General features: G+C 37.7%; 25 protein-coding genes across 52 annotated transcripts; 17 read left to right on the top strand and 8 right to left on the bottom strand.

Annotated features, from left to right (window-relative positions):
- The first annotated feature begins 11,136 nt into the window (after positions 1-11,136).
- Positions 11,137-14,984, top strand: LOC106652351 (potassium channel subfamily K member 9). Its single transcript, XM_014371273.2, has 5 exons — positions 11,137-11,802; positions 11,869-12,024; positions 12,507-12,850; positions 12,928-13,046; positions 13,232-14,984. The coding sequence occupies exons 1-5, from the start codon at positions 11,676-11,678 to the stop codon at positions 13,494-13,496; spliced, it is 1,011 nt and encodes a 336-aa protein (XP_014226759.1). The 5' UTR covers positions 11,137-11,675; the 3' UTR covers positions 13,497-14,984.
- Positions 14,985-15,084: 100 nt separating this feature from the next.
- Positions 15,085-17,915, bottom strand: LOC106652350. Its single transcript, XM_014371272.2, has 2 exons — positions 16,429-17,915; positions 15,085-16,348 (listed from the first exon to the last, which is right to left on the bottom strand). Exons 1-2 carry the CDS (start codon positions 17,573-17,575, stop codon positions 15,735-15,737), a joined length of 1,761 nt encoding a protein of 586 aa, XP_014226758.1. The 5' UTR covers positions 17,576-17,915; the 3' UTR covers positions 15,085-15,734.
- A 497-nt stretch (positions 17,916-18,412) lies between these two features.
- On the top strand, positions 18,413-19,931 carry LOC106652278 (mitochondrial intermembrane space import and assembly protein 40-B-like). Of its 3 annotated transcripts, XM_014371140.2 has the most exons (3): positions 18,440-18,717; positions 19,045-19,372; positions 19,448-19,539. In XM_014371140.2, the coding sequence occupies exons 1-2, from the start codon at positions 18,686-18,688 to the stop codon at positions 19,355-19,357; spliced, it is 345 nt and encodes a 114-aa protein (XP_014226626.1). In that variant the 5' UTR covers positions 18,440-18,685; the 3' UTR covers positions 19,358-19,372; positions 19,448-19,539. The 3 variants fall into 3 exon arrangements, 2 of the variants coding, with proteins under 2 accessions (XP_014226626.1, XP_014226625.1); XR_001339374.2 differs by lacking the exon at positions 19,448-19,539 and having other exon boundaries at positions 18,413-18,670; positions 19,045-19,136; XM_014371139.2 differs by lacking the exon at positions 18,440-18,717 and having other exon boundaries at positions 19,285-19,372; positions 19,448-19,931.
- Positions 19,932-20,592: 661 nt separating this feature from the next.
- Positions 20,593-35,341, top strand: LOC106652275 (ubiquitin carboxyl-terminal hydrolase puf). 3 transcript variants are annotated; one of them, XM_014371134.2, is made up of 16 exons: positions 20,593-22,035; positions 22,540-22,636; positions 22,712-23,069; positions 23,144-23,441; positions 23,515-24,255; positions 24,528-25,163; positions 25,239-27,130; positions 27,200-28,644; positions 28,723-30,502; positions 30,575-30,963; positions 31,047-31,767; positions 31,845-32,035; positions 32,120-32,297; positions 32,376-32,542; positions 32,619-33,289; positions 33,362-35,341. In XM_014371134.2, the coding sequence occupies exons 1-16, from the start codon at positions 21,993-21,995 to the stop codon at positions 34,390-34,392; spliced, it is 10,638 nt and encodes a 3,545-aa protein (XP_014226620.1). In that variant the 5' UTR covers positions 20,593-21,992; the 3' UTR covers positions 34,393-35,341. The 3 variants fall into 3 exon arrangements, with proteins under 3 accessions (XP_014226620.1, XP_014226621.1, XP_014226622.1); XM_014371135.1 differs by having other exon boundaries at positions 21,993-22,035; positions 24,546-25,163; XM_014371136.1 differs by having other exon boundaries at positions 21,993-22,035; positions 24,528-25,037.
- Positions 35,342-36,557: 1,216 nt separating this feature from the next.
- LOC106652280 lies at positions 36,558-37,912 on the top strand. The gene is made up of 2 exons (XM_014371141.2): positions 36,558-37,101; positions 37,483-37,912. The coding sequence occupies exons 1-2, from the start codon at positions 36,958-36,960 to the stop codon at positions 37,684-37,686; spliced, it is 348 nt and encodes a 115-aa protein (XP_014226627.1). The 5' UTR covers positions 36,558-36,957; the 3' UTR covers positions 37,687-37,912.
- A 1,357-nt stretch (positions 37,913-39,269) lies between these two features.
- LOC106652277 (40S ribosomal protein S16-like) lies at positions 39,270-40,285 on the top strand. Its single transcript, XM_014371138.2, has 5 exons — positions 39,270-39,351; positions 39,445-39,489; positions 39,571-39,702; positions 39,855-39,969; positions 40,052-40,285. Exons 1-5 carry the CDS (start codon positions 39,343-39,345, stop codon positions 40,195-40,197), a joined length of 447 nt encoding a protein of 148 aa, XP_014226624.1. The 5' UTR covers positions 39,270-39,342; the 3' UTR covers positions 40,198-40,285.
- A 148-nt stretch (positions 40,286-40,433) lies between these two features.
- Positions 40,434-42,095, bottom strand: LOC106652276 (protein arginine N-methyltransferase 6). The gene is made up of 3 exons (XM_014371137.2): positions 41,767-42,095; positions 41,562-41,676; positions 40,434-41,494 (listed from the first exon to the last, which is right to left on the bottom strand). The coding sequence occupies exons 1-3, from the start codon at positions 41,818-41,820 to the stop codon at positions 40,638-40,640; spliced, it is 1,026 nt and encodes a 341-aa protein (XP_014226623.1). The 5' UTR covers positions 41,821-42,095; the 3' UTR covers positions 40,434-40,637.
- Positions 42,096-42,769: 674 nt separating this feature from the next.
- On the top strand, positions 42,770-43,825 carry LOC106652233 (40S ribosomal protein S23). The gene is made up of 3 exons (XM_014371064.2): positions 42,770-42,874; positions 43,279-43,438; positions 43,517-43,825. Exons 1-3 carry the CDS (start codon positions 42,871-42,873, stop codon positions 43,782-43,784), a joined length of 432 nt encoding a protein of 143 aa, XP_014226550.1. The 5' UTR covers positions 42,770-42,870; the 3' UTR covers positions 43,785-43,825.
- Positions 43,826-45,801: 1,976 nt separating this feature from the next.
- Positions 45,802-54,382, bottom strand: LOC106652325 (AT-rich interactive domain-containing protein 4B-like). Of its 3 annotated transcripts, XM_014371220.2 has the most exons (11): positions 54,183-54,382; positions 53,246-53,685; positions 52,901-53,170; positions 52,609-52,816; positions 51,829-52,380; positions 51,078-51,724; positions 50,145-50,964; positions 47,455-49,552; positions 46,595-47,371; positions 46,230-46,373; positions 45,802-45,984 (listed from the first exon to the last, which is right to left on the bottom strand). In XM_014371220.2, the coding sequence occupies exons 1-11, from the start codon at positions 54,183-54,185 to the stop codon at positions 45,938-45,940; spliced, it is 6,006 nt and encodes a 2,001-aa protein (XP_014226706.1). In that variant the 5' UTR covers positions 54,186-54,382; the 3' UTR covers positions 45,802-45,937. The 3 variants fall into 3 exon arrangements, with proteins under 3 accessions (XP_014226706.1, XP_014226704.1, XP_014226705.1); XM_014371218.2 differs by lacking the exon at positions 54,183-54,382 and having other exon boundaries at positions 53,246-54,149; XM_014371219.2 differs by lacking the exon at positions 54,183-54,382 and having other exon boundaries at positions 46,604-47,371; positions 53,246-54,149.
- A 138-nt stretch (positions 54,383-54,520) lies between these two features.
- On the top strand, positions 54,521-59,000 carry LOC106652227 (L-asparaginase). 5 transcript variants are annotated; one of them, XM_014371053.2, is made up of 8 exons: positions 54,521-54,957; positions 56,311-56,551; positions 56,623-56,734; positions 56,808-56,922; positions 57,000-57,336; positions 57,407-58,026; positions 58,093-58,266; positions 58,338-59,000. In XM_014371053.2, the coding sequence occupies exons 1-8, from the start codon at positions 54,937-54,939 to the stop codon at positions 58,665-58,667; spliced, it is 1,950 nt and encodes a 649-aa protein (XP_014226539.1). In that variant the 5' UTR covers positions 54,521-54,936; the 3' UTR covers positions 58,668-59,000. The 5 variants fall into 5 exon arrangements, with proteins under 5 accessions (XP_014226539.1, XP_014226540.1, XP_014226542.1 ...); XM_014371054.2 differs by lacking the exon at positions 54,521-54,957 and adding an exon at positions 55,419-55,526; XM_014371056.2 differs by lacking the exon at positions 54,521-54,957 and adding an exon at positions 55,669-55,729.
- Positions 59,001-61,425: 2,425 nt separating this feature from the next.
- Positions 61,426-62,374, bottom strand: LOC106652159. The gene is made up of 4 exons (XM_023459255.1): positions 62,231-62,374; positions 61,933-62,152; positions 61,667-61,850; positions 61,426-61,582 (listed from the first exon to the last, which is right to left on the bottom strand). Exons 1-4 carry the CDS (start codon positions 62,372-62,374, stop codon positions 61,426-61,428), a joined length of 705 nt encoding a protein of 234 aa, XP_023315023.1.
- Positions 62,375-64,500: 2,126 nt separating this feature from the next.
- LOC106652158 lies at positions 64,501-66,056 on the top strand. Its single transcript, XM_014370953.2, has 3 exons — positions 64,501-64,758; positions 65,006-65,147; positions 65,236-66,056. The coding sequence occupies exons 1-3, from the start codon at positions 64,501-64,503 to the stop codon at positions 65,628-65,630; spliced, it is 795 nt and encodes a 264-aa protein (XP_014226439.1). The 3' UTR covers positions 65,631-66,056.
- A 73-nt stretch (positions 66,057-66,129) lies between these two features.
- On the bottom strand, positions 66,130-72,619 carry LOC106652352 (post-GPI attachment to proteins factor 6-like). Of its 5 annotated transcripts, none has more exons than XM_014371275.2 (5): positions 72,494-72,619; positions 69,537-69,821; positions 68,526-69,469; positions 67,536-68,164; positions 66,130-67,457 (listed from the first exon to the last, which is right to left on the bottom strand). In XM_014371275.2, the coding sequence occupies exons 2-5, from the start codon at positions 69,731-69,733 to the stop codon at positions 67,005-67,007; spliced, it is 2,223 nt and encodes a 740-aa protein (XP_014226761.1). In that variant the 5' UTR covers positions 69,734-69,821; positions 72,494-72,619; the 3' UTR covers positions 66,130-67,004. The 5 variants fall into 5 exon arrangements, with proteins under 5 accessions (XP_014226761.1, XP_014226762.1, XP_014226760.1 ...); XM_014371276.2 differs by lacking the exon at positions 72,494-72,619 and adding an exon at positions 71,265-71,499; XM_014371274.2 differs by lacking the exon at positions 72,494-72,619 and adding an exon at positions 71,311-71,499.
- On the top strand, positions 71,823-76,705 carry LOC106652353 (1,5-anhydro-D-fructose reductase-like). The gene is made up of 8 exons (XM_014371277.2): positions 71,823-71,874; positions 74,820-74,916; positions 75,114-75,228; positions 75,315-75,479; positions 75,577-75,780; positions 75,874-75,990; positions 76,068-76,453; positions 76,530-76,705. The coding sequence occupies exons 1-8, from the start codon at positions 71,859-71,861 to the stop codon at positions 76,585-76,587; spliced, it is 1,158 nt and encodes a 385-aa protein (XP_014226763.1). The 5' UTR covers positions 71,823-71,858; the 3' UTR covers positions 76,588-76,705.
- Positions 76,706-77,148: 443 nt separating this feature from the next.
- On the top strand, positions 77,149-78,823 carry LOC106652249 (alcohol dehydrogenase [NADP(+)]-like). The gene is made up of 6 exons (XM_014371084.2): positions 77,149-77,332; positions 77,418-77,582; positions 77,663-77,860; positions 77,931-78,047; positions 78,123-78,511; positions 78,597-78,823. Exons 1-6 carry the CDS (start codon positions 77,213-77,215, stop codon positions 78,706-78,708), a joined length of 1,101 nt encoding a protein of 366 aa, XP_014226570.2. The 5' UTR covers positions 77,149-77,212; the 3' UTR covers positions 78,709-78,823.
- A 619-nt stretch (positions 78,824-79,442) lies between these two features.
- Positions 79,443-81,326, top strand: LOC106652259 (alcohol dehydrogenase [NADP(+)] B-like). The gene is made up of 6 exons (XM_014371104.2): positions 79,443-79,734; positions 79,918-80,082; positions 80,153-80,347; positions 80,410-80,526; positions 80,656-81,047; positions 81,186-81,326. The coding sequence occupies exons 1-6, from the start codon at positions 79,609-79,611 to the stop codon at positions 81,235-81,237; spliced, it is 1,047 nt and encodes a 348-aa protein (XP_014226590.1). The 5' UTR covers positions 79,443-79,608; the 3' UTR covers positions 81,238-81,326.
- Positions 81,327-81,476: 150 nt separating this feature from the next.
- LOC106652157 (odorant receptor 13a-like) lies at positions 81,477-83,716 on the top strand. Its single transcript, XM_014370952.2, has 8 exons — positions 81,477-81,512; positions 81,651-82,238; positions 82,310-82,596; positions 82,678-82,777; positions 82,849-82,953; positions 83,047-83,196; positions 83,276-83,562; positions 83,639-83,716. The coding sequence occupies exons 1-7, from the start codon at positions 81,477-81,479 to the stop codon at positions 83,336-83,338; spliced, it is 1,329 nt and encodes a 442-aa protein (XP_014226438.1). The 3' UTR covers positions 83,339-83,562; positions 83,639-83,716.
- LOC106652242 (alcohol dehydrogenase [NADP(+)] B-like) lies at positions 83,502-85,772 on the top strand. Of its 2 annotated transcripts, XM_023459263.1 has the most exons (7): positions 83,502-83,689; positions 83,833-84,072; positions 84,139-84,303; positions 84,728-84,922; positions 84,990-85,106; positions 85,161-85,549; positions 85,626-85,772. In XM_023459263.1, exons 2-7 carry the CDS (start codon positions 83,932-83,934, stop codon positions 85,666-85,668), a joined length of 1,050 nt encoding a protein of 349 aa, XP_023315031.1. In that variant the 5' UTR covers positions 83,502-83,689; positions 83,833-83,931; the 3' UTR covers positions 85,669-85,772. The 2 variants fall into 2 exon arrangements, with proteins under 2 accessions (XP_023315031.1, XP_014226562.1); XM_014371076.2 differs by having other exon boundaries at positions 83,502-84,072.
- A 97-nt stretch (positions 85,773-85,869) lies between these two features.
- On the bottom strand, positions 85,870-89,643 carry LOC106652299 (DNA replication licensing factor Mcm5). Its single transcript, XM_014371171.2, has 9 exons — positions 89,545-89,643; positions 89,246-89,472; positions 88,926-89,181; positions 88,695-88,867; positions 88,291-88,622; positions 87,870-88,216; positions 87,367-87,803; positions 87,019-87,290; positions 85,870-86,943 (listed from the first exon to the last, which is right to left on the bottom strand). The coding sequence occupies exons 2-9, from the start codon at positions 89,404-89,406 to the stop codon at positions 86,714-86,716; spliced, it is 2,208 nt and encodes a 735-aa protein (XP_014226657.1). The 5' UTR covers positions 89,407-89,472; positions 89,545-89,643; the 3' UTR covers positions 85,870-86,713.
- A 313-nt stretch (positions 89,644-89,956) lies between these two features.
- Positions 89,957-94,277, top strand: LOC106652297 (structural maintenance of chromosomes protein 2). The gene is made up of 7 exons (XM_014371168.2): positions 89,957-90,309; positions 90,447-90,869; positions 90,948-91,226; positions 91,340-92,113; positions 92,186-92,773; positions 92,892-93,513; positions 93,582-94,277. The coding sequence occupies exons 1-7, from the start codon at positions 90,142-90,144 to the stop codon at positions 94,259-94,261; spliced, it is 3,534 nt and encodes a 1,177-aa protein (XP_014226654.1). The 5' UTR covers positions 89,957-90,141; the 3' UTR covers positions 94,262-94,277.
- Position 94,278: 1 nt separating this feature from the next.
- LOC106652298 (ribosomal protein S6 kinase delta-1) lies at positions 94,279-97,844 on the bottom strand. Its single transcript, XM_014371169.2, has 6 exons — positions 97,184-97,844; positions 96,094-97,092; positions 95,893-96,026; positions 94,838-95,813; positions 94,609-94,704; positions 94,279-94,538 (listed from the first exon to the last, which is right to left on the bottom strand). Exons 1-6 carry the CDS (start codon positions 97,277-97,279, stop codon positions 94,434-94,436), a joined length of 2,406 nt encoding a protein of 801 aa, XP_014226655.1. The 5' UTR covers positions 97,280-97,844; the 3' UTR covers positions 94,279-94,433.
- Positions 97,845-98,131: 287 nt separating this feature from the next.
- On the top strand, positions 98,132-102,423 carry LOC106652221 (rho GTPase-activating protein 11A-like). 4 transcript variants are annotated; one of them, XM_023459271.1, is made up of 10 exons: positions 98,132-99,099; positions 99,157-99,322; positions 99,401-99,566; positions 99,727-99,819; positions 99,918-99,968; positions 100,039-100,457; positions 100,575-100,761; positions 100,854-101,216; positions 101,294-101,745; positions 101,805-102,423. In XM_023459271.1, exons 1-10 carry the CDS (start codon positions 98,401-98,403, stop codon positions 102,269-102,271), a joined length of 3,063 nt encoding a protein of 1,020 aa, XP_023315039.1. In that variant the 5' UTR covers positions 98,132-98,400; the 3' UTR covers positions 102,272-102,423. The 4 variants fall into 4 exon arrangements, with proteins under 4 accessions (XP_023315039.1, XP_014226529.1, XP_023315037.1 ...); XM_014371043.2 differs by having other exon boundaries at positions 98,133-99,099; positions 99,736-99,819; positions 100,039-100,761; XM_023459269.1 differs by having other exon boundaries at positions 98,133-99,099; positions 100,039-100,761.
- A 41-nt stretch (positions 102,424-102,464) lies between these two features.
- LOC106652264 (speedy protein A-like) lies at positions 102,465-104,673 on the bottom strand. 4 transcript variants are annotated; one of them, XM_014371112.2, is made up of 5 exons: positions 103,741-104,673; positions 103,527-103,660; positions 103,322-103,455; positions 102,986-103,243; positions 102,465-102,920 (listed from the first exon to the last, which is right to left on the bottom strand). In XM_014371112.2, exons 3-5 carry the CDS (start codon positions 103,393-103,395, stop codon positions 102,854-102,856), a joined length of 399 nt encoding a protein of 132 aa, XP_014226598.1. In that variant the 5' UTR covers positions 103,396-103,455; positions 103,527-103,660; positions 103,741-104,673; the 3' UTR covers positions 102,465-102,853. The 4 variants fall into 4 exon arrangements, with proteins under 4 accessions (XP_014226598.1, XP_023315036.1, XP_023315035.1 ...); XM_023459268.1 differs by having other exon boundaries at positions 103,322-103,460; positions 103,527-104,673; XM_023459267.1 differs by having other exon boundaries at positions 103,322-103,660.
- Positions 104,674-104,873: 200 nt separating this feature from the next.
- LOC106652198 (E3 ubiquitin-protein ligase synoviolin B-like) lies at positions 104,874-109,150 on the top strand. Of its 2 annotated transcripts, none has more exons than XM_014371004.2 (8): positions 104,874-105,350; positions 105,967-106,059; positions 106,135-106,287; positions 106,354-106,644; positions 106,720-106,934; positions 107,055-107,290; positions 107,356-107,713; positions 107,794-109,150. In XM_014371004.2, the coding sequence occupies exons 1-8, from the start codon at positions 105,222-105,224 to the stop codon at positions 108,128-108,130; spliced, it is 1,812 nt and encodes a 603-aa protein (XP_014226490.1). In that variant the 5' UTR covers positions 104,874-105,221; the 3' UTR covers positions 108,131-109,150. The 2 variants fall into 2 exon arrangements, with proteins under 2 accessions (XP_014226490.1, XP_014226489.1); XM_014371003.2 differs by having other exon boundaries at positions 104,877-105,350; positions 107,353-107,713.
- An 815-nt stretch (positions 109,151-109,965) lies between these two features.
- On the top strand, positions 109,966-116,706 carry LOC106652300 (serine/threonine-protein phosphatase 4 regulatory subunit 3). 6 transcript variants are annotated; one of them, XM_014371177.2, is made up of 8 exons: positions 109,966-110,127; positions 110,540-110,768; positions 111,650-112,637; positions 112,804-113,899; positions 113,982-114,484; positions 114,553-114,650; positions 114,804-115,242; positions 115,688-116,706. In XM_014371177.2, the coding sequence occupies exons 3-8, from the start codon at positions 112,440-112,442 to the stop codon at positions 115,775-115,777; spliced, it is 2,424 nt and encodes an 807-aa protein (XP_014226663.1). In that variant the 5' UTR covers positions 109,966-110,127; positions 110,540-110,768; positions 111,650-112,439; the 3' UTR covers positions 115,778-116,706. The 6 variants fall into 6 exon arrangements, with proteins under 6 accessions (XP_014226663.1, XP_014226658.1, XP_014226661.1 ...); XM_014371172.2 differs by having other exon boundaries at positions 109,969-110,127; positions 114,553-114,704; XM_014371173.2 differs by lacking the exon at positions 109,966-110,127 and adding an exon at positions 110,188-110,395 and having other exon boundaries at positions 114,553-114,704.
- The last annotated feature ends 1,554 nt before the right edge of the window (positions 116,707-118,260 follow it).

The raw sequence follows: 118,260 nt of genomic DNA, 5'->3' as shown, positions 1-118,260 counted from the left end.
CGGCGATCTCAGCCGCTGATGAACCGCCGGCCTTTTTCTTGTCGTTACGGAGCGCCTTCGATGGTTTTAATGGACGTTATACCCTCGTCGTTGTTAAATTTTTTCCCCTACGCGATTCGTCGCGAGCAACAATTGTGTACCTTTTTCTATTGAAGCGTGACATCGCCGCCGTGTTCTTCATTATCGCGGCTTTTTTATTAGCCTCGATGGCCGCCAAGTTGCCTGTAGATCGAGTACATCGTTTCATTGATAATAGAATGATATATTCAACGTTTCGAATAAACTTTGAATAAAATTTTACCCAGGAAACGATAGACCCATTTTTCGGCGTCCGTATCATCGTTGCGCACTGGCACTTTTCGAGCTACGCTTTGCTCTTTCATTTTACGTCGACGAGCTCCTAAAATTTTGGAAAGATTGGGTTGGTCCGACGGCCCCATGCTCGCGGATGCAGACGTTAGCCAGCCCCGAGCTTTGCCTCTAGGTGTCATTGATAAACGAGTTGGTAAGAAAAAAAAAAATTTACACAAATATTTAAAGTTTTTGGTTATGCATGTATACTCGTCTTTTGTATAAATACAATCGCGACTGACGCATAAGCGGATTGAAGGTAGCCGCGTCTACATATTAAAAACTAGCACCATTTCGATGGTACATTTATAGTTGAAGATTTCCGAAGTTTATTTATGGTACGAAAAATCCCGATTTAAGATAAGAAACTTATTTGCAGCTTAAGATCTTGAAATATACTCTATTCCAACGTTTGGAGATTTTATTTTTTTCGCTTATTCGAGTACATTATGATTGAATAGGTCTTTATTTGTTATTACCATTTTAGATACTGTTCATACACAATTTTGGCATACTCAGGGACTTGTCCTTTCTTTATCAAACGAAAGCTAAAAAGAATGTACTAAATTATAAAATAGGACTCCAGCTAACTATAGTTAATTCGTTTAAGATATAAATTACATTTACACCGAGAAAACTTGTGCTCGCATTTATTACGCCTCAAATTGAAACACACAAGAACTTTTAGCCGCTGCACTCAAGATAATGTGAGATGTAATCCATTCCAAGTTATTGTTTTTCTTTCTTTCTTTCTTTCTTTCTTTTTTTTTTTTTTTTTTTTTTTTTTTTTTTTTTATTTTTTTTTTTTTTTTTTGATAGTGTTATATTACAAAGTAACTTCCCAACTTTGCAAACTAGGTCGTGTACAGGGAGAACGATCTCTGCCAGCTCGGAGATCTTCGCTCGATGAGGGGGCAAAAAGAGCTTCTCGCTCCTCGTAAAAAACATTATCGACGTTTACTTATTTTTTTTTTTTTTTACCTTTTTACGTTTTCAAGTTTTTTTTTCTTTCGTCATCGAGAGTCTAACGAGAAATTGAGCCAATATTCCTCGCGTCACTTTTGCGGCACGTGCCGTTTTGTCAGCTAAGCCCGCATTATTACACCTATACGGGCACGAGGTACGATCCGACGAAAGCACGTGCCACGCATAAGTCGGAATATAGAGACATTTTTTTCCTCCTTTTTTTTCCTGTTTGTAACTCGGATACAAGCGTCGTCGGCCACAAACCAAAGGATTATGGCTCATTGCACGGGGTCATTAAACCGAAGATATATAATTATAACTTTTTCCGTTTGACCATATCGCGTCCGCAATCAAACTGAAACAATACCTTTAATCGTTTCGTTCGGGAGCTTGTCACGTCTTGAAACTACAAACGACCGTGGCGTGATCGGCAACACTATGCGTACAAGTTATTTCCGCAAAAAGTCAAGAAAGATCGATTCATCGCAATATGCTAATGCGCCGCATGCACGCGGACTCCAATAAGTTTTTTACAATTGAAATTCTTGTATTTCTCTACATACCGCACTTCAGAACAAAAAGATGTTATTCTTATTGTTACTGTTTTTTTTATAAAACTTACACTTATTTCAAAGAGAAGATGTACACCGATGTTTTTGTCAAATTCAGAAGACGAGGAAGATAAAAATTCAAGGTTTCAAACTGACGCTTCCCTCCTCGTGTTGAAACTCGCAATTGTAATGCTTGCGCGCAGTCCGCGAAAAAGTTGGCTCGCCTCGCTGAGCCTTGATAACGAGGGTATTTTCCTTTTAGTTTTTCACGAGCGCTTTATTGTACGTATACTCTTCGCTCCTTTTTTCTCTGTGTGTGCAAGAACTGAGCAGCTTTTATATATCGCATCCTGTTCCGAGTGGCCATCGCGCGACAGCGACGCGCAATGATAGATGAACGAAAATTCATTTCCACCGACATTGTTGCTTTTTATTTCAACTTTGGTATTAATTGGATGCCGCCACTGGCTGCTGTTGCTGCTGCTGCTGCTGTTGCTACACAATTGCCACTGCATCTAATGTAGAAAGAAAAGAAAAAAATAAAAGACTGTTTGCAAGCTCTGATTACTCGGCGAGAGAAAGGGATTATATGTATTTTCGAAATAAAATAATGTTACGTTCCCGCTAGAGATATTTGAGCACAAAAACTGTGTTTTTCTATTGAAATTCTTTAAGATTCGAGAGACATTTCAAAGACTTTTTTGTTGTTGCAATGAGAAAAAAAACAAACCTTGAGTTAAGCATGTACTTTTCAATGATAAAGTTTCTCTTTTTTAACAATTACAGCAAAAAAATAAGGTCGCAATAACAAGGATATCTAGAGAATTCATTAAAATTTTAAAAGAAAATGAATTTTTTCAAGTTTTATATTAAAATGAATCGATTATAAGAATGGTTAAATTCGACTAATTTTTTTTGGTCAAATATTAACATTTCCAGACATTTTGTTAAAAGTCATCTACACGATACTAAATTGAAACAATGGTAAACTGTCCGATCGCGCACCCGTTTTCACATATTCTCTAAATAATGCTAAGAAGTACAAGTGGAATCGAGTTATCTCCGTATATTTTCTTTCAATTTTAAAGTTTCATTAACATACTCACATGTAAGAAGAAATGATGTGAGAAGAAATGAAACAGCTCACATGTAAGAAGAAATGATCGTGTCTAGTTTACATCAGCTTCTTTGAAGATAAGAACCTTTCATTGCATTCATTTTTATTTCGTGTTTATTTTGAACGAGTGTATCAGGGTTGTTTACGGAACAATCTACAATTTCATCAAAAATTTAGTTTCTGATGAACTAGTCGTATAAAGTTGTACACAATCGAGTACTTTCAAGTTGAATTCATTTTAACTATAAATATTGAATGGTCTCGAGAGAATATCAAAAACACAAGGAAATAAAAATTTCTCAAATGTTTTTCTTTCCCCCTTTTTTCTTAGTCTTGTGCAAACTTCATTCGTACCGTCTATTTAAAAAAGTCTTAGACGAGTCCGTTAAACACTTTAATGATAAAAACAGCATGAAATTATATTTTGAACCTCTATCTGTATAATGGTGTCCTCAAAATTATTTTAAAAATTAAATAAGGCAAACTGTACGAATATGAAAACTTTTTTGAAACGCCACAATATTGGTTCAAGCTGGGACAAAAATTGCTAGACTTTTATAAAGTTCAATTAAAAGTTGTTAATTAATGTAGACCAGGTGGCAATCGTACTTGCTGTCGCATACACTTCTAGTTGAAAAGTAATTATTAAGATAATCTCGGAAAACCTTATATTTAGGTGTTACAAAAAATAATCTAATTCTGATTGATACTTTTTTTATATCAACCAATCGTAAATTAGATTTAACTTTGAACGAATCGATCGACAGCGTAACGATATTTTTCAAGAAACGTTATTGAAATTGTGCAACTAAATATACAGAGTAAAAAAAAGATATATATTCGTCGAATAGAGAAGCAAATGAAAAAAGCAAGATTAAATTTACAAGATTCTCGATCTTTGCTACGACATACAAGTATACTTGGCAAGTTATATAGAAGCTGGAGAAAAACGAGATTTTTCATTGATGTGGCATGCGACGCGTAGTATATACGCTCAAATATGTATGGTGAATTTCAATTTGATTACTGAGAAACCGAGACGGCGACGAGCATACGCATACATACCGCCTGCTAAAGAATTTTTAACGCATACATACGTACACTTTGATGCTACATGCAGTCTCGGGTGAAAACTTTGTTTAATCATACGTTATTTCAAGTTCTTGCCTTAAGGATATTTCATGATTTCTTATGGATTAGAATGTCATAGCGGATATGATTGCAGGTGACTTTATTCGAAGAAATAAGAAAATGTAGTGCTTTAAAAATAGATTTTTTTTCGTAATCGCACGAAATGTGTACGTTTCACCTTCAAATGATTTCGATGATGAATTTTATTCAAACCCGGAAGCAATCATCCCCAGGTATAATTTCGAATTAATATCAAAGAGATTATGATCAAATGAAAAGCAAGCGCGTGTTAGCCTTGTATATAAATTTAATACATTTTAATGCGGCTCTAGTTTACAAGCATTCCTTTTTGATAACTAATGTTGCCCTTCATTGTACAAGTTGTTCATTAGACAATATGAACTGCAAAGTTGGCACAAAATTGCACAAACGCCGCCGCCGCTGCCACCGACACGGCACAACAAAGCCAAAGTGCAAAGCTGCGCAGCAACCTTCAAAAGTGTCAACTGTTTTCCAAATGATGTAAACAGTTTCCTGCTATGCTCGCAATGCATAATTTATTTTGGTGAATTTCTATAATATGCTAGGCGTTCCGTGCGGCAACTGACAATAATTACATTATTTAGCAGCTCAATTTAATTTTAATCAAGTTTCGGAAATGATGAATACCGTACACACGTCCTTGGAATAATTCCATTCATGGAAATATGTGTACAGAGTAATCCTTCAACGAATGATTAGCGAACGAATGATTCATTGAACAATCCTTATCAACCACGTCATAATTTATAAAAAAAAAAATAGGTGCAGCTGCAGGACACGTGCCTATACTAATAAAGCTGTACACGTATATCAGAAGGAATCGTCGGGGCAGCAAAAACGATAGGCGACATTGTCCCGCGTCTGTGCGCGTGTGTATATGTGAGTGTGTACGAGTGAATTAGCCGAGCTGCCGAGTAATTACAATCACGCGTCGCGCGCGTCTTTCTCAAAATGACAGAGAGAAAGATAGGGAACTAGCCGACAATACAAATTATTCGCGCAGTACAGAGAGCGAGAGAGGCGTAGGAAGGATATCGGCTTACAGACGGGGTGCAACTGCGCGTTTCCATGTGCGCGACGCGAAACACGACTGCCACACACAGTACTAGAGCTCGAGGTTTCTTTTTTCAATGCGACAAAGTCAAATAAGATTAATGAAAAATAGAAACTGTGCGTTCCAGCAGGTACTTGTTGTTTTTTTCAAGAGAGAAAGAGGGAAGCGAGCGAGATTCGCGAGAATTTCACTGCAGCGCGCGATGATTAATATTTCTTTAGCTTAAAATTCATAATTGCTGAATTATCGCCGTGTCGTGGTTTGAAAATTCACGTTCCCTCGTGCGAGGCACCTGCATATGTGTATATATAATATAAGACGTGCGAGGATAATATTTCTTCATTAGCGATATGCCCACGAGCTGCATCGCGCGCCGAAACTATAGATATACGCGTTGCGCGCCAATTTGGAAGCTATCCAGAGGCCCGTCAAAGATGATTCGAAAATTGCGGAACACGTATGTGCGTTCATATTATATCGAGTATGAGAAATTATAACCGCAGTGCATCAATATTACGGACTCGTCCAAAAATATACGTAGTTCAGACTTGAGAATTAATACGACGAGTCGGCATTGAGATTGAAATTCCTCAAATTTCTCGTTACTTTGCGAGTTGTTATCAATTTCATGAGACACTATTAATGCGGAATAAATATTAAAACGTAATTAGTTGAAAGGATGGTAGATTTTATCTTGCATCGGAAAATTATAATGATTGATGCAAGCGATCTGTCATCGGGTTTTTAAATGTCATTGTTTTTACGTCATTATCAAATACTGAATTCCGCTTTCCACCCGGTTGAGGCATCAAAATAGCTGTGGCAATCGCTCCTAATTTTCATTAAGAGAGATAATAGCGAGAGATAATAGTTTTTGAGTTTTGATTTGGAGCATATATATATCATTATGATATGGAGCAATAAAAGAATCATTATGATTTTATACTTCAATTTTTAACGCTTATTGAGAATCGTTCATATACTGCAGTAGTTGTTGACTAATGAAAGTGAGAGAAAGAGGATGATTGGGACACGGAGAATAATTGAGGTAAATTTAAAAATCAAGATAAAATTCAAATTCAAAGTTACTTTATTAATTATGTAAATTAATCCAATAAGCAGCGCTTGCACTTCCTATATAGGACTATTCTGATTCATCCAATTAATTCGAGTTTCCACGTGGAAAAATTTCGCTTTCAAAGCTGCTTTCACGCTTTTTCGCGGCTGCCAATGTATCGCTCATGTTATGTTGTAGTTTAAGCGCTCGACGTGGTTGGAAATCCACCTCACGAGTAAAAACAAATTTCAAGCTTCGTCAATTTTTTCTTTTTTTTTGTATATTCTATCGGAAGATTTTTTTTTATTTCTCCCCGGAGGAAAAATCGACGACGAAGGCAGAGTGGAAGCGCCGCACGCTGCATTTGACGATCTTACGAGGATATACTGCGCAGCAGTGGTAAACGCGAGATCAGTCTGCAGCACGTGTCGAACAAGCCAACTGATGTACTACGATTTACGGGATTTATATTATTACATATTATATTTACATGAGCTAGGAAACAATAAAGTGGGTACAAATTGTCGCTTTGTCACTTTTTTAATTGGCCGCATAGTTGTTTTTTTTGCGCCATGGAAGAGTTTCCAAAGCCATTAATTTTTGACACATCTGTTCTGGGTATAGATTTTCGATCAACCGAGTAACATACGGAAAACAAACCGGAAAAAACTTCATCCCGAAGAAGCTTGAACATATTTTTATACAATTAGAATTATTTGAATATTTACCAAGCACGATGCACACAGATCACGGTCATTTATAAATTTTGAACGAAGTAACATGACGAATTTTAAGAAATAATTGACTTTTAAAATATTACGAAGATTTTGAATTGAACGCCAGTTTCGTGTTATGTTCTTTTAAATTTAAGATATTCTTGATATATAACACCTATACAATACTCGCTCGACATATTTTTCATACAGCTAAAAAAATTCTCCGAAATATCGTCTTCAAGCTTAAATTTCAAATTGTTTCAAACGTTGTGAGAGCAATGTATAAACAGATAAATTGGTACTTTAATTATAAACAATACGATCATAAACAATTTTGACATCGTACCTCGAAACACTGATCATGTTTACTGATCAGTTGAAATAAATTAGTTTGATTATTGCCTTTCCCCATGAATCAAGTCACCTAATACCAAAAGATAAATTTTACTCATTCAATTTCCGTGACACTAAATCGACAGATCAATCATTTAATTTTGGCACCAAAATGGATAAAAGTGAGAAGAAATCTGAGGGATTAGCTTTGGAAAATAATTTAAACGAACACGACATTGTTGCTTCAGACAACAAAAAATATATTTGTGATATTTGTCAGGAGGCATTTATACTAGAATCAAGCATGATAATACACCGAAACACTATTCACAATGATCAGAAAGATTATGTATGTGACAAGTGTGAACAGAAATTTGAGTTCCGAAGTCATTTGAGTAGACACCAAATATCAGTACACAAAGGCCACAAAAATTTTGCATGCGATAGGTGCGAAAAACAATTTGTGAAAAAATCAAGTTTGTTTATTCATCAAAAATTAGTACACAAGGATCGCGAAAATTTCACGTGCAACAAATGCGAGAAGAAATTTGAAAATAAATCAACTTTACTCAAGCACCAAAAAATATTCCACGAAGTTTTTAAAAATTACTTATGTGAATTGTGCGCCAAGAGATTTGGAATAAAATCAGATTTGATCAAGCACCAGAATGCAGTCCATGACAGTTGTAAAGATTACTCATGTGACAATTGCGAAAGTAAGTTTAGACAAAAAAGTCATTTACTCCTTCATCAAAAGACAGTCCACAAAAATCGCAAAGATTACGCATGCGACAAATGCGAGAAAAAATTTGGATCTAAGCAGTATTTTCTCTGCCATATAAAAACAGTCCATGAAGGTCGCAAAGATTTTGAATGCGACAAGTGCAAGCAGAAATTTGGACGAAAATCGAATTTGCTCGTACATCAAAAGACAGTCCACGAAGATCGCAAAGATTACGTATGCGACAACTGCGAGAAAAAATTTGGATCTAAGCAGTATTTTCTCTGCCATATAAAAACAGTCCATGAAGGTCGCAAAGATTTTGAATGCGACAAGTGCAAGCAGAAATTTGGAGCCAAATCGAATTTGATCAAGCACCAAAAGACAGTGCACGAAGGTCGTAAAGATTTTGTCTGTGACAAGTGTGAGAAGAAATTTACAAGAAAAACGAGTTTAATTTTGCACCAAAAAACAATCCATGAAGGTCGCAAAGATTATGCATGTGACAAGTGTGAGAAAAAATTTGGACAAAAATCGCATTTGCTCTTTCACCTGAAGACAGTACACGACGGGCGCAAAGATTTCGCGTGCAACAAGTGCGAGAAGAAATTTGGGGAAAAATCGATATTGATTCGACATCAAAAAACAGTCCACGAAGGACGCAAAGATTACGCATGCGAAAAATGCGAGAAGAAATTTGGACATAAATATCATCTGCTTGGGCACCAAAGGAAAAAACACGAAGGTAGCGAAGATTAAGCGAATGACAATTGTATATAAATTTTAATTCAATGTCTTACGTGAATTTCGCGTACTATCAACTATCATCACCTTCCTTCCTTGTCATGGTGATGTTTTAGTTTTGACTATTTGGTTAACTGCAGCTGTTTAAGCAAAGATCAGCCGAGAGTATTTTTCACGTCTTTTTTCACTATAGACGTAATAATATCGCGATACTGAATTGATCTAATTTGCTCTAGAGAAAGATTTGGATGAACTTGCTGAAATATTGATTATTTCCTTGAAACGTAAGAGAGAATAATAAAACACAAAATGGAAAGCATTTGATACATTAATTGAAACAAAAAATGGCATGCCCTTTGTCGCTCGATGACAAACACTCTACTGCTCTGTGACTCCTTTAGCGTCCTACAAAACCTGAGTTCTCTTTTATTCGATATTAAGTCTAATCACATTCTGTTTTTCATTAAAAAAAGGACGATAATTTTAAATCTAGCCACCCAAATAATAGTATTAAGTTATTAGTTAATAGTAAGTTCGTATGAATTCCATCTCACATAGGCATAGCTGGCTACGAGCGCGTCAAAGCTCCGACGAAGATCGGCGCCAAGAGCGCGGTTAGCTCGAATTTCCCTGTTCAATTCACAGACATATTTGCCATCGCCAAGACTCAAGCGTACAACAATACCTTTAGGCGGAACCTTGAGAATGCTTCCACTAAAGGGAAGCATTACTTTAATGTTATGCACTCTTCATCTAAACAGCCTTGATTTAATTTGGTACGTCTCCCCAGGTCAATCACTTTGAAGATGAACTTGTGGCCATGAAGGATAGACCTTAAATCTTGTAATTTGGAATCGCAACGCTCATGACTACGAAAAAATTAAAAATCTTTCCTCCACCCAATATCGAGAGCTTAATAGCTAAATCCCAACTAGAAGCATGTATCGCCATATGTAAATTTTTAACAAAGTGTAAAATTAATGTATAATAATAAGTGAACCTTGTAAATAACTGTAAATAACTTTAATATTTGTAAAACGCATATATAACCTATTATAATTATTTATTCTCCTTTAAATAAAAATAGTGCAAATGCTTATCCGGACGTAAACACACTTAAATATAAAAAAAAGTATTTTAATGAATGTATTTTAATCGGGTATTTTAAAATGATCCTTGTACATTCCAAGTTGCAGCTGTACCTGCATTCCACGCCAAAGCGGATGTTTGGATCTTCGTTAGCGAGGTCCCTAGGTAATTGTGTAGAAAATCTAGGTATTACAGCATTCTGATCTCCCATGATAATTCCAAAATTATTTTACGAAGTTTATTTTAAAAATTTGAATAAAATCTATTTCGTAATTTAAAGGTCCACCTTGGGTTGAGTCGATTTTAAAACACCTTAAATACGCTAGTATCAATTGGTCTAATACGCACTGGCCCCACTTTAAAAAGACATATTAAATCTGTTACATTTTTTCCAAGTCAAACTTCTTTGAAGGATTTCGGTTTTTTCCGTCTAAAATATAGTAAGATAATAAAGTCGATTTCTGGATGAATCAATTTTCAAGAATATTATATTGAAAAAAACTAGAAGAGTAGATTCTTAAAAAATGTTTTCCGTGTTCCAGAATCGAAAAAATTATGTGTTTAAAAGTAAACAATGAATAGTAAGTTATTTATTTATTTGTAATTTTAAAACTATTAAAAATAGTGAACTATTCTTATAATTATAAAAATGTTTACAAATACATTGTTTCAATTCCCAGTAACACCTTCTGCCAATTTAATGGCAAGACATTTTTAGGAATTTAATTTAGTTCTGATTCAAAAAATTGTGTCGACGCCTATCAAAGAGCTTCCTCTGAAAGGGAAACTTATAAAATTCTTATAGAATTTGTGGACTCGTGACTTGAACAGCTGGTTTTTATGCGCGTCTGATCTTATGGGGCATAAAATATCGACGTCTCTCCTTATCGCGGCACAACAAAATATATATATAAAGCAGCACGGAGAGAGTACGGCAGATCTCTGCTTGATCTTTCGGTCCACAGACGGGTAGTAGTACCCAGTTTATCCGCCCAGCAGCACGCAGCAGCCCTCGCGTGAGCCACCCTCGGCGAGCTTTTTGCAAGCACGCGATAGAGCAGGTATTACGATACGTGCCGTGGCGTGCATTGCGCAGCTCACTCTCTCTCTCTCTCTCTCTCTGTTTCTCCATTTAACAGTAATCTTGGCTCTCTCGGCCCAACGCACGAACGTGAGAATCGCGCCAAGCGTGTAACGTCGTAGCGCGGCTTCGGCTTTGCCACACCCCTACGATAGTGTCATCTATGTGACGAGAGCAAAGTGCATTCATATATAGGCGAACCTGCGCGTTGTCGATTCCATGTACCGTGGGGCACTGCAAAGTCCAGATCGCTACTATATATATAATATGTATAGGTAGTCGTCCTCTTCCGCCCGCAATTATACATCCAATGCAATTTCTCGGCTGGCGACTCGCTCTCCCGACGATTCGATCAATAGTGGCGTCTTTCTCGCTGCAGCAGCAGCGGCCGCAGCATCAGTAGTCCTGTCATTGCCGCGAGAGCTGCACACACCAGTCGCTGTCCGACAGCCGTGAAAGCCGCTATCAGCTAGAAAAGCTCCGTTACGCTGCTCCTGCTGGTCGAAGCTCCTTGCGCGCGAGCTATGGGCCGTGGCGACAGTTGCTTGCTTCCCTCAGCGATTACTCGCTGTCAAGTGGCCCTCGATCCACCCCCTCGCTTCTTTTCCTATCCTTCGTCCTTCGAGTCCCATTGAGAAGCGTCTCGAGCTCGCGCGGCCTCGAAAGCGAGTGTCGTTAGTTTCGTACCAGAGATCAAAAACGAGTTTGGAAAAAGGTAAAAAATGAAGAGACAGAATGTGAGGACGTTGTCGCTGGTCGTGTGCACCTTCACTTATCTCCTCATCGGGGCGGCCGTCTTCGATGCCCTCGAATCCGACACCGAGCGCCGACGTTGGGAATTTCTCTCGGGTAATTAATTTAATTATACACGCGCGACACGTCGTTGATACCGACTGACAAGATTTGCACACACAGAGATCAAGCGCAACATGATGAGAAAGTACAACATGTCGTCGGAAGATTACCGCATGCTGGAGATCGTGATAATAGAAAACAAGCCGCACAAGGCTGGCCCGCAATGGAAATTCGCCGGTGCCTTCTACTTCGCAACAGTCGTCTTGGCAATGATCGGCAAGTTCTATATACTTTCTTTTTTTTCACTCCGCCTATATATACATACAGTCGAGCGCGCGTAAACACGTATTTGCCTGCATTTTAGGGAGCTTCTCGCTATACGTATAGATATACACATACGATAAGAATAGCTCCGAATCCCGAGGCGAAACGTGCGCGACTCTATCATTCGTCATAATATCGATTTTGGCACGCTGCGGCCCACGTGACCCTTGTAAATTCGGAATACGCTTTGAGGTCACGCGCGCAGCAGCAGCAGCAGCAGCAGCATCAGCAACAGCAGTACAGCGACGACGACGACGACAACGACACAGCGACACGACAATTGTATAAACGTTGTACGCGATTCTGCGCGACGTGCAGCTATTCAATTTTTCATGAAGCTCGATTCAATGATTCGTCAACGTATCGTGCAAATTTAATAGCAATTAAAAAAATTGCGCAATTTTAATTTATACGATCTGAATTGGCTCCAACAGGCTACGGGCACTCGACACCGGTGACGGTGGGCGGCAAGGCGTTCTGCATGTTCTACGCGATGATCGGCATCCCGCTGGGCCTCGTCATGTTCCAGAGCATCGGCGAGCGGCTGAACAAGTTCGCCTCGGTGGTGATACGCCACGCCAAGATGTACCTCAAGTGCGCCAAGACCGAGGCCACCGAGATGAATCTCATGCTGGCCACCGGCCTCCTGTCCAGCGTCATCATCACCACGGGCGCCGCCGTCTTTTCCCGCTACGAGGGCTGGAGCTACTTCGACAGCTTCTACTACTGCTTCGTCACTCTCACGACCATCGGTTTCGGCGATTACGTCGCGCTCCAGGTATAGTATAAATTTTTTAGGCAGCAGCAGCAGCGATGCATCATTCTAATACGTCTCGTTCTTCGTTAATATTTCAGAACGACCAGGCTCTATCGAATAAGCCCGGCTACGTGGCTCTCAGTTTAGTCTTTATCCTGTTCGGCTTGGCAGTCGTCGCTGCCAGCATTAATTTACTGGTGCTACGTTTCATGACCATGTAAGTGCCCCTCTCATTGCTTCATTATTCATCCGAGCTCTTGAAAGATAGGGCTCGCGCTGAAATTATTCAACGCCTATACGTGAGCCGACTCGAAAGAGCTCGCATTTTCATAAACGAGTACCATTACGCTTAAAAAAAAACTTTAACCACTCGTTTTTCCAATAAAAAAAAAAACAAAATAGGCAAGCCGAAGAGGTGCGCCGCGACGACGAGCTGCAGTCGGCCTCGCATCACGTCCTGACCCTCGACGGCGAGGTGGTGGCCGTGAACGGCAAGCTGCTGGCCGGCCACATGCCCATGTCCGGCGACAACGACGACTGCGTCTCGGTCTGCTCGTGCACCTGCCTCGGCGCGACCAACTCCGAGCTGCTGGACAGCTCGGGCTACCAGGGTTACAGGCCGCCCTCCATCACGGCCAGTCTGCGCTGCAAGCGGGCGTCCGTCTGATGGAGGGAGTTCCGCCGGCGCAGCGTATCGCAGACGGCGGCCCTGCACGCGGCCCGACCCGCGAGGCTGTCGCTCGGCGGCGCGGCGGGACCGGACTACATCGCCGCCGTCAGGGACAGCCGACAACTGCTCGGTATCGATGTCTAAGTTCTCTTTTTTTTCCTTTTCGTACGACTTTCATCGAAATAATACACTTTTGCTGTCTTTCCTGGATAATCGACCTCGAGTATATATAATATACGTAGCTGTCAGTTGTTGTTGATTGTTGGTATACACGTACAGTGGAAATAGAGTAATTTATACCGCGCGATAGAACTGGACGATGATTTTTTAATTTATTATTTAAGAAAATCTGTAATAATAAGCAAATTAGAGACATTTTAGTTGAGAAATTATTTATAAACTGGCTTGACTTTTTTTTAAATTATTGATCCAACGGAAAGCACGATCATTTTCAATAATATATTTTTTTTTAACACTATAATAACACAGGAATTTTTTGTAACATCCACGTATTTTTGTACACGATCCGATAGTGTTAAAATTCAATTATTTCTTTGAACATTTCTTTGCTTTCGTACAACTCGATTAGATTTTCATCGGCAACAGATACTACAAAGGAAAAAAAAATAATTAATGTATACACACCGTATTACCGGGTAGCATCGTAAAATTTATATACGTAACCCAAGTTCCATGATAGGCGGACGAGCATATTTAGAATAAACCTATAATAAAGTTGGAAATTATTGGAAAAATTATGTAAAACATGAATGTACAAAAGTTAATCGTGTATTTTATCATGAAACTGAAACTGATCAATATAAACCTATATCGAAGATGCTTCAGCAAGTTGACGAAGCACGATAATAAGACATAAGTGGCGCACAAAACGTTATCTGTAAACTGCAGTTAAATATTTCATGTACATACTTATTGGAATTGTCGAAAATAATTTTAAAAAACATTTAAATGGAAAAGTTAATGTGATAGCAGGCATGATAAATGAATTATTTATTTATCAACGTTTCATATAATATATATGTATAAATATAATACACCATAATTATTATGAATGATGAGGGTGCGAAAAAGTAAATCGCATTTGAAAATTCACGTCATTCAGTAGTCACGTTAATGATTGCAAGAAAAATAAAAAATTTCCATTTTGTATTTTGTTGATACATCTCAATTATATGAATATTGTATTGCAATCGATAGAAATGAAAATTAGTAACCTTATTCGCGAATCGAGTAACGTTCATTATATTAAAAAGTAGATTTTAAAAATACAGTGAAAGACTGATCATATCGATACATGAAAACTCAACTGAAATAAACGAAGTTATCGAAGAGTAGAAATTTTTTCGAGAGACGTCAAAAAAGAGTTTGATACTCGCGATCGTTGAATGCGTTACCTCAACAATAATACCGACAAACAATGTCTTTCAGATCACAACATTTTTTGGTGAAACCAATGAAGCATAAAATAACGGATGACAAGCGTATAAGATCACGTAAACATATGTGTGTATTTGTAAATATAGAGTGATAAAAGGAATGAGTCAAATAGTGAAAAAGCGATGGATTAAAAAATAATTGCATGTATATTTTTGAAAATAAACAATTTTTTAATAAAAATCTGCTAACCTTCAACTCTCCCTACGAAGTCTAATTATTTTGATTAAAAAGACGTTGGAACGCAAGTTATAACACTTTTTGGTACAATACACTGTGTTATTCGCATCCTATGTAAACATTTATTTACAATTTTTCTTGCTCTATATATATTTAACTAAGTTTTATAAACATAGTTGGTTTATTAATTATCATAATTATTGCGGCAGGTGCCAATTTCACCACAATAATTATTATAAGAAAAAAAGAACTAACTAAACACTATCTAACAGCAATAATCCATATTTATCATGATACCAAATTGTTGTAACATGTAAATATTAATTACTCAATAGCCTGAAAATGATAAATAGAGCGCCAGGAGTCTATCCTGGAAATCAATAACAAAACGATTTCAAAACAACTTAAACACAAATACATGTATAAATTGCGCCTACCGCTTTTAAACGAGCAGTTAGCAGGCACATACATATATTGAATTTAGAAAAGTCATGCAATGCTCATAAAATTTGATTCACGTATTTACAATATTAACTATCAATACAATTTTTATGGTCAATTAGAGGACCTATCGCGCTTCAACATGATTCGAGCGACGTCCTAGACGGCCTTGCTTACCCGTAACAAATCCTCGTTGTCCAAGTACTTGATTACATTTTTGCAACAGAGCTCGGGCAGTCTGAATTTCATCAAATTCATGATCGGTCCCAGAGCGTAAGTCTCGCAGGTTTTTCTCACCAGAGCCTTGGCCACGAAGCCCTTGATCCTTCCACCGATCGAGGGGAACTTTTTGTCGAACAGCGGATCGTTCAAGACGCTCTCGTAATCGACTTTGGTCAGGAGGGGCCACGTGTCCGACGGGCTCGAGACGCAGAGATCGTGCAGCGACCAGCCGGTGTCGTCGCCGCTGTGGCGACTCTTCAGCGTCAACAGTTTGGCCAGCTCGATTTCGAACGACACCCGGGCGAGCATCTCCCGCCAGTAGTCGCTCTGCACGAGTACCGTCAAGGTTGGATAGCTGTGCAGCGCCAATTGGGCGTATCTGGTCGCAAGATACGCCTTGGTTTCGCGCTCGAGATAAAAGCCGCCTCGCGTCGACTTTTCCGAGTGATAGTGTATTCCGGCCAGGGTCTCGATTCTGATGACGTCGTCGACTGGATTCAGCGGGCCCTCGGGTATCGTGTCGAAAAAGTTCCGAATCGCCGTGTGAGAACCTGCAGGAACAGAAGAGCACATTCGATCAAGCAATCGCCGCGTATACAGGCGCGTGTTTCGTAATTTAATAATATCTTTCCTAGGTCCAAAATGTGTCCGTTCAATCCGACCGCCGCTTCTTCGATGAAGTAGCGAGACTCCTTGATGTAGCGCTCGGGCCCGATCAGGAATTCCATCATTTTCAAGGACCTGCGCGGGTTCATCTCGTATCCGTACTCGGTGAGAAGCTTGACTATGCGCAGACAGCTCTGGACGACCTCGAGGTAGCGCGGACAGCGAAACTCCGCGGAGAAGCAGCCGCCCTCGAACTCGACGTCCTGGCAACGGGCGCCCCTCTCCAGAAGCAGTTCTACGACGTCGTCGCGCAGAGCCGAGACGGCCATCTGCAGCAGCGTGTGTCCGTGGGAGTTGCGGGCGTCGACGTCGGCGCCGCGCTTCAGCAGCATCGTCAACAGATCCAGGCCCTGGGGCGATTTGAAGGCCTCCAGCTGGTCCGGATAGCAGAGCCGCGGGCCCAGCATCCAGTTGTCCGTGACCGGCTGCAGCAGGTGGAGCACGCTGGCCCGCTCGCCGCGGATTCGCGGATCGGCGCCCCGCTCCAGCAGCAGCTTGGCCAGCTCGTAGTGGCGAAAGTGAACGGCCAGCAGGAGGGGCGTCGCCGGCTCCCCGTTCAGCCGGCCGAGGAGGTTCGCGTCGCAGCCTCGGGCCAGGAACGCGTCGACGGCTCGCCGGTGGCCAGTCATGCAGGCCACGTGGAAGTGCGTCAGGCCCTCCGGGTCACGGTAGTTCGTCCCGTCGACGTGGTCGAGCAGCTCGTCGGCGAGGAAGGCAAAGCCCGAGGTCACGGCCAGATGGAGGGCCGTGGTGCCGCTCGGATCGGTCGGCGCTATCGTCACTCGCAGTCCCCTCTCCAGTAGGTACGATATCATCACGAGCTCGCGCTCTTTAATGGCGCGCACCAGGATACGGTTAATCAGCTCGGCGTTCGTCCAGAAGCGCGCGTTGAACATCCTGGGCAGCTTCGCGTAGCGGAAGGTGTAACGAGCCTCCAGGCACATCTGCCGCAGGCAATCGTAATATTTCTCGTAGATCGCATTTTTTTGCAGAATCTCTTGCTCGATCGGAGCCTTGCTTTTCGATCGGGTCGCGTAACTCGATTTCGCCTTCTTTTTCACCAGCTCCTTTTTCAACGATAACAACTTTCTTTGTCCCCTAGTCGAGACCATTGTGGATTTCGGTCATGTAACTACGACGTCGCGTAAAAATAACGATCTTTTCAACTTTATTCTTCCGGGGCTCTTCTTGCTTTCTCTTAAAATGTCTTATTTGTTTCCCTTACTGTCGTGAGACTTTGTTTGTAAAAACCGGGACTATTTCCATTGTTCGTTGCTCCGAAATTCCGTTATTATTCGATTAATTTTGACGAGCCATAGCGTTACGGAGTAAGTTTCGGCATACGTTCGATCATGTGTAAAGCTTGATAGGTACTGGTCCTGTAAGCTCGATTATTATAACGAACAAACAGATGGCTCTTGAGTAAAATTAGAGTATGGGATATCAAGGAAAAAGAAAAGAAGAAGGGACCGAGAAAATTCTTCGTTCGCGGCAGGCCGAGATTTTCGTCACAAAAACTTATCCAAAATTTACTAATATTAACAATACATCAAATATTATTTTTTAGTTTCGAAACGTATGAAAAATATTTAAATTTTTACAACAATTAACTCATAACATTTTATTTTGGAACCGATATAAAAACCGATATAAAAACCGATGTATGAAAATAGACTGACTGTATATTAATTATACTCAAATAAAATGATATAGTCAATCAATCAAAGTATTTTTAATAAAAAAATGGAAATATATTCGTATTATTAAGTAGATGTAGATGTAGACATTGGCGCAAAATGATTTCTGTAAAGACCAATTTCAAACTACTTTTTCAAATAACAGGACGACGTTAGCAATTTTTTTTCAAAATCTTTAAATTTTCATTGTTGAATTAAGAATTGTAATTATTAATCATAATGCTACGAGGAAAAAAACCGAATACTAAAACGCCACTTTTTATTAGCCGGGTACTGGTAACGTCACCCTGGTAAGTCGTGAAAATTTTTTTCCAATTTCAATCACCACAAGTGGCGCTGCCCTCCTGATCATGCTAAGGCAGTATCCACAGCAGGCAGTAAGGCCGCAGTCCGCACTACATCTTTAATATTTAAGTCTATAACATCAGCTGCTACTTGAACGCAACACGTGGATAGTATTGAGTCATCGGTCAATGCTGATGAAAGAAATTGAAGACTTGTATAAGCGAGGTGCGAATTGAAAACATGTCCAACATGCATTATCTTGAAGTTTATCTGTTAGTATGAATAATATTTGTAAATTTTATGCGCGCGTGAATTTTGCTTAACCCTACTTAGTATATGTTTACTTTTATTGCAATGGTTCATTGAATAAATCAATTCTTAATTTAATATATCGAAGTTTCCTTTGTATCAATGTTATGTTTAAAGTAATGTTATATTTACCGGTATAAATATGTACTTAATGTCTTTGTTAAAATACTTTAAATTTTTAATTAACCGTTTTAATTCACGGTCGAGTTTGTAGAAAAGTCATTAAGCGCATCTAAATTAATCATCATTAAAGTTGCCCTTCCTAAATTTTCTTTTTAATTTTTTTGCAGGCATTTTATTAATGAGCCCAAAGAACCCTGTACAGCAGTACAAGTAAAAAATCAAGTGAAAGTTGCTGTGGCACATCTTTTGGGAACAGAAGGTGTACAAAAATTTGATTTGCTCAAGTACAATCAACAAAAAAAGAAATTCATTTTACGCTGTGATTCAAATGATTATGTCAAATTGAGAGCAGCCTTAACTGTTGCAAGTTCCTTCGAAGGAGAGCCTTGCACTTTCAACGTAACAAGGGCTACACCAAATTTATTGTCACTTTCTGCCAATAGTAGAACTTACCATCACCAGCATTCAATTAATGAATGATCGCTAAAATTTTGAGTAAGTATACTGGTTTCTTGAAAATGGTCAAGTGTGCTGATGAAAAATTTAATACCGTTATATTAATTATTTCAGAGTCATGTCTACTGTAAAGAAACTAGGAAAAGATACTGTTATATTGGCTACTAAAGAAGATCATGCAGTTTCAGAACTAGAACCTCCATCTGGTGTGGTTCTTCCAAATGGAGAAATAAACTGGGATTGTCCATGCTTAGGAGGGGTGCCGAATGGACCTTGTGGTACTGAATTTCGTGAAGCATTTTCTTGTTTTATTAATTCTACTAATGAGTCAAAAGGGTCAGAATGTGTTGATGCCTTTAATGCAATGATGGGATGTATGGGAAAGTATCCAGAACTTTATAGTAATAAAAGTACAGATATGAATGAAGATTTTGAAGAGGACACAACAAAAGGAATTGATAAACAAACTGTTTTGACCAATTCCAATGAGACTGAAAATGTATTAAATACAAGCATGAAGAATGAGAGTACAGAAACCGAAAAGACTGTTTCAAAAGAAAGTTAATAAACAAATTTTTAACATTTTTTTATTCTAAATATTAGCATTTGTTGATGTGATTATTTAATTCATAATAATCCATTATACTTGAAAAATAATGTACAAATGAATTGTAAAAACTAGATCATTTTTGTATATATGCTTATTACTGAACAATGTTAATAAAAATTTATTAAAAAATTTATTAAAAAATTAAAAAAAAGTGTAAAAATTAAATTTTAGTTGGTAAATACCAATACAAAATCCAATGCTACAATAATAGTATGTACATTATGAGACATGTGCAAGGCCGTAAATCGTAATGACGGTAACAGGACAGCTGCACGTGCAGTCAAAAATTGCACCGTGCAGTGCGCGAACAAAGCGACCGGACTTCATTTGCACTGTAATGCAGAATGAATTGCGAGCATTGAAACGGAGCCCTTCGCCCCCGGGGGCCCGTCATTGAGCCCGAGCAGAGCAGAGAGAGTCGAGGCCGCATAATATTTGGCCGATGCACTCAGTGCGCACGCTCGCGCAAAACAACAGATTAATGTTTAAAATATAAAACATGATTTGCATTATATATTGATGGAAAATGGAAGCGCGATCACACAAAACTCGCTCGTTTTTGCGCACAATTACGAAGAAAATGCATGTATCGCGTAGTAGCCGTTCTTTGCAGAGATAGACAGAGAGTCTTGTACGTGCGTATATACATGTATAACTCCCTGTGTATTCGATCTATACATATATATAGAGAGGCAGAAAAGCAACGGGTGTCAGAGCGAGACAGAACGAAAGTATAGCTCTTGCGAGTCATATACAATTGGCTCACGGAGAGAAAGAGAGAGAGAGAGAAAGAGAACAGTGAACAGAGATACATCAACATGGTGACCGAGGAGTTAACGAACTGCTGCTAGTGCTTATCTTTGTACATAAATCTCGTGTGCTGCCTCGCAGCCGCAAATTTTTCCTTCGTGTGTACACACTGTGCGTATATATACCGTGTGCGTGCGCGTTACATACACTGGGAAATAATACAACGACAATTATCCAAAAATCCTACACCGATAGATAAATAGGAGCAAAGAAATTAAACAAAAATAAAGAGGGCCGACAACGGTGCGAAATGAGCAGCACGATTTTGGGACGAAAAATAGATATCTGCACGTTGCCCGTACAACGGTGATTTTGATATAAATAACACACGTACGTACACGCAGAGGCAGGCCGAGGGTACTCGCGACAAGTCAGAAGGGCCCGTGTCAAGCAGAGAGTAACATCTTCCCCTAACGACACACATCCTATACATGTAGAGACACGATAAACACCGATATACACACATACCGTCGTTGCACATACATGTACGTGAGTGTTACATACGTGTGTATATTTACTGCCATAGTGTCGGGCTCGACACACACCACGGGAAAAATATCGTAATATATACGAGAGAAAGAGACAATAAAGACTACGACGTAAACGAGTGCTGCAGCAAAACCATAATACACGTCGATGTCGGATGAGATTCATAGATTTAGGATGCATCAATCGCAAGCACAATAATCGAGAGACAGCCCGACAGCATCCAACGTTGCTCCAACTTGTCAGGCCGTTCGGCTGATTTTTAAACGCAACATTCGACTCACGATTTGTTTTGATCGTGTCTCGTCGCGAAAGCGAATATTACGAGTTCTAACGCTCATTCGTTTTGGCTAGCGAATGTAAATGGTGTGCTCTGTGCGTGGCTGCTGTTGCTGTTAAAGAGAGCGAAAGAGAGACAGCGAAAAAGAAAGAAAGAAAGAGAGAGAGAGAGAGAGAGAGAAAGGAGAAAGAGAAAGAGTGAGAGAGAAAGACCGTACGACGAGAAAACCGAACATCCGGAATTGCCTCGGGGTTCTCTTCTTGTGTACGCCAGCTACTGGAGGTGCTCCCTGGCCTGCTGTTGTGGCTGCTGCTGCCGATGCTGCTAGTGTTACCGCTGCTGTCGCGTGCCGCTGAAATTTATTTGTCTTCTCTTGTCAAAACGTCCGCATGCGAGCTCTTATTGTAACAAATTCGGCAGGACGACGTCGACAGCATCATCGCATTTGGACGAATTGATAATCGCCAATCATCATGTGCGATGTGTGCGCTGATTTTCACGATCTTCTGCTTTCATGTGAGTGCGACGAAAATTTTTCCTTTTTCACCCGTCTCAACTATTCTATTTTTACATACAATTTGTTCTCTTCTCGTGCGTGTCTTAACTGCTCGTGACGATGATGGACCTAAATTAATGATTCGGCCTATGGTACGTGCGGGTCATTGCTTGCACAGACCTGCATTTATCGTCGTCGCCTTCACTTGGCATGCACGAACAGAAAAAAGCAAACGCGAATGATTTTCAGAGCTTGACAATGATAAAAGCTCCATTGATAAATTTGCAATGATTGACCAAAAAATCAATAAATTTGTTCTTTATAAATGGAAAAAATATCTATTAACGTATGAAAAAAACTTTTTTGAAAAAACTCATTTCACACTTCTCTAAGTCTTTTCATTTTGCTTGTAGAGCATTTAAAGTCTAATTTAAAAATCGTGTAGAAAATATTTTTAGAATTGCCCAAACGTAGTGCACTTGCCATTCTAACCTTTTTCTAAACTTTTTTTATATTTTTTGCAGTCGATGAAAGGATATCACAAGAAGAAGAAGAGGTAGCAATACTTCGCAGCAGTGATGTTGAAATCATTTTGCAATACATTAACCAGTGGGCACAAAGGTACAATTTTGAATCTCATAAGTATTTTTATTGAATTTCAACAAATACTAAATCTTACTAAAAATTTTATTTCAGACAATGCATGTGTTGCTATCGTGAAATTAAAAACTTTGATAGATTCATAAAATTAATTCAAAATATTCTCTTAACTTCTCTTCAACAATTACAAGAAGTACATAATAAACAAAAAAATGCAATCGATAAAAAAGATAAAACAAGTGGTAGTGAAGGAGATGAAAATGAAAAAACTGAAAAAGATAAGGAGGTTGCAAAAAAATCACAGAGTCCTGAATCATCAAGATCCAAACTCCACTGGACTCATCAAGACAGAGAAAGATTATTCCATTTATCATCAAAGATTTTTTTACTAAATTTTCCACTTTATATAGCTATGAAACATGGTGGAGCAATCAATCCACCAGCTCCTGCAAAGGTATATGACAATGATGAATTGCAAAGAAAATTTTATTATAATTATTAATTTTTCTCTTTTCATTTTGATTTTAGGACGAGGGTGGATTCTGTGAACCACATGATGCAGAAGTGCCGGCACCTCTGATTCGCTCTGTATCAGTTTTTTGTCAACAGGGTGGATTTGATTTTATGTCCAATTGTTTTAATTTAGAGAATACAATGCCTGTTGGTTTAGCACACTCTATGGTTGCAGTTATTTGTAATATAAAGTTATGGTTAAATTATAATAGTGTCTCACAATTGTTCATACCACTTCGGAGATGTGTTATGAAGTATATGTGCCGTTTGACTGATAAAGAGTTACGAACTCCAGCAGTGAGGACCATGGCAGGTAGGAATCACTTTAAAATTTTCTGATTCACTTTTCAATTTGTGTAATGCCTAATGTAATGTAATTGGTTTAGATTTCATGTGGAGCGCTCTTAAAGATCCAATCGACAATGTAGTACCGAACTTTGACGAAGATGGCTTGGATCTAGCGTTTAAGTATTTTACGAGTACGACTTTGACAATGCGTTTAGCGGGCATTGCTCAGATAAATTCACATATAACGACATTCAATGAATTATGCAACACTGAATCCATCCCTGACTCTGATACAGTCGGTAAAAGTTTGGCAAAGTGGCTCACAGATAACAATATAATTTCGCATATATTCGGGCCGAATCTTCACGTAGAAGTTATTAAGCAGAGTCTTGTTGTTCTGAGTTTCATGGCCATGGAAGGACGTATATCGTCGGCAGATATGGATATAATGTGGCAGGCTGCGCAATTAAAACATTGCGCCAAACCTGTGTATGACTTACTCGGGGCATTGGTGAAGCATTTAGCACCTACTCCTGCTCTGCATTTATACTCTTTGATCGGAAAATTGGAACCAAAAGACCACACGGAGCAGAGCCTGTTTTTAGTATCGGCCTTGATAAAGTTCATTTGGACTTCCAGTAGTGCATCGTATGCATCGAACGTGGCTCTCGAAAGAACTCAGACTACTGGGATTCTGGAAGTCGAAGAGCCAAGTGAAAGCAGCGATGGCATGGAAGCTAGTAGTCCAGATGAAGAGGAAGAACAACAGAGTCCGGCGCCTTCTCCGACAGAAGGACCATCCCCTAGAAAACAGGCTCGAGCTGACAGCGAAAGTGATAGTAAGTATAATTATTTGTTTCACATTTGCCTACCTATAGAGGGTAAAACAAAAAAAAAAAGAAAAGGTCAAGTGTAAAAAACCATCGGAACAAAATCTAATATCTTCAAAGTTACATGTGTAGTCTTGAGTGTTTTCCTTTTTCACTATTGAAAAATTGATTTTGTTCTGTGTTTCAGTGTGTGGGTAAAAAACTTATATTTTTACTAAGGCATTACGAATAATTATTTTTAATATATAATTTGGATAAATGAATCATAAGATGTCTTTAAGGACTCACTACTCTTGTAGATACTCTGGCTGGAGCTAATTTATCATCATCGAAAAAGATTGAATCGGAAACTCAGTCAAAGCATTTTCTTTCAACCGCTACGGCGACTAAGGATCGTTCTAAGACAGACGAGCCTACGTCTTTGTCGTCAACTGCATTGCATCATCCTTGCAAGCCAATTATCAGACGAGCTGTCAATGACATGGATAAAAATACCTCAGACGAGCACACGAGTGATGCGGACTCGGACAAATCCGCTGCCGGGGTCGACGACGTAGCCGTTCATTTGCGGAAGAAAAAGTTCGTCCCGCGAAAGCGTAAAGTTCCCGCACGAATATTACGCCATTATCCTGAGGTGGAAGAGAAAACGTCAGTGACCGCGTCGACGTCGTGCGTGGACGCGCTGGATCGTGTGAAGCAAGAGGCCATTGCCGTCGATCAACAAGTACCATTGGTTTCAACCGCTGCTGTCACGAGCAACAAATACATCCTTAACAGGAGTGTTACCACAGGTAATACCACTGTTGCTTCTACCTCTTTGGTTCAATCGGGCGATAGCTCTCACGATGAGGATGACAGCGATATCGTTGGAGCTGTTGCGAGTGGTGAAGGGGCAAGCACCGTAACGTCGGACTTGAGTAAAAATCATTTCCAACTGAGTTTCGGTAGCATTTTTTTTACACAAATAATGTAATACTTCATTAATGTTTCAGATTGTTTGGATCACTCAAATACTCGTTACCTTCCCACTTGTCTTGATGAGATGCTTTCGGACGAAGAAGGCTCTTACAGTAGTCGTATATCAAACAAAAGTGAGAAAAATATGGCTGATTTTGACGGTGAAGAGAGCGGCTGCGAAGAAGAATTGGCTCAACTGGCGGCTCAACACTTATCCGCTATTCATATGCAAAATTATCATCCTCAGCATTCACACCCAGCACTTAACGTACGTCGTCAAGCGTGTCGTGCCGCACAAGCCGCACGTTCTGTTCGCCAAGTAGCACGAATCGGTACTCAATTCAATTTGGAAACTGTATGCAAACCTGGAAACACATTGCTCTGGGATCTCCTACAAGACGACAAAGTCAGCCAACTGGGAGAAGGTTTGGCCGTGGAAGCTGAAAAATCGTTATGTAATTTGCTTTGTTTTAATGTCGATCGATCTATTCCGATGAAATTCATAGAAGGGTGCTTGGAAAACGTAGCGAATAACCGTTCAGTAGTGATATCTCTCAGAATACTCCCTAAACTGTTAGCTAGTTTTCAACAGTGCCCAAACATGGATATGTCATCTGTTACAACCTGGGCTGACCAAGAACTAGATATGATGAAACATTTCTTCAATAATTTAAAAACTTATGTGGTCACAGGCCCTAAAGGTCTTTACTCGCATCAAATCGAAGTGCAAGTTCGTTTACAGTTTCTATCTTCAATATTTTCCCCAATGGGCTCTCCTGAATATTTCCGTTTGAGTCTACAACAAGTTGATACACTGTGGCAATGCTTGGCGCAAGATCCGACTTGTTCTGATGAGTTATTCAGTTGGCTGCTAAGTCAGGCTAAGTCTACTGATCAACATGCTCTCGCCATAGAAACTTTGAGACACCTATGCATGAGAAAATTACCAAGTTTACCACCAGAAACTATTAGCATGACAGGGTTGAGTCTTTTTCAGCAATTGTGCAATTTGGCCAGATTAGCAGCTGTCCATATGGAACGATCTTTAAAGGACGTTGATTCTGTCTGCATTGATTTTCTTTGGAAAATCGCATTGCGTGCTAAAAGCACCGAAGTCAGCATGTCTGCGATTCAGTTTCTCAATTCTTTTTATATGTCGAGGCAGTTGACCCAAGAAATTGAATTCGTTTCTCAGTGTATGGCCCACTTGGCCGCAGCTAGCGCAGATCTGGAAGTTAATGAGGAAGCCAGTTTACGCTGTATACAGCGTGCCTTGTTGCTGCTAAGGACCCATCTCGAGGCTTTTCGTAAAAAGTACGCTTTTCACCTACGCAGATGGAGTTTAGAAGGCCGAGGAGCTGGCAGTCACATAGCTTCTAATTGTGCGGAACGCAGTCAACATCTAAAAATTTACGTTCAACCGGCTGGTATATCAGAAAAAACAACGTTTACGTTGCTTAGTTCCGATTATGTTGCCGATCTACGAGCCGAAGTATCCAAATGGTGGGACGACAGACACGCAAGACTCAAGGAAGAAAGCAAAACTTTGGGATCTCCAACTAAGAATTTGACCTCTGGTTCAACAAGTTCAGTTTTAGGATCGTTACTTACAGATGGCCCAATAAGAATGATTACCCAGGGACAAGAATTAACTATTGAATACGACGAAAAAACTCTTGCTGAAATCGGTTTCAAAGATGGACAGTTAGTATTCATTTCTCTTGGTGCTGGTAGAGGCAATAATAGACCAGGTAAAAGGGACATTGATTCACCATCATTGCTGCCTCCACCATCCAAAGATTCGTTGCCAACTTTATTGTTATTAAGGCCACCGTACTTCGAACAGTTATTTACACTCATGAGTACCCTCGATAGTATGAAAACAATTCAGGAAGATGGCAAGGAAGTGCCACACGCTAAAGCACAGGTCAGTAAATGTTCAAAGTCCATTAAAAATAATTAATACTCTTCATTAAAAATAAATGTACATTTCCAGGTGCTTTCCCGTCGAGTTTGGGACACAGTGACACTTTTACCAACTAATCCGACGCTACTGCAAGGTTTTCAGAAGCTCGACGAAGCCTCACTGCCGGAACTACTTGATCCTTCCAATCCGCACAAGCTTATGTACACACTTCACATAGTTGAGTCGCTTTCAAAAACCTCGAAGTCGCCGACATCGTTTACAATGAATCGAAGAGACTCTCACAATTCTTCCGCAAGCTCTGATTATTTGACACTTAGTGACGGTAGTAGTGGTGCCGGTGATGCTGGTACTACAGAAAACAGCACTGTTAACGAATCGGACGACGTGTCCACGGATTGGTCGAGTCAATTTGTGGCGCACGGTGGTTTACGACATCTATTTGATATTTTTATGTCGGGTTGTTTGGAAAATAGCGACGGTAGTGAATGGCAGCAGGACTGCCTAGCCAGTTTATTAAAGCAATTGTGTCATTTAGGCGTGACAAAAGAAAAAGAAAAGGAAAATCATAAACGGCGCCTTAAAAATGACAAGTTAGCCATACAACGCTTGAGTAAAGAATTATTATCACTTATGGATGTCAAAACAGTGCTACCAAGGATCACAAATATTCTAGAACAAGCTGCTCGTCCACGCGATCCAAATACTTATAAAACCGGCCTATTTGGGCGATCACAGGTCATACACTATGCCATGGCATTGCTTGTATGCTGGGTACATAGTGAACCATTGATTGGAGACTCCTTATTTTCTGATAAGCAGTCTTTTGGTTCAACTTGGCTGAAACAGCTCATACTTGAAGATCCAGACCCAGCAGTTCGTCGTGAAGTCTCTTTTGCTTTATACAGATTGTGCTTGGGCAGTCTAGAAAGCGAAGAAGGAGTTTTAGGAGCTTGCATAATCGATCCTACTGCTTCCAAGCTTATTGTACCTTTGCTAGTGCAATTGCTCGTATATTTACCAACTGCCGAAGCAATGCATCCACCTCAAAGAAAAACTGATTTGCAAGGTCAGAGTGACGATTGTAAAGATATGTATGGTTCGGCGTGCCGTGATTATTTCTGGCTTATCTGTAGACTGGTTGATTCTTTGCCGATTGATGCTATCGACGAGAAAAAGTCCAGCAATCAACCAGGTATGACTATTGATCTGCAAGCTTTGGCCAGTACAGCAATCGAGTCAATTTTAGCAAGAGGTTACTACGAAACTCGGCATAGCTCGTTTGAGGACGATGGTTTAGTTGGACTGTTGAACCTGTGCTGTAACATTATGGCTCACAATCCACCTTGCAAACAAACAAAAGTGGGCCAAAATCTTTTGGAGAGAGTATTTGAGTTTTTATTTGCTCTACCTACTCCAAGAGCTAAACACATGCCCAAGTGTAAAAGTCAAGCTTCGAGATCAGCTGCTTTTGATTTACTAATTGAATTAGTTAAATCTGCTCCTGAAAATTACAAGTAAGTGTTTCATTAATAATAGCCGATTTTTTCCTCGTATTCAATTAACAATTTTTTTTATTTTTTAATTTTATACAGAATTCTGCGAGAAAAACTATTGGACCAACATAAGCCAGGTATGCGAACCCCGTTTACTTGGGATTACTGGCCACACGACGATGGTCGGTCGGATTGCGGCTACGTGGGTCTTACGAATTTGGGTGCAACTTGTTATATGGCTAGTTGCATGCAACACCTGTATATGATGCCGGAAGCTCGTGCAGCAATCTTACGAGCTGATGTTACTCGTGCCAACAAGCATCAATTAACGCTTCGAGAATTACAACGCATGTTCGCTTATCTCTTCGAATCCGAGAGAAAGGCTTACAATCCTCGCAGCTTCTGCAGAGTTTATACTATGAACCACGAACCACTTAATACGGGTGAACAGAAAGACATGGCTGAATTTTTCATCGACCTCGTGTCGAAGCTCGAAGAAATGACCAGTGATTTGAAAACGCTAGTGAAAAATTTGTTCTGTGGTATTCTTTCAAATAACGTTGTGTCTCTCGATTGCGAACACGTATCGAAGACCCTTGAGGAATTTTATACAGTCAGATGCCAAGTAGCTGATATGAGGAATTTGTATGAAAGTTTGGATGAAGTTACAGTAAAAGACACTTTGGAAGGCGATAACATGTACACATGCTCTCAATGTGGCAAAAAAGTGAGAGCTGAAAAACGGGCGTGTTTCAAAAAATTACCGAGAATATTATGCTTCAATACGATGCGATACACATTTAATATGGGAACTATGTTGAAAGAAAAAGTTAATACGCACTTTAGCTTTCCACTGCGACTAGATATGTCCGGTTATATGGAAAAGAAGCTGATACCGAAACATTGTCAAGATGAAAAAGAGCAAAAAACTGATTGCGAAGAAGAAAAACAAAAAACGGAAGAAACTTCGGAAAATTCAACTCAACAATCTACGAGTCAGAGAGATGAGCACTGTCAATACGATTTGATTGGCGTCACAGTGCATACCGGTACGGCTGATGGTGGACACTATTATAGCTTCATTCGCGATCGCAGTACGTCTAACAAAGACAAATGGTTTCTCTTCAACGATGCCGAGGTGAAACCATTTGATCCCAATCAAATTGCTGCTGAATGTTTCGGAGGTGAAATGACCAGCAAAACCTATGATTCAGTGACCGATAAATTCATGGACTTTAGTTTTGAGAAATCGAATTCGGCTTATATGTTATTTTACGAGTGGTGCCAAGACCCAAGCAGCGAACCACCACTAGGTAACAAGGAAGATGAGGACGGGAAAAAAGACGAATCTGTTAGCCCGATAGTAATTGATGCGCCGACTAAGATGGACATAACAAACAGTACTAGTTTAAGTGTGTCGAGCATTATGGATGTAGAAATGGAGCAGGAAGAAATTCCAGAGATCAAGCTCAGTAAAGAGCTCGAGGAGTGGATCTGGCAAGACAACATGCACTTTCTTCTTGATAAGAATATATTCGAACATACGTACTTTAGTTTTATGTGGCAAATATGTAGCTACATACCGACAACACTCATAAGTATCGAGTCAAATATCATGGAGTCCTCATCCGAATTAGCAACTGCTTTCTTCTTGGAAACTTTTATCCACGCCAAAGAAAAGCCGACCATGATGCAATGGATTGATTTATTGACCAAACAATTCAACAATTCATTAGTCGCGTGCTCGGCTTTTCTCGATAAAATAGCTAATGACTCCTGGTGGCCAGTGCAAATTCTAGTCAAGTGTCCTAATCAGATGGTGAGGCAAATGTTTCAGAGACTCTGTATTCATGTCATAACGAGACTCAGACCATCCCAGGTGAGAATCATACAATATTGAATAAAAACGATAAAAAAAATATTGATTATTAATGCTTATGAAATCTTTCAGACTCCGCACTATACGTCATATGAATCTGAAGACGATGCTAGCACAGTGGGTAACCAATCATGTGTGACACGTTTTATGCGTTCATTGCTTGTTTTAATGGAGCAAGCTAAACAACATCTGAAACATTTAACTGAATACTTCGGCTTGCTTTACGATTTTTGCCGTATGGGCGAAGAAGAAGCGCAATTCTTGATTAAGGCACAAGCCATCACCACGATGGTTAATTTTTATCTTGGTCACAAGAGTCATGAGTTTGTGGATTCAATTAGCGAGGAAGAGGAAGAAGAAGAGGTCGTTGCTATTTCAACTGAAAAGCTCAAACCGGCATCGCTTGACAAAATGATTACTCTCATTGCTGTGCTTGTCGACAAAAGTCGAAGTGAAAATCAGTAAGTTTTTATTCTTTGACTCTTGTTACAGAAATAATTGACCACATTTTCTAACTAAATATAATTTTATTCTTTTCACTTAGGCTCAATCTATCTCAATCAGATTTTACCGCCGTCGCTGGAGGTAAAGGTTTTCCATTCCTTTATCAGCAAATTCGCGATAATATAAATTTGCAGCAAACTAGAAACATTATCCAAACTCTGTGTCGATGGAACGAACGTCTGGCCATACATCTAGTTAATATGATGTTCCAAGCAATTACAAAACACACCGAAGTCTGCCAGCCGTTCTTCAAAATGCTCACTCTTTTGACAGACAACGTTACGCCACAGGGTTCACAAACTTGCATGACTCAATTGATCTTAGGGCGTGTGTGGGAAGTTGCTCGTGTCGCTCCTCATGGTGCTCTCGAGTGGCTAGCTTTAGCTGTTACAAGAAGTAAGTACGCTCATACCTGGGTACTGCAAGGCATGGACAATTGGTTGCAGCATTTCCTCATCGAACATCAAAATCAAAGAGTCAGAACTGCGGCAGCATTTTTGCTTGTATCTTTGGTTCCATCGACACCTTTCAGACAAGGCTATCGAAATGCGCATAGACTTGGTATGGGTATGAACAGTCACAGAGAATTATCGTTAACTCAAGAAGCTACGCAAATTTTGCATCAAGTGTATTCAGCACTCCTGAGGCTACTACAGCCAGCTAGACATTTCACAGATATTAGTCAACATGGCACATCTAAGCTTACATCCTATTTCGCTCTCATGACGTATTGCGTAGTTTCTAATCAAGAAAAAATTATGGTATGAAATTTATTCACAACAATATATGCATTAATATTGATCCAACAATATTGTTTTCATGTCATTTTTTCATGCAGTTTGGTCCATACTTGAATGACCTCTGGACGCTGTTCCATCCAAAATTATCAGAACCAAGCATTCCTGTGCATCATAATAAACAAGCCCTATTGTTATTTTGGTATCATGTTAGCAATGACTGCCCAGAAAACATATCTCTCATCTTACAGAATCCACACATTACAAGAAACATTGCTTTCAACTATATTTTGTAAGTAAATCACATAATTTCCTAAAATTTCACAATTTCAGATTTAGATATACGAATTGATAAATTTTAATTTAAATGATTTAGGGCTGATCACGAAGACCAAGATGTCGTCATGTTTAATCGCGTTATGCTTCCTGCCTACTACGGATTGTTAAGACTTTGCTGTCAACAATCTCATCAATTTACAAGGCAACTGGCTGCTCATCAAAATATTCAATGGGCTTTCAAGAATATCACTCCACATCCAACGCAGTATTCTACGGTAAATATCAAAGGAGCAGAAACCTCATTAACTAATTATCATGCATATTATAAATAATACATTTTTTCTCATTTAAAGGCTGTTGAAGAACTTTTCAAATTGATGCAACTGCTCGTTGCCCGGCATCCTGATCAAACGGAGCAAGAGGAGCAAGAAGTCGCACAATTTCGACGAGGAACTCTTACAGCGTACCTGCAAGCTTTGGATGGAAGATCATCGTGGGCAACGCTTATTTCAGCTTTCAGGTAAAATATAAATTTTTAAGCATGTATTCTATCAATCAAACATTAGAGCTATAACAAATTTTTTTCATAATATCAGGATTCTTATTGAAACGGACGAAGATAGACTTTTTGTCGTTTACAATGGAGGATTAGCCATGTCGTTAGAAGCTTTCAGTATGCTGCATATCATGTATCACGAGGCAACGGCATGCCACGTGTCTGGTGACTTAGCCGAATTAATAGCAATAATCGTCGAATTTGTAAGGTGCGTCAGGCAGGCCCGTGACACTCCCGAGCCACGTAATATCCTTGGCAATTGTAAAGAATGGCCGGATATTTTACGAAAACTGGCTACGTTACTGAATACGTACAATCCACCCGATATGCGGAACTTAGCTATCGATTTGCTGAAGGAATTAGTCATGACTGTACCTAACGATGCATTGCTTATTCTGGCACCTCTTTTATCTCACTGTCATGCGGCCCTCCAAGAATCCCATGCGACTGTACCACCAGGTCCATATCTACCAAGACGAACGAGTCCACCAGGAAAAATGCCCCCAAGGCCTGTCAGGCCAATGGTTCAAATGGCAGTGCCACATTCGCAACTCGAAGCTGCCAAAGGTACTGACCCTGAGTACGACGCAGCTTTGATAGAATTTTATTTACCGTATCATGAACTCATCGATGTGATGTGCCGATTAGCCATAAATAACGATTGTTTCAACGATGTTTTAATAAACTTGAGTGCAATGCTCGGGTTTGAAGGTATTTTTTGATAATTATTGAGATCGATAAATTGTTTCCATGACAAAATTATAAACTGATGTTTTTTTTCAGGAGTACCGTTGCATTTAGCTCTATTTCCAAGGCTGTGGTTAGATGTACATGCAGCTACGCACATCGACAAAAAACACATTGCCACTTTACTTCGCAGCAATTACACCGTTGATTATGTTGACGCTGTGCTTCTTGATGAGCGCTCATCTTTAGGGGTGCAGGCAATTTTCGCGTTCCTGAAAACGTTCTTCCCAAAGTTAGCAACACACGTACTTACCGAGCAAACGTGCTCTATTATCGATAATCTTGTCAGTTCTCTGATATCTTTGGCTGACGTAGTTGATCTATCAAATTCTATGCCAAGATTGATTGGCGATTTGCGCGCTCTAGATATCGTGTATAGTAGTGGTCATGATCTGAAGGCTCCGTCCACTTTGCAACCAGCTCTGGAGATCCTACTCAATCGATGCAAAATTTCCCGTGAACTAATAAAAGAGGGAAAACTTCTACCACAAGCAGAGTCTCCGAAAAAGCAGCAGAAAGAAAATGATCTTTTGAAAAGGAGAGCAAAGTTTCCTGTAATGATGGATGAAGATGATGAAGATGATGACTATGATGCTCCATTGTCCGATAATTCAAGTTCAGAAATGATGGAAGAATTTTCTAAACCAAGTACCAAAGAAGTTGATGTTGAAGCATCTGTAAGCAATACAACAGAACTAACGGCACCGAAAGTTTTGAGTGCTGTTGAATCGAGCGTGGTTGATGGTAAAACAGACGAAGCAGACACGAACAAATCAAGATCCTCTCCATCCGGTAGTTGTAAAAATAATCTTGAGGAAGAAAAGCCATCAACGCCGATAGCCACGGAAGAGCTCGCAAAACCCATGGATCAAGATCAAACTGACGAAGAAAAAAAGCAGTCGTCGAATGCTAAACCAGACTCAAATCACGAAACGTCGTCGAGTAGTAATCAACCGTCGAGCAATCAGCAAAGCAATATTACACCAGCTCTCGCTATGCTCAGCGTGCTCGAAAGCGCTATCGCAAATTTGCAAATGATCCTGCAGTTTCAAGCCAAGAATAATTGAGCTTAAAGAGTGAGGTAGAAAAAACAGAGTAGATTATGAATGAATGTAATATGAACAAATCGTGATTAATTATATAAATGTTTAGTTGAATCGCTGCAAATTAAGTGAATTTACATTGACGACTAGCATTTTTATGTAGTACTTGGCACAGTTATAATGCGGTCATTACACGAGCGTGTACATATTATTAAGTATATAAATTAACGAGAAAAATATGCTAAATAAAAGAGAGAGAAATATCCATGTGTATAGTTCATTGTAATACGAAAAACAAAAGAAGCAGATTTAATATAAAACAACAAATACTTCCGGATATGCTTATTAATGCTACGTTTAGATTTGTTTTAAATGATAAGAACTTCGATTGTCAAGTCGTAAAAGTTTGTGTATAGAGAGAGAAAAATAAGGAAAAAATAAAATAAAAAAAGTTGATCATTAAAAAATGTAAAATTTGCCAATATTGTGCGTATTTCGAAGAAAAGATATGTGCGATGACGATAATTATGATTCAATTGAATGAATTAATGGAGAAAATTTATGTACTTTTTTAGTTAATGATGCTTGCATCATTTGAGAATATTTTCTATAGACTGTCGTACTTTCTTTATTTAACTTTTTTCATAAAAAAAGGCATGGTAAATTCTTGTTGAAGTGCTTTCTATCGATATGGAGTTAGATATAACATTTTGAGAATTAAATGAAAAGTTGAGTATGACTAGATAAACGAAATGAAAATGCAGTATCATATTAAAGTACACTGTATGTTAAACCGAGTGCTTCTTTTTTTATAATCATTAAATTATTGGTTTGTATTTGAACAAATGAAAATATTGCCTATACATAGGTCATCATCGTGCTGCAAAATCACGAATGTCTGTGATTGTTTTTACTATCTAATATGTTTGTATGATTGTAAGAAAGAAAAATAATGATACATTGTGAGCTCTTATTATTTGATTGGAAATGTTTTTCTTATGAAAGTAAATGTAAAGTATTTAAGGGTCAGTTTTTTTGTTTCAGTCAAAAGTATTATCAGGAATATATTTTTCAAATATCTATGACTACATTTATTTATTGTTATTTAAAAAAAATCATTTAATGAAAAAAATATGCTTTTATCAAATTACAATAATTGTTTATAAAAATAAATTTGAGAAAATAAATTAAAATATATTATAAAAGTATGAAATTATTAAATATAGTTTAATGTCTAAACTTAATGAAATATTCGAAAGTAAAACATTCGAAATGTCGCATTAACAGCACTGAGAACTAATGTGATAAAAATTTTATTATTGCAAGCTGGGACTGACTATTATGTCGAAAATTGATGCGTTCTAGTAAAAGCATGTAAATATTTATATTACATACTGAAATAAGTTTAGGATTTGAAAAATATATTTCTCAGATAATTAGTCAAAGCTTTACTATGAGCAGATATGTTTAAAATTATGAATTATTCACGTTTGAAAAGGACTGAAGTTTTTTCATTATTGTAATCAGTAAAAAGATGAGAACATTGCCACAAAGGTTTATTTCTTAACGACGAATTTAAGCAAGTTTTGTTTTTTAATCATAATTCTAATTGCATTATTATATTTTTATTGAAGTATTTCGTCTCATGGCGTATGGACGATACAAAATATTTATTAACACCCATAGTGTTCTCTCAAATGTTCAAACTGAAAAAAGAGGTAAAAAACTCAATAAATGTACATTTTCACCATTTTTTTCACGAACACGGTGCATTTAATTTTTTATGTGTTACCTCACACTATTAACACCTTCATATTACGTATTTAGTATTTCTGAATGTTATATTTGTATATTGAAAAATCTATCTCTTTAGTAATTGTCAGCAACTCTTTATGCAGTTAGTCCTGCATCTAAAATGCATATAGCAAGATAAGCAGATGAAATAATCTATTTAAACTTTATGCATTTAATTTTGCTTTAGTCAGGTATGTACGTTTAAAAACTTCGGACCTTGAAAAGTAAATGAAAAATGTTGTGAATTACAAATGCGTCGTTAGAGATTACGAATATTCCGAACTGATATTCCAAAGCTTTTATTATTTTAAAATTTTTATTTTTAAGTGCCATTTAAAGCTCAGCAACTTTTTGTTCGTTGCATCTACAGATTTGCTGCAGTCCGAAGTGAATGACAAAAAAGATGATTCACAGATACTTTAATCTTTTTTCAGGGATTTTAACACAGTACGTCGGAGTACAGGTAGTGAGAAACCATATATATATGTATATTAAACACGAGTATAGTGCACTGTTCTTTCACGACCAGCTGGCATTTGCCTAAACAGCGCTGCAGCAAAAGACAGTTTGAGCTCTCTCCTACTCTTATTCGCTTGCAGCACGGAATAAACAAACCCTCTCTGTCGAGCAGTTTTTGACAAGTGCGCTCTGTATATTTTCATTTGAACGTCAATCCTGAAAAGAAAAGTCATCGAGCATCTGAACTGATAAACTAATCGGGCCCGTTGTAAAAAAGAAAATTTATTAATCGACATCTTGCGCACAGGTGACTGTACATAGAAAACAAGTTGAAAAATGGGTAGCACTGACAAGGCCGTCATCACAGGCTTCATATGCAGACTGTGCAGTAAAATGAATCGTTTTGTGATACATATTTACGGTGAGGAAGGCTCGCGGATGAAATTGGCTGAAAAAATCAACACCTATTTGCCAATAACTGTAAGTATATTTTATAACTCCTTTTAAATGCAATATCAAAATGAACGTGGAATACTCTCTCTTAGTAAGTACGGGACCATAGCATAGAAACACAGACTTTTCCGACTCGAAAAAAAATTACGTTTTTTGGGTTTTACATTCATTTTTGACATATGCAGTGTTTTCTTTTACTCTTTGGTATTGAAAATTCTATTGATTTACTGTAATCAATTAAAAAATTTTGACTCAACTTTGAAATAACTTACACAAGAATCACAAGAGTGTTGAGTAAATATAAATAATTAATGTTACAGATGTAATTTTTGGGTATCATGAATTTTTATGTATTTTTAATATATCAAATAATTATTTTTTATGATTTTTTTCAATATCCCTTTCCAGGTAAATGCTTACGATCAGCTGCCAAAGACTGCTTGCCTGCATTGTATTGAACGATTAGAAGCTCATCATGAGCTTATGGAACAATTTTCTTTTGCTCGGCGGAAACTTAGTTCTAATGATAGGCAAACATCTATATCAGCTACATCAACAACATCCTCAAATATTGATACAACAGCTGCAACCAATAGTCCACCTCCTTGTTGACACATACAAAGCAAAAAATTATGCTTAAGTCTACTTGAATAAAGTAAAATTTTTAGTACGTAACAAATATTTTTTTCATAAACTTCAAGTTTTGTTGTTGTTTGAGAGTTGAAAATTGAGGAATTTTAGATAGATAAGTGAATTTTTAGCTTAATCGATGAATATTTTGAAAAATTTTCATGGTTTCTTAAAAGCAAAGAAAAATATCAACATAAAAAATGAAATTTTCTTAATAATCATTAATCCATGCATAAAAAATTTTCTACTTCATGATAGTTATATATAAATATACTGCAATCAATTTTAATAATCAAAATTATATGTACATTGTGAAATATTTCCTATTACTGCAGTTAATTATACTATTAATCAATAGAAAGCAATAATTCTCTACTTAACGATAATTTAACCGTCAGAAATTTTACTTTATGTTTTATTTTTAACACAATTTTAGTTATAAGTAAGTACACCTTTATATATACATATTTTTTGTTTATTATATTTGTATAAAAGAGAGTCATACCTTCTGTACAAGAGAATATGTGAATCGAGTCATTGAGCATAAAAAAAATTTACAAATAATTATTGTGGCAATGTATTTTAAATATAAAATAATTAATTATTTTACATTTATTACTGATAATAATAAGATCTGTACTCAGCAGTGAATAGTTTGTCGATATACTTTTTTAAGATGGAGTACCGAAGCCATTATTGTAATTTTTAACATTCTAAGAATGCATAAAAACTATGTTTGAAAAATTTATTTGAGAATATAATAGATATCTGATAATATAATTTATTATATAAAATTTGGCAACGAGTTTGCTAATAAAACATATAATTATGTAAATTTTTATCAAATAAAATTATTACAACTTTTTTCAACATCTCTTTTATTAAAAAAAAAAGGTTTCACCAAAAAGTTTCCCTAAAAAATATACCAGAACTCATAACCAGTAGTGATAAAAAGAAAAATCAAAACAACATCTATTCATAATTCCTGGAGCTGTCACTTGGACCATTGTGTGTGCACTTGTAGTCTATTTGTGACCCCATAATATTTCATTTTGAAATATGGTGTTTACTTAATAATTTTTATTAAACAGAAATTTTGCAAAAAAACTATAATCAAGATATGAAAAAATTAAGTAACTATCATACCTGGTTTACTCAGTACTCTACAACTTTTTGTAGTTTATTTTAATTTTCTCACACTTTAGTATAGGTACTACCATTTGAAGTTATTCATTAGAATTCATTATCAAATTTATGTATGAAATATTTTTTGATGATTAAAATGATACACTTTTTATTTATGATGGAGTATTAAAAACTGATTATAATCTTTCACAACTCTTATGTAGCATATATAAATACTTGCTACTTTTTTAAAAATTTTAAATTTCTCTTTGAACTGGAAATCTATAAATTAGATCGATAGTAGTACCAATTTATGATATTGTTTTGAATGTAAAATCGATGTTCTTATTAGTCGATTAGAACGTTTAACTACTCAATGTATGACATTTTTTTTAAGAATTTAAAAAATGGCGCCTTTATAGCAAATCAGACACGTTTTTTTCAAGTGCCTCTAGCCTCTCATCGTTCCGGCTCTTTTCACAACGTGACAACTGACACTGTGGGGTATCCAAAATGCAAAAAGTATGTTGTAAATTATTTCGATATTTTTAACTGAAAAACATTTGATTTACTAAAGCCTTGATATTAATTGTGAATTTTTATTTTTATTTATAGACAAAGAAGCCTCAAATCCAGTCAGTCCAAGTATTTGGACGTAAGGTACGTAGTTCTATTATTGAAGGTTACCACCAAGTTATTTTTTGCTCATTTTAATAGTTAATTTGTTTTTTATATTTTTAGAAAACTGCTACAGCAGTTGCTTACTGCAAAAGAGGACAAGGATTACTGAAGGTCAATGGCAGACCACTGGAACTTGTGGAGCCTAGAATGCTCCAATACAAATTACAAGAGCCCATGCTACTTCTTGGAAAGGTACTATTTTTCAATGTACTAATTTAAATTAAAATGCATAGATCAGAATAATTTATTTTATAAAGTTATAAAGTTAAACTTTTTTTGATTTTTGTAATTAAAAATTATATGAATTTAAGTTAATTCTCTTTGAAAATTGATGTTTTCAATAGGAAAGATTCAGTGATGTTGATATCAGAGTCCGTGTAAATGGTGGTGGTCATATTGCTCAAATCTATGCCATTAGACAAGCGATAGCCAAAGCTCTTGTTGCCTATTATCAAAAATGTGAGTATATAAAATGTTTTAATTATCAAATTCTTGAGATGACATAGAGTTTATATAAAAATACATTCATTCAAATTTTCAGATGTTGATGAGGCTAGTAAAAAAGAAATAAAAGACATTTTGATTCAATATGACCGAACCCTCTTGGTTGCTGATCCCAGGAGGTGTGAACCCAAGAAATTCGGTGGTCCAGGTGCTCGCGCACGTTATCAAAAATCTTACCGTTAAAGTCTATTTCTACGTTTTATTTTCTATTTTATGAAATAAAGAAAATTGTTGAAAATAAAAATATTTCCATTTTTGTTTTGTAAATACATTCATTAATGCTATTGATATCATCAAACTACGTAAGATAGAAAAAGAACTATATTAAATTTTAGGCTACAGCTGCAACGATCTATTTTAAAAAACTTTGTCAACAAAAAAACTTAATAATAGATAATCAGAGTCAAAATGGTATAAACTTTTATGTTTTGAATGTAGTATATTGTTGTCTAATTTAGTTAAATAAATATTTTACAAAAAAATTTTTAATACATCAGTGATACAAACAGTATGAATAGTATGAAATCCAAGGTATACAATGTGGTCATGACAACAATTTTGACATTTTATAAAAAAAAAAAAAATAAAAAAACTAATAAGTGCTTTTGATTCTTTTTTTAATTTTATTCTTGTTCTTGGGATTCTAAAAAAGCTTTAGTGACAATGCACTTAGTCATGTAACAATCACAAGGAATCGGATGAGACACTTCTTCAGGATCTAGTTGTGTGAAAGACAGATTGTATTTTCTACAATCTTCACTATTTCTGTCAAACTTTAGATTGAAGGCAACAGGTTCTTTTTCTTCAACTTTGATCGTTCCAGGCATTACTATAATTGTTTGCTTCCAATGAGTTGATTCACTAAAAGGAGAAGTAGATAACGTAGAACCATCAGGAAAATCAACATCGAACCATATACAAAATCCTTGATAATTTCCAGCTTTATTACAAATTGCTATACTTTCTTCAATGCCTAAACTATTCAAATCTTCAGAATCAATTGTATTCAAATCTAGCCAAACCAGTAATACACCATCTCCCAATAGATCTTCTCTTGGTAAATCTAACACATCTGGTTTTATTTTAGCTTTTATGTATTGACTAGCCACAGACCTCATTTTCACCCCACATACATCATCCCAAAATTCATGTACTGATGGCAATTGACATGGAGCAGCATAAATTTTAGCTGTATCAGGAAATATTAATCCATCTTGTTTTAAAAATCTGTCTCTTGCAATAATTACTGAGTCCAACATTCCTTCATGAAGAAGGTAAAATCCCATCCATTCAGAAACAATAATGTCTACTTTTTCAATTTCATCTGCAGCAATATCTTCAACTCTCTTTTGTATGACTTCTATTTTATTTTCAAAATTATTTTCCTTTGCAACATCTGGAATTAACTCTGCTATAATACTTGCTTCAACGGCATATACTTTTTTTGCACCTGCTTGTGCACAAAACATTGATAGAATTCCTGCAAAACAGAGAATTTTAAACTAAAATTATACAAATCTTATTTCATAAAAAATCCATTTTCAAACCTGTTCCTGCTCCAACATCCATAACAACTTTATCTACAAATTTGTCTTTTGCATTAAGAATTGCTGTTCTGTAAGCCAACGTTCTAGGCTTATCACTAAGCATTAAATGATGAACCTTAAAAAATTATATACCAATTAAATACCTTAAAAAATTAATTACCAATTTAATATTGTTAATTTTCACTGTAAATATGTATTTACTTACATCAAGATTTTCATAACTTTTGTAGTATTCTTCAGAATTGTTTTCGTCACTCATTGTTAAATATTTTGAATTATTTTACAAATCTATCAACTATAAAAACCAATAAAGTTATAAACAATGCAACTTCTTAACAATATATAAAAAATATATACACATTCAAAACACTCGGTCGCCGCTGACACCAGACACGTGCGTTTGAGAATGATCAACGACATGATCGACTGCATTGGAAATGCCAAACAATCCGATTTTGATTTCGAAATCATATATGTTTTCATTTTTGAAAAGCTTTTGTAAATACAATCTTTACATCTCATAACTCATTTTCATTTCAGATGCTTGATTTACTTAAAATTAAATTTTATAGAAATTGGTAAAATTATTTATCAAATATTTTATCAATGGTATTTTATCTTGAATTTTAAACTCACAGGTCTAATTTTTAAACATTACTTTGAACATTCATAATAATTAATTATGCAACTTTAAAATATATCTTATGAAATAAGTAGCACCAGATTCAAAAAAGTTTCAAGTAACAGTTATACATTTTTTTCCTTATAAACGATTGTTAATATTATTTAGTTGTTTCAGGAACAATTTAAGGAGTCTCGAGCGAAAATACGTTTGTAAGCCACGGGACTGAAACTTCAGGAAATGATTCTTTACAATCATTCAAATTGATTGATTGATTCAAATTTGCTTATTTCATTGAAAAGAAAAATCAAAAGCTTTCGAATTTCAAGAAAAAAAAATTTTGATAAACGACCTTTTTAAAAAGTTATTGTAATTTACAGAGTTGAAACTTGGATTGCTCAATGTTTGCGCGATGCGGCCGCTGCACACAAAATACAAAATATCTTAGTTTTAGGTTTTTTCCTTAAATTTATTAAATTATTTAATTGGAGAATTTAAAATATTATTAAATATTAAAACAAATTTAATAAATTTGTCATAATGCGCAAAGCAATTGTAGAACAGCTACTAGTGCCTTATGCGCAACAGCGGGTGCGTGAAGCGCCTAAACTTCTAACCAAGGTAATCTAGACTCTGGCAACGTGAGAGACCGCTTCTCTTTTACGATTCTCTTGCGACTCTGCAACCATGGGTGAGAATCTCGCAATTTTTTTTTTTTACTAAACCCCTCAATAATTTTATTTAATTTTTTTTTAAAAGTCTTAACATTTTTAAGACTTCGTGTTACAGAATATCTTGAACATAAGTTTCATTTTTTATTAACAAAATTTAGTTATTCTAGTCATTTTAACCTAAAAAAGCATGTGTTAGAATGTGTAACGTGAACCAGTGATTTCTTTTACTTATTCTAATATATTGTTCAATATTATTTAATTAATTAGTGGGACTAATTGTTATTTTCACATGAATTACTATTTGGCTACAAGAATCTTGGCACTTTACCAACAAAATTAGACATACCTAACTCGATGTAATCATTTCCCTTTTCAATTACAATAATAACAATTAAATAACAATTTTTTTTGTGAACTTTAGGAAAACCTCACGGTATTCGTACTGCACGTAAATACGTCAACCACCGTCGTGAACAAAGGTGGAATGATAAGGACTACAAGAAAGCCCATTTGGGTACTCGCTGGAAGGCCAATCCCTTCGGAGGAGCTTCCCACGCTAAGGGAATCGTCCTTGAGAAAGTGTATGTTTAATTCGACTATGATATATATTGATAAAAGTTTAGCGAGCATCAAATAACACAATTTTCTTTCTTTTTCAGTGGTGTTGAAGCCAAACAGCCCAATTCTGCCATCCGAAAGTGTGTCAGAGTACAGCTTATTAAAAATGGCAAGAAAATCACGGCGTTCGTACCTCGTGACGGTTGCTTAAACAGCATTGAAGAGAACGACGAAGTTTTGGTCGCAGGATTCGGTCGTAAAGGTCACGCCGTTGGTGACATTCCCGGTGTCAGATTCAAGGTTGTCAAGGTTGCCAATGTTTCCTTGTTGGCTTTGTATAAGGAGAAGAAAGAACGACCAAGGTCGTAAATAAAGTTTCAAAAATTTAAATAAATTTTTTAACTTAATTATTTGCGAATTTTCCATTATTATTCATAACTTCCTTTTCATGAGAATTTAGTCACCTATTTGGGAGTAACAAGAGTCTTGAAATTATGGCTATTAAACTAAACAAATACTAGTTTATGAAATGTAGTATTGACAAAAGTCAATTCACAGACTGTTTATTTGCATAAAAATAAGATCTCAATAAATAATTGCTAAAAGTCATTTTACATTTTAAAACATACAAATCATGTTATTATTAGTTCAAATCATTAGAGCATTTTTCTGTGAGTAATGAATTATCAACTATTAACTTTTAAATCTTGATGATTTATCCTTAAGTAGATGAATTCAAGATTTGTAGAAAACATTCCAAGAAAATACTTGCTGCCCTAACAGTTTTTTTTTTTACAAAAATTTACGCTTTCAAGTATATAAATCAATTAGAATCGCAGCTGAGAAAATATCAATTGACAATGTGTAGCTATCAAAAAAGAAAGAAACTTAAACGTGCTATCCATTAAAAATTTTTGTTTTGATTATTAAATCTATTTACTATCGCTTTTATGTAAAAAGTTTCGTAAGAGTTTAGTTTTGTGCTTAATATAAAATAATTCACAAAAGAACAAAATTTCGCTCATGTATGTACTGGGTTTAAAGCTTGGAGGAGAGTCGCTCACCGTTATTTGAAAAGTTTTTTTTCTGTGGTATAAGGTAAGTGTAAAGAAAGAAAATTGGCATTTAACAATAGATAGTAAATGCTCTCTCATTTTTGACAATATCGAAATGATTAAGATGATTGTGTGTTGTTTATGGAGTAACAAGTAGTTTCTAATTGATGAATACATAACAATTGTTTGTATTGTTTATCAGACACAACTGTATAATCATACCTAACCTGACGCAGAATCAAATCAATTTTGCTCAATTTTTAAAAAAAATAATCATAGTCTTAGTCTTCTCAGTTAAAAATAGAAACTTTTTCAGTTTTTGATCATGGGTGCATATAAAATATACATGCGCAAGTTTGAGTTTGTTCGCAATAAATTGAGTAACGTGGTGCGACTTTTGTTTCACTTGAGATGATGACTGTATCGTCAGATCGCTTAGTTGCATAGGGCTCCTCGCTCAATCGGCCCGCAGAAGTCGGCTTAGGCCAAACAAGGTGATAAATTAGCAGTATTATCTATTTTCTCATAATATTGAAATTTCAAAAAATTTTACGAATGATTTTTTATTTTAAATTAGGTTTTGCCATCTACAGAATACAATTAATTTGTAGCAAAAGTAAATGTCCAAGTCTATTTAATTTTTAAAAAATAATTTCAGTTATTTTTATTATTTTTTTGAAGCTTAAGGACAAATATATAATAAACTTTTTGTAGTATTTCTAGTATAAATATTTAAAATTAGATATAATTAACAAATAATGTTTGTTGACAGTTACAGGGTTGGTCTCAAAGTTCAAATTAGTGACTGGGGAGTTTAAAATTCATTTTATAAATTTTATAAATATCATGAAGCTATCGTTATTGATCATGTCCATAAGCTAGTTATTGTACTATATTCTAAAAATACATTAGTTTTGCTGTATATTAAATAGAATAAAAATGGTATTCAAGACTTTTGGAACAGCTTATTTTGTAGGCCATCCGTAATAATGAAAATGTCAACTGGATTTATCAGGCTGTTTATAAGTGCCATGAGGTGTATGGATTAACTTTTGCTGGAAAAGGTTCAAGATTCTCAAAAACTACTGGAGGGTCTTGCAAATCGGCCTGGTTGTGTAGAATTTCATTATTTCTATGCAGAAATCAATAACGACTTTTTAAATAAACTAATAACTTTTATCCATTAATTTCATTCATTTTTAAAAATCCAAATATTTACAATTAGTTCGAAAACCATTAGTATCATTGATAGACTGGTTTATGCAATAAAAAAGCAAGTTCTTGTACTACATATTTTACATGATAAAATAAATAAATATTTTACACCAACATTTTTCAATCTTATACCATATTTTAATATTTGTATGGTAAATATGATTTGTATAAAAGCTTTTCATTAAAAATCTTTTTACTTATCTATATGTACAATAATTATAATTTAATTAAACAAATCTAGGATTGAGTACTTTATTGAGTTGGCGCAGATTGCTCGCTATCATCTTTGCTTTTTGGACCTGAACAAAAAGTTGAAGTGTTATTTATAATAATGGAAAAATAGTAGATTACGGAACCAGGAAGGTGTACGAAATAATACATCTGATTTCTTGTAAATTATTATTTACCAAGCTAATGTCAAAAAAATTTTTTTCAAATAGCTTCGATTCACCTAATTTACTTGTGATCTGAGATCTCCTTGTTCAAACCTCCCTTGTCCCTTAACCTACTATTACAAGAACTAAAAATATAAATAATCAAGTACCTTCACGAGACTTCTTCTTTTTCAGTTTTCTTCTAATACGGTCAACTTTAATATTTACAGTTTTGTACTCATTATATTCTTTTATAGTCCCGCTTAATTGTTTATTTAAATAAGCTATTCTTGCATTACTATCAAATTCAGGAGCTGTAAGAACAAATAAATAAAATAATTTAATCATCATTATCAATATACGCTCAAAATGTGATAAAATTATACATTGCTGAATAAGTTTTTTGACATTCTAATGTAATATCAATTAACTTGTTGCTATTCTATACTCTGCAAGTGATATTATATTAAAATGTCAGGAGCGTGATAGAACATGTTAGTTTAAATTTAAAACTTTCACATTTTTTAAAACGTACAATACTTACGAGGTGACTTGTTATAATTTGTAGGCTCTGGTAATTTTCTTGGTGGTACCACTGTTGTATTGGTAAGTACACCTCGAATATACCTTGGAACTTGAGGAGTTGCTTGCTCTTCATCTGAGTCATCAGTATCACTTCTGGTTGTAGATCTTCGATTTTTTGAATTCTGTCTCGGTGATTTTTTTACAGATCCCGATAAACTTGTCTGCTGAACTCCCGTACGCTTCGCTCGTTTTTTTGGCGAGACATTTTCAACTTCATCGGCACTTGTAATACTACTTGTTCTTTTCATTGCTCCTTTAATTTTAGTATCTTCGGAAACGTTTTCAGTGCTCGTTGAAGGATTGTCGGATTTACTTAGAGCATCATTATCGACTTCCATACTGTCTTTTTTCGAATCGCTGTCCAAAGATAACGAGGGAGTCGGAACACGTTGAATAGTTATACTGGAATTGTTGAAATCCAGCGCAACAGGTGCTACGTCAACCTCCATAGGTTCAACATTACTATCTCTTCGTTGATTAGAATGCGAATGCGTGGGTGACGGCGCAGATCCAGTAGTTGTAGTTACGACAGTCGTTACATACAAATGTGAAGTTGATGTGGTGGTAAGTACACTGACGGGCGAGTTGGATGCTATAGAAGTAATACTTTTTCCATTACCCGCATTTAATGATTCCAGGCTGGAACTAACGAGGGTGGAAACAGATGTTGTTGACGGAATAGTCAACGGTAACTGGGCCGCAACAAACGCAACAGCCGCTTTGCTACCTATAAAGTAAGAAAAGTAGTGTTAAATATTATAAATGAATAAAAATGAAGCTAAAATGGGCAGAGTAATCCAATTAAATTACCTAAATCAGATTTGAATACATTTTGCGAACTGCTTGAAGTAGATCTCTCCTGATGTTCATGATGACTATCTGCCCCGGGTGTCGGTGAACCCGGTATTTCTTCCTCACATAGCAACGAATTGATATTTTCGCCGTCTTCATCCATTTTCGTGACTAGTTTAGTCTGCATCATCGTATTGATAATATCAGCTTGCAAGTCTCTTTGGGCATTGGTGGTCACCGAAGAACTCTGTTCCGAATGGCTCGATTTTTTTGATTGTTCCGGCCCTGCCTCATCCGTGTAATCTTCGTCGATAATTGTAAGCCTTCTTTCCGAATCGCTGCTATCGGTAGAATCAACGGATTCGCTTCGCTCGAGGGGTTTGATGCGGCTAACAAAAGGCTCCTTTCGACCTGTGCTAGTGACCGCCGCTAGTTGGTCACTGATAACTGTCGTAGATGTTACCTTTTTCCACGATTCTTCAGGCTTTGAGGGTGGCTCTTTACGCTGATAAGTTTTTATCACATTAATTGGCGGCTTCTGCTCTTCTATACTTTTTTTAGCTTTTAATAGCTCCTCTTCTTTGCTTTTCATTATCTCGAGTAAAGGATCCGTGCGGATTTCAATTTCTTGAAGGGGGTCTTTGATGGGAATTATCAATGGTGCTTCCACTTTTTTCTTTTCTGGTTCAGGAGTTAGTTTAGCCTCGACTTTTTTGGTGGCGTTAAAAGAAACTCCATGAGTTTTTTTGGGAATCTCTTTCGCTACCTTGCGGTCTTGTTTTGATTCTTCTTCCTTTTTTGACTCAATCATTTGTCTTCTGTGAAAAACAGCGGCTGCGGATAGCTTTTCTTCAATGGTGGCTGTAGCAGGTAAACGTGCGCTTATTGGTGGAGGCACGGTTAAAGGCGCTGGGGCACTACTCATTGTATGTTCAGATTTTTGTTCTACACTTGAAGATTTTGTAACCGTTGCAGTTGCATTTGATTGACTCTTCTCTATACTCTGAACTGGCTCAGTGCGTTTCTCCCCGCTCTGAGCATCCACCTTATTATTGAGGCTCTCGTACTCGCTGGCAATAGCAGCAGCTGCTTTCGTTTTGGGCCCTGAGTACTGCGAAAAATACTTTGACGGATCACGAGTGCTGATGCTTTCAATATCGCTGCTGCTGTCACTTTCTTCACTAGAGCGACGGTCCTTACGTGTGGGTGGCTGGCGGACCACTGCTTGTTTTTTCTTCGTTTCCAAAACAGTAGATGGATCTTGGGTTTTCGTTTTCTTTTTAACAGATGGTTTCTGTTCCTCTTCTCGGGTTTCAATTACCTTAGCTGGAATATAGAATGATGGAATTTCCTTGGTTTCCTTGTTTCCTTTATCTAAATCAAGCGCTTTCGGTTTAATACTTTTCTTTTTTGTTTCATCCCCAATTTGCTCTTCAGATTTATGATCAGCTGGTGCTTTAATAGGTGTAGTTTTATTTAATAATAAACGTTTATTTTTTGTGCTTTCTGTAGAAGTTTCATGGTGACTAGATCCTATCTCTTCTTCGGTAGAAATTTTATGTCGCCTAATAACTGTAGCACCAGGATAACTAGTACTTGGATAAAATTTAGTTGGTGATAAACTTGTTAAACTTAAGCTTTCTTCACCTTCTGTACTCTCTGTATCATCGGATTTATTGAATATTTTTCGAGTCGTCTTTTTTTTAGCATCAGCAGGAACAATTGTCTCAACAGGCGTTGCGCTTCGATTGATATCAGGCTTACTATCTTTTGTTGTTGCTGCTGCTGCTGGTGATTGACTCGAAGTTACTGAAGTTTTAAGTCTCTTTTTAGGACTTTTTAATTCATCTTCAACTGGACGTTTCTTTACAATAGATGCAGGAGAAGCAGCAGTAGATTTATCCTTTAAATCTTTGTTACTATCCTTCTCTGGCTTATCACTACCACTAGAATCTCTCTTATTACGTACTTCAAATTCAAATGGCTCGGGTTCTTTGAATTCATATATATCTTCTGTACTTTCAGGGACTGCTTCAGTATTAACTACATCCTGCTTGATTGGCAAAGTAGATATTTCTTGTTTGTCGGAAATTTTACTATCATTGTCAAGTGATGCCTAAAAAGTCATAATTATTTAGTTTATGTAAAAGACTAATATACTTGCATTCATAGTTTAGTATTAACTGAAACATAAATGCAGAATTACTCTATATTTCACATTATACGAAACTACTTAAAACAAATTCAGTTCTTATGAATATTGATACAATTTTGTAATTTTCGATTTTCATCATTGTATTTGCATAGTATTATATTTTTAGATTGCTTTAGATATCTTTACATTTTTAAAAAGCAATCAATTAATTATAAAAAAAATTGTTTAGGTTATAAGACATCATATATTACTGTCAAATTTTGCAATTGCAATAATCTAGTAACGAAAACATATATTTTTCCTTCAATGAAATTAAAAATTTCGAAAAACATTTTAAATGTATGCATTCACTTCAAATAAAGTTTCTGTCTTTAAAACACAATGTTTTGCGTAATTTAATACAAAGGAAATTTGTGCTTATGATGGTAGTATATTAAAATTTTGAAATGAAAACTTTTCTATTAAAATTGAGTGGCAAAGACAACTTCATTGCCTTTATAAATTTCAATAATATTTTACTAAACATTGAAAAACAATATAAAAATAACTTTACCTTCTTTTCATCTAATTCAGACTTTTCTTGTTTAATAATATTTGATTTTTTCTCTTCTTCATCTTCTTCTTGCTCTTGGGATGTAGAAGTTGATGACATCTCAATTTTTACCGCTTTATCAAAACCCTTCAATTCCGATCTAATTTGATTTAGATCAAATTCACAGCCTTTGGGTTGCTCGGTCTCACTTTCTGGTTCACTCTTGATTTCTGTGATTTTTGCAAGAGTCCTCCTAGAGCGCCTTCCTCTCCTAGGCTCTTCAATTTCTTTATCTTCGTCAATATCACTATTTTCATCAACTTTCATTCTACTTTCAGCTCGCTTCCTTGCTTCACGAGTCTCACAGTTACGTCGACGAGGTTTGATGGGGATAACCGGTGAATCACTTCCATCTGAATCGGAGGAATCTGAATCGTCGGTTTCGAGCCTTTTTCTTGATCCTCGCCCTTCATTTACCTCTGTTAGATTTCGCGTCATCCTAGTCGGTCTACCAGTAGATGCGGGACTTTTCGTTCGTGATATCAACGGAGACGGTGTGCCTGATCGAGTAGTTGCTAGCGTCGTTTCCCGATCATCTTTCCGCGAATCTTTATTAGAATTGGCAGTTGAAGAATCATTTTGAATGCGACGGCGACTACTCATACCAGGTACACTACTTGTATTAGCACTTGCAGATACTTTTGAAGTTCTCGGAGTTGAACCTGGTGTCTGTGGACGAGTCTGTGGAGTGTTTTTATCCTTATTTGGTTTTTTAGAACGTCCTGATCCTTGCTGAGAATAATTAACAGCAATACGATCGATTTTGATCCATTCATCATATCTAAGTGGAAAATAGAAAAATGCGTACAATTTTAATATTTTAATTCTCTTATCAAAGAAATTAGATGCAAAGAAGTTAAAATGAAAATGAATCTTTAAAAAAATTTTTTTTACCTTGTATTCCAACCTGTGTAATGAACAAGGTAAGCAGGGTTATCAGGGATGTTATTTTCTATATCAACCACTTTTGCTTCATAAGTGATCTTTTGATCTTGGTTTGGTCCATAAATGACCTTCAATCTATCACCAATTGCAACAGGCCCTTTATAATGTTGAGTCAAATCTTCTTCTGGACTTTGCAAGTTTTTTCCAGTTTCAACCTCTTTCTTTTTTCTTCCTCTTTTCTTCAGCTCTTCATCAGTAAATTTTTTTTGTTTTCCAGCCAATGGTTTTTTATCTGTATCACATGTTGTTATTCGAGATTCTCTGACTTCAGTATTAGTTTTTTGGAGTTTGCCATGGGAATCATCTTTTGCAATTTTAGATCTTGTTTTAGTATTATCTTCTTCTTTACTTTTATCTTCTTTTTTGTCCTGACGTTTACTAGCTTCACTTTTTTTTTTATCTTGTGGCAGTTTTCTCTTGGTTTCTTTGGTATCACGAGAAGTTCTTGATCTATTTGAGATGGTACTACATGGAGTGAGTCTGGACATACTCTTTTGAGATCTTTCACTGCAGGATGATTCTTCTCCTTCATTATTTATATCACTATCTCCTCCACTAGCACTGTCATCCACTTGTTCCTTTTTTTTTATTTTTGACTATAAAGGTAAAACAAATTTTGATATAATCATGTATTTCTTATTAACATTTTTGATTTGGTAATAGTTATGCATTAAGAAGTTATAAAAAAATTAAAACTTACAAGTGGTACATCCTCTTCTTTAATTACTGTTTCTTTTTTTGCGTCACGTTTTTTTTCTTCTTCAATAGTTTGAGATGGTTTTTTTTCTTTTTCTTCGTCATCTTTTTCAGTTTTCACTAGTGTTTTTTCCGTTTGAGGAGGTGTACTTCTATCCTTATCCTTGGTTAAACCTCTAGCTGACTTTTGCTTACGACCAACACCTCTTGTACTAGTACTTGTGCCAGTTTGGGTCAACATTGTACATCCTAATTTTTTGCGAATATCTTCAAAGTTGGCAAGGTACTTTTTGTATACTTTTTGTACTTGATTACATGCAGTTTCACTACACCCAGCACGAAGTTTCAAAGTTCGAGTGACTTTTTTCCAAAGATTACTGGTAGTAACTTTGGCATAGCCACCAAGACCTGATACAGCATTGTATAATTTGTAGAAATTAACTTCTTCTCCTTCAATGTCAGGATATCTATCCAGTGGAGTATTGCAATCATCCATAAATTTATATAAATGAGCTATAAAAAGATCATTCTGTTGAAGAGATTCCTCGTCTGACTTCTATAAAAAAGTTTATTTATGAAATTTTGCAATAGAGTTTAGTACTATAATATTTATCAATAATTTTGAACAAATCAAAAATCTGGAATTGATACGAAAATTTATAAAAAAAGGAAATTTCATATTATAAATTAAACACTCAGAATCACTAAATGATAATTTGGTGTGATTTTAAATACAACTTTTCCTGTAAATCTGAGATTTTATTTCTTTGAATAAAAAATATACCTCATCTTGTTGATCAATCTCAGTATCATCATTCTCTGATGATACTGAGTCTCCAAATATTGAGTGTTTATCCCAGTGCGGCGGCAGTTCTTTTTGTTCCAAAAAAAGCCATGCTTTTTCAATAGCTCCTTTTATAGCAGCTGGTAATTTGTCATCATTACATATATCTTTTGTGAAATCAAAAACTTCATCTTTAGGAACAGAATAACTGAAATTTAAAATTATTTCAAGTTATAATTTATTTATATAATAATTTATTTATATTTATATAAAACAAAGATAAAGTACACACTATCTAGCGTCTTTGAAAGATCTCACTAGATATTCTCTTTCATGATCGTATCTAATAGATGTTTGAGCACTTGGAGCCACAATAACTCCAGGAAACCAACTTTCTTTTTTTTTCTGTTTTTCCAAAGCTTCAATGCAAACTACCTTTCCAGCTTCAGGTTGTGTTTCTTTATCTTCTTTATTGGCAAAATTTGAATCATTGTTACTTTTGCTGTTGTCATCGTCATCTTGTAGTTGCAATTGTGGGTCATCTTCACCTTCACTGTCATCTCTTATAATTTTAAATGATTAGTTAATTTTTTATTTGAATTTTTCTATATTAAAAATGAATAAATTATATACTAACAGAGTTGGCTTAGACCTTCTACCTCTGCCCCTAGCACCAATAACAGGATTACCAAAATGTTCTGGATGCGTCAAGGGCAATTGATCTAAAGTTTCACTTTCATTAAAATGCCTGCCACTTTTCAAGCATAAAGCACTTCTTCTCAAAGTAGTAATGTCACCATCATCAAAAACAACTGTGTACTGACTAGCATCAGTAATTTTATTAATTATAGCTTCACTAGATTGTTTGGTTGTCGGATGGTTAGCTTCTACCAGAGCACCAACTTTAATCGTCCCACTAATTTCTGTATCTTCTATAGTAGTAGTTCCAAGACCATTTTTGAAAGTCACTTTACATTTTACGTGTCGAATCACTCTGCTAATTTTTGCTTCGCAGAATGCTCCTTTGTATTTTGCACTAACTTCAGTGCCAACTAATAAAGATGCCGGCTCGTCACCCTGCAAATTGTTAGACATAATTCTTTCGGTTTGTTCTTTGAAACAACAAACACTCAGCACGTATTTTCGTCTCCAAGTAAAATATCAAAATGATCAAAAACTCATAATTTGCGATAATTTTTCAGACACGTATTCAACATGATATGACATTGATGTGCACCACATTAAATACTTAATTATGAACACAAGTCACGTTTACACTGACGAGGATCGTGGATGAGAACCTAACAAGTGCAAATGAGGACATAACAGACCAAAGCGAAGGATAAGAATCCTGTTCTATCTATCGAGAAAATGGAGAATGAACCAGTTCCTGTGTCAATAATAACTCGTAGAGATGTCTTCTTTTCAGTCACGATGAGCACATTCGCACAAATGTACGAGATTATAACAACTCAACAAATTGATTGAGACAAACACACATTGCACAATACACACTTATTCTCATAGTCTGAAGTCGATGATGACGACGTTCACATGTCCGCCTTGTTGCTTACCATAATTCAATGATGTAACGATTATTCACCCACAGCCATTGACCTGATCAAATATGCAGTACCGAACGATTATATAACATAGTACTGCAACTTTTTAAACTTATTTTTTGGCGTTTTAGGAGCAACAAAAAGTGGCACTGTACGATTCTTGACGAGCCACGTAAAGATATCAAAATGCGTATGGAGTATGGACGCGATGCCAAGCGACGCGACCGCCCCGGATAAGTTCGTTCTGTGCACGCAGCGCCAAGTATACTGGTTGGGATTAAAATGAGGCTCGACCTCCCCTCCCCGACATTATGTGTTAGTGTATGTTATATGTGTTGTATCTACATATGGTATGATAATTTTCGAAAATCGTGTTTACAAGGTGTAGATAATATACAAGGTAGTTTTGCGCCTTTTCTCATGTATTTTGTACATCTATATATAACGCAATAGCCCAACAAGTATAAAAATGTATGTGTTTAATGCCGTTGGAGGGGCAAGAGGCGGGAAGAGAGTGGAGATTTGTGCGGGGAGGGAGTTCGCGCGAATATTAGCTGCAGCCTGCTATAATTGAGCAACAGTCCTATATACATGCGTTTCAGGCGTCTTTGCATTTATGAGAAGCACTAAAATTGCGCGAAAATTTGGGACGCCTGGTGTAGCGAGGAGCGGTCATTTTAAAACTATGTCTTTCAAAAATATTGAAGTTGCTTTGTCCACCAATTTCCGGTTTTCGAAATAGAGAAGTAGAATAAATGTTGAGTCAATGGCCCTCAACTTTCACCATGTAAGTAACTTTATCAAGTTTTCTATTGGTTGATTCAGGTGAAGCAGTTGCTTCGATTCATGTTCCAGCTGTGAAGTAAAAACTTCATATAGATGACTTCATCTCAAAAAGTTTTCGACTTTCTATTCTATCCTGATACATGCGCAGTGAAAAGGATCGATGTGATGTTGGAGCATACGGGAATAATGCTTAAACTTATCGACGCTCCTTATTTTTCCAAACGATTATTTAAAATTAACACTAACACGTCTGAATTTGTTTTGATTTGTTTTTAAGTGTGAACATGAAAATTTTATACGGCAATTATTATGATCACGGCAGATAAAAGTTACGCATTTTTGTTGAAATGAAAGTTTACCGCCAATGCGCCGCACTCCGTTCTCGTGTCTGTGTGTATGTGTATATGTATAGCGAGAAGTGCGCGTGTGTAAGACACAGCAGAAGCAGACCGTTGAGCGACGCACGTGGAACGAATGTTGGAGCAATCATTCGTGTTATTGCATTCTGAGGTGTCAGACTGATCGTGACTAATATTTGTCTATATTTAGTCAACTATTCGTAAAGAATAGGTATTGTATTTACATTTTTTGTGTATAAACAATTAAGGCGTGATCTCATCTAATTTTCCGGTTTTCTTTTCTCAAAAATGTATTCAGCAATGAATGAAAAAGATAAAATCAGATATAGACAGCTACTTGATACGGCGACACGTAGAATTGAGTGAAAGAGGTCGATTGGTCAAATGTGATTCAACAACTTATGCGCTCGAGCTGTAAATAATCATTGTTATCGATTTGATGGCGTTTTTTTTTCGTTTTAATTCGTTCGCGTTGATATATACTTCCTTAGTTTTTTCCACGCGGTAAGTCACACGCGGTGCAGAAGAGATTAGAGCGGAGAAGTATTTATGCGTTGTTGACACTTGCAATTTAAATCTTTCATTATCGACACTTATCACTGCGAGTGTTCAGTTTATAGATGCGAAAGTGCAAGTGCATGAACGCGTTTTACATTCAAAGTTTCATTGAGTTTCGAGTTGCACGTTGTGTTGGGTTAAGTTTTTTTTTTCTGGAGGACCATGATGGTCGAACAGGTTACACGCGATGATGTGTCAGAGGTTTGTCTACGTAGTGGCGAAATTTTTATTGTAAAATTTAAATGAGAATGTATATTTACATTTGAAGTATTGAAGACATATTTTACAGCCTGAAAATAATTCTTAATTGCTATTTACAAAATTGCGGAAAATTATACTTTACATATATTGCAATCAAAATTAACTTTATACAGTTTTTTCACTGAATAAATCGATAGAACTCAACAATATCTAATTAAAAACATTTTTTTCTTTAGAAATCTAGTATGAGTGGTACAGGATTTTCAGATTGGCCTGATGTCTACAACACAATTTCAAATTTTACACCAGATATGTCTTTTGATGTGCGTAATCATATCCTAAATAATTCTAATAATGCATCTCAAGTTGAAAACAATTCATCTCATGGAGCATTTGCTGGAGAAGTCAAACCGGAAGCTAAAGTTCTGGTGCTTTACACAGGAGGAACCATAGGAATGGTTAGAAATAGAGAAGGAGGTGAGTTAATTTTTTTTTTAGAAATATTTATATTTTATCCTAATTATTTAAATTCATATTTTTCTGTACAGTCTTAGTCCCACTTGCAAATGCATTTGTCAAGAATTTAAGGAGATATCCAAATCTGCATGATAAAGAATATGCAGAAAAAAGATTTGGAGAAATGGGTCCACTTGCTCTGCCGTATGTTAAATTTTACAATTTGAATTAATTTATATTGCGTAGAATTATATAAAAATATAAACTATTTGTGCAGAATAACAGATACAGATAGCAGACGAATAACTTACAATGTAGTGGAGTATTCACCTCTATGTGATTCAAGTAATATGAAAATGAGTGACTGGATGAAAATTGCTCGTGATATTGAGGTATAATTTATTATTCTAATTTATTTGTAAAAAGGTAAATATTAAAATATTATTTACTCATGGATGTAATGTTGTAGGCATCATATGAACATTTTGATGGTTTTGTGGTTCTTCATGGAACTGATACCCTAAGTTATACAGCTTCAGCTCTATCTTTTATGCTTGAAGCTTTGGGAAAAATCGTAATTCTCACAGGATCTCAAGTACCTTTATTTGATACAAGAAGTGATGGGCTTGACAATTTTTTAACTTCGCTGGTCATTGCTGCAAATTACAATATTCCTGAAGTTTGTGTTCTTTTTGGCCATAAGTTGATGCGAGGGAATCGTACCACCAAAGCGTCAGTCAATTCTTTCGAGGCTTTCCATTCACCGAACGTTGCACCACTGGCCGTAGCTGGAATAAAAATCGATGGTACGTAAACAAATGAATTAGTTTCTTATGTGAATTTGAATATAAATAATATCGGTCCATTCCATTTTAGTGGATTATCGTTCTATATTCAGATCGATTGATCTGGAAAAATTTCACGTACATTCAACAGTTTGTGAAAAGGTAGGTTTGCTTCGCCTTTTTCCAAGCATAACTGCCGAACTAGTACGTGCATTTTGTCGAGAGCCAATCCAAGGCATCGTTCTACAAACTTACGGTGCTGGAAACGTTCCATCTAATCGAGAAGATATTTTAGCAGAGCTAAAAGCAGCTACTGACCGGAAGGTCATCATCGTAAATATAACGCAGTGTCCACAAGGCAGCGTAGAGTCACTCTATGAAGCTGGACGAATATTGGACAATGCTGGTGTCATTCCCGGTTACGACATGACTCCCGAGGCTGCTTTGACAAAACTTGCTTACGTACTGTCGAAAAATGATTGGGACATCGCGACCAAAAGGCTCATGATGGAAACGAGCTTGCGAGGTGAGCTGACTTCCGGACGATCGGAAACGATGCAAGATTTCGATCTGGTCGATGCCGTCGGCCGATCACTCGGGGTCAGTTCACCAGAAGAGTTTAGACAGTTGGGTTCGATACTGTTCCCGGCCATGCTCTTCGCAGCTGTTACAGCTAAAGACACGGCCAAGCTCGACGCTCTCAAACGATACGTAAGTTGTCAAAACGTAAATTGGTGTAAGATTTATGACACGGAAAATAACAATGACTCCTTACAGGGTGCCGATGTGTCTCTAATCAATGCTGACGGCAGAACAGCATTACACGTAGCTTGCTGCGAAGGAGACATAGATGTTGTGCACCATCTTTTGAGAATGGGAGCTAATGTCCATGTCAAAGATCGATACGACCACACTCCTTTGACTGACGCAATTGAATTTGATAAGCACGAGGTATGAAAACAATTAAGATAATTTGCGATAACGACTGGAAACAGATTTTCATAATCGTATAATATTTGTAGATTATAAAATTACTCGTGCAATGTGGAGCCCATCTGCACGAGCGCGGCATCGTAATTGGTGATCGCATGTGTCGCGCAGCCGCCGTGGGCAACATCAATCGTTTACGATCCTACCACTTAGCTTCTGCCGATTTGTCGCAGGCCGATATCTCGGGCAGGACGCCACTGCACTTGGCCGCTATGCACGGACACGCGAAGTGCGTGGAATTCTTACTGGAACGCGGAGTTGACCTTCAAGCCAGTGACATGCTGAGATTGACGCCGGAACTGATCGCCACCGCTGAATGCAAAGTAATCATTCAACGAGCAATTTCGGCAAATAGGCCATAAATGTAGGGTAAAGAAAGGTAGAACGTCGCAGCACGTGATACTGCACACTCTAGAAAATTTATAACTTAGTGATAAAAAAAAATTTATTTGTTATATCGTTCAAGGTACAAACAAAATTTTAATGATTCAAGAACTTGGTAAAATTTAGATGGATTTTATAAAGCCATATTTTATACAATGCATTCTAAATCTACTTGAACAAAAGTAAAAGAACAGTAGTTTACATTTTTACAAAAACTGTTGATTATGTTAGAGCGGTGTTTAAATTTTGTTATGCGTTATAATTGAGTGTTTTTATGTAGGTATTATATTTTATTAGGATGAAAATTTATTTTTGAAAAATAATTTTCAAGACTTATACTAATGGTTCTTTTAATTTTTATCACCATGAGTCATTAGATTATATTTAAATAGATTATTTCATACATAATTTGTTAGAAAATATATACTACTATTATGTTTATCAAAATTATGCAAATTATATTATTTTTGTATTCGCCATTTAAAGATGTATCAATTTATTGTTCAAAAAATATCGTGCGTCGTAATTAGAGTGAATTTATAGAAATAATTTAACAAGTGATTGGCTTATTTTTGTAGTACTTAATTGTACATAATATTCTATTTTTCCGTGACCCAGAATTCATTTGTCTTAAATCTTTGTAGTTAAACTATATTTTTAAATTTTAAACGATTTTATCTATATAAGAGAATGCGTGCTTAGTAATACTCTCTTTTACCATATTTATTTCATGTTATTATTGCAATTGTTACTAATATACTGAACCAGATTGTTTTCACGTAATAGTAGAGCATCTATTTTCAATTTCACTTTTACTTGTTTTTTTGGTCATCAGCGTAAGATTTCTGTGATACAAAATTTAAATATTTTCTTGCTATGTTAATTGTGGCCAAAACAGTATTAAAATTTATGTAGTACCAAATTAGATTTGTATTATGTTATTCTCTAAATTTATGATTTCACTAGATTGTTACCGATGCAGTCAATTATGTACTACGTCTACGTGCCATAAAATAACTTATAAACTTAGCTTAGTATTTCAAACTAATAAGAGCGTTAATGTTTTAACTAAAATAACGAATAAATACAAAAAAAATTATATATTGGAAAACAAAACGTTTATTTATGTAACAATAAAGACTAGAAAAATACATTTCATTTGTATTTTATAACATTTGATCGATTTAAACTTTATTATGACTGTCGTGTACTTTTTTGATGCATTTGTCGGTTTGAGACAGAACTCTGGATTTCACTCGGAGTCTCAAGTAAGGATATTGAAGCCCGCAAGATCGCAGTCTTGCTGGAAGGGTGTAGATTCTCGTTGATACCTTCAAAAGGTCTAATTTTTTCGCTAGCACTTCCTTCAGAGTCACTTCGTCGACTTCAGCTTTTATCTATTAAGCGATGTAAGGTACATTTGTTTTAATTGGTTTTTTTTTTCAACAAAATTTGCTTTTAACTTTTCATACTCACCGAAGCTACGCAGGTCGAAGACGGGTTAGTTTCAACTTCCACGCGGCATTTATCCATACGATTGACGATTTCTTGAATTTTATTCAATGTAGGAAGGCCAATTTCTTCTGTTTTTAATACATCCTCTTGACCTTCTGAGACTTTGGCGCTTAGACAATTTGTAACGTTGACCCTATTGTTGAAGAGGTCCCATTCGAATGCTCGGATTTCATCCAAACAAGATTGGAAACTCTTTCTATACGGAATGCTTTTGTCACTCAATAAGCTAGTGACGAGACTCTTTTGTTCAACAATTTTGGTGCTGTATTCATCGGCGAATTTGTTTATTTTGTCTCGGATTTCCAATCCAATGTTCAAAAGTTTTTCTGGCAATTCTTGATTTTGAGCGACGCTCTTGTTGTAATAGCGTTCCAGTAAACAATTGGAATTTGTTAGTCTAGTTTCCAAAAGGTTCAAACGAGCCTGGGGTGTAAAAGTGGCTTGTGCTCCCTAAAAAATACCAAAAACGTTTAGTCATGAACTAAAATTCGAGCTGCAAACGAACTCTAGTGACACTTACGCAGAACAAAGCAACGAGAAATAAGGCCAAAGCGTAGGTCTTCATGATTCCAATTCTTTAGAGAGCGGTGACTTCCAATGTTAGAATGAGACGACTTTTCATATAAATCATGCTTTTAAACCTCGCTTTTATACAATTCAAAATTTTTTGAAATACAGTGATAAATATTTACGAAAAGTTGTAATCGATGGGCTATAATTATTATTTGCGAGGCCGTGTGATAATTCAACCGAGCAAATTTTAGCTCGCGTCAATTAAATTACTACAATGTCATTTTAATCCGTATAAGATCATATAACTATATACGTGTTATTTTTATTTCCGAGCAAACATATTCATAAAAATAAAGTTGAGTATAATTGGCGGTGTAAATTCATATTGACTTTAATAGAACGTGAAAATCTCGGCTTGCGAGACAATTAATCTAATAACGCAAAATTTATATTCTCCAATTCGCGGTTGACGTAGACATCGCATCATACACGGCGATTGACTTTTATTCAACGATCAAATAAAAATAGATGCGATGACAATAAACATGCAGCCCATCAATATTCCTTATCATCTAGCACTTCTTTTTCTTTTCAAGGGCATGAATAATTTGAAGATTGTTTGCATTAGTCAAATAAGCAATTACGCAATGATCTTTATTTGTGTCTATCGTACAAAATTAGCCGCAACTCAATCCGCTCTGCTGTACGTTAAATGTTAAAAATCTTGAATAAACTCGCTATGTCTTGCGAATCGATGTTGCATCCCTGGAAAAAGTTGGCGCATTCGTCCAAGCTCGAGACCGTACGCCCCTTATCCACGGCGTTTTTCATGCTCGCACCGGTCATGTTGTCGAACAATCGGTGGCTGTAATAAAATTGAAATCAGCGGAATATTTTTCGATCGATTGTTATTTATAGGGGAAAAAACATGTTTTTTTTATTATAAAACCTGGAAACTTCCTCGATTATCGTGTCCAGATTGGATGGATCGTCGGATTTCTTGGACGAGTGAACGGCGGAGCAAGCGATTCTTTGCATGCACGGTGTGGCAGTCGCGTCGCGCTGGAATATATCGTTCAACGATTCGCTGATCATCGAAGACCAGCTGTTTTCTTCCAATGCCCTATCGGACCCTAATCATTGGATGCGAAAGTTATTTTATTTTTTCCGCGATTGAATCGAATCTTGCATCTCAATTACTTTTATGTTCCTTACTGTACTGATGGTGCAGACCAGCCGGTTTGCCATTGTGCATGTCGACTCCGGTCGTCTGTTTAATGAGCAACGGCAGAACAAAAGCACTGAGAGCCATGAGAATACCCAAAGCGGCCAATGACTTGGTATTGATGTTCACCAGGGGCATACTCAATCCACTTTGACCATTTCTGTTGTCCAGTGGAATCGATAAAAACGGCACCGACAAATCCAAGGCCAACTATAAAATTTGGTTTACGGCGAATCGTCATGACTTTGCTCCGGTATTTCGACGGTACGATGATAGAATAAGACTCACGTCAACTTTTCCCGAATTCTTGTTGAACGAGATGAAGCGAGGCTTGCGTTGATGCATCTCGGCGTTCGCCAACAACGAGCAGGAGCAGCAGCAGCAGATCGCAGCAATCATCAGCACGGAAACATTTTTATTCTTCACTGTCATCTTGCACTACTTTGTACGGATGCTGCAAAAATTCAACAAAGGTAGAGCGACTGCTTCGTAATTGGAGCGATTATTTTAATTCATTGCCCGCGAGGTATACAATTAAACGTATGAAAGAGCGCAACGACGTGCACAGCAGGCCTCGAGCCGACCAAGGGGCAAAAGACAAACGTCATCGTCCGGCCAGCGTCATCTTCGGCGTTCAGGGGAGAACAATGTATGGCGAAATATTTTCGTCGCTATGTAAATTATGAGAAAACAATCGTCGCTCGGTGTCACCGCGCTCTTTAATACGCTTAATTGTCGACAAAAGCTTTGTCACTCGCGGAGACACAAAAAAAGTAAGAAAAACACACTGTAGTAACTACGCCAAAGTGAATCGAACCTTCGTCTATTGGGACACGAGGAGGATGATGAAAAAAAAAAAATAAGTACTGCCGCGTTGCGTACGGATTGCAGCCGAAAATGCAACTTGGCAATTCGCGCGGCCGAGTACAAATATATATGAAAGAGCCAACGCGCGTCCAACGCCCTTTCTCTACTTAAATACATCAAAAGCCAGAAAAGAAGGAAGAGCCATCGCGGCGCGTTGAATAGAAAATCCACGCCTACCGCGTGAATTCCATAATGATTTTCCACACATTACCACATGCGAAACGAATTGTCATGCGTGTGCGTTTTTACTTTCCAGCTCTCTTAAAAATAGTGCATAACTGGAACAGACGCAGATATAACGTCGAGCTTTGGGTAATATAGCGCTGTTTCGGACTCGTACGGATCTGAGATTTTATCGGTGACGCGGAAGTATAGGCGTTATCACACCGGCTCGGGCGAGAAAAATCAACATCGGGGAAGAGGAAATGCGCGGATTCCTCGGCGCGCGCGAAAATCATCGGTCGCGTCGCGCAGCCCCGACTTGACGAACACATCCCGAGGAGCATTCGTAAAAATACACGAACATCTTAATTTGGAGTCAACGACATCGTTGGCGAGGCGACGAGCCGTGCAATGATAAATCTTCCTTCAAAGACAAAAAAGAGAAATCGACGAAAGTCAACCTGTGAAAATATAAAACGCCGCGACTGTATTTATTTAGTTACGTGCACGTAATGATCAATTACTTTGCTCGCAGACAGAAAAGATAATAATATTTATAGCAAACTTTTTCTTTCTCGAGCTACAGAGGTGCGTTGGGCTTTTAATTTCATTTTTATCATCTACGTTTATAATTGCTTCTCTGGGTCAAGAGCCTCGACAAAAACTATGATCAGCTAGCGTGACATTGAAATTGCATCAATCGAAGAAATTAATTTCTCATGAATTCTTAAAAATGATGTGTTGGCAGAACTGCAGCGGCACATGTGCAGCTGTACGATTATATTTAGATCAATTGTATAATTCCTGCGAACCGATCGTTATCGAAGCAGGTGCAGATTGCGATATGCCATGCGATCGCGACGTGTGTACGCGTATGAAGAAAGCAAACAGCGCGAGTAAGGAAGGATCTCGGGGCGAAAGATGTCCCAACGAGAAATTATGATCGCCAATGACAAAACAATGCCCTGCAAAACGACGTATCTTTCCTCAAAAGTAATTGCAGAATCTTTAAAGAGCGTACACGCATACACGGATTTACGTAACGCGAGTCAAGTTTTCGCGGCGACAAAAAGGCCGGAAGCTCCTTTATTTTTGGCGCGCATGTCGCAAAATGGAATTATTTCGGGATGAGAGGACGATGCTGGCACGAATCAACAATAGAGCCTGCGTAGACGACGACAAGTAGCTCAGGCTCGCGCGTATACACGAAAACGGATCCCTCACGAGGCGTCACGCGTCGCGTAAGCTGTTGACGAGGCGTGCCGAAACGAAAGCGAAACCGTTCCCTAAACACACCGCATCCCCGACGATTATCCTGCCTCTTCTTCTTCGGCAGTGAGCGAGCTTTTCGATGCATGACTTTGTATATAAGCGCGACATTTTACCTACGAGGTTTCAGTTACGACTTTTCACCTGCGATCGATCGCTCCACCACACGCCTTACGCATATATACATATAAGAAGTGAAAAAAAAAGTAAGAGTGTCCAGTCGATAATCCACAGACGGAATGATGCAGAAGCAAACAAGGATGTCAGGGATCGCGCTGCTGTTGCTCGGCAGCTTGATAGGCAGCATCACGGCTATACCCAAGTACGACGACTTCAAGCCGAGCTCGATCGATTACAACGCCGAGAAATCGGCAAAGTCGCAGGACCAGATGGCCATAGCCAGCCAGTCGAGATCTCGCAACGAGGCCGCCGTCGACGAGGCACCCAAGGCCGCCAACGAGATCAACGAGAGATCCTCCGAGCCGAGATTCGGCTACACGAACGTCGGCGACAGTACGGTGAGTAGTAGTAGCGACTTTCACGCCGATCGATGCGTCATTTCCAATTTCATCAATAGGAACGTGTCCCTTCTGTACCATTACGTGGCTACGGCCGTGGACATGGTCCGATTCGTCGCCTCTTTGGTCGCTCATTAATCTGCGTGAATTCGCGCGATTCTTATTCCTGCGGTGTTGGGATAGCTAGGAAATACAATAAAATGCACTATTTACTCGGTACACATATTGTTTGTTTGACACCACGCAGGGTTACGGGGTATCGAGCTACGCACCGGCGAGGATCGATCTTGGTGGACTGTTGCTCGGAGCTGTGATCGGTATCGGTACGATTCTCGTTATACCTAAACTACTCTACGTACTGTCCGGATCCTACGGAGCTTACGCCAGAAGTAAGTGTTTATTCGATCGTTGGTTTCTTTCAAAAATCGGCAAAAAATCGGCATCCGAAACATGATTTTTGTCGACGAATGTCCACAGGCGAAGACGGCGGAATCGCTCAGATAATGACGCGCCTCGACGACGCTCTGGCCCACAGCGGGGTCGACTCCACGACCTGCATGCAGCGAGTCGCCTGCTCCTACGCGAGACAGGCGGCCGAGTCGTTGGCCCAGAACCGATCGGACGAGCAGCAGGGCGCGATATCGACCCTCGACAAGATCGTCGACACTCTGTCGACCAGTCCGATGTTCCGCACGGCGCTCCAGGGCACGGCGGTGCAGGAGGCCCTCGAGGCCGGCAGGACGGGTCAGAACTGCGCCAAGACTTATCGGCAGTGTGGATTCTCCGCCGAAACCATGATCGGTCTCATGGCCAAATTCGCGGCGGCAGCGACGGCTGTCGGAAATAATACCGGGGCAGCAGCTGCTGCGTGATGTGTTGTAGACAAGGGCACGATGGAAGAATTTTCGCATGAGGTGGTTTGAAAAAAATAAAAAAAATTGTCATGGTTTTCTCGTTTACTTTTCCCGATGCATGGCGAAATACCTAGCACGCTTTTATAGCTTCATTGCTGCACCGATTTTTTTCTCATTTTAACTTCCAACCTACTAACATTGATTAATCAAACTTGTCCTCGTTTCGATCTTCAAATTATTAGCAAAACAATAAAAAGGGTAATTCCAAATTATCATGATTGTAAAATTAAATTTACGTCATAAATCTTTATTTAGAATTCGATAAAACTTTCATGCGAAAATTCTTTGGATTTTGGCAGAATATAAGCCGAGCCGCAATACTGTTGTAAAGATAATACATTACATCATGTATTGATAAGACTTTAGAGCGAAGATCTGTACTCTCTGCAATAAAATACTGTAATGATGCTATACTTTGTGAATTTTTTAAATGAAAAATAAATAGTCAAGCTGATAGTATTGTGTGAAAAATAGTGTAGTTTTTATTACATAACACTCGATAGTTTCTAATTTACATAACAGAAAGGTCAACTTTTTCAACGTTCATTAGACGAATCTTTTCACGTACAGACTATCTTTCCAAGTAAAGTCTATCGGTACGTGTCTCTTTTACAATGATAAAATCGTTAAAAATATAAACATTATATTATTCATCGCCTCTTTGCAGTTGTGAACGAGTTTACCATTATAAGCAAACAGTCACATTGTGCTTCAGTGTTTTACAATTGTAATTACAATTAATATATAAATGCATTTCTTTTTTGTCTTCTTTATGTAAAATACACGTGAGTCGAATTATTGTCTCTGACAACGTATTATAATATTGACTATACGCGATGCGACTCATTGCTCTTAAAATTAACAAAACAATAGTCGAACTAAATAAAGGAATTTGGCGTGCGTCGATTGTATGTACACGATAAAAATATTAAAAATCGGTGAATCGTTCAGGAGGGTAAGAAAATACGCGGTTCTACGTGGACGAAAACTAAGTTAGTGAAGGATTTACACGGTAAGTAAAAGTGAAGGATTTTGTTGAGGCCAAATGTAGACCGTAATCGTAACTAGCATATCACATATAACAAGTTAAAGACTCGCTCAAGGCACACTAAAATCAAATTTTTTTCTCTCTTTCTCTCTCTCTCTCACTTTTTGGTTTAGCAAATGCACCAGACTCGGTAGTCTCGAGACGAAAACAGAAAGGAACTGTCGGCGCGCAAGACGCAACTGTCAACAAGTCGTGCGCGCGTAATAGCAGGACAAGAGTCCGATGGGCAGAGCAGCCGGTGGCGATGACGCAGTCGCGGCCGCGGAGGCGCCGATCGCTTCCTGTCACTGCATGTACTCGCGCTTGGGCAGCAGCAGCACGACGCCCAGCGCCACGGCCACGTGCCAGAGGCTGTGCACCCAGAAGTAGGTGCTGTTCGTCTGGAAGAAGGCGTAGCAGACGAGGCCGAGGAACACGACGCCGAGGCCGAGCGGCAGGTAAATTATGCGGTAGCGCCGAGCCGGGTACTGCAGACTGCCCTTCTGGCGGCACTTGTAGCCCCAGCTGGCGAGGACGATGAGGCAGCCCGTGACGGCGGGCAGCATGAACACCCAGAGGGCCGTGCGGTCCTTCTCGGCGCCCACAGCGAGCACGATCACACCGAGGATGTGGCAGAACGAGGTGAGCCGCGAGCCCATCGACGCCATGGCGATCAGCGTCATCCAGATCGACAGCAGGGCGTTGAAGAAGTCGCAGAATTGCAGCGTGTCGATGTCCATCAGGCAGTAGCTGTGATTCTGGAAAAAAAAAGGCAGAGACGGTGCATCGGTCGGTCGGCGATCGTAAACGGCAAAATCGAACAAATGCCAACGTACCCTGTCGCCACCCTCGCAAGCGTGATAGAACGTCGAGAAGACCAGCACCGCGGTGTAGGCCAGGGCTTCGGTGTAGTAGGCCCGCCTTATGGCCACGTAAATGGCCCCGACGAAGGCCAAATTGCTGAGAGTCAGCAGGAGCAGCCGGGCCAGTACGTCGGACGTGCCGACCACGTAGGCGTCGTCGCTGCAGTCGAAGCCCCGATAGCCGCCGTAGCAGTAGCAGGACGAGAAGGCGTAGCCGGCCTCGAGGTAGACGTTGCAGCGTCCCTGGCGGCCGCAGCTGTTCTGCACGCACTGGGCCGAGGCGACGATGCTCTTGGCCCGGGCGTCGCAGGGCCGCGCGGTGCAGTTGGCGCAGACCCCCTCGTCGCAGCCGTTGTTATAGCTGGTGCCGTTGTCCCCCCATCGCTTCCTCGAGCAGCTCTCGTGGCACTGGCGGCACTCGGGGCTCGCGGGCTCGAGGCAGAAGGCCCGCAGCGACAGGTGCCAGTTGCCCGTCTCGGGGTACGGCACGTGCACAAAGTCCGCCACGCTCGAGTTGGCCACGTACACGTCGGCCCCGCTCGTCGTCGAGTCGTCCAAGTCGCGCAGGCACTGGCCCAGGGACGAGATTGCGTCGTATTTACCTGTGTACGCGTTCAAAGTGGAATTATATAAAAACGTTACTTTTCGCATATACGTGTGCTATGTTATACGTTTTGTGCGAGCATAAGACTTGGTGCAGTATGTAAGCATGTCCCGAGTTGGAAAGTGAAAAAGTCCAGCAGCGCGAATAATGACGTCGCAGCTCGGTGCCGGCGCCGAATCATTTTTGCCGACATCTCGAGCGTATCTAATGGATCGAAAGTATATACCGAGACAACAACAACAATAACAACGACAACAAGACGACTCTACTGCACGAATTCGCTTTCTTTGGGTAGCGCGCGAAGAACACGAAGATTTACATGTTTCAAAAATAAATATTATTATTAGGATGATACGAACCATGAGAGACGCAAGCGACGATTACGACGTTGTCCTTTTTCTCGTCGTCGTGAATTTTGAGGCCGACGCTGAGCGTGCCGCCGGTGTCCAGGGCGTCCTCGATTCGGAACCGCATGACCCCGAGGCTCGTCGCCGACAGATTCAGGGGGGCCGACTCGTTGGCGTTGCTGCCGACCACGTGATTGAAATTGAAGGTGAAAAAGTCCGGCAGCGTGTATCTGACGAGCGGAAAGTCCGTGACGTCGAGGGCCGGCTGCAGGTCCTGCGACGAGATCGGCTGGATCTGGACGCTGAGGTTGGTCGCCGGGCCGTGCATGAATCTCAGCAGCAGCCGGTGGAGGGGCTCGTCGCGCGGCCTGAACTCCAGGCTCGTCTCCGTGTCGTTGATCTCGCGCTCCAGCACCGTATCGCTGACTCCGCCGAGGTGGAGCTTGAGCGTGCACTCGCCGCCGCAGCTCGACCTCACGAACAGCGTCGCTCTCGGGCTACCCGCGGGCACGTAGAACTCCAGCAGGGCCGTGGTGAGGTTCGGGCTGCTTCCGAGGCCGATGCCGCTGCGCTCGTTCCACTCTTCGTCGTCGTCGCCGACACCGAGCGGCAGGTAGACGTCCGGGTACTCGATGACGAGCTCCGCGTCGAGTATCGTGTCGCAGCTCGCCGCCAGGCCCTCCTGCTTGATGGGCTTGTTGTCGGGGTCCTCCCAGGCCTTGTAGGCGACGAGGTACCAGTCGCCGGGCGCGGGCGCCTCCGCCGAGATCTTGTGCGTGTCGCCGTTGCAGTCGACGCGCATCGGCTCGTGGGGCCTGCGCTCGCGCAGCAGATTAGCCTTGTACTTGGAGCCGTCCGGATGGACGAGCGGCACGCTGGCCGATTTCACGTGGACCTCCGCGAACTGCTGCGAGCACTCCATCAGTCCGCCGGTCTTCTTCTGGTACACGGTGAAGCTATAACATCGGAAGGAAGAACAACGATTTAAAAGGCTGTACTTCGTATGGATTACCTTGTACTCACTTGAAGACGGCCGAGACGGCGTTTTCGGGCACGGTAAAGTGCAAGATCGAGACGTATCGAAAGGCCAAATAATCCATCAGCACGTTGTCGGGTCTGACGGCAATTTTCCTGGTGGTCGAGGCCGACGCTCCGGCCGACAGCAGCAGGAGTGCCAGCGCCAGTAGGCTCGTAGCGGTAGTAGGCGATCGGTTCTGCATTTTCGAAGCTGCGGCTGCTGTTTTTCTTCTGGGTTCATGGAGCGATCGCTCGAAACTTCATCCGGTGCCGCACAGCAGCGCGGTACACCTGCAAATTACAACGATTGCAGGCTTGAATTATCGCGGCCAACGCCAAGGTGTGAATCACTTTCTCGTCTCGATAATTTGCGATAGCCGCACTCTCTGCTCGCGCTGCAGCCCTTTTTGCGCGTCGCTGCACCGCTCGACTGGCTATAGGCCACAAGAGACGGAAACGATCTAAAGCTCGGACGAGTCGTCTGTGTGTGCATGTAATGCGGCTCTAAACAGCGCTAAATTACTCACTGGCCTCGATATCTGTCCGTTCTCGCGCTCGCCGCCTCTAATGCGCGTCTATGTGCCGCTGCTGTGCCTATATTGGAAGTGTTGTAATGTAACGAGTGTGGTATAGACCCGGGCTCGCGTCATCCGGTCTACTGTCTACTGTGCATATGTAGCGTGTACGTTGATCGGCGTCGACGTCGGCCAATGGTACAATGTGTCGATGACTCGATAACGGCACTCGAGTGCAATTCGATAGCGATAAAATACACCTTATCGATTGTTTTTTTGTTTGTCAGCCTCTCTCTTTTGTTGTTTTTTTTTTGTTTTGCTTATTTTCGGAATATTTTTCGAGTACCGAGGTTGAATTTGGAAATCAAAGCTCTTTACTCTTGGCTGACTTTCAGCCAGCCAAGCGCACAACGTGTCGATTCCATCGATCGTTCTTGACCGCGTCTATGCTAAACGCTTCCTTATAGTTGCACAGCTCCATCGATGAATTATTTCGCGCGTACACTCCTACATAATAACGCCAAGCCCCGAGTGTCGAATAAGGCGATGCTGTAATTGTGTAGGCGAAAAATCAAAAAGTCAATAAAGCGCGTCGTATACTTGGCGCGAACGTGGCATTTACCTATTGACGCATGCGGCATATACATTGAAACAAAATGTACACGTATATATAGCGAAGCTTGCACCACGTGCGCGAGGGCCAGTGGGTCAGAGCGTGCGGTTAAAATGGATTAAAAGCGCAGAGACCCGATTAGTCCATATTGCGACGGGCTCGTGTCAGCTGCTCGCTTTTATTCGTCGCGCTTCATCGTTCGTTATTGCCATCGTGATAATATGAGAAATTCCGGTAACAATCTATACGTTCGAGCGATTATATGTATGTACAATGTTCCTCGTTATCTCGGTGAAAATCATCCTACGATGAGTCAGCGCGAGCGATAAAAATAGCTAAACTTTTATCTCTGAATTTTGCTCGATCTACAGGTGACGCGTGCGGGCGATTTATGCAGATGGAAGTTGTCACTGATAAATCCGTCTGCGACGCGAGTCATCGATTTTACCGTATATATAGCGCGAATAAACACACGATCGCAGCTGCAACGCGCGACTATCTCATAGGTGCGAAGGAAAAATGTCAAGCGTTTGTTTACATCCGATGCCACGGCGTTTATAATTTTTGTCATACGTTTCTCGCACACGAGTGTTGGTACGTACTTACCCCCTCGATTGATATAAAAAAAAAAAAAACGTCAGCTGATGCTCACCTCGCGGACCACGTGCTATGGAACGAAGCGAGAAAAACGGGAAAATAAAAAGGTACACTACTAAATCAGAAAAAAACACAGCAACAGAAACTTAGCCGCGCGAGTGTGTCATGTAGGCCTGGCTGTTACTTTTTCACGCACACACATGTCACGCACGCGCATACACATACAAACATAAGCACGTGCGCTCGGCGCGTCCGCGACTGCCTGTCGTCGTTTACAGCTGACGATTTTCAGCTGTAACTCTCCGAGCTTTTACGCCTGCGCGTAAGCTCCGGAGCTTTTATCGCCGCTGCGGCGGCGGCTTTTATCGATTTCCATGCGCGCGCGCACGTACACACACACACATTTACGAGATGCGCTTGCAAACTGACAGCTGCGAGCTAGCTGCGGGGGGCTGCAACGAGGAACCTCGCGCGCCAGCTCATTCAAATTTGAAGCGCCCAACAAAAAAACGATACCATGCTAGAATCGCGTCAGTAGCAACGACGTTAGTACGCGACCAGCTAAAAGAGAAAGTTCTAGGTGTCAATAGCTTTAATTTATACATGATAATCGCGGGGGGTGAGTTCAGCTTATCTTATACCTACTTACTCGTGCATTATGGAATATAATACTGCAATATTAACGCAACTTTAGAAATTAAAATTTAGCTAGCGGTCGATTTTAGCAAGTTCATAGTTTACAAAGCTTTACTGCCACTCGTGATGTCTTTATTATCACTCGGCTCTTGAGAGAGAATCGCAGCAATAGTATATAAACGTGTGGACGAGCGTAAAAATATCGAGAGTTTCATAATCCGAATTCACATATCTTATCGTGCGTCAAAAAACTTTTGAAGGCAAAACAAAGTAACGTTAAGATGATTCAACGTCTTAAAGATATAGGTTATTTTCTTGCAAACGTAGGCTCATTGTAATTAATGAATTTTGATTTTTTTTACGAATAATTGAAAATTTTTGAGCGGTTCCCCCCTTCTTGTGATTCGAGCGCATCGACCGTGGCTTTGTTTTCCCACGATAATCGACGCGCGCGACTCAATCGACGATCGATTTCAATGAACCAAAAGTGAATGGGCGCAGCAAACGGAGGTAGCTTCAAAAGTCGATCGTAAAAACCCGAAAGATCACCCGGCAAAAACGTTAAGAAGGCAAAAAAACAAGCATAATATACGTATAAATACCAGAGACAGAGGCCCCTCGCTCGGCGTTGTATCCTCTGTACCGGACGCTCCTCGTCTTGTATGTTTAAAATGCTCATCCGCGCTATTATGTACAATGCTCTCTGCTCGTCGCGATCTACTGCCCGCACGTTGTGTGTAGCTGTATTGTGCGAAAGCTCACACACGATCGCACACATACGCACACGTGTCTCTGAAACGACTACGTACATGGCTCATCGACGCCACTTATTATCGTGTACTATAATCCCCACTTTGAAATTGCGGCAACTACTTTACAGCTGCTGCTCTTCTTCGGGAGGCATTTTTTCCTCGTGCTACATTGTCTTATGTATAAATGCCCGATGAAGCTGTATTGGTGGAGAGTAAAAAACTTGGCTCAAAATTAACGTATCGATTCGTCATATAGAAGGCGCACTTGGAGAGATTACATGGTTTTCCGGTTCAATTATTGATATACTCGCTCGTGTACATTTTCATCGGAGCGCTGTGACTTATAGAAAATCAAGTGATTATCGTACAGGCGTAAAAAATGTTATATTTCACTCGCTTCGCGTCCGCAAGATTTGCATAATATTCACCCAAGCTATAGACGCTCTTGGCTATTATATCAGGCAGTTCGATAAAAGAGAGTAAGCAACTTACACTTGCAGCTATACACCGCACACATGCGGGATACTCGATAAAAGTGAATTATTTAAACGTCTACTTGTGCACCTCCTGTATATAATATTATGTACGCGTTTAGTGCGCTGGTACCAGACTCTATGAATGTGCATTGATAAAATTAATTTTGCAGCAATGTTTAAATTGCTTTACACAAAGGTATTTTAAATATTAGAGCCGTTATATTTCGAAACAATTTTCCAGAACTGGAAAGAGAACTTGACACGATTCATACGATTTGAATTTTAAAAACAATGTCATCCCCTAGTTTTTAATACGAAAATGAATTTTTCTTCCGAGCACTACTTCCAAAAAAATTCAAATAAATCCCAAAGCAACTATTTTTCGATTGTATAATCCTTTTGGAGCAAGTTTTTACATTTATAAGAGTAATTGCTATTTAATACAATAAAATAATGCAAAAAAAGCAATTTTGATAACTTACAAGTTTTATTATTTATTGGAACGTGAAAATTACTTGAATTTTTTTCCGTTCAAAAATGTTATTTGAGAAAACGTGTTTTCACAAAAATATTTGCATATTACTTTTGTTTTTAATTTAAGATCGAAATCATTTTAACTCTATTTTGCCACTGATATAAGAAAGAAGAATGATTGATTCAATTCTATGAGCCATTATCTATTACATCCCTGGAATTATGTTTCAAGCCGTTCAAGCCTGTGCATCGTGTAGCGCGTAATAAAGTTTATATACTACTATCCAGTTTTCACTTTCTGAAAATTTCAATCATCTTTACGGACTGTATATTATTGATAACTGCGATTATGCTGACGTTTGCTTAGAAAGACATACATCACTTGTTTTACAAACTTTTTCGTTTACCCGTGTATACAATATGATTAATGCGATCTTCCATGAAATCAGATCTTTTTCCGAACTATTTTTTTAATAAACACAGATGTATTCAATTATAATTCAGTCGTATGATAAATTTAGAACTATTCGCAAGTAAAAGTTGAATTTAAAACTGGAAAGAATGCTGACTGAATCCTGCCAAGTAATATAAATAAAGAATAGAGTTAGTGTACAAGATTTTTGTATGTAACATTCATCATTTTTATCAATAAACAAATCATTCGATTAATAAGTTTTAATTTCTCATTAAGTAATATACTCGCTAATTTAAATATCAAAATCCATTTAAATTATGAAAAAACGAGAAGATTTATGTTTCGTTGAAAAAATTCTAAAGAGAGTTTACTGAACGATAATTCATTTTTGTGTTTAGTTCATCATCAATGGACATTGTTTAGTAAATGTACAAATTGAAGGTAAACAGTGATTTTTGCTCCCAATTATTTCTTCATACTCAGCATTTATTCAATTAAAACTTATGATTCCGGCCTTTTTTGCAAATCGTTTTGTAGATTTATCGTATCGAGGCGCGTAAATCGATCGTTTCCTCGGCGATAAATGTCATTTTCTCAATTGTGGCAAGGTAAAAAAAATTTAATGCCTCTCTGGCGTTTCTCGGCTGCGATTCGACAAGCAGTTATTATTGCTCGCCGCGTACAATAACTACTTTAAATAGTGTTGTAATTAGGCGCTATTCGTGCCTTTTATTTTCTTCTCTGAGAAGATGTATATTCTCGCAATGCCCCCGACGATATTGCTGCGGACAAAAATTTTGCATCTCGACAGTAATTTTCCATATTTATCGGTATAAGAGATGCAGCTTCTGCCCGAACGTGGCTCAGTTGATCCGTATTCTTCAAACCGGCATCATGGTGTCGTTAAGGTATCCAATGTCTTTGTCGTTCTTTAAATACTTGCAATTTTTTAAACTCATTGTCAACAAGAGTAATCTATTGCATCGATAGAGCAACAGATAGTAATAGACTCAAAGATATATCGCGATATCAGTTGTTACGCGTAATTGCGCGATCCGATAAAACCTACCTCAAATGCAATTTTACGATATGCTATTTCTTCTAGATACATTTTGCTTTTCTTGTGCATAAGCCTTTCAACCGTCGTCATGGCAAAAGTACCGAGCATTAAATTATCCTCCGGCTATGAGATGCCAGTGGTTGGACTCGGAACTTGGCAGGTATTTAAGAGATTTTTAATTCAAGGATGTGCAGCTAAATGTTTAGTGATATAGAGAGTAAAAATTACTTTGCATTGTGTGCATAGTTGGCCCCGAACGACGCGGACAAAGCCATAACAGCTGCGTTGGAGAGCGGCTACAGACACATCGATACAGCTTTTATTTATGCCAACGAAGAGGCCATCGGCAAGAGCTTGAAGAAATGGTTCGATAAAGGGGGTAAACGAGAAGACTTGTTTATCACTACTAAGGTCAGTGAAATCGTTGCGGCTATAATACTATCGGTTAATTTCAAATTGCAAGCAATTTTTCGTTGTAACCGACGACAATTCGTTCGATTTTATTCAGTTGTCTCCGATTTCGAATCGAGCTTCGGACGTGGAAAAATACATGAAACTATCGTTGGAAAGATTGAATTTGCAATACGTCGACATGTTCTTGATTCACGTGCCCATGTCGTTCGTGAAAGACCCGAACAAGGAGGCACCCGCTATGAACGAAGACGGCAGCATCGTACTGGATAAGACCAACGACCTCGTGGCTACGTGGAAGGTACGTCCCATAATATCAGTGCATCGATATTTTCTTACTTTCGAGTGATTTTGGCTCGCTGTGGAAACTAATTGTGCTCGATTCGACGAGTAGGAAATGGAGAAGCAAGTGAAAGCCGGTCGTACTCGTTCCATTGGCTTAAGCAACTTCAACGAGTCCCAAATTCAGAGGATCGTCGACAGTGCCGAAATACAGCCGAGTAACTTGCAAGTACGCAAATTAATTCGAGCAATACAACTTGGACTCTACAATAATGGAATGTTTTTTCGTTTCTCTCTCTCTGCCAGGTCGAGTTGCACGCGTACATGCAGCAAAAGCCACTGCGCGAGCTCTGCAAGAAGCACAACATCGCCGTGACGGCCTACAGTACTCTGGGCTCGCCTGGGGCCAGCCCCGACAAGAAGACCGACGCGAGCAAGGCCCTGCCGCAGCTGCTGAAAAATCCGCAGGTCGTGAAGATCGCCGAGGCCCACAAGAAGACGCCGGCTCAGATTTTGCTGCGCCACGCCGTCCAGAGCGGGGTCATCGTCATACCCAAGAGCACGAACGCGGCGAGGATCAAGGCCAACATCGACCTGTTCGACTTCGAGCTCAGCGACCAGGAGATGAAGACGATGGAGGGCCTGGACCGAGGAGAGTCCGGTAGAATATTCAATTTTTTGGTCTTCAAAGGGTCAGTTCTTTTATCGTAATTATCTAATACGACGCAGCTGTGTAAACTCTCCCCCTAACGCATGACTTTTTTTCAGAGTTGAAAATCATCCAGAGTACCCTTACACCAGTCAAATACCCAAGAAATCATCATGAAATTGTATCAATGAAAATCATTTTAAATTTATTCATAAAATTAATCAAACTGTAAGCGATGCGAATTCTGTACACAATTATAAAGGCTGTACAAAATAAATAGACCTTTATTTTCAAATTAACGGCTTTTTCGTTCATCATAACAATACAATCAGAATCTTGTATAATTGCGAGCTCGAAAGAAAATCGCAACAAAGTATACTGGAAAATTATTTCTTTATGCGGTATTCATAGAAACGCTGCATTGCATGAATCATCGTTTGGTAAAACTGTGAAAATTAACCTTGCATAAATAGTTAACGTTATCAAGATTATTACATAATGCCAATAATCGCTGATATAATATTATTCCACATAATTTTATTCCATATAATATTATTTCACATAATAGAATATTATTTAAGGCTCATCGATATAATTTGAACCAATTATTGTATCAAGTAGCCGAGGATTTGTTTTGAAAATGTTTGTCCTATTGTCTAATCATCGTCATTGTACTGACTGTAAACACGAGCCGAAGTAAATAAACCGTTACGGACATCGGCTACCTGCGAGCTTTCAACCGGTAACTCGTCCCAGTCGCTTTTAGGCTGATCTGACGTCGAGTACTTAGTGACTTGCTAATATGGAATTCATTGGTTTTATTCTGGTGATGGTTGCTACCCTGAACATCGCGGGTGCTTCCAAAATAATCCGATTGTCATCGGGATACGACATGCCAAAGGTCGCACTGGGAACTGCCACCGTAAGTAGACATACATCATAACGATTATTTTTTTCAATCACTCGAGAAGTATATTCGTTGATCGTGTATCGCTTATCTCGCACAGATCCCGGCTGAGAAAATGGAGTTGTCAATTTTCACTGCCTTGGAAAGCGGCTACAGGCACATCGACACGGCTTTTGACTATTTTAATGAAGCGGGTATCGGCAGAGCTCTGAAAAAATGGTTTGGCATAGGGGGTAAACGCGAGGAGCTTTTTATCACTTCCAAGGTATAATAATAACTCGCTGTTTTTGAGAAACTTTTAATCGTTAGAAATATCTAATTTTTTGCTTTAATGTCGTTTTTCAGCTACCGGATCGAGCCAATCGGCCCGAAAGCGTCGAGAGATACTTGAAAAAATCATTGACTGATTTAAACTTGACTTACATCGATATGTACTTGATACATAAACCATGGACAATTAAAGATACTGAAGATTTCGACTGGCACGGTAGAGCCAATAATACACCAACATTCGAAACCCCCGATATTTTGGCTGTTTGGAAGGTAACGTTCATTGAAAAATTTATCTGTTGAATATTTTTTGTACGATCGCTTATGCCTCGTCCATCTACAGGTCATGGAGAAACAAGTCAAAGACGGCCGCGTAAAATCCATCGGGCTCAGCAATTTCAACGCGTCGCAAGTTTTGCGAATTTACAACGCCGCCGAAATCAAGCCGAGCAATTTACAGGTAAGATTTTTTTATCGTTAATTACAAACTTTCCCGAGTTGCGCCGTTGATCGCCTAATTGCTAACTCTTTCAAGGTCGAATGCCATGCCTATTTTCAACAAAACGAGCTGTACCAGTTCTGCAGAGACCACAAGATCGCATTGACGGCCTATTCTCCCCTGGGATCAAGGATATTCCGTCATTATTTCCACAACGGGACTGCAAAAGATCTAATGCCTCTCGTGGAATTAGAGGTAGTCAAAGAGATAGCCCAGAGATATAACAAGAGCCCAGCACAGATCTTGCTGAGGCACCTGGTGCAAGTCGGTCGAGCCGTCACACCCAAGAGCGCCGATACTCAACGTCAACGGGAGAATCTTGACATTTTCGATTTTAGACTTGACATAAAGGACGTGTTAAGATTGAATAGTCTGGATAAAGGCGAACATGGAAGAATTTTCAATTTCGTCGCTCTCGTTCCCGGGTAATTTAAATAAAAATTAATGAATTAGCACGTTTTCCAAAGAGAGATAGAGATAAGAATAATGATAATCCTTTAATGCTTTCAGCGTTGAAAAACACCCGGAGTTTCCATTTATGGAATCCTTGGAAATGGAAAAGAAGTTGTCGTGCAAGAAAGAAAATGTCATCGAAAGAACTAATTCAGAAAACTGTGGCTAATTAATTCACGGCCACGATACGATGGAAGCTTCAATGCTCATTTAATACATGTGTATTTCAATTTACACAGTTAATCATCATGAATCTGAATAAATAATAAATGAATAATAAATAACCAATTGCATTATTATTTCGAGCCGATTGACAATTTTGTTGAAACACTAATAAAAGAAAAACATGGTGAATAAAAAAAGTTCCACGTCACAGGTTCATAATTTCATACGTGTATGCATTCGTTGATCGAATCGAAGTGCGTGTCGGCGGCGGCGGCGACTTCAAGGTGAAGATAATCAGCATCGGTAAGAAACACGAGACTCGCGATTGTTGCATTATTGCGGAAACTAGAAATCCTCACGACACTTTTTTTACACCGCAATTTCCATAGAGTAAAACTTTAAAGACGTTCAAAATAAATAAAATCACTAGTATTCTCAGATAAATAAATCATTTTTAAAATAAATATTATTTTTGAGATTCGGCCTTCAAAAGTCCTTGTTTTTTTTCGAAGTTATGGACTCGTCACGTGCCGTAAAAATTTATGTACTTTTATACCTCTTCGTTGTACATACACTTTAACTGCCACGATAAATAAGCACCAATCGACGCATCGAATCTGAAAAACCAGCACTTCGAATTTTTAATATTGGAAAAAAACTTGATTTCATTGTATCTTCCTGACACATCTTTTCTCTCTCTCTCTCTCTGCGCTTCGCGTATATAATGTTGTTAATCGCACGCAGTACAAAAGTCGAGAATCGTACGAAGGTTATTAAACTCGGGGGACCAGCAGTATCGAGCCTCATTCTCGTCTCGAACGAGGAGAGACGCGGATCTCGACTGCTATATAACGCGAAGTTTTAACAAGTGGCAGACGAGGAAAAAACACAAAACTCGGCAAAAATGTTGAAATTAATAAATATCGTTTGTTTGCTGGTGGCAATTAATTTGCAAGGGAGTTTCGCCGTTGAAAAATTAAAGTTGTCGTCAGGATATGAAATCCCGGTCGTTGGTTTGGGTACTTCTACCGTAAGTTTTATGTTTTTCCTTTTATTTATTTTTTAGTAAAATACAATAATTTTTCAAAGAAGTAGAATCATTAATTAACTAGTTATCTAATATCGTGCCATGCTAGCGCTCGATCAGAAATAATTTCCATTCGCGTTCAATTGAAAAATTAACTACATGGAAGGGTCATCGTAATCATTTCAGATAAAACTCGACAACATGGAAGAGGCAATTTTGAGCGCCTTAAACAATGGATACAGGCACATTGACACCGCCTTTTCTTACAAAAATGAGGCTGCAATCGGAAAAGCGGTGAAAAAGTGGTTAGATATGGGCAACAAACGAGAAGATTTATTCATCACCTCAAAGGTAAAAACACGATGTTTTATTAATTTTTCGTGTTAAGCGGTATATTAAAAGCTTCTTTTACACCTCTAAGCTGCCAAGCCAAGCTCATCGGCCTGAAAGTATAGAAAAGTACTTGATCCAATCGCTGAAGGATTTGGATATGGATTACGTCGATATGTATCTGATCCATACCCCATGGGCCTCCAAAGAAGGAGCCAACTTGGACGCTGTCACAGAGAACGGTAACGAAGTTTTGGACGATGTAGATCACATCGCCATGTGGAAGGTAATAATACGATCGAATCTTTGCTCGATCAGTTTTTGTAAAATTATATCGATTTTTTACAGGTCATGGAAAAACAAGTCAAGGCAGGACGCGCCAAATCCATCGGATTGAGCAACTTCAATAAATCGCAAATTGCTCGAGTATACGATAATGCAGAGATCAAGCCGAGTAATTTGCAGGTGAGTAATGCAACGATCGAGTCCCCGAGATAACATCATTGCGCGTAGACGCACATATATATTTTTTTAACTTTGTCTTTGTTGAAAATTGAAACATCGCTGAAAGTCCTTTGCTCGTCATTCGTGCAGGTCGAGTCTCACGCCTACCTGCACCAGAAGGATCTGCGCAAATTTTGCAAGGAGCGCAACATCGTCGTGACGGCTTACGCGCCGCTGGGCTCGCACGGCACGCGCTACTACACCCACGGCGGCACCAAGAAGGAGCTGCCCTCGCTGCTGACGGTGCCGCTGGTCAAGGACGAGCTCGCCCAGAAGTACAAGAGGACGCCGGCTCAGATTCTGCTGAGGCACACCGTGCAGGACGGCCTGGCCGTCATACCCAAGAGCTCCAACCCCGCCCGCCAGAAGGAGAACATCGAAATCTTCGACTTCAAGCTCGACGACGAGGACATGAAGAAGCTCGACGAGCTGGACAAGGGCAAATACGGACGAGTCTTTGACTTTCTCGCTTGGTACAAAGAGTAAGTGGAACTACGAATGTACTGTATAATTTTCTTTACCTTGGACTGACATTATTTTCTGTAATATCGTATATAATCATCTTTGCGAGAATTCAATATCTACGATAAAAATTGTTAATTATTTTCTTTTCTTTGCAGCCTCGACAAGCATCCTCAATACCCATTTGTGAGCGAGGTTCAATCGGCATAAATAATGGCCCACACTCTATGATGCACGAAGAGTCGACATGAATATTTATTTGTACAAAATGTTCTTTTATACTCAATAAATGTTATTCAGAAAAATTCGAAGCTTTTATTATTTTTGCGGCAGAAAATAATTACCTCATCGCATAATGTCCGCGAGACAAGAAGCGAGAATCGATATTAACTATATACGAATGGCAAACTTTTTCCATTCGCACAGGTGCAATTTGAGCCGCAAACGTCATGACCTTTCGCCTATGTGTTGAGGCGTTAATCGGGGTAATCGGGGTTCGTCATCGTACGCCGACACAATAATACGAGGGTAGGCCGCGAGCAGCGATGTACCTGTCGCGCACCGCGCCGCGTTGACAGCCTAAGTGTAACTTTCGATAAACTTAGAACTAATATTTACCCTAGACGCTAGTGAATGGTGCATCGACGCAAGGAGCGCAATTCGACTCTCAATATCGCCTGGAAGAAAAGGAGAAAAGAAAAGACCGAGTCGTTGGAGCCGCGCCGATGGAGATCGAGGCGGAATACTCGAAACTGACGTGGCCCATGCGAGCGGTCATGAGCTCGATCTCTTACTGGCCGGGACGAGAGCAAGAGGAGAAGGATCTCGGCAAGAGATCCTCGTGGTCGCGTCTGCTGCACAAGTGCCATCGGGGCGTCGTTAACGCGAGCATGCTCGTGCTGACCCTGGGCGGCAGCTCGGAGATCGTCCACCTCGGCCGCTCGGCCGACATCAACGATCTCATCGAGTGCTGCCTCATCGTGTCGACGGCCTATCTGGCCCTGCTGAGGGTCCTGGTGTTCGCGACGCACGCCACCTCCATGTCGAGGATCGTCGAGACGATGCGCAACGACTGGACGGACAATTACCGGGACGAGGCCGACAAGGCCCTGCTGAGAGATCGATGCCTCTGGTACTACAAGCTCGCCAGTTTCTACATCTGCAGCGTCATCTTTGCCTTCGCGTCCTTCACCATATCGCCCTACATGGAGGTTTCTCTTTTTATAATTCGCTTCGATTCTTTTTTTTTCACTCGAGTACAGCTCCGATTCTTTTTTTCAAGATAATGTTGCGCAAAGACGACGGGCCAATGTTCTTACCCTTTCGGGGTTATTATTTCTTCAATTTGAGCTCGGTGAGCAGGACCGAGTTCAACGGGATCTACCTGCTGAATTCGATGGCGGGCTTTTTCGCTTGCGGCACGATAGCCGGTGCCTCGAGCTTCAGCCTCATCGCCGCCGTCCACGGGTCTGCCAAATTCGCGATCGTGCAGAAACACTTCGAGAGCGTCGAATGGACGTCGCGCCAACAGGTGAAACGCTGCGTACGACACCATCAGGATTGCATCAAGTGCATCGAGTTGACATAAAAATAAGCGATACCGTTGCGTGCGAAATTAGAATTAAAGTTGCATTTTGTTCCGTTTTGCAGGTTCGCGGACGACGTCGAGGATAGTATCAATATTTTGGTTCTAGGTCAGTTCGTCATGAGCACGTGCCTGCTGTGCTTGGCGGGCTTTCAATTCACTACGGTATACATGAAAATGAGATGAGAATATCAATTCAGGTCGTTTGTTTGTGAAGACAATTTTTTTCCATTCAGATGTTACGAGATCGCGGGCGTTGCATGAAGTACCTGTCCTTTCTTCAGGCGGCGACCACGAACCTCTTCCTTTACAGCATAGCCGCTCAAGCGCTGCAAACTGAGGTATACCAGCTCTCGTCTAGTCTCTGTGCCCCATCGATTATTCCAACTTCTATCACAGCATATTCCAATAGTTTTGCGTTTTTCAATTTAAAGAGTCTCGAGGTCGCCGAGGCAATTTTCAGAAGCAAATGGATCGGTTCGTGCTCCTCGTACGAAATTCGGATGATCATAATGAGATCGAGAAAAGCTTGTAAGATAACTGCAGGCAAATTTTACGAATTGTCGCTCGAGTCATTTTTAAAGGTGGGAAAGTTTATACTTGAATTTAAAATTTTCTCGTTGCATACAAATATTAACTTTTACTTTTCATTTATTACAACAGGTTTTAAGCTCGTCCTTTTCCTACTTCACCGTCCTCTTCACCGCAAAATACGATGGAGTTTAAAATTTGTTTACTTAATTTTAGTTGCATTAATTTTAATTTATGTATCGTATAGAGTAAATCTCGAGAGAAATAAGTGAACGTATTGTGCGTTATAAGCCTTGAAAAGAGTGGGGTCATGAGTAATGTGTGTTGTTGGCTGAACGATGGCGCACATAGCGGATATTGTAAAATATTTGATCGCTCCAGCTATGCTAACTTTTCTCTCATATTGTTTTACGATCTAAGTTGAGTGTAATCTTCATTACTCGAGATTTACATAGTACAAAGTATTATTAATAAAAGATTATGTTTTATTGATAGTTTAATCATTTCAATTCAAAATAATTGAATTGTCGAATAACAGATCATGCCGTAAGTAAATATCGCACAGGTGGTCGAATTACATAATTACTTTATTCGCAAAACAACATACGAGCTTGAATTTTCGAGCGTGAATTTCGCAAGTTTGTCAGACGATTAACGCGTCAAATATCCATTATCAATTCTCACGACAGATATAAAAAAAAATAATACGTAAGTGGCCGCACGACGATTCTCGTTAGAACTATGAAATCGTAAACGCAGTTTATAATAGACATTAGAGGCTGTACAAAATGCGTAGCTCGGTGATATTGTGCTTCTGCTTGATCCTGATGGTAATAAATTTACCTGACGCACAATGCAACTTCGTGATGCCAAGATTTCAGCTGTCGTCCGGTTATGAAATGCCGGTCATTGGCTTGGGAACATCCGACGTGAGTATCGATACGCAAATTGAAAATCTTAAATGAAAAATGTTTAAAAGACTCGATGCAATGTAGATCAAAGACGACGAGGTAGAACAAGCTGTACTGGACGCTCTGGACAGCGGTCACAGGTACATCGATGCAGGCTACATTTACCACAAGGAAAAAGCGATTGGTCGAGCTTTGAAAAAATGGTTCGACAAGGGTGGTAAACGAAACGAACTTTTCATTTTGTCAAAGGTAATTGTGAATTTTTGAAGCACAGCCACTTCATGTACAAATGAAGAATAGTAGTTCATGTTTGTGATTAAAAAACTATTTTTCATACCAGCTGGCAAATAGCAGGAAAATCTAGAACCACTGGGTTTAATGTATCGTATACAGGCTTAATCCGGGGGGAAAAAGCTTCCCAGCACGTGCTCTGGGACTTTTATCCCAGACATATAGTAGTACTAAATCTATCTATTGCTTGCAAATTAAGCATGGGCTTTGTAGCATATAATAATAGGCATCGCGGCGCTCGCTTACGAAACATGTACCCAAATTTTTTATGCATAGAAAAAAACAACTTCTGTACCTCCACCTTACCCACTGGTTTTCCTTCTCCGCTAATAATTTATAATAATTTACTAATCATTTTTAATAATATTTATTATGTATGCAGCTGCCTCCATTTGCAAATAGCCCAGCTGGCGTTGAAAAATATCTTAGACTTACATTGCGTGATTTGGGTTTGCGTTACATCGACATGTATCTTATACATACGCCCAAAGGTATCAAAGGAGGTGATTCCTACACCATCAAAGCTAGCGACAAGGGTGAAATATTCCAAAATGTTGATCTTAATGAACTCTGGCGCGTACGTAATTGCACATAAACGTAAGTTTTGGAATTTTCACGTGAATTAAATGAGCTGCTAATTGCAGGCAATGGAAGAACAAGTAAAAAAGGGACGTACTAGGTCGATCGGATTGAGTAATTTCAATAAAGAAGAGATTTCTAAAATTTATGATAGCGCCGAAATCAAACCCAGTAACTTACAGGTAAAAAGTGATAGAGCGAAAAGTCCAACAGGTACAAGTACGATTTTTTTTTAGGTCGAGTCCAATGCATACTTGCACCAATTCGAGCTGCGCAAATTCTGCAAAGAGCACGACATCGTCATGACTGGATACTTCAGTCTTGGTTCGAGTAAAGTGCGCCACGGGATTTACGCCGGCACGGACAAAGATCTGCCCTCGCTGCTGTCTCATCCGGTGGTGAAAAAAATAGCCGACAGTCATGGCAAGAACACCGGTCAGGTACTGTACAAGCACGCCGTGCAGGACGGCGTCGTCGTCCTGCAGACCAGCACGAAGCCACACAGGATCAGGAGTAACTTGGACATCTTCGATTTCGAGCTCACCGAGGACGAGATGAAACAGCTCGATGCTTTGGACGAGGGTGAGCGAGGCCGTATTCTCCCCATCGACACTTATTACGACGTGTAAGATAAATATTTACAATTCTATACGTTGATGCTACATTGCATCTATTCTGAATTCAATTAAATCTTTTTACAGTTTACCGCTGTTTATCTTGGAAAAAGAACATCAAAGTAAATGAAATGAGATTTGAATATTTTTATATGTTACTGTAGGATTGAAGATTAATTCTTCGAAAAAATGAATTATTTTAAAGATCTTCCATTTAAAATCCAGTTGTATGATTACACGCATGAATTGAAAGATATTTGTGTATAAATATATATAAACCATAAATAAAGTAATCGATTCATGATGGAGTGTCCATAAATAAAATATAAAATCTTATTATACACTACAGTTTATTTACTCATCAAGCGATGATGAATTCGTTGATCTATATAAATAAATTGAACTAAATGTCACTAAAATAGAATAATTTTACAAATATATCTAAAGCATTCATAGTATAAAAATATATCATAAAGAGTTTCTCTAATTAAAAAATGCCTCGTTCTGGTGCTATGAGCAATTTCGTTGCTACTTATAGCTTTTTTGAAAAAGTAATTATTCTAAACCTTTCATCTGAGTTTACGATAAATATTTTTTGAATGGCTGTTACAAAACTTCTCACAACACCCGCGTTCGGTTTGTGCCGCGATTCTTTATTATTATAATTTTTTTTCTTAAGAATACAACAAACAAACATGTTTGATGCAGATCTTCGGAATTAATTTTATTTTTGATATTAATAGCGAAAAATAATTAATATAAAATTATCTTCATAGGCTCTAAAATCCTGACATCTATGACATGATGGAAAATATTGTTTCCTGCTATAATTTTATAACTGAAACTAATATCTAGGAAATGAATATGGGTGATATTTGACATTTGAAAACAAGAGTGTAAAATGATAACTGAGATTCGAAGCATGACACTAACTTTCAATAAGAGTCACACAGCACATTGATAAAAATTAAGCTCTTATGATATCACAAGAGTACTAAACATTTCATTTTACACAATTAAAATTATATTAATGGATATTAAATATCATATAATACATACAAAAATCCATGTCGCAACATAAATGTATTGATAATTAACGGTATGCAATGATTTTAATGATTTTACAACAATTTTCATTAAATGAAATTAAGAGTTTAAAACAGTCATCAAACCTTTTAATAAATTCGATACAACATCTTCCGCTGTTGGCGATGCTGCAATTCTCCTCGCTTAATCATTGCATAAATAACTTTAAGAATGGCTTGTTCGGGATATTTTTGTTTTACAAAGTCATTGATGATGTTTTTCTGTGAGACTTGAGTTCCAATGGCAAAACGTTTTTTCAAATTTTTCTCGATGCGAGTTAACATATCATGATCTTCCTCTGATATAAAACCTTCGGCACCTGCATAAAGCGATTTAATTCATTTTTAATTCAATAAATTGTAGTGATTCAAGTAAATATCATTGAGAATCGTACCAGCAAGTGATCCCGATGAAGCTGCACTAATAGTCGAAACTTGGAAAAGTCTTAGTGCTTCATCAACGTGGGTTTCGGTCGCAAATGGCAACAAACTCATTTTAGCTATTGACTCAGATATTCGAATAATAGCTTCTAATTGTCGAACGGTGAGTGGAATTGCCAGTCTTTTTTCACCTTCTTTTTCGGCTTTTCCGGCTAACGATCTCATCATAACATATCGATTTTTAAGTTTTTCGCCAGCTTCTAGTGTTAGACGAGGACCACATTTTCTAGTATTTAATTATTCAAGGATTAATACAACATTTTAATTTTATAGTATATCATTTCGCATTCCAAGATACTCACACTCTACAGTAATGGATATACTTTTTCAGCAGAGGAACCGATAATTCGCCAACAGGTGCATTAGAATCATCGACAGATTGAGCATTGGCATGCAAATTCAATACATGTTTAGCTAAAGTAATATCTTTTTCAACATTATGATCATCTTTGACGATAAATATCATATCGAAACGAGATAAAATGGTAGGCATAAAATTGATATTATCTTCGCCTTTTGAGTCCTCCCAACGACCAAAAACTGAATTGGCTGCAGCTAATACAGAGCAACGAGTATTCAGGGTTGTTGTAATACCAGCTTTTGCAATAGAAATTGTTTGTTGTTCCATAGCTTCATGAATAGCTACTCTGTCGTCCTCTCTCATTTTATCAAATTCATCGATGCAAACTACCCCACCATCAGCAAGTACCATGGCACCACCTTCCATCACAAAATTTCTCTGTAAATGAATATTAATTTAACTATGAGATTTTCAATTTTAATAAATAACTAATTGTGAACATACTGTGGATGGGTCTCTCATAACAGAAGCAGTAAGACCGGCAGCTGAACTTCCTTTTCCTGATGTATAGACACCTACTGGAGACACATTTTCCACAAATTTTAATAGTTGGGACTTTGCTGTACCAGGATCACCCAGCATAAGAACATTAATGTCTCCTCTCCTGCAAAGTCCATCGGGCATTTTCTTTCTAGATCCTCCAAAAAGTAAACAAGCTATAGCTTTTTTCATATCAACTGCTCCATAAATACTGGGAGCTATACTTCTTGTAATTCTATCGTATAAGTTTGGATCTGCTGCTAATCTTCTAAATTGTTCTTCTTCTTCAGCAGTAACTGGGGGATGAGTACCTAAAAACCATATCACAATAATGTTTTGATTCAATGCAGGTTAATAAAAAAATGAAATAAAATTTTATTCTTACCACTACCAGTGTGCTCTCCATCAATTTGTATGCCAACAACGCGAATATAGGATGACCGAATACCAACAAGAGCTTTATCTCTACCAGCATTCTTACCAGTTTTGGCAACTTTCCTGATAGAAAGTATGCCCAGAATCAAAACTCTATTTCCTGGAACCATACGGTCACACAAATAACGATCAACATAAAGTTGGGTATGTCTGGGCATTTCTCCCTGTGGTACATGTTCATGAAGCTCTTGCATTTTCAAAGTTTGAAAATCTACACACTGACATTTATCTGGCATTATAAAATATGGATCAAGAGGGCATTTGGGTCTTCCAGCTTGTTCTCTGAAATATTTTAAAATAGATTTAAGTGCTTATGATGATTATATTAAATAAAGTTATTAAATAAATACTAACGTAGTACATTGTCTTGGCATAGGATATCCTTCTAAGCCTGGTCTAATTGGAATGTTAGGAATGACATTTCTGCAAGATCTACATTGAATAGCAATCTTTGTAGCCTTGGCTCTAATTCCAGTAGCTGATATTATGATGCCAGAAATTTTTATTAATTTTGAAACTGTATCAGGCTAAAAAAATCATAATGGTCAATAGTATCAAATATTAAATGTATGTAAAATTTCATACCTTCATGCCTCTCATAGGAATACAATTGGCATCAGAATTCAACAAAATTTGAATATCTTCAACAATTTCTTCACCAATTGGTCTTGGTGTGGTAAGCTCGTCGGCAAGTTCTTTAGCAGCTTCCTCAAATACAGGCAAATACTCCGTTGGTTGTTTGTAAATCTTTTCTGCACTAGCTTCATCATAAGCAGCTAAATCTTCTAAATTGACTTCTAGAAAGAACTTCCTCTGATTATAATTCCTCTTCAAGGCATCCCTTTAAAAAAATGACACTATGAGTAAACAATAACATTAAAAATAAGAGATATTTTCCTCATTACCTATATTTAAAATTGAAATTACACTCATGAAATTGGCGGAGAAAGTCTTTAAACTTTTTTTTGAACACTTGAAGAACATGTTTACCACTCTGATCATTGTCGCCTGTATTAAAATTGTCAGAGAAAAATACTGAACCCTGGTCAAAACCTTCCATCGCCATTGTTACGGAAATTCAAATTACTATCGAGATTGTTTTATTGCTGAATTTCTTTCCAACGGAACAGTTCTATAAATTAGAATGATCTAAGATCAATTTTAATTTTTGATCGAACGTATGATCTTGCAAACAGTTACGAACGTCGAGCAACAGGCAGAATCAACTTTAAGCCTGGAACGAGTGAGCTCCCGTAAATTGCCGGCGTCTTTTTTCACAATATTTATGGCGGGAATGCACAGGTTATGCATACACGCTGATAGTATAGGCCTATGGAAGTATTCTGCTACAAAAAAATCAAATCTGTAAATTGAAATTACATGAAATAATAAGAAATTTTCAAAAATCTCTGAAAAATTAATTTTCTTTAGCACCAGAGCATTTGTGCGAAATGCACGACTTTTATGCGCAAATTACGAAAGGTCAATTTGGCGGTAAACTATTCGATTTGTCGCCGACGCGCGTGCGCTTGTTTCGTTTTGCTCCGTTTTTTGGACGGTTGCTCTTTCAGTTTGTATTTTGTGGTGCTGTATTTATGGCGCGCAAGAAAACCAGCGTGTGTTCTGTGTAGCCATTCAGTGTGTTTTTCGTCGATTTGTTTATCATCTCGTCGCATAGTCCGAATTGATGGTTTTATGTATCTATCTATGTAGTGAAAAATTGAAGGAACAAACGACAAAAGTAGTGTTTAGTGCATTGCTTAGAGAAAGTGTTCATTGATGAAAGTGACAGTTATCAAACATGTTTATCAAGTCGATGGTTTTAGAGGGCTTCAAGTCCTATGGCAACAGAATCGAGATTAATGGTTTTGATCGAGAATTCAACGCTATCACTGGCTTAAATGGCAGTGGTAAATCAAATATTCTTGATGCCATCTGTTTCGTGCTTGGGATATCCAATTTAGGGCATGTAAGTACTCCATATTTCGTTAAAATCCTTACGTTAAATAAATTTCCGCATCATTATTAACGCCATGAGGCAGTATCAACTTTTATTTGGTGAATACATTAATAGTCAATTAAACGAGCGATTTTATGAATTTATAGGTGAGAGCAAGCTCTCTTCAAGAATTGGTATACAAATCAGGACAAGCCGGTATAAAAAAAGCTAGCGTGACGATTGTTTTCGACAACAGAAATCGTGAGGCATCGCCAATGGGCTATGAAGATTATGAAGAAATCACTGTAACAAGACAAGTTGTCATTGATGGAAAGAACAAATACATGATCAATGGATCCAATGTGCAAAATAAAAGAGTTTCTGACATGTTTTGTTCAGTGCAATTGAATGTCAATAATCCTCATTTTCTTATCATGCAAGGCAGAATAACTAAAGTTCTAAATATGAAACCACCAGAGATTCTCTCAATGATAGAAGAAGCTGCGGGTACAAAAATGTATGAAACAAAAAAAGCTCAATCTCTCAAATTAATCGAAAAGAAAGATAGTAAATTAAAGGAAATTAATGACGTTAGTGAATTTTTCTATGCTTTATTTTATAAACATAGTATAATAATATCTATTTTACATGCTGCTTCTTAATTTTAGATATTAAAAGATGAATTAGGACCAAAAATAGCCAAACTTAAAGAAGAGCGAGCCCAATACTTGGAATATACTCGAGTAACTAGAGAATTAGAACATTGTAAAAAAATTTTTATTGCTTGGAAATTCTTACAAGCTTTAGATAGTAGTAAGAAAGCCAATCAAGATGTTGACAAAATTAAGAGCAAAATTGAAAGCCAAAAAAATAAAATTATCGAAGGTGAAGAAAATGTTAAGCTCATTGAAGAACAAATCATAGAAGTGACCAATAAAAAAAATTCTGTGAGTAAAATTCTATAAAGTTACATAATAATGTACAAAAATGTATTTTTAATTACATTAGTTTATTTTACATAATTATAAGCTGAGATTGTTTTATTCAATTTTTTTTCCAGCAAGAAGATGGCACACTGAAAGATTTAGAACAAAATTTACACGATGTAGAAAAAAAAGAGCATAAAATAACTGCAGAAATTAATAGCAATAAAGAAACTATCAAAGCAGCAGAAACTAATGTCAAACAACTTGAAACAAACATTAAAGACGATGAAAAATTATTGGCATCCAAGTTGAAAGAAATAGAAAAAGTTGGTGGTTTATTTGAGCAATTAAAAGAGCAAGATCGCATTGATTCAGAAGCAGTAGTTGCTGCTCAAGAAGTATATCAAAAAATTAGTTCAGGTTTACTGCAATGTGAAGATGGTACTAATGCTACTTTGGAACAACAGTTAATGAGTGCAAGAAATAATCTAAGTCAAGCTCAAACTGAGATAAAACAATGTGAAATGACCTTGACTCACAATAAACAACAGCTAGTGAAGAAAAAATCCAATATGCAAAGTACTGAAAATGATTACAAAAAAGATAATCAAAAGATGGAAGACATGCAGAAAGATTTGAAGAATTATGAAAATGAACTTTCCAAATTAAATTATCAAGAAGGCCACTTGGAATCTTTGGAAAAACAGAGACAAGAGTTGCACAAAGAAGTAAGAAAATTAGGAGACATTGTAGATAATTTTGAATCTCACTATCCTCAGTTAAGATTTTATTACAAAGACCCAGAGCCTAATTTCAACAGAAAAAGAGTCAAGGGACCTGTATGCAAATCTATTACAATCAAAGATAAAAGAGCTGCTTATGCTTTGGAAGTTGCAGCTGGTAACAGGGTAATTGAATAAATTATTTTTTGAATAATAATTATGTTAAAAAATAATTGTCTAATATGTATCATTTTGCAGTTGTACAATATTATGGTTGATAATGAGATGACTGGTAATAAAATTCTCAAATTTGGACAACTACAATCGCGTGTCACTTTTGTGCCTTTAAACAAAATAAGTGGAAGACCAATGGATCAAAGAACTGTGGATTTTGCCAAAAAACTTGTTGGCCCTGACAATGTGCAAACTGCTTTATCACTTATTGATTTTCCACCAGAAACAAGACCTGCAATGGAATGGATTTTTGGAAACGTTTTTATCTGTAAAGATATGAATGCTGCCAAGCAAGTGGCTTATCATAATAACATCATGAAAAAATGTATAACATTACAAGGTGATGTTTTTGACCCATCTGGTGTACTTTCGGGTGGTGCCGCTGCTAAAGGAGGATCTATGTTATTAAAACTGGATGAGTTGAGAGAAACTCAAGATGCTTTAAATCAAAAACAACAAGGTTTGGAAGAAATTGAAAATAGAATTTCACAAATTCACAAAACAGCTGAAAGATTCAATTCTCTTAAGCAACAATTCAATATGAAACAGCATGAATTGGATATGGTCGTGCAACGAGTGCAAAAAACCACACATCATCAACTGAAAGTAGAAGTAAGTAATTATAATGAATGAAGATTTACATATCTAAAATTATTTTATATTAAAGTAGTTTTATCCAACAAGTGGTATTCAAATATAATTATTAACTTTACATTTTGTGACTTTAAAGGTTGAAAATTTGGAATCTTCAATAAAAGAATTAACAGAAAAAATGGCAAAAGCTAAACAAGTAGAGAATACAAGTTCAAAAAGAGTTAAAGAAATTGAGGCGCAAATAAAAGATGCAGATAATATCCGAGAACGCCAATTGAAAGAAGCAGAGAATAAACTGAAAGTTCTCAAGAAAAAAGCAGAGTCAAGTAAAAAAGAATGGCAAAAGAGAGAGCAAGAATCTGAAACTCTAAATTTGGAAACATCAGAACTCCAGAAGACTATAGAAAGTGGAAAAGAACAACTTGCAAAAGCAGAGGCAAAACTTAATGAATTGAAAGAAAAGGGAGAAAAATTAAAAGTTGATCAAGAAGAAATTAGTGCGGTTGTCCAAGAATGTCAAGCAAAATTAAAAGCTAAAAAAGATGCTATACATCAACACAATGCTGAAATTCAAAAACTACAAAGTAAAAAAGAAGATATTTTCAAGAAAAAAGAAGAAATAGAATTAGAAATTAAAAAATTAAATCATGAATTGAATTCAATTAAAAACACTGTAGCAGAATGCACAGATAAAATAAAAGATTATATTAAAAAATACGAGTGGATCGAACAAGAACAAAATAAATTTGGCGAAAAAGGTGAGTTTTCTTTTGCTTATTTGAAACGAATATTTTTGAATCGAAAATGAAAAATAAAATTTTTTCAGGTGGAATGTACGATTTTGAAGCAAATAATCCTAATGATATGGGACAAAAAACCCGAGAATTGGAAAATCTTTTAGCTAAACTAAGCAGAACAGTTAATGCTAGAGCAATGCACCATCTCAATCAAGAAGAAGAGCAACATAATGAACTTCTGAAAAAGAAGAAAATTCTTGAAACAGATAGAAAAAAAATTTTAGAATCTATTAAGAAACTCGACGAAAAGAAAAAAACGACGTTACTTGAAGCTTGGGAAAAAGTCAATAGAGATTTTGGTTCAATATTTAGCAGTTTATTGCCAGGGGCAGATGCCAAGTTAGAACCCCCAGATAATCAATCTGTTCTGGAAGGCCTTGAAGTTAAAATTGCTTTGTGTGGTGTTTGGAAAGATTCTTTAGGAGAACTTTCTGGGGGTCAAAGATCTCTAGTAGCTTTATCATTAATCCTTGCAATGTTATTGTTTAAGCCAGCTCCACTATATATTTTGGATGAAGTAGACGCTGCATTAGATCTTTCTCATACCGAAAATATTGGTGTAATGTTGAAAAGACACTTTAAAAGTTCTCAATTTATTGTAGTGTCTTTGAAAAATGGAATGTTTAACAATGCTAATGTACTTTTTAAAACACGTTTCGTTGATGGAATGTCTACAATTCAGAGAACTGAAAGAGCAAGGTCAAAATAATTTTGAATCAAATGAGATTTTTATGAAAAGTATATGTACATAAATTTATCTAACGGTTACATCAAAACGTACAAATCATTTTTCATGGAAACAACGTTAACTGTGAATGCTTGTAGTTACATTGACAAATCAAATAATATTTTTATTTTCTTTATAAAAGAAAAATGATGCCTTAAGACTGAACGTTCAAAAGTTCGAGCCAATCTATGTTTGCATAAAATGCATGTTGTTTGATTTCTGGAATAGTAGGGCGTTCACTAGCTTGAAATTTCAAAATCTGAAAAATAGATGAAATGAAATGAATTTTAACATGATGTCAAAATATTTTTTAAACAGTTGCATCTTACTTGTAGTAATAGAGATTTAGCGTTAAGTGATAAGTTATCTGGAATCATTACAATTGAATGTGTGTAGAATTGACCAGGATGTTTATCTTCAAAGTCCTGAAAATGTATAGATTTAATTGAATTTATAATTTAATTTTTTATGATTTGTATAAAAAAAAGTCGCAAAGAATAAAATTGAATCTCAATCAAATTTGTGTTTTATTTGTAGCTGTACAAAAAATGTACTTACAGAGCCAGTTAGTAATTCATATAAAAGTACTCCAAAACTCCAAACATCTGCTGAAGTAGTAATTGAAATTGGTGGTATAAACATGCAAAGTTCCGGTGCAGAATATGGGGTTTTCAAGCGCAAAAGTTCCGTATCTTTACGAGGTACAATGTACGCTAAGCATACATTTCTATTATCGTCTAATAATACATCATCTGGCTTCAGATCTGATACCACAACATCTTGTTGATGAAGAGCTTCAAGAGCTAGCAATATTTGAGCTGACCACATCTGTACTACAGATTCAGGAATGCTCCACATTGGTTTTTCTGTTTCTAAAGAAGGATTCTCTAATTTTTTCAACTGGTTTTGAAAATTATTTATATTTTTATGAGAATTTTGTTTACTTTGAGATTGTTCTACTTTGGCAATATTGACTATACTATTATTTGGTTTTATTGAAATACTGTTTGGAATTTTACATGTGTTAGCATAGAAATCTGAACAGCTACCACTAGTAGAAAGCTCATTGAAATTTTCCCTGTCATTAATATCCTCAAAGTCTTCTATACTTAGTAAACTACTTTTCAAAGCACTGCCTTGATCAGAAATACTGTTATCAGCTCCATTTGGAGAATTTTGTTTGTACATAAGGCTTTCAGATTCATTTAATCTAGTAGCTATAGAATTACTACGTTTTAATGTTGCATTAACTGACTGCAATAATTTTTGTGCATTCTCAAGTAACTTATTGGTATCAACTGCAGGCTGCTCTTTTAAAAAACAAGAAGTATTATCTTCTTTTATAACTGAAGTATTTCCTAGTTTATTTGTTGCATGAAGCTGAGGAAGATTTTCTAAGGTATTTGATTTTTCAATTGAATCAATTTGCATGACAGCTTCACAACTAAATGATCTTGAGTTTTTATTTAAATGTAAATTTTCACCATTATTTGGTTTATAATTATTTCTTATGAAATTCCATAGTTTTCCCTTGCTATAAAAAAAACCAATTTATTTTTACACATATTAAACTGTATTCATAAATTTAAATTTAATTATCTGTATAAAGTTACCTCATATATTGTAATACTAGAAATACAGTAGAATCTGTCTGTATACATGCATAAAGTTGTACCATATAAGGAACTTTTCCTCTCAAAATATAACTATTTATTTCTTTCTTACAGCCATCTACTTTTTGTACAGTCTGTAAATATTATTAACACATTATTTATTGAAAATAAAACTCTTTTATTTGTTTTTTATGTACATACCTTTATGATTCTTTGAAAACCTTGTAAAGTGTCTTTGACTAGCATAACTGAACCCATCACTTGAACAACTTTATAATTTTTCAACTCTGATACAGGTTTATTTAAAATTGAAACATTACAATTAAGATGTCTATTATAAAGTCTTTCTGCTCTTAGCAAATATTTAGTTATTTTTTCTTGAATCAACATTTTTTTACTCAGATCTTCTTCATTTTGAATACCATGAATAAGATGTGAAATTCCTAATTTGTACTGTGTAAAAGCTTCTTCGTACTCAGCAATAGCTTCATGACGAAAAGCTGCACTCATGTGAGCTGCTGCTATAAGTATATATTGTGCAGAGTCTCCAAATGATTGCATTAAATCTGATCCATTGTGTATCACAACTGCGTCAGTGGAAGTACTTTTACCTTGTAAACTTAGAGCCTCTATACCGTCCACCACCGAACTACTCAGGTGAACTTTATTACTACTATGAGAGAAATGTTCATGCTCAGTTATGTCACTATTATCACTTTGGCTATTGACAAACTTAGTTTTAACAGAATCATTTTGTTGGTTTATTTTCACAGGCATGACTTTAGTTGTGCATACAAATTTAGGCAAATCTGTTGCGCATGCAATTCCACTATCGTTTTTATCCGCATTAATAACTTTATCTTCTTCAGAAGTATCAGAGCTTAACGACTGATGAGACGACTCCAAAGATTTTTGATCTAAAATGTTGCTATCAAAAAAATTGGTAAAAATGTCACTAGTAAAGAGTGCATCGTATCTTCCGATAAATTCTAAAAGTTTTGTTGCACACTCTTTGCGCTGTTCAATAACTTCGGTCTCGAAACGTCGAAAAAAAGTCGGTTTCAAAAAAGGTGGCATGGGCTCCTTGATCTTCAACGAGGAATGAAGCGATTGAATCGAGCTGTGCAGTTTCTTGAAATCACTGTAACGCTTCCAAATCGATACTTTGGAGATGACATCAGGTGCGGATTTCAAAAACATCTGAAACATAATATACACACACTTAAAGTAGTTGCATCGCGCTATCTTTCAAAACATCACGCGCATAGAAAATCCATCAACTACGACTTACCAGTGAAGTGACTTTGTATATAGTGAAGCCCCGCTTGTGACGACTCGTCTCCGATATCACGAATCGTTTCACCCATTTGTCTCTCGATGGTGCCATTTGGTCTAAGATAAATTTTGATAACACTCGAGAAGTATAAATGTCGCGACGAGTTCACATGTTTGTTTTTGTTCCGATGAATTGTCACTCAAAGTGAGATAGGCTCACAGCTGCATATTCAGTCAAGCATACACCGAGTCCTATCGAACGAAGTGTAAGAAGCCAGAGATAAACAGAGCCATCAAGTTTTATCGTCCGTATGGAATTTCGCTCGGGCTCATCGATTGAGCTATTTGCCGATGTCGTTGCATCGTGTATACGCACAAGTATGGCTATTTTAATGTGTAATCCTTCGCGTATAGTAGAGTATGGAAAACAAACACTCACGCGCGCGCGCCTGTTGGTAGCAGACGTAATTTAATGACAGATAAACACACCCCCATCCGCAGTCGACGCATTCAAGGCGCGTATGCATGAGTCACTTGCAGACCAGCGCAGGCAAACCGCTTGGAATTAATTTTAAGCGATCAGCGCACGTCCAAGGCATATTGCATACGCATTGAATAATAAATCGATCGCTTCGTTCAATCCGAAGCTGAAAAATTTCGCGTTCACATCGAGAAAAATTATTCCCTGAGGGCGTAGATTTAAACTGGCGAAACTTGCGTCGTGAGTGATTCAAGCTCGTATCATATAGAGCAAGCCCTCGTGCTCGCAAGGGCTCGAGTCTCGCGACGCTCACATGTAAACGAGACCTAACGATTTTGGCGGTTAAAGGAACTGTAACAAAATCCCTCCCGCGGCTCCCAGCCTATTGCTATCGCTTCTAGCAACTGCTGATCCGGTTCTCTCTGCGAATGGCATTGGCTCAATGGCGAATTTGAAAATACACGGCATTGTTTACACGCTCGTTGGCCCGTGCGTTGCACCTGGACACTATTGCGAAGGACTTGTTGTGCGCGTTTTGCCGGCAAAAATGTTCTTTCCAACTTTATCTGCGAGTGTTTATTAAAGGTCCAGTTAATAAACATTTTTTTCGACTCTACAAAGAAAATGTGTCGTTTAACTTCGATGCAGCAGTTGTTATGTTCTCAGTGATTATGTGAATCTCGGGTAGAAATTATATTTATATAAGTAATAATACGGTCTTAAGTACGTTAATTTCTGAAAGCAGCTTTAAAATGTTGATATACGACGTATTGCACAAAGAAAAAGTTTATTCGATAGTCGCAAATAATTTGCGAACCCTCGGGGTTAAATATCGCATTAAAAAAAATGCCATCAAGACGGATAAACCTGATCGTAATGCTGTGGCATTGAAGAAAGTCTTCAAGACTCCGCTGTCTTATTTGCCCTTGGATGTTGTGAATTTGTCATCTGGTGCTATAGTTCACGTTCCGGTCTTCGTGAGCCAAGCAACGGCTTTCCTTCTCAAACATGTGAATCAGGAAGGGCTGTTTAGAAAAGCTGGTCTTCAAGTCAAACAAAAGGAAATAATTGCAAGATTGGATAATGGGGGAAGTTTGGGAGATAAATACAATCCTCTGGATGTCGCTAACTGCTTTAAAACGTTTCTAAGAAGTTTACCAGAACCCCTGATTCCATTCAGTTATCATGATGTATTTGTCAGGTGTGGGATGTTGAAAGAAAAAAAGGAAGAAGCATTGCTGATGGCATGTCTTCTTTTACCACCCCATCACTTGAATACTTTGGCATTTATTATGGAATTTTTAAAAACTGTTTCTCAACACGAAACACAAAACAAAATGGGAATCGATAACTTAGCTAGGGTAGTAGGTCCTAATATTATGCCTTTACCGGATACATCAACCATTGTCGCAGTTCAAACAAGACTGGAGGCTCATCTCAATATTATAAAAGTAAGTTGAATTCAATCAGGAAATTAAATAAATTTTTTAAATAAACTATTTTTGTAGATATTGATAGAAAACTCTGAGAAAATTGGGGTTTTACCAGATGATGTGTCATCAGCAATAAATATGGATGCCGTAGGAAGTACTGATGAGCTTGATATTGATAAGTCAGATCCTTCAGCTTTGTTTAAAAGTAAAAAGAAGAAACATAGAAGTGGAAGCCTCAACAGTTAGTAAAATATTTACTGTAAAATAAAAAATACATAAGATTATAAACAATTCATTACTTATTTAATACTTATTATAGGAATGATTAGTGGTTTAAGAAAAATGGTTGGTAAAAACCATTCGCCTAGTGGCACAGAAACACAAGAAAATCATATTGTTGCTGAGCCTACTACTCAGTCACATACTCCATCTGTTAAAGTTGGAAAAAAGCGTAAAAACAACGATCAATCACATCTCAGAAGGCAGTATGTACTTTCTTTTAATAACGCTTTAATTGAGTAGTAATACAAACAATTTTGTCACTAAAATTACTTACATGTTGTTTGGTGTTGTATAGATTTTAGATAAAGCTAACTCACATGAATATGTTGATACACAAATTTATCTTAGTGTGTGCATTTTCCGTCTTTACAGAACAGACTTTTTTGAAATCTTGTCTCCCAGTTGTTCTTACAGCTTCAGTAGTATATTTTCTCCTCAAGTATCTGAGCATCCTAAGTATGTTTTTGTGTGGTTTTGATTTTTTCTTTTTTTTTTATTATTTATTTCAATACCATATTTGGACCATCTTTTTAATTTTTTAAAATTTGTTTCAGTCCGGTTCGAGAGAGTCAAAAAGCTCAGAAGCACAAGATTTCAACCGAACAGTAAGAATCATAAAATTGTGATATTATAATTGGTTAACTTCACAATTAATCTTAAATTTTTGCTCTTTAGGAAATTACCTGAAAAAGTAGAGCGTCCAAAGAAATTACGACTTAGTCTCGATCGTCTTGTTCCACGGAGTCACAAGAACAAATCTAATGGTCTAGACGATTCTGTTGAAAGCCGCAAAAAATCTTTCAGTCCGGAATCTCGTTGGTTAACAGGTTCTTCAGCAGAAGCAAAAAAGCGCCGACGAACTAAAAGCATTGACTCACCATATCGACGATCACCACGAGCCAAAGTCCCACATGCTGAGGCAAATGAGCAGTCTCACGAGGATGTATTTATGGACGCTGAAATTAATCTGTCCGACGATTGCGCAAATTCAAAAAGGAGGTCTTCGCACAATTATTCTCTCCGCAGCTTATCATCGCCTAATACATCGACAGCAACGGATGATAACAATGGCGAATACGTAAAAATACCGAAAAGTGAGTACGAAGAAATTAAAACTCGAGTATCGGCAATTGAATCGCGAATATCGCAGGAATTTAAAAGTATAACAAACGAAGCTACGGAAACTCTAATTTCTCATCCTATTACCAAAGTTCAAAGTGAGTATGAAAATCTATTGGAGGAAACGAATATTGAAAACAGTGCCAGTGCCGACCAATTAGCAAAAAGATTGAGTAGAGAATTGAAAATCCGGAAGTCTTCCGAACATAAGATCATAAGATCGCCGAGTGCTCGAAAAATTGGAAGTATGAGAAGACGCTCGCAAGAAAAACCAGTCAGGTATATAATGTAGAATTCAATTAAAATGAGAAATATTCAATTTTTTTACAAAGAAACGAATTATTCACAAAATAATTTGTTCACTTTTTCAGAAAAGTACAACGTACAGTTTCGTGGCATATTTCGGACAAGTCATTGAATCGCACTTCGGTAGTTTCCGCACAACCACGTGTAAATAGCTTGGCATTGTCGCCGAACAAACCGTGCAAATTGGCGCGGAGTAAGCCACTTTTAAAACGTGATTCTTACAAGAGCTTGACTCAAACACCAACGAAACCTGAACATATGAGCTCAGATAATCTTAGTGCTGAAACTAACGCAAGGCTTGAATATCTCCAGCAGCAGCTCAACACGCTTATAAGTCATACAGCTGAACATACGCGAGGTGCGTTCAGCGACGATGATTTCTTGCCTCTAGATGATTCTTACGAAAATAAAAAGTCTGCTAAACACGAGTGAGTATTGCATGTCCATTGTTTGTTGATTAAAAAAATTATTTTATTTAAGAAACCATATTTTTACTATTATTTAGAAGTCCAATCAGAGATGGAGACTCCGTAAACTTACGAAGAGCTTCATCATTCAACGATGAAAATTTTATCGATAATTCGCAATATTTTAATGATAAACTTACCGAAGTTTTACGTGGAAATGCATTGAAAAATCCTTCGGTATCACCATCACCAAATAAAGAGCCGAAAACCGTTTTGAAAACGCCCGGGACGGGAAGAAAAGAAAAGACTGTTTCGTGGAAGGACGCAGATGACTACTTTCAACAAGAAGCGAAATTGCGGACTCCAGTACCGACAACTGGTCGAGCATCCGTTGCAAAATTACGCACTCAAAATGCCGGCATGGTCTTAGCCAAGGCCAAATTATTTGATGATCCAACGAAAGAAGCGATAGATTTCAATCGTAGACAATCCATGAAAGCTCAAAATCCGTCGAGGAATAGCACTAGAGATGAAATGAAATCTACCAGTGGTAAGATTGATTATTGTAATTACCTATTCATAGTGTATATAAATGATTATTTTTTGCAGCTATTAAACGCCGTGAAGAAGCTATGCGTCGTAAGCAAACTACACCCGATCGCCGAGGTACCAAAAACGTTTCACCCTTGATAAGGATGGAGGTATCGATTAGTAGCAATGGACGTAAACAATCGACTCGTTTAACTAGTCCTCGAGTAAATCACGAGGATACCAAAAATCTCGTCTTAAAAGAAAACAAATCTATGCAGGCCGTGAACGCATTAATTACAAACCCTTCAACTGTAAAACAAGAGGACGCGAATTTGTTAAAGATAAGCGAGAGCCCACTTTGTAAAACGCCGCATATCAAAAGACCATTGAGCGTCAAAACTCCACGCAGTGCCAAATCGCTATCAGCTCGTAAATCCATCATGTTATCTAGACGAACCCCATTAAAGGCGATGATGCCCATAACGCCAAAACGACAGAGCCCTAGAATCACGATGAAATCGTCGCAACTTAATAGACATAATTAATTTATACATTTTCATGCATGTATTCATAATATCATTAACATTATCATTAAGACTATAGTAAAACGCGAGTGAACGTATAGATGTGTAGAAAAAAACGAGACAAAGAAATTATTTAGATATTTGTTTATTTTATACAAATGAGTTACATTAATTTTTAGGGACGTATATATAAATTTTTGATAATCGAACTGAATGAGTGTACATTTTTATTAATCATTATTTACTTTCATCACAATTTTTTAGAATTATCTCTAGATGCCATGTGTGTACAATGTTTTTGTTGTTTATACACTATGATAAATTTTTTAAGTCCATATATGACTGACTTTTATAATATATGTGTATTTTGAACGATTGAATGAAACGTGAATGTCTGTTTGAACTTTTTTTATTCACGCCCATCAATGTTAATAATCAATAAAAATAATGACATATTCTATATGGTTGCGTCTTATATTTATTAACTCTCTTGAAAATTAAACGTTATCGAATATTTTTAATTCATATGAGATAAAATATAACGTTATGATTTTACACATTAAAAACTATTTTTTAACTTTTCGTTTACTTTACCTGCGTAAATTAATAAGAAATATCTTCATCGTCGGTCTCGCTCTGTCCCTCGCATATTGGACAAATTTCTTGATTTCTGTTGAGAAAAAAGTATCTCAGTACATTATCTTGGTCTACTTCATTTTAATTTTATGAACTTACGGTTCCATCAAAAACAATCGACGATGGACGATACCCGAATGAAACGAGTGTCTCCTTCGCTTCCAAATCATGTGCTCAGGATTTGCCACTCGCATGACAATGTCGCAACAGGCTCTCGATACGGCCGCTCTAAAATCCACCCTCGCGAAGAGTTCGCAACGAGCTTGCTTGAGATCCGTGAGACTACAGTCGAGCCATGGTTCAAGATCTTGAATCATAAACTGACCATCGTCTTCTTCCATGTCGTAAGCTAGAAAGCTGAATGGCAATACGAAATTGCATTTGATAAATTAACAAGTGCACAAATTTTGAAATGCTTAGTTGACGATGACTTACAGGGCGGCAAAAAAATTGGTGAATGTGTACTCTTCAGGTTCGAAGGTGGCTCTTAAAAAGTACGTAAATACCATTGCAATAAGGTAATTGTCAGCTAGACGACAGCACTTGTCATTCTCGAAAAAGTCATCCAGCTTATCTATCAAAGAATAAACGATTAAACATTTTGTGACGGACATTTTGACGTGAGATGTGCTGCAAATACCGATCAATTTGAAGAATCGCCGTACGTTCCATCGTTTGATACAAATAACTTTCTCTCTCTCCGATCGGTACGGGGAGGCTACGAAGTCGCGTCTGTTCAATGAATCCATGATACGTTTTATTTGTTCTAGAATTCTAAACATTTTTAAAGTTCATTTTACATATTTTTTGATTATTTTCAGTTTTTTTAACGACAACTAATTTCAGTCACTTACTAAAATGGTAATATCTTCATAATTGTATATGGATTATTCTTTATTACGAAATGGAAGCTCGCTTTAATTAGCGTAAAAAGTTTCTCAACACCCGCGTAACAAATGAAACAAATTCATACACTTCACTATTATGAACTTTTCGACACTTGGACGCGACGATTCAAGCGCAACGAAGCTCCTATTGCGTGCGTGGATGCGCCATACGCGTTCTTATTATTGAAACAAATGAATGGCAGTTGAAAGAAGAAGAATATATAAAAGTTATAAACGACCGTTGTGCGCAGGGAAGAAAATCGAACGTGCAACAGTTCGAAAATTGCGACACCGATCGCACCTATGTTGCTGTATATACGTAAAAAAATCACCCCGCGCTCACATAATTTCGGAGCTACGCGCCCTGTTGCAGTGGGGGTAAAAGCTCGGCTACGACGACCAATGAAAATTCACCGTCTGTCCATTCGAATCACGCGTCATCCCGATTATACACGGACGTATCGAATATATATGTATAATGTAAAATTGGCCCGGGTGCGCGTGTATGAAGTATGCGTGAATTCTCCACGTAGAAGGCAAAAGTCGGATCGCGCGCGATATACTCGCGACCGTGAGCCGCAGCTTGCGCGACTTTTATAATGATGACTCTTGTCACGAGCTGCATTCATCTCAAGATAGAATCGATCGTAATAGTAGCCATAGCAAAAAAGAAAATAAAAACAGCTGCAGCCAGTCATTGCATAATGCGCTTTTCTCTCGCGTATACCTATATATAATAACTCCGTATTAGATTCTGGCTGCGGTGCTTGGGCGCGTGTTGGTGCTCTAGGCCTATAAGTTGCCGCGAGACACGCACACACACAGCGGCGAGGCACCTCTTAACGCGTTCACTCCTTCTACATTCGCGCATATAGGTAGATAAAAAAGACCATCCCCTCTCCTGGCGTGTTCGCAAGAGCAGCGACAAAATATAAGGCGACGAGTGCGAAAGAGACAGCGTCGAAAATCGCACTACCGCCAGACGACACGTATGTGCTCCGAAAGACCATTGCTGTCGTATAACTATACAGCGCGTTGTATATTATACCACAACACCGCTGCGATATCGCAGGGCCGATACATAAGTAGTCGTCATCGGGAAGCGCAGTAGGCCGAGTCGCTGTTCGCGAATACGAGTGTCTATAGTGTATACACACCAGTGGTGTTTGGCTCTTCAACGTCGTCTTCTTCGTCTTCGCTCTCTCGGGCGCGCGATATCTTCTTTTCTTCTCATTTTTACACCTGTATCGTGCACATTCGCTGATCGTTGTTACATTGCAAAATACTTTGACACTGTATCGAGTGAAGAACAGTTAGAGAGAGAAAGAACGAGAGACGGAGACAAGGCGTGCGTGCGTGCAAGTGCAAGAGAGGAGAAGCGAGTAAAGCTGCTTTTCCGCGTGCATCCAAACTTTCAGCCAGCCCAGGAGTCGGAGCCTGCAAAGAAGATGAGGGCCGCTGGTGTTGTGCTGATTAGCGTCGCGCTTACCTGTGCCGTCGTCGGCAATGCTTACTATCACAAGAAGCAATTCTACCCGTCCGTCGTCTACATAACCAAGTCAAATCCTAGCATGGCTGTGAGTTTTTTCGCCTCTCTCGATCACGACGTTATATCCCTCAACATTACATCGAGTACCTTTCCTCGTTATACGTATGACGTTCGTATGTAATGCGACTCGACGCGTTCTTAAAGACGTTAACAACTTTTTCGTCCTTATCGATGTTTTGGTCGTGAACGTCTACGCAATATGCAAACATGACAGAGAGCTAAAGCGAGAAAGAGACGTCGATTTCGTGGCTTATTGTCGTTCTAACGATGCATATGGATTACAAGCTCGTGCGGACGACGATCTTTTTTTCGGATTTACGTTTGCGTCGATGACTGCTTTTCGAGGTGGTGTTCGCACGCTTTACGTTGACCATTCGAAAGTAACTAACTCAATGCTTGTATCGAGAGTATTATGAGTCCAATCAATGACGCAATGTAAATATTTAGATTCGAAAATCGAAGCTCACTATACTGTTAAAATTCATTTTCGTCTACTTGCGTTGATTTATAGCTCCTTAAAAATTACTCGTAAATATTTTTACTCGTGTCAATTAAATTATTTGACGTTGCATCCTTCATTCTTTTAACAACTGATTTACAAATGATCCCCACATTGACATTTCATTTACTCCGTCTTTTGACAGATCATCTACGTGCAAGGTCTCATTCTTGTTTTGATGGCAAATACTTTTTTGCGAAAAATTTTCTTCGGAAATTTAAGAGCGGCCGAATTTGAGGTAATGAACATTTTTAGCATTTATCAAATAATTTAAACCACAATTTAATTACTGAATATGATATTTTTCCTACAGCATCTTATGGAAAAATTATGGTATGCAGTTACCGAAACCTGTTTAGCATTTACAGTCTTCAGAGATGATTTTAGTCCAAAATTCGTGGTATTATTCACACTGCTACTATTTCTAAAATCATTTCATTGGCTCGCAGAAGATCGTGTCGATTTCGTAAGTTTTTCATTATTTAATTCAAGTTGATTCTTCGTGCAGCTCATGTTATTTTGTATGTTGCAGATGGAAAGAAGCCCAGTCATAACATGGCTATTTCATATTAGAGTTGCTAGTCTATTAGCTTTATTATTTTCAATAAACTTAGCCATGTTCAATTATGCTTATAATTCAACTATAGCCAAAGGACCATCGGTGCAATTAGTATTTGGTTTTGAATATGCATTACTGATAACTGTTGTACTTAATATTAACATCAAATACATTCTCCATACAATTGATTTACAAAGAGATAGTCCTTGGGATAATAAACCTGTTTACATGTTATATACTGAATTAATTATTGGACTCATGAAAGTCAGTATAAATTCTTTAATATTATTATTTTTGATTATATCAAAAAAATAACAAATAATTATAATTGTGTTTCAGGTTACATTGTATATTGCTTTTGTTGCAATCATGGTCAGAATTTATACCTTACCATTGTTTGCATTTAGGCCTATGTACTTTACAATGAGAAACTTTAAAAAAGCTTTCCATGACATTGTTATGTCTAGAAGAGCTATAAGAAATATGAATACTCTGTATCCTAATGCTACGCCTGAAGAGTTGGCTGCCGCCGATAATGTTTGCATAATTTGCAGGTATGTGTCGATTGTTCTTGTAAATGAAAAAATTAGAAGATAATAAATATTTAATTTTATCGAAAAATTAATTTTAAGATGATATATTAAATATTAATGTATGTACAATTTTTATTTTAGAGAAGAGATGGTCTCTGCCAGCAAAAAGTTACCATGCAATCACATATTTCATACTTCTTGTTTGCGATCATGGTTCCAACGCCAACAAACATGTCCCACATGCAGACTAAATATTCTAAGACCGACAACAACATCTCAACCTTCAAGGCAGCAACAAAACCAGCAACCTCCACCTGCTCCAGCTGCTGCAAACCCTCCTGCTCAGTCTACTCCAGCTCCAGGAGCAGCAACACAACGTGAGTAATCAATTTTGTTTACTTCTCACACTTATATTAATAAAAAAATATATTCATTCCAGAAGCAGCTCCTCCACCTCAATTTCAAATTCCTACTTATTGGGCTCATTTAACAACATCACCAACATCTCAAGGATTAGGCAATCAACAAGGCCAAAACTCATCAACTTCTCAACTACCTTCAGGTATTGTCACTGGTGTACCGGTCTTCACACACTCTTTCCAACCCATTATTCCATTACCACCTGTGCCTACTCCTCCTCCTAATCTCAGTAATTTAACTGAAGAAGAACTGCGATCAATGGAAGGTAATCTCAGAGCAGCAGTTGAAGCTCGCATTGAAACTCTACAAAGAGTACAATTACTACTTGATGCCGCTACAGCAATGATGAGTCAATATCAGACTGCTGCGCGCTCTGCTTCGTAAGTTATAATTATATTGTTAAATATTTTTGGTGAATTTTCAAACGGTATCAATACAATCGATACATTCTTTTTTTTAGTATCAATCTACCTAAATCTGATACACTTCTTAGCCAGGATGATAATAAATCTACTACCAGCTCTATGGATAATAACAGAGATTCAAGTTCTTGTATATCTGACTTTTCAGTGCCAACTAGCACTAATGGTATTGCAGATTTAAGAACTAGTGAAGTAAATGAACAGCTTACTCCTGATTCATCCTCGTTACTTTATTCAGATAGAATATTAAGAAATAATAGTTTATCATCAACACCAACACCAACCCCAAGCACAAGTAGTACTGGTGGGATAGCTCCTGGTGAATTAGAGAATCTGAGACAAAGAAGGCTTGTAAGAGATCAGTCTGTTGATTAAGTGTATAAAACTTTAAAAGACTTGGAACTGACTTTGCCAATAAGTTTTCTTTTTATTAAATTTGACAATAATAATTTAAAAGTGGAACTATTTTTTTCTATGTTTATTAACAATTTGTAATTGGAATATAAGTAAAAAAAAATTTAATCGATGAAATTAATAGTTTCACAAGTGGATTATTACTGTGAAATCGCATAATGCATTACTGGAAAATTGCAAATTCTGTAAAAAAGAGTGAAATGTGTTTTGGGAAGTATCGATGCAGATTTTGTATTTGAATCTATCAAGTGTGATATTACAAGTGAGAATGTTGTGTATAAAGCAGGTATAGTGAATGGATTTTTGTGCTTTAACCAATGACCATTAGTTACTAAACTATTCATCTTTATAAAATTTGTATTAAAACAAATTACAAAAATATCCTACCGCGGAAATATCTTTAACTAAGTAATACTCATCGTGCAATGATGTAATACTTAAATTTTACTTCAAAATAATGTACATTTATTCAGTAGGCGATGTAAAAACTTTATTCGTCTTTATTTTTGAATTGGGTCTAGATTAAATATAATGTTTTAGGTAGTACATTGTACAATTCGTTACGTTAACCTCTGCATAAGAGACTTGAACGTTTTCATTATCTAATTTGATATTAATGTCTTAGAAAATGACTAGTAACCCATAATACAAATTTGTAATTGAAAACGCACTACATTAGCATATTTTACTACTACAAATAAAAAATAATTTACAAAAATAAATATTAATTATCGTGCAAAATTTACAAAATAATTGAATTGTTTATTTGAATTTTTATTGTAAACTGAAAAATTTTAAAAGTTTTAAACTTTGTAAGTACTAAGTACCATTTATGTATTTATTTGTATTATCAAGGATAAGCCATAATGCTGCACATTCGCCATTTTGGCAAAGTTTTTTTCTATCTACATTTCTCAGTGGGGTACTTTTTGGGTAATATTTACTCTATTGATAATACACTTTAAGAATACGAAAAAAAAATTATAAATTTACTTGAAATTTTATCGAGAAAAAAATATTTGTTAACTACGTATCTTGAATGAATGTTTATATCAAATACAAAATAAGTGAGTATCATATATTAGTTTTTGAGTAATACGGTCGTTATACATGAAATAAAAAAAAAATAAATATATATATAAATAACTTAATTAAACTGTAAATAGATAAAAAAAATTTAATAAATTAATTATTTACAACGTAGACTTTTTTTTATTTCCAATGCAGAAAAGCGTGCTCCGTTCAAAAGTGAGCGCGTAAATGTACACGCGCAACGCCCTCCAAGCTCACTATCGATAAGCGGCTCACAGGCGAATTTCGTGGAAAATTCACCCCATCTTCAATGATCTCGTATGATCATTCATCACGCGATGAATGACATCCATCGAGCGTGGCTCTAGGGGGGTGCGGAATGAAGAAAACGAAAGTGAGCTCGATCGTGGATATTTCGGCACGAAGGATACTCGTGCATTCGCACAAGTGCAACAAAGATTCGTCTCATATGGTACATACTTATAGGAGTCGTATAGCGGCATTGTTGCAGCAAGCCGTGAAATATATATAATAAATCGCAGCGAGTGTTACGCGCGGAGCAGGCAGCAGCAGCAGCAGCAGCAGCAGCAGCATCGGCGGCGACGCGGCGGTGGCGGCGGTAGCTGCTGCTGCATCGCGCAGATCGCAATTCGCAATTCGCTCAGGCTCTACATTAACTTACCTACTCTGTCGGCGGCGCTGCACCACCATGCCCTATAAGGCTCACGCGTGAGATAGACAAAGACGGAGAGACAAACGTCCGCGAAACACATATTCTCGCGCATGATGGCGGAGTGTGTTGTGTTGTGACTGCGGCACTCGGGCACAACAGCGGTGTTCACTTTTACAGAATCATTGTCGTCGTCGTCGTCGTTGCTGTCTTCGACTCTGCTTATCAATAACAATAGCGGCGTGACTCTTTTAGTGTATGTGTATTATTATATATGTGCGTGCGCGTGTTAGCCAGAAAGAGATAACAGATCGACCGCTCGTGTGTCATATCGTTGCCAAAGTATATAAAATCGTGTGCGGACTGAGAGTGTGTGAGTGAAAGAGAGAGAGAGAGAGAGAGAGAGAGAGAAAGGGAGCGACATCAACGGTTGATAAAAGAAGCGATTAATTTCGCGCTCGACTCGTGGCACACGGCGACAATTATCCCTTTAGCCGCTCTATAAACATACCAACACATATCGAGTATGCACCAAGTAAATTATTTCGCACGGTACTTTTGAGCGCGTAGGAGGCAAGGGGGAGGGGTGGCGAAGGGCCGGAGAACGAGGCTTCGACGTCATGTACGTATCGTCGACTAACCTATTGCCTTTTTTTATTTGTTGACAGCGATAAGCTGACGTGCTGCGCGCGAGGGTGCATGGATCAGCCGTGTCACCCGAGCACACTCGACTCCTGCATCGCGTAGAACTGCATATACGCTCTTGCGACGGCCGATATCGACTCCAAGAGGCCGTGGTGCGCCACCGGCTCTCGACAAGTTTCTTCAACAGCCAAAGGATACACCTCTTACATAGCTACGTGAAAAACACGTTCATACAACGGGAACTTTAAATAGGTACATATTCCAATGGGAAATTGTGCATTCACCGCGAATCTGCGTGAGTGATTATGCGTGTGTGTATGTGTACCGTGTGTGTAAGTATATAGTCTTTCCCGTGGATACATACAACGCAAGGCAGAGTTTTAGCAGCAGCAGCAGCAGCAGCACGGCACGCACGCTGAAAAGAACGAGACAGACTGACTCGTGGTGGTGCGCGGTCCGCGTTGTGTGTGTGTCGCGTTGTGGGCCGTTGTTGTTTGTGCGTGCTGCGTTCAACAATCGCTCCGAAGGGTAAACAATAACAATGGAGCATCGGAGCGACGCTTTTTAATCGACCGGCTGCTTGCAAAGATTTCCCACTCCGTCGTGAAAAGCTCTCGATGTGTACATGTTGCTGGCTGCTCGTAAATAAACATACGCTTACATATACACACATACGTATAAGTATAGGGAGAGAGATAGATAGACAGAGAGAGCAACAGAGACAGAGACCCAACGGAGAAAGTTTTGCGTGCGCTCTCGGGACTGGACTTGGTGTGTGTTGTGAATGTGTGCGTGCTGTCTGCGTGCGTGTGAGGCCTGAGTGTTTGTGTGTGTGTGAATGCCTGCCGTGCTCGGTGCTCGCCTCGCGTTAACTTGGCTTGTATCGAGTTCCTCTACGAAGCTCCGCTACGGGAGCAAAAGAGGGAGACAGATACACCGAGGTACGATTCGCGCAGAGCCATATCTCTTCTTCGTTTTTTCCCCTACCTCGAAGCTTATGCAACTTGAGTCGTAAACACGTCCAAGTGCATATTCATAGTTGATATATATACTCGCGCACATACATGTATACATTTACTCTAGGCATATACCTATTATATTGTACTTATCACTGTATATCTTATTTTGCTCAGCACTCAACATCGCGCTCGCCGTCATTTTTGGATAAGACAACGTGAGAATTCTTACGTTCACAGCCATTATCGCTCCTAAATTCAGCTATATAGAATACACGAGCTACGTATATATCAAGAGATCACATCTGAAGAAAGATAAACGAAAAAATTTGGCTCTCGGGTTCGAGAGTCGCCATCGGAGCGCGTGTGCGTACATATTTGCGCCCGTAAGCACTGAAACGGGAGAAAGGTATAAAAAAAATTCTTCAACATATATAGCCCTGTGCGAGTGTGTATCAAAGGTAGCAGCAGTAGCGCGCGCGCTGGCATAGCCGCAGCTATACATCGTCTGATGTAGGTAACCTTGAAAGTCGACGACAACACATCACGAAAGGTACACACCAGAGCAACAGTGAATATCCAAATACTCAATCTCACCGTCGTGTGGACGCAAGCGAGAAAATCCAACAGTATTTTTTAGTTCGGTTGCAAGTTCCATTACGAAGATATGTGTACGAAGAAAAGTTTTTGGATTTTAGACATGTTAAAAACGTGATTTTCGGCATTTTGCTCCCAACCATTGCCCACTCTTATTCTCCAACCAAATACTCTCTGTGTTTTAACGTTTCAAGTGTTGATTCCAGTCTTTTAGATTCATCGTGTGTGCATTTTTCTGTGAATACAGCCAAGTGGTGTTGGTAGTTATGCTATCTTGACTGCCTGTTTAAAGGACAATTTTAAACTTGATATTTTAGATATTTTTTTATATATATTTATATATATGTGGCTACATTAAGACTGAGCCATCATGACGGATACTAGGAAACGTGTTAAATTGTATGCGTTGAACGCAGATAGACAGTGGGATGATCGTGGCACTGGTCATGTATCTTCATTATATGTTGATAGACTGAAAGGTACCTCGCTGCTTGTAAGAGCTGAAAGTGACGGTACAACCCTGTTAGAAAGTAAAATTCAACCAGATACTGCCTATCAAAAACAACAGGTACTTGAACTTCTTAAAATACTTTGTAGTCTAATATTAAAGAAGCATATAAAAACAATCATAATTGATCTAATTGTTTCTCTTATACTTTTTTTAAAGTAACTATTCTTAAATTAAGAATATTTTAAAAATATAATTAATTATGAACTTTTGTTTTGTTTTGCAGGATACTTTGATTGTGTGGTCTGAAAGTGACAATTATGATTTAGCTTTAAGTTTTCAAGAAAAAGCAGGATGTGATGAAATATGGGAAAAAATTTGTCAAGTACAAGGAAAAGATCCCTCTGTAGAGATAACTCAAGATATTGTTGAAGAGTCTGAAGATGAACGATTTGATGAAATGTCAGAATCCGCACCACCGATAGAATTACCTCCATGCGAACTAGGTCGTCTAGAAGATATCAGTGAGCTCATAAGTAATTGTTTATCATCCCCAATGCGTAAAGAAAAACTCGCAACAGCTTTAGAATCTGAAGGTTACATTCGTAAATTATTAAATCTATTCCACACATGTGAAGACTTAGGTAGCATGGAAGGTCTTCATCATCTTTATGATATTTTCAAAAACATCTTTCTGCTGAATAAAAATGCTCTTTTTGAGGTAATGTTTAGTGATGATGTCATATTTGATGTTGTTGGGTGTCTAGAATATGAGCCCAGCTTACCTCAACCAAAAAAACACAGAGAATATTTACAGCAGTTAGCTAAATTTAAACAAGCTGTACCCATCACAAACGCAGAATTACTTGCTAAAATCCATCAAACGTACAGAGTCCAGTATATACAAGATGTAGTTTTGCCAACTCCCAGTGTTTTTGAAGACAACATGCTGAGCACTCTAAGCAGTTTTATATTTTTCAACAAGGTTGAAATCGTTACATTGATACAAGACGATGAAAAGTTTCTCACTGAATTATTCAGAATGCTCACAGAAGATGATACTCCTGATGTGAAAAGACGTGACCTGGTGCTATTTCTAAAGGAGTTTTGTAATTTCTCACAAAATTTGCAGCCTCAAGGTAAAGAGACATTTTACAAAACACTAACATCGTTGGGTATACTCCCAGCTTTAGAAATCACATTAAGCATTAATGATGCTCAGACCAAATCAGCAAGCATAGATATACTTAATTATATTGTTGAGTATTCACCAAGTGTCATCAGGGACTACACCCTACAACAAATTAATCTCACAGAGCAGGACCAGATGTTGGTAAATGTTATTGTTACCCAGTTAATCAATGACAGTGATCCAGAACTTGGTATGATTATACTTACAATATGTAATCATTCATTATTAAATAAATATAAATTATTAATCACTTTGTTTGTGATTTTTATCAGGAGGTGCTGTCCAGCTTGCAGGTGTTTTACGGCTACTTCTTGATCCGGAAAATATGATAACATCAGTGAATAAGTCAGAAAAGGCCGATTTTCTGAATTATTTCTACAAAAATAGCATAAGCACTATGATAGCGCCTCTTTTAGCTAACACAATTGGTGACAAACCAGCTCGAGAAGATTATCGTACCGTACAGTTGCTTGGTCTTATACTCGAGTTGTTATCGTTTTGCGTAGAACATCACACTTATCATATTAAAAACTGTATTTTGAACAAAGATTTATTGAGGAAAATACTTGTACTCATGAAATCGACTCATACTTTCCTTGTTCTGTGCGCACTTAGGTTTATGCGTAAAATCATTGCTCTCAAAGATGAATTTTATAACAGATACATTGTTAAAGGCAATTTGTTCGCGCCGGTATTCGACGCATTCACGCGAAATAACGGACGATACAATTTATTAGATTCTGCCATCCTTGAAATGTTTGAATTCATTAAACTGGTAAGTTTAAGAATGCTATCATTTGATCCTTGTTATAATCGTATTATTAACAATTAATTATTTTATAGGAGGATATTAAATCTCTTTGTTCGCACGTTGTGGAAAATTATTCAAAGGAACTTGAAGCCATTGATTATGTTCAAACGTTTAAAGCTTTAAAGTTGAGGTATGAACAACATCAGGACAAATTGAAAGATCGTGATAGAGGAGCCTTAGACAGGTAAAATTGTCAAGGGTTGCACAATGCCACTATCAGTTAAAACTAATTTTTAAACTTATTAGAAAAATTTTCTAATAATATATTTTCGTAAATTTCCAGCGTTCCATCGATACTACGTAATAGCCGATTCAGACGCGACCAACGTCAATTGGACGAAGAGGAAGAAATGTGGTTTAACGAGGAAGAAGATTTTGATGAGGGAGAGGCTGTTGTGCCTGCGGCAACTGCTGATCTTGTACCCACCGGCAAGAAACTAGGAATCGAGGCACCACAAGAGCCCGATAGCCCGCCGCTAATGCAGGGTCAATCCTTACAGCCACAGCCCCAGCCTCAGCCACAACCACAGCAAGGAATATTGAACAACAACAGTGGGAACATTTTGCCACTGGCAACAGCAGCCTGCACGACACAGGCTCAAAATCAAATATCTTCGGCAAACAATCTTCCCGTCGTTGGTGTCACGGCCGCCGATGCAATTGGCAATACAAGCACCGATGGTTCCGTTGTTGTTGAAAAATCTGGATCATTTTTCAAAAAGGTATATAACTTTTTTAAAAAGGTAATGATTATAAATGTAGAAACAAAAATAGCACTATTACATTTCCAAGATTACGAACAAATTCAAGTTTTTTTTCCATGGGTTTAGTATTTTTTATAGTTCAATTATTTAAAATGTTTAAAAGTTAAAATTTTGAGCTTATTAACTCCAATGAATTCAAAGCTTAAATCGTTTTCTTACAATTTTTAACAAATATTGAAACAACTTTCTTCTTTTCAAAAAAGATTTTCGCGATGTTATCTTTTTCAAAAAAGCCATTCTTCTTCTTTCTTCTTTAATTTCAAGACACGAGGTGACTAATTTTTTAATTAGGACTTCATTTGCTTTTACGACTAACATATTCTTTTCGTGCATTCTTGTTGACTTTTGTTCACCTGATCATCTATTCATTCATTTTTTCTTAAATATTATGTTTCATTTTTAGGGATTGGTAGACTATGAAGGTGATTCAGATGAAGAAGAGGAAGAATCTGATGAGTTGAGTCCACTGCCTAAGCGACAACGACTCTCATAGTAGGCAAACTATCTGTCATTAGAAAGTGTGCTGTGACCAGAGGTGGGCTAAATCGTATTTGAACTCGAAACTTTCATGTATTTAAACAAGTAAAAACTATTAACTTAATATGTTACACGTAAGCAATGAAATAAATTACCAAGCAAAAATTAAAACTTAAGTTACAATGGTCATTGTAGCATACAAATTTTAAATGCAGTATTTAGATACAAATGTATTTAAAGTAAATGACTATTTTAAATACAAATGTATTTAAAATACATTTGTTTTTCGAATTTTTATCAAGCAACTGAAAATATTGTATAATAATAAATAACATTTTCACTGATTACAAATGATTCAGAACTAAGTCTACAATGGGCAGCTCATTTGTAATTAGAATAAGTATGATTGTTGACATTGTTCATGGTCATTTCATATAGCAAATATGTAAATTACTTCAAACTATTGATTCTCAGATTGATAATTATTGAGATCTCAATTTTCAAGCTTTTGACCTCTGTGAAACTTTTGTATGAAATATTCAGGATTAGTGTATTGGACCAAAAATTTGAAAGATATACACGTCAATAAGAATGGATTTTTTAATGACATTCCCGCTTTATCGATTTATTTTGAGCAAATTAATATTAGTCTCAGACGTCCGATTGTACAATTGTTAAATATTTTCAACCTTCCTTTATTACACTTAGTTTTATCTTCCATCGATTTTCGAATGTATCCTGCTGATATAATTAGACTTTAATGTAAACTTCCTTCTGTTAATGTATTTTAGCTGGCCGAATCTTATCAGCTTGAGGTTTAAATAAAATGTATGTATGATTATGGAGAATTTAGAGTGAGCTATTTATTATTTCCATGTTGTAACGTTATTCGACTTTTGTATTTAATTAATGAATCATAAAGTACATACTTGAAGATTATAATAAGACTAAGTGGTTATTTTTATTTAACAAATTACATTTACCTTAAACATGAAAATTCCATAGTCTTTTTTATATTTTTAAGATATACTATTGCTCTAATTTGAATGTAATTGCAAAGTTCATTAAATTGTGAAATAGAAGAAAATTAATTTTTTTCTAGTACAAAGTACAAAGAGAGTATATTTAAAATCAATCAAATATTGCATTAAAGTTTGTTTGCTTATCATACAATGTCTCATTTGTTTGAATATTACTGAGCTATTAAATAGAGAAGGTACTGTTGATTTTAAACTAGTGCCAAGTAGAAAAAAGGAGTGAGACTTAATGCCTTGATCGATTTGTTTTATTGTTGACACAAGAGAAATGGGTACTGCAGTTAATAGTTTACTGAACAAAACAGTTCACGTAATCTACACTATTTGTACTTTACTTTTTCTTCGCGTTCAATAAACAAATCTATCATGGTATTGGCTTTCCAATCATGAAAAACTGCATACTATCCTGAAGTGACCATTGTAACAGCTTCTTTAATTTGTATCTTATACATGTTCAATTTTAATTTTAGAATTTGCGTTTGAATGCACAAAAGTTCGCTTAAATGTGTCTTTTAATCAAGTACCGGATTTATGCCCACCTCTGTAATAATAAATATAAAGTTTTTATTAGAACTACATCGTTGCATTGGAGTGTATGGAGACATAAGTGTAAAATGACGAGTGTATACCGAAATGAACATGAAATACGAACATCAAATGAGGTTTAAAAATATGTAGAATGAAGTTTTACGTGTAGTTATGTATTGATAGCTACTTTTTTGAGTACATAAAATAAGATAAAATATGAATTTTTCCAATGTGTAATGAATGTAATAATAACACGCGGAATGTTTCGGAATATGCTAATATACTATTCCTTTTATACATAAACGATAAGAATTGTCAAATTTTTGACGTTTCAGCGTTTGTTATAATTGTTTAAACACATTACATATTGTAAATAAAAATTTTTAAATATTCCTATTTCCATTAGGAATTTATAATTATATCGTCATTGCCACTAATATATTATTTTTTGAATCTTAATTCTCCGTCAGATTTGACATGAATTATACATCTATTTAATAAGAAAAATATTAATGAATTAAATGTATGAAAGTGATGATGTTGTGAAATTGAGCGAGCTAGTAAAAAAATATGAATAAACGAACTGGATGTCAAATAAATGAAAAATTTTTTTCCTTGTTAAAATTTATGTGGTAAAAATGAAAATAAATCCGAAGCATTTTGCGTGAGATGTATGAAAATTCAACGTTGTACCAATCACAATTATAATCTTAACAAAAAACCTTAATTGTGTCAACTATTAAATGGGTCACACCCTATTGGGACCCAAACGGAAGAGGTTTTCCATACAATGTATAATATAAATACACTCGTTTATTATTACAAGTACTAAACATTATAATGCGTTTTACTTTATATACATAAAGACGGAAAAAAGTTATGATGTTCTTCAACAAACTTTTTATAAATATAAATATTGAGAAGATATTGGAGC

Source organism: Trichogramma pretiosum, unplaced genomic scaffold (assembly GCF_000599845.2).
Source record: "Trichogramma pretiosum strain Unisexual culture from Peru unplaced genomic scaffold, Tpre_2.0 scaffold31, whole genome shotgun sequence".
In the NCBI taxonomy this organism is placed as follows: domain Eukaryota; kingdom Metazoa; phylum Arthropoda; class Insecta; order Hymenoptera; family Trichogrammatidae; genus Trichogramma; species Trichogramma pretiosum.
The sequence above is the reverse complement of the archived record's forward strand: the minus strand, read 5'-3'. Positions and strand labels throughout refer to the sequence as shown.

Coding starts and splice junctions, on each gene's coding strand:
- LOC106652198 (XM_014371003.2), top strand. CDS start 105,222: ATGAGGGCCGCTGGTGTTGTGCTGATTAGCGTCGCGCTTACCTGTGCC. Junction 106,645..106,719: donor TAATTATTGGACTCATGAAA/GTCAGTATAAAT, acceptor ATTGTGTTTCAG/GTTACATTGTATATTGCTTT. Junction 107,291..107,352: donor TCCAGGAGCAGCAACACAAC/GTGAGTAATCAA, acceptor TATTCATTCCAG/AAGCAGCTCCTCCACCTCAA.
- LOC106652353 (XM_014371277.2), top strand. Junction 75,480..75,576: donor ACTTGTTTATCACTACTAAG/GTCAGTGAAATC, acceptor GATTTTATTCAG/TTGTCTCCGATTTCGAATCG. Junction 75,991..76,067: donor TACAGCCGAGTAACTTGCAA/GTACGCAAATTA, acceptor TCTCTCTGCCAG/GTCGAGTTGCACGCGTACAT.
- LOC106652299 (XM_014371171.2), bottom strand. CDS start 89,406: ATGGCGATGGAAGGTTTTGACCAGGGTTCAGTATTTTTCTCTGACAAT. Junction 89,182..89,245: donor AATTTCAATTTTAAATATAG/GTAATGAGGAAA, acceptor ATTTTTTTAAAG/GGATGCCTTGAAGAGGAATT. Junction 88,623..88,694: donor ATGCCAAGACAATGTACTAC/GTTAGTATTTAT, acceptor AAAATATTTCAG/AGAACAAGCTGGAAGACCCA.
- LOC106652297 (XM_014371168.2), top strand. CDS start 90,142: ATGTTTATCAAGTCGATGGTTTTAGAGGGCTTCAAGTCCTATGGCAAC. Junction 92,114..92,185: donor AAGTTGCAGCTGGTAACAGG/GTAATTGAATAA, acceptor ATCATTTTGCAG/TTGTACAATATTATGGTTGA. Junction 93,514..93,581: donor AAATAAATTTGGCGAAAAAG/GTGAGTTTTCTT, acceptor AAATTTTTTCAG/GTGGAATGTACGATTTTGAA.
- LOC106652159 (XM_023459255.1), bottom strand. CDS start 62,374: ATGACAGTGAAGAATAAAAATGTTTCCGTGCTGATGATTGCTGCGATC. Junction 61,851..61,932: donor TGGTCTGCACCATCAGTACA/GTAAGGAACATA, acceptor TCCAATGATTAG/GGTCCGATAGGGCATTGGAA. Junction 61,583..61,666: donor ATAATCGAGGAAGTTTCCAG/GTTTTATAATAA, acceptor ATTTTATTACAG/CCACCGATTGTTCGACAACA.
- LOC106652233 (XM_014371064.2), top strand. Junction 43,439..43,516: donor GGAATCGTCCTTGAGAAAGT/GTATGTTTAATT, acceptor TTTCTTTTTCAG/TGGTGTTGAAGCCAAACAGC.
- LOC106652352 (XM_014371275.2), bottom strand. CDS start 69,733: ATGCAGAACCGATCGCCTACTACCGCTACGAGCCTACTGGCGCTGGCA. Junction 69,470..69,536: donor GCCGTCTCGGCCGTCTTCAA/GTGAGTACAAGG, acceptor CCGATGTTATAG/CTTCACCGTGTACCAGAAGA. Junction 68,165..68,525: donor CGTCGCTTGCGTCTCTCATG/GTTCGTATCATC, acceptor ACGCGTACACAG/GTAAATACGACGCAATCTCG.
- LOC106652277 (XM_014371138.2), top strand. Junction 39,490..39,570: donor TCCAAGTATTTGGACGTAAG/GTACGTAGTTCT, acceptor TTATATTTTTAG/AAAACTGCTACAGCAGTTGC. Junction 39,703..39,854: donor CCATGCTACTTCTTGGAAAG/GTACTATTTTTC, acceptor TGTTTTCAATAG/GAAAGATTCAGTGATGTTGA.
- LOC106652350 (XM_014371272.2), bottom strand. CDS start 17,575: ATGGTCTCGACTAGGGGACAAAGAAAGTTGTTATCGTTGAAAAAGGAG. Junction 16,349..16,428: donor CGGACACATTTTGGACCTAG/GAAAGATATTAT, acceptor CTGTTCCTGCAG/GTTCTCACACGGCGATTCGG.
- LOC106652264 (XM_023459266.1), bottom strand. CDS start 103,668: ATGTTTAGAATTCTAGAACAAATAAAACGTATCATGGATTCATTGAAC. Junction 103,244..103,321: donor ACCAATTTTTTTGCCGCCCT/GTAAGTCATCGT, acceptor ATTGCCATTCAG/CTTTCTAGCTTACGACATGG. Junction 102,921..102,985: donor CGATTGTTTTTGATGGAACC/GTAAGTTCATAA, acceptor TTTTCTCAACAG/AAATCAAGAAATTTGTCCAA.
- LOC106652275 (XM_014371134.2), top strand. CDS start 21,993: ATGTGCGATGTGTGCGCTGATTTTCACGATCTTCTGCTTTCAT. Junction 30,964..31,046: donor AAAAGTCGAAGTGAAAATCA/GTAAGTTTTTAT, acceptor CTTTTCACTTAG/GCTCAATCTATCTCAATCAG. Junction 32,036..32,119: donor ATTGCTTTCAACTATATTTT/GTAAGTAAATCA, acceptor TAAATGATTTAG/GGCTGATCACGAAGACCAAG.
- LOC106652242 (XM_023459263.1), top strand. CDS start 83,932: ATGCGTAGCTCGGTGATATTGTGCTTCTGCTTGATCCTGATGGTAATA. Junction 84,923..84,989: donor ATCTTAATGAACTCTGGCGC/GTACGTAATTGC, acceptor TGCTAATTGCAG/GCAATGGAAGAACAAGTAAA. Junction 85,550..85,625: donor ATCGACACTTATTACGACGT/GTAAGATAAATA, acceptor ATCTTTTTACAG/TTTACCGCTGTTTATCTTGG.
- LOC106652278 (XM_014371139.2), top strand. CDS start 19,452: ATGTCTACTGTAAAGAAACTAGGAAAAGATACTGTTATATTGGCTACT.
- LOC106652259 (XM_014371104.2), top strand. CDS start 79,609: ATGTTGAAATTAATAAATATCGTTTGTTTGCTGGTGGCAATTAATTTG. Junction 80,348..80,409: donor ATCACATCGCCATGTGGAAG/GTAATAATACGA, acceptor GATTTTTTACAG/GTCATGGAAAAACAAGTCAA. Junction 81,048..81,185: donor TTTCTCGCTTGGTACAAAGA/GTAAGTGGAACT, acceptor TTTTCTTTGCAG/CCTCGACAAGCATCCTCAAT.
- LOC106652249 (XM_014371084.2), top strand. CDS start 77,213: ATGGAATTCATTGGTTTTATTCTGGTGATGGTTGCTACCCTGAACATC. Junction 77,333..77,417: donor TCGCACTGGGAACTGCCACC/GTAAGTAGACAT, acceptor TATCTCGCACAG/ATCCCGGCTGAGAAAATGGA. Junction 77,861..77,930: donor ATATTTTGGCTGTTTGGAAG/GTAACGTTCATT, acceptor GTCCATCTACAG/GTCATGGAGAAACAAGTCAA.
- LOC106652221 (XM_023459269.1), top strand. CDS start 98,401: ATGTTGATATACGACGTATTGCACAAAGAAAAAGTTTATTCGATAGTC. Junction 100,762..100,853: donor TCGCAAGAAAAACCAGTCAG/GTATATAATGTA, acceptor TCACTTTTTCAG/AAAAGTACAACGTACAGTTT. Junction 101,217..101,293: donor AAAAAGTCTGCTAAACACGA/GTGAGTATTGCA, acceptor ACTATTATTTAG/AAGTCCAATCAGAGATGGAG.
- LOC106652276 (XM_014371137.2), bottom strand. CDS start 41,820: ATGAGTGACGAAAACAATTCTGAAGAATACTACAAAAGTTATGAAAAT. Junction 41,677..41,766: donor AAAGTTATGAAAATCTTGAT/GTAAGTAAATAC, acceptor TAATTTTTTAAG/GTTCATCATTTAATGCTTAG. Junction 41,495..41,561: donor GGATGTTGGAGCAGGAACAG/GTTTGAAAATGG, acceptor TCTGTTTTGCAG/GAATTCTATCAATGTTTTGT.
- LOC106652351 (XM_014371273.2), top strand. CDS start 11,676: ATGAAGAGACAGAATGTGAGGACGTTGTCGCTGGTCGTGTGCACCTTC. Junction 11,803..11,868: donor ACGTTGGGAATTTCTCTCGG/GTAATTAATTTA, acceptor TTGCACACACAG/AGATCAAGCGCAACATGATG. Junction 12,025..12,506: donor AGTCGTCTTGGCAATGATCG/GCAAGTTCTATA, acceptor TGGCTCCAACAG/GCTACGGGCACTCGACACCG.
- LOC106652157 (XM_014370952.2), top strand. CDS start 81,477: ATGACCTTTCGCCTATGTGTTGAGGCGTTAATCGGG. Junction 82,778..82,848: donor CGGGCTTTCAATTCACTACG/GTATACATGAAA, acceptor TTTTCCATTCAG/ATGTTACGAGATCGCGGGCG. Junction 83,197..83,275: donor CGCTCGAGTCATTTTTAAAG/GTGGGAAAGTTT, acceptor TTATTACAACAG/GTTTTAAGCTCGTCCTTTTC.
- LOC106652300 (XM_014371175.2), top strand. CDS start 112,440: ATGACGGATACTAGGAAACGTGTTAAATTGTATGCGTTGAACGCAGAT. Junction 113,900..113,981: donor TGACAGTGATCCAGAACTTG/GTATGATTATAC, acceptor GATTTTTATCAG/GAGGTGCTGTCCAGCTTGCA. Junction 115,243..115,687: donor CTGGATCATTTTTCAAAAAG/GTATATAACTTT, acceptor TTTCATTTTTAG/GGATTGGTAGACTATGAAGG.
- LOC106652227 (XM_014371052.2), top strand. CDS start 56,036: ATGATGGTCGAACAGGTTACACGCGATGATGTGTCAGAG. Junction 56,552..56,622: donor GGTTAGAAATAGAGAAGGAG/GTGAGTTAATTT, acceptor TTTTCTGTACAG/TCTTAGTCCCACTTGCAAAT. Junction 57,337..57,406: donor AGCTGGAATAAAAATCGATG/GTACGTAAACAA, acceptor ATTCCATTTTAG/TGGATTATCGTTCTATATTC.
- LOC106652158 (XM_014370953.2), top strand. CDS start 64,501: ATGTCAGGGATCGCGCTGCTGTTGCTCGGCAGCTTGATAGGCAGCATC. Junction 64,759..65,005: donor CGAACGTCGGCGACAGTACG/GTGAGTAGTAGT, acceptor GACACCACGCAG/GGTTACGGGGTATCGAGCTA. Junction 65,148..65,235: donor CTACGGAGCTTACGCCAGAA/GTAAGTGTTTAT, acceptor GAATGTCCACAG/GCGAAGACGGCGGAATCGCT.
- LOC106652325 (XM_014371218.2), bottom strand. CDS start 53,703: ATGTCTAACAATTTGCAGGGTGACGAGCCGGCATCTTTATTAGTTGGC. Junction 50,965..51,077: donor TACACAGGTTGGAATACAAG/GTAAAAAAAATT, acceptor TTTTCCACTTAG/ATATGATGAATGGATCAAAA. Junction 45,985..46,229: donor AAAGAAGAAGTCTCGTGAAG/GTACTTGATTAT, acceptor CTTTTTGTTCAG/GTCCAAAAAGCAAAGATGAT.
- LOC106652280 (XM_014371141.2), top strand. CDS start 36,958: ATGGGTAGCACTGACAAGGCCGTCATCACAGGCTTCATATGCAGACTG. Junction 37,102..37,482: donor ACACCTATTTGCCAATAACT/GTAAGTATATTT, acceptor ATCCCTTTCCAG/GTAAATGCTTACGATCAGCT.
- LOC106652298 (XM_014371169.2), bottom strand. CDS start 97,279: ATGGCACCATCGAGAGACAAATGGGTGAAACGATTCGTGATATCGGAG. Junction 96,027..96,093: donor GTTTTCAAAGAATCATAAAG/GTATGTACATAA, acceptor TAATATTTACAG/ACTGTACAAAAAGTAGATGG. Junction 95,814..95,892: donor CTAGTATTACAATATATGAG/GTAACTTTATAC, acceptor TTTTTTTTATAG/CAAGGGAAAACTATGGAATT.